This window comes from Colossoma macropomum, unplaced genomic scaffold (assembly GCF_904425465.1).
Source record: "Colossoma macropomum unplaced genomic scaffold, Colossoma_macropomum, whole genome shotgun sequence".
NCBI lineage: Eukaryota > Metazoa > Chordata > Actinopteri > Characiformes > Serrasalmidae > Colossoma > Colossoma macropomum.
Window position 1 is genome coordinate 11,202,224 of NW_023494788.1, and position 142,257 is coordinate 11,344,480.

The window sequence follows — 142,257 nt, forward strand, 5'->3', positions numbered from 1 at the left end:
ATGGTCTTTGATTTTGTCCCCCTAACCAGTCATGGTGTATCAAGCTCTCTGAATAACAGTATTGCTCTAAAGTAATCCCTGTTTGTGTAGCAACAGCAGTACTGAGCAGCTCCACAAGGCTCCTGTGGAAATGGGAATCGCCAAAGATGACATCATCATAATCGTCATGACACAAACGCTGTTTAAAAAGAAAAAAATGTTGATGACTTGTTTGGAAACTTAAAATATTATGCAGTTGTATTTAACAGATTTTTCCCTAAGCATCTCCCCTCTGTACTGATTTGGCCACTGCAGACCAAAACTATTTGTTTTGTTTTTGATTTTTTACCCCCCATCCCCCTTTTGCATGCTCTTATTTATGTTCCTGCCTTCAGCCATAGATAGTTTAACTAATGTTATTAAGAAATTGTTTATCGTGCCTGGATGTCTGGCAGCCGTTTGGTTTGTGCCATTTATATAACACATTTTGATGGCCCTTCAATAAGTTTTTGCATTACTCATTGAATACCGCTGCAACGATCACAAAGGTGCCTAATAGGAACTTTTTTTTGTCCCTGTTAGAGAGTAAGTCAGATACTTTAGCTAGGCAGGATTAGTCCGCTAACACATACAAGCTGGGAGCTGTTGTTTTCTCTGCAGTGCCTGGCTGGTTTTTTTGAGCTCCATGTTGACTCTCTGTTGTGTCAGCCAGTCCTGTATGGTCCGTACAATTTGTGCGGAAGTCTTCTAGACGATGCAGATGGTTGACTTCTAGTAATTCTCTTGGAGAGATAGTCGATTCCTCAAAACTTGAAGTGCCATTAGCGTAAGTGGGGGGGGGAGAAAGGGGATTTAAGCCTGGAGGTCCACCCAGTATCAAAATAATGTTGTCTCCATAGTTATTTTGTGAATTTGTATTTTTATATTGGAGAAGTACAACTTTTTGGATTGATCTGCTTTGTAATGAGACGTCATTCTTCTTCTCTTTTGTCATCTGTATTCAGAAAACTGATGGTGGAGAATGAGCCTAACTTAACCTGTGACTAAAACTTCTCTTGTTAACATTGAAGGCTTGTTTCATTTATGGTAGAGTATTGTGTGTGTGTGAGTGTGTGTGTGTGTGTGTGTGTGTGAGTGAGAGTGCACGCTAGCTCTCTTCTCCCTGTGGGAGGTCAGGTTGTGTGTGTGTGTGTGTGCATTGTGTGTTGTCTGCATGTGCATGTGAGCATATGCTTGAATGAATGTGTGAGTGTGTGTGTGTACGTCTAAGTGTGTGTGACTGTTCTTGAGCATGTGTGTGTTAACTTACCCCTGGGAGACTAACTGCTGTTTCCACTTGATCAGTTCTGGATTCCTTTGTGTATGAGACTGAAGGTTGTGTGGGTTATGGTTGCCACCTCAGCCCTGTAAAATTCCTGGACACTCGAGCAGTGATTTGATATTTTTCTAAATTCAGTGGACGGGTAGCTGTTCTCATAATGCAGTCTAATGCCAATTTTAAGGCAGAATCGCAAACCGTGTCCTTATTTCAGGCTGGTCTTAAACTATATTATCTCCCCATCAGTTGTAACCGGCCAGATTTCAAGTCCTAAGTATTAAACGTTCAGTTTTTACCACTTAACATCCTGCATTGTGGGGGGAAACACAGATTCTCTCATATGAAATGCAGTGTTGACATCACGTGTGAAAGACTGATAACCAGCTGTGCTGAACATAAGGGTAAAATTGACATTTCCAAATTCCACTGCTTGTTTTTCTTTGTGAAATGCACACAGAGCTGCAAAAAATACCACAGCAATCTGTGCTTCGATGTCATTTGCTGTGTTTGTTTTAATCGAAAGTCACGTTTATTCGTGAGAAATTCTCTGAGATCCCAGGTTGGTCATGACTCTGGTTCATAAACATAATCAAAAAGAGTGTGGTGTTTTGTTATGGCCAAATCTTTTAGTATGGGGGCTGTGATGACTGAAAAATTACAAAAATCTGTGAAATCTGTTATTATATGTGGGGTCTGTTTCAGTATTATCAGTATCAGTCGCAATTACATATTTTCCCCTCATCGTTCAGCCCCACTAGTGTCTAAACATGTCATTGAACAGTGCACCTTTATGAAACAGTTGTCTCTACATTGAACTAATTAAACCCATTCTTTGTATACAGATGGTTCTATGGGTTAAAAAGAAGCAAACTTTATAAGAAATGCTAACATATGAAAATACTTGTGAAAATATATGTGAAGATATATTGTGTGTCCAGGAATGGAATCCATTTTTTTCCTGGACAGACAACCAAAATCCCAGACAATCCAGGACAATTCTGGATAGGTGGCAACTGTAGTATGGGGTATGGGTGTGCATGTGTGTGCGTGACCCTTATGTCTGTGTCTTTGTGTGCGTAATGCCGCTCGCTCCTTGTCTGCATGTCTCCAGGTATAATCACAGTGTGCTATGACGCTGCATGGCCCTGTACATGTGTAGAGTGGTTGTGCGGGAGTACGCGTGTGCGTGCTGTCCTTCAGCCTATACTGGGCAGAAGGGTTCTCGGTGGTAATGCTGAGCTAAAGCTTGACAGATGATGTTGCACTGTTAAACTCTCAAGTGGTGGCTGATCTTTCTGAACTGGGTATTATTTGTTTCCAGTATTATTTATCTGGTTGTATGTACGAGCTTGTACTTTTGTTTGAAATCTCACATGATGTACCTCTTCTCTGAACAGAAATCTCAGTGTGTTTCTTTTCTCAGCTTTTGTAAAGTACAGCCTCAGTGCTTTCGTCTCCTAATCTCTGCTTTCAGTGGGTCGTTTCTGTTCTGAACGTTTGCTGTTGTTGGTTGTCGTTGAACACTGGATTTTTTTCTGACGTGACCGCAGTGAAAGAGTTGGACTGTTGCTTTAGCAAACCGTTCGTCTGTGGAAGTGGTTGACTGCATGAATGGTTTAAATGTTAGTCGTACACAGGTTTTCTTTTAATATTGGTCACTTTAAAGAAGAAAATGCACTTTTATTTTTTAGTTTGTATTAACTTTTTTTTTTTTTTATGTCTTCATTGTTTAATGATTGTTCAGCATGTTGGGACTGCAAAATTTTAAGTGTTCTGTCTTTTACTGCCATAAAGGACTACAGAAATAAACTTTACAACATGAACATGAAAACGAAAGCTTTTTGTCGTTAATACAGATTTCATTAACTTATTCACTCTCAATTTAAAAATGTCTACTTTTCCTTTTGAAGTATCACTGAACTCTTCATACACGTTTTTTCCTTCAGTCTACATTTTTTTCTCTGCTTTGTCATGAGATTTGCCTGTAAAAATCCACGGACACTATGTAGAAAAGTTCAACTTGAGGTCTTCCAACACAAATTAGAAAAGTTACCATAATGACTCTTTGAACACAAAGCTATTATTTAGCATTAATCTTCGCTGTTTCCGAACAGTTATGCTCCAATGGCCCATTTCCTGTCTAGACCAGCATGTGTCCACCAATTACTTCAAAACCGCTAAATTATTTTATGTAATAAACCCCCACATGGTCAGACTTTCACATTAGGACGCTATGGTGTTTATCGCAGGTGAAGATCGGCATGCAAATTCCAGTTCCTCTTTTAAAACGCTATCCATCAGGACGTCCCACCCTTTCTGGGTTGCACTGGTTTTATTTGCTGTGTTGTGTTCTTTAGCAGGATGTTTCTCTCGGTTTCCTCTCCGCGCCTCAGCCCTGTCCCACACTAAATCTGTTTATGAGAAGATTTGGATTTGAATCATGTTGACTGGATTTTGGCCATGGTCTCTGCATTCGCCTCCATCCAGCTAAACAGAATCCTGTGGGATCTGCACGTCTTACACACTGCACTGGAACATGTCCATTAAATAAGTCATTACAAGAATTCATGTTTATATAGCATGTGCAATTATTCAGTACAGTAAAAGAACAGTTTATTTTTTGTTTTGTTTGCTTGGCTTTCTAATACATCTCACCTTTACATTTACATTTGCTGTAAGTCTGTAAGCAAATGAATGAGATATTGTAACATCATTTTATAAAAATATATTGCTTCTAAAAATATTTGGCATGATGTGGAATGCTGTCTTGTTTGGAGTGAACAGTCAGTTTTCCCCTTTAGGTGGCAGGACTCACATACACACTGCCATGAGAAGAAGCTAAACAGGAAGAGGTGGAGAGGACTCCGAACACGTCGGCCTACTTCACGCATAATAAACAGATGCCATCTGATGGTCAGATATGTCGTTTTTACTGGACGTCTCAGCTCCTGATGAGTTCATCTAGGGTTGGCTGAGCTGTTTTCTTGCAGTAAAAACAGTTTATTCCTGTTCGGAAATTCTCCTCTAAATCAGTAAGTATTAATTCAGCCCACTAGAGTTTGTCCACAAGATGGATGAGGTATTTTTCTCCATCTTGTATGCTTCAATTACAGTACAGTGCAGACCATAGACATTTGATTTGTATTATAGAGGAATTATGCCCATTTTTATGGGAAATGGTGCATTGTGCAGAAAATTACTCACTCTATCTTCTTTATAGTGATGGTGATTGGCACCAGGGGTCATGTATAAAACGCAAATATAGCCATTTTATTTAGTTTGCATTGTATCTGTTATTTAATTATTTTGTTATTGCTTTTGCTTAAAGTTTCCCTTTACATATTATGTTATGTGAAGAATGGATCAATAGAAATGGTCTAAAATTACAGGGAACCATATCTTTTTCCATTAGTTTTTATTCAAAGTTGAGAACTTTTTATCCTTCTGAAAAAAATTGCCATTTTTGGAGAAACAAGGTCCTGGCAGCAACGATATGTAATATTGATAGTGGTAAAATAATGGTAAATCTGAAAAAGTAAGATTTCTATGAGGACTAATTTTCCTTACAACACTCTGAATGTACCAGTCCAGCATGAATGACTTTTTAAACATACATTTTAGGCCGAAACAGTCTCTCAAAACTATCGTAAAACAATGTCTCAGGCCACAGGCAGTGTATTCATAACCATGTCAATAACTTTGTCATTTAGCTTTTGAAGGCATTGAAGGGGAATTCCACAAATTTTCAAAATTTCTGAATATTTCAGTCCTTGGGATATAACAGAGTTAGTCAGAGTAGTTTGATGAGAAATGGTTCACTATAGAGAAACTTACAGACTCTAATTCCTTTACAGTGATGGTGATAGGAACCAGGGGTCACAATGTCTACAACACAAATATAGCCATTTAATTTACTATCCAGAACCACCAGTGAACCTACATGTGTCTTCTGAGTTTTATATGTAACATTGATGTTGGTGATAAATCTGTGATAAATCGGAAAAATTAAGTTTTCTTTGGGGACTATTTTGCCGTGCATGTATCTCTCTACCATTAATGAACTGAAATAAATTAATTAAAATACACTTTAAACCTAAACCTTATCACAAAACTATAAAACATTGTATCAGACACCTGGTAGCATATATCTAACCATTTTATGTAATAACTTTCTATGAAGGAGTTTTCAGATGCATTAATCTCTTCACACGTCTGGTTCCTATCACCACTACTGAAAAATTCTGACTTGGCAAGTTTCTCTAGAATGGAGCATTTCACATGAAACCACTCTGAGTGACTGTATATTCATCTCAAACATTTAAATGTGCAGAAATGTTGAAAAATCGGTGGAGTTCCCCTTTCTTCAGATGTCTGGTTCCTATCACCACCACTGTGAACAATTCCCACCCTATAGTTTTCAGAATGGCATGATTCAAACCTCTGAATTATTTGATTTTAACTATTTAATTAGGCAGCAATTTTGAAAAGCTGTGGAATTCCCCTTAAAAATAATCACTGATTCTAATATTGAACTATTTTGTTACAAAGAAATTAAGAAGTTCTTGTATTACAGAAAAAAGTCAACTGTGGCCTTAAAAGGAAGGTCATGGAATTTTATTTGAAACACTGTAGAAAATAGCGTTTAATACTCAGCTGTGGTATGTGACTGTACATGCTACAGACTGTTCTCCGGCTCATTGCGCTGCCCCAGCTGGTCAGACATTTCAGTAACACATGACCACTCGGAGCATTGTGCTGACCACAGATCCACCAGAGAGTGTGTGCTGTTAACGTAACCTGAAACCATAGCAATTATGGCAGTTATTCAGTTCTATGAATTATGTTAAATGAAATTAAAAACCCACACCAGATCATGGAAAAACAAACAGTTGGAGACAGTCGTCCAAACTGTCCAAAAAAAAAAAAGCAGTCCCAGAGGTAGCTGTGTGTCTTACTCAGTTGAAGTTGAGGGAGGAATGGAGAATGTTAAGAAATATCGCTCAACATTAGTAGCTACTTTTCTCACAGAACAAATGTATGAATATAACACGCTGTAAAATATATGTAGTCATTAACGCACATGTGAACAGTCTGCTTGCCTTGCTCAGGTAACTCTCATTTTATGTAGCAAAGTACCCCCCCCACCACACACATACATACAAACACACACACACACTTGGCACTCCATTCCCAGTAAATCCCTCTCTCCTCTGCGCCCTCCTCGATTGTCACTAGGTTTAAATTGCCTGGTTTGTTTCCTTTTATTCAGTAAATGATTTTTTAAAAAATGTATAGAATCATTTCTTCTAATATGTTTTCATTCTTACATTCTTTCTTCAGTCTTTTCCTTGAGTGTCCCAACAATGGCATAAATGTTTGCATTCTGGCGCACAAAACTAATTTATTCCAGAAAGTTAGAAAACATTTTTATAAAAACGCATGAAAAGTGCATCAATTTAATAGAATTTAAGAGGTGCAAACAGAGGTCTGTGTGCTTTTTAATCTGGCACAGAAGTTTTAGATGCCCAGAATTTCACCATAAATCCATCGTGCCGAGGTCTCTCTCTCTCTCTCTCAGTCTCTCTGTCCCGCCAGTTTCAGCAGCTCTCCGGCTTCATCTGTCAACCACAATCACATCACCGCTTTCCTTGAAGTTCTGATGCGTGTGAGTGACACTGTGGCCTGCCAAGAGAAGCATCACTGCACACTGGCTGGCAGTGGCTGAAGTCTGCAAAGCTCTTGGTCCAGCAATGGAGTAAAAGTGATGATCCAATAACTGATAAGTCAACAACTGACCCATCATTGCTCTGCCCACCAATGCATTCTTTCACAGCAACTGTTGCCAGGTTAAACTGTGGAGCTTAATTCCACCTTTTATTAGCAGTCAAGAAAATGTTTCAAATGTTAAACATTTGAAAATGAATCTCTTTAATTTAGCTTTCAATTATTATTTTTTTATTTGATCTTTTATTGCTTCAGATGGTTTACATGAAAACTCAGCTTTCATTTATTTATTTCTTTTCTTATATTGTGGTTACAGAATAGTAATAATGATATAAGAAAATCAAACTCTGTCTGTAAAGCACTTTGAGTTGCCATATATAAATAAAGATGTGGTTATTATCTATTATTATTGCTATTATTATTTATTATTGTTGTTAACAAGCTTTACAATTGGCCAACATTGGCAAAAACCTTATTTAAACTTATGAATTTAGGTTGCTATTTATGTTCACTACTTAACATTGAGTTTCCAAGTTGAAATGGTACTGAGCTGGATTATGTTGTTGTAGCTGATTGAAACTAGACAGGCTGTAAACTGCCACAATGCTAACATGAGCTGAATAACACAACAAAAGGCATAACAGTGCGATCTTTAACACAATGCAGAGTAAATATCATTTGAAACTAGAAGGGGAAAGTTTGTAAACGAACTTTAAGTTGCCTTGACCAAAGATGTTGCTTGGCTGGTGGTATGGAATCCCAGGTGGTTGCTTAGGTGTTGCTAGGGCATTGCTATGGTATCCCGGGTGGTTGCTGAGATAAAGCTTGGCCATTGATATCTAATCTCAGGTGGTAGCTATGGTGTTTCTTGGCTGTTGCTATGTTATTCCCAGTGGTTGCTAATATATATGTGTGTGTATATATAGGTACTAGTATGTATGTGAGTCTATGAGGGGCAGTGTGAGAGAGATCCTTTGGGACATGATTTGTGAATTTTCTCAACATTCCTGCATTCATTCATTCAGGATTTTTGTTAATGTTCTAAAAAGCTTGTCCAACCTGCAGCAGTTGCGACGAAGGAATGCATCTTTTGCCAGTAAATAGTGTCACTACTTTTCTTCAAGTCCTGATGCTTGATGTGTGAGTCAGTGACACCATTGGCTGCAAAAGAAGCATTGCAGTGCAGTTTATTCCAGTCCAGGCACTCATAGAAAGAGAGATTCCAGTGTCCAGCTCTTTTCTGTCCTCAATGGTGCTGGACTTTAGCTCCAGTTCAACTCTGGCCAAAATCAGCAAAGTTCTTGTTCCCGCTGAAGGGTTCTGGCTGCAGGGGGAAGAAATACTGCTGGGACAGGATGAAGCTGGAGTCCTGGTGGTGCTGCTGTAGTTGCCCGTGGCCATGTGAGTGTGTGTGTGAATGTGAATGTGAGAGGCTGGTCTGTAGGCACTGTGGAGAGAAGTATGGTGGTGGAGGTGGTGGTGGCAGCATTGGCTGGGACCCGGCCGTGTTACAGGATGAGGATGAGGCCAGCAGGATCTGCTGCTGCGGGTTCTGCTGGAGGCCGGGGTCAGCCCTGCCCAGAGAAAAGCGGCGCAGCGAGCTGCCCCCGCCTGCGCTGCTGGAGCTGGTGGTGGCCGTGCTGGACTGACGCGAGGGCGTGCGCATGCTGGTTGGTGCTGCCCCAGGAGTCAGGATCATAGGGATGGTCTCACCCTGGCAGCTCCGCAAAGAGAACCGCATGGGCTGCTGAGCTGGCTGCTTCGGCCGCAGACACGTACAGCAGTACACGGCCACTAAAGAGGCAACCACAACAAACGCCACGAAGATGGAGCCCACCATCAGGAAAGGCATGTAGATGGGTTCTGAGAAAGATAGAAAAAGGGGGCTCATAGAGTAAATGAGGGCTCATAGAGTAAAAAGGGCATTGTGTATCAGATTGTGGATTATGGAAATGTCCTGAACTATGATGAATTATGTTAAACTAATGTTGTTGTGGTATAGATATAGACGCAATGTTTTTGAGGGAGACATTTGGAAAAATGTATTTCTTAAAATAAAGGAAATTTTTCACAGGCTTTATTTAAACATTTTGTGTTTTGTAATGATATGAATTTAGTCACAAAGTAATGAAGTATCTTTTTAACTGTAAAACTGTTACATTTTTATTGCACAAAAGTACAAAAGTCTGAGATCTGAAAGGATCCACCCATCCATCTTTCCACTGTGAGAAGACAGCTCAACTCTTTGAGTCTGAAAAGATGTGTAGCTGTCAAGACGACCTTACTGAGAAAAGGAAATGGGCCAAAAAAGAAAAAAAAAAGTTTGCAGATGAAACAAAAACGCTGCTGGCGTTCTGATAACAATGGACTGACCGCCCCAGAGTCCAGACCTCAACATCACTGAATGTGTTCGGGATTCCTTGGATTGTAAAAAGCTGAAAAAACAAATAACTTTTAAGACTGAAATTTGGCAGCATGGAAAACTATTACTGTAGATTTCTTTGAAAGCAAGTCTGCTGAAAAGATCACAATCTAGAATGAAGGCAAAGGGTGGACTGATATTATAATTAGTTTCTGAGGCTTCTGTTAAACATATGTATTTGTTTTTTTTCCTGACTTTGAAAAATTAAATATCTTCTATTTAAAGGCCACCTGGAAATATATGAATATCTAAAATATGTCTTTTGCATCCTAAGTAGTGCATTAAACTCCCACTGAACAAGATTTATGTTCTATATAGTGCCTTTTTAAAACTGATGTTGTACAAAGCAGGTTTATAGAAATGGGACCAGCCACCTGTGTCACTAAGGGCAACAGTGTCAAGAAAAAACTCCCTAAGAGCATGATGAAGAAACATGGAGAGGAACCAAGAAACCAAGACTCAAACGGGTAACGTATCCTTGTCTGGGCTGCACTGGATTTTGCTTTAATTGTAAACAAAGCATCTGATGAAACTCAGTTGATTGTTATTAGGGTTACTAGGTTTAGGATTTTGGGTGGAAGTTATGGTAAGGTTTAGGTTTAGGGCTAGATGTAATAGAATCTATCACAAGTCCAGTTGCATTAAGAAAATATTTAGTTCAAAGTTAATTAAAGATAAGCTGAGCATCTCCAAAGCATTCGCTCAAAATAAAGGAAACTGAGTATGTCTATTGCCCTTAATGGAGTTTGAATGGTTTCCAGCTCGTTAAAGAAACTGAAGTGTAAGTCATTAACTCATCCATCAGGCATTTTGCTGAAATGTTTACATTAATGCTGAGGGAATGCGCTGCTTTAGATGTGGGACCCTGCGTCGGGTACTGTTACTGGAAATGACATGCCAGTACAAACAAAATATCTTCCTCTGTCTCTCTGTCTGTTTATGTCACGGCATCCGATTGCAGTGAGGGTCAGAGTGTGGAGCCCAGGGCCAAGAGCAATGGGACAGATGGATGGGTTATACGGGCTGGACCTTTCAGAGGTTTACTTAAGATAACGTACAAAGTGTATTAGATACATAGTGATATATCTAATCTAATATTAAAAAACTGCTCTATACTGCTAGATCCCTGATGGTGGTTGTCTGATTGTAGTGGGTGATCAGTGGTGAGTTTAGAGCAGACTGAGCAGAGGTGTGTTTATCCATTACACACTCAGCTGCCTCCCAACTGCTGCCTTATTATGTATAGCAGTTTATATAGATTATTGTTTAGAGTATTAATTATTAATCAGTACTTATATATTTATTTACAAACAATGAGCGAAAGGATCTATAGAGCATAAGACTCTTGCTATTGTCATTAGTATTAATATTGTTGTTGTTGTTACAGTACATAAAATATTTGTAAATTAGTTATACTATAGTCTGTAAAACCCTAAACAGTCCAACAGCTAGAATTTGGTCACTATGGGTGACATTTCCATTCACAGTCTGTTGGAAAGGAGTTAATTATGATAATGATGTAATGAGTATTAATTCTACACATATATTGATTTCTGAATAATAGTTACTGTTCTGTAAATAAGCAGAAGTCTCCCTAAAAGTCCCCACACTGTTTAATAGTCTTATTTATTTATTTATTTATTTATTTAAATATAAATCACCCAACACTGTATAGTCTTTCTACATTCACCTGGTAAAGCTACTGTTTGATATATAAAACTTCCATGTAATGCAATCTGTTCTCTAAAACATACATCAGAGTAAAGTTCTGTTATTTGTTCGGAAAAGTTTTTACTATAAAAAAAAAGTATTTTTTTCTTTTTTAACATAATGAAGAAAGCTGACTTTATTAAAACACTGAAACTCCTTCTAAAAGTAGTAATTAAACAATAACGCAGACTCGGATTAAAGCGGATCTGCGAATTCTAACCGAATTTATAATAACGAAATTTTCATTTTTAAAGGTTCTGCACAGCCATCAAATACTGTCTTTGTATATGATGTTTTCTTAATATACATAACGCGCTGTAATAAACATTTATTTGGGTTTTTAACTGACGAGCAAACTGCAGCCTGGTGATTATTAAAGTTTGAATCCTATTAGGAGAGAAACGCATCATTTACACGCTGAAAATAACCTTATAGCCCCGCGGGGTCAGCAGGAGCTACACACTCACTTCCATACCCTCTGCGCGTGTTTTCTAGTGGCATTTTTGCTTCTTCTGATGTTAATCTGTGAAATTTATTTCCATGTATTTCTTGTTTCTTTTGTTGTCACTGTGGAGCTTTAGCGTTTTATTTCAGACCCAGACAGTGAACAGCGCCTGATAAACTGCACTAATAGTCGCCGGATGCGCTCAGAAGGACCGCCGCAGTTCTCTGGTGGAAGAGTTTTTTGCTACTTTAACTTGACTTATTCATTCATTTTTTCACTCTTACGTGCTGTGTATCCGCTGTTTTCCGCCTCGCGGTCGTTCGTGCACGCGCCCTGGTCGAGGCGCGCTCCTGCGGCGGCGCAGCAGTACCTCAGCGCGCAGGTCCCGCAGCACACGCGCGCGGCCGCCGTGTCCAGCTGCTCGGGACACTGGAAACCCTCGTGGTAGTTTCCGCTGGTGTCCAGCCAGCCGTGGCAGTACTCGCCCCGAGCGTCGGACGCGCCCAGGGTCCAGGACACGCAGCCCAGCACGAGGCAGTGCAGCACGCGCGCCATCGCGCAGAGAGAGAGAGATATAGAGAGAGAGAGAGAAAGAGAGAGAGGGAGAGGCGGTTAACAAGCCCGGGTTAAAAACTCAGTCCGGCTGTGCAGCGATCACCGCGGCGCGTGACTTCATTCGCATCTTCAGCATCAGCGCTCAGTCTGCTCTCATACTCAGCTCTGCTCCACTGCAGCGCCGAAAACACGAGATAAACACACAAAACTGCTCCAAACAGACTGGAAAACAGCTCGGACTGGAATGTGTGGAATAATTAAGAAGAACAATCATATGTTCCTCTTAAATAGTCACTTTAAAAGCGTCACGGTGTAAAATCTTCACCGGGCTCATCCGGAGATTTACAGTCATCGAAACGCATCAAAGTCCGGAGTGAACCCGAGTCCAACTTTGCTGCAGTTTTCCAAGCATCAGAAAGTAAATCCCTGCGCGCGCCTCTTCTCTCCGGCTCGCTCGTGCAGAGTCGCTGTAGCCGAACTGAACTCGAGCTCCGTTTTGTGGCTGTGTTTTTTTCGCGGGTTCGTCATCACTCGCGTGGTAGCTCAGTGGCCCCAGGGCGTTATTGTTAGGTTTTTGTTTCCCACCCCTATTCAGACAAAGCTCCGCCTACCGCACTAGGATTGGGTGGTAGATCATACACCGCAGTATGTCTCGTGAAATGTTCACAATATTTGTTTATATGAACAAGAGGTCGACATAAAAACATATACTGTCCAGATCAGATGAAAGTAACAGCAAGTCCTTCTTAGCATCTCGCGTTGCTAGGCAACATAGTTATAGAGCGTTTTCCTTTCCCACCCGTTTTCAGAGACGAGCCACGCCCCCTCCTGCGCTACGAACATGTTGATCCTCACAGGCAGGCCGCCCAGGGGGCGGGGCTTCTCGGAAAACGAGTGGGGAAAATTGCACTTCACTTCGTCGCCTAGCAGCGCGAGACGCTAAGAAGGACTTATTTCACTTCCTAAATAATATTTCAGCTGCGTAGCTTTGCGGTCTTGAAGAAGCGAGATGGCGTTTTAGTTTACATAATCACAAATTTCGCGAAATGTAGAAGAAATGTTGTGAGTATGAAGGGCAAGCAAATCCTAGCGCTGGACGAGGTGGGGCTTGTCCGAATACGGGTGGGAAACAAACACATCCTTCAGCCCGTCATGCCTATTCGAACTGTAAAGTGTCTTCACTTCTGACTTTTAAGGGAAAACAGTTTAGCTGATATGGACTCGGATTAATTATGTAATTATTGACCAGTTATCTCGTAATTATTTCCGATGTGTCAATGTGCAATTTAACCTGCACGCGTTCTTTTTTCAGTAGCCTAACAAACACTCTTTAAAAAGATGGGTCTTCAAGGGTTCTTGAGTAAAGAGAATGGTTCTGTTTTGAACCATGAGTTCTAGACAGAACCATTTGCATTTTGAAATGGTTATTTGCATGGTGAAATGGTTCTTGAGATTGATGGAGAATGTGCTATATATGTTTTTTTGAAAATGGTTCTATATAGCACCAAAAACGTTCTGCTACTGTTACTATGTCAATCCTGTAACAATAGAAGAACCCTTACTGGTGCCATATGGAACCATTTTCATCAATATGAAGCACCATTTACCCATAGAACATTTAAGCATGTAAATGGTTCTATACAGAACTCATGGTTCTAAATAGAACCATTCCCTTTACTAAAGAACCCTCTTTTTTAAGAGTGTACATGACTACTGAACTGACGCTTGGTTCAGAGTTATATGTATTGAGCAATAATAGTGAATTTTAGGAACATAGACCGTCTAAAAGGATTACACTGATTTGAACTGAGGCTAAAATGGGGAAAATCTAACACTTTATGCAAAGCTGAAGCTTTTGACTATTATGGAGTATGAGGTAAGGGCACAGTTTCAAAGAGTGAAGGCTGTGGAATCTGGAGGCCCTGATGGATCAGCTGTAGGACTGATCAGTGTGCCTCTTTCCAGTCACTGGACACTGGCTCAGTCTGTGATCCGTGGGAAAAGGTCAAGGTCTGTGTGACAGTGCTAAAGAATAGCAGACCAAAAGAGTTAATGCTTTTCATCCTGTGGTGTTAGCATCTGTCTCCATGAAGTGTTTGGAAAAACTGCTTCTAAGTCATTTACTACTCAGTATTACTCTTTACCTTGAGCCGCTCCACTATGCATATAGGAAAGTTGGGGAGGGGTGGGGGGGTTGAGGATGCACTGCTGGATATGATCAACAACACTTATGACCACACAGTCTGGTCAAAGCTTTGTTCTCGGACTTCAGCAGTGCTTTTAACGCTAGTCAGCCTTATGTATTGGTCAGTCAGATGTTGGATGTAGGTGACAGCAGTTGTTTAATTGCATGGAGAAATTATTTTCTGTAGAATCACATAATCCTGTGATGTCATCTGAGTGGTCAGTACAGGTGCCCCACAGGGCTCTCTGTTATCACCAGTTGTATACATTTGCAGAGTGTGTGGCATCCAAAGCCAAAAAAAGTGCAGCAGAGATTTTCTTAAGGCAGATAAACGTGTGATTTGCAATTTTTCTATGAATCTGTTCTCCAGAGCGTCCTGACTTTTAGTCTGATGTATATGTTTGGGAGGATGTGTGTCCAAGGCTGAGACAAACTACAGAGATTAATGAAGACGGCAGGCAGCAAATAGGATTATACACTCTCAGAAAATAAGGTATGAAACTGTTGCTGGGGACTACCCCTCTTGTCACTGTGGTGGTACCCTATAGGGTACATCATAGTAGCTTTAGTCAGGGAACATAATTGTACCATAATTTGCTGAAATTATATTTTCTAAGTTGAATTGACTCCACACACCCTGTCTCGTCTCCAGGCTTTTTATTTTATTGTTCTGTTTTGAAACAATAGGTTATGAAAAAATACAAATATTTACTTTTCACCTGGGAAACACTTATTTAAACTACCCAATCGGACCTTAAAACCACTGTTGCACCTTTGAGGAAACATTTGTATAGTTTGTACCTTGATGAATGAAAAATGTACCTGCAAAGTACCTTTATTTCTAACAGTGTAGGAACTGAGCAGTTGCCACTTACACAGCTTTATGCTGACCTTCTCTTAAATAAGCTCTAATGTACTATCAACTACTATCAAAGGTTCCACTAATCCTATATGTCAACAATGTAAATGAGTCAAAGTGGTGGAATGTTACAGTGCAGATTAAAAACAACCAGATTCAAAAAGTCTGTTGTTCCTGCTGCTATAAATATATTCAACAGTCAAAAGGGGCGTGCTTTGGAATGTAGTTGCTTGGCTGCACTTCTGTGGTCAAAGGTGTTTTTGGATTTTTTTGTAGTAGCTTTTTTTTTGTATACTTTTTGTGCACGTGTTACTGTGTGTAGTGGTATTGTTGTTAGTAGTGTTGTGTGGACATGTGGATAGGTTTTTGCACCATTCACCAACTGAATTTCCTACATGGATAATAAAGTTGACTTTTCCTTGAACGGGGACACTGTCACAGACAGACAGAGTCAGCTCAACTCTTACTTCTTAACAAGTGAGAAAAGGCTGCATGATGGTTTACGTTCTTCGTTCAAATGCAGCACTTCGGTTCGAAAGCACAGGGCTGATATCTGTGCACGGTGTGTGGTTTTCTGTAGTTCTTCTATTTGTGCTGTTATGTCGCCCTCTAGTGGCCGCTTCACTGTTAGAGCAACAGTGGCGCACAAAAAAATGAATGTTATTATCGTCGCTTAACGAGCAAAGTAATGTACTATAGCCTACGTAGGCTGTGTGTGTGTGTGTGTGTGTGGTCATGGCCATTTATTTATCTCTTTATGAGGACCAAATGCCCCAGAATGCTGACTGAGAAATATTTGGACCTTATGAGGGCATTTGATGGGTCTTTTTGGAAGCTTTTATTTATTATGTTTTACTTACATAAAATACCTAAAATTCTTTTCAAGTCAGGGTTAGATCAGGTGCAGCGTTTTAGTTACAGTAATGCAGCAGGCAATGGAAATATTTGTGTTTCCGTGTCCCTGGACCCCTGGTTCCCAACCTGTTCCTCGGGGACCCCCAGACAGTGCACATTTTTGCTCCAACCCACCTCGCAACACATAGTCCTACTAGAAATAACAGCATGGCTAGTCACCAACAAAACCATCAAAATTGTGTTTTGATGCTGATATGCTGGTCAATCAGCATAACCATGCTAGGATGACCAGCTAAAAAAAGGACCAGACCAGCGCTAGACCAGCATGAAATGTTTGCTGGTCTGTGCTGTGTTTTTTTTTTTGTCAGCAGGGAGGGATGAAGGAAAAATATAGACTGTCTTGGGGGCCCTGAGGACCTGTTTGGGAACCACTGCCCTAGACAATATGTTAAAAACTGTAACATTATTTAGCTAGCTGTGTTTATCTGATATGGGTATACTTCGCCTCTGTTGCCTACAGTAAACAGACGCTGGTGAATGTGTGATATTTAATAGCACATGCATGACCTTCTGTAGACGTCACAGGAGCTCTTTGGGACTTTTTATTCCATCCAGCTCACACATTAGATGCCTAGCTAAGTCTAGTGGTCATGTCCAAAATGTGGATGAAAAAATTATACAAGTGTAAGATTATATTACATGCACTCATTGGCTTCTGTGTATCTACACTCACTGTCCATTTAATTAAGTAGTTTTGCCCTCTGCTTCTCTGGATTATTTCTCAGCCCTGTCTTTATCCCATTTTTCAGTGGTCAGGACCCCCACAGAGCTGGGATCATTTGGGTGGTGGATCATACACATTGCAGTGACACTGGTGTTGTGGTGGTGTGTTAGTGTAAATGTGTGCTACACAGAGTGGATCACACACAGTGGTGTTGCTGGAGTTTTTAGCTTTGTGTGGCCACTCACTGTCCACTCTGTTAGACACGCCTACCTTTTTGGTCTTTGATCTTTTCTGTTGCTACACAGTTTGTGTTAGTCATCCTCTAGTATTACATCAGTGGTCAGTTTGACAGTGTGACTAACAGAAACTGTGCATCAACAGAAGATTTACTCTGACTTTACACAGACAAACATGAATTCTATGCTAGTCTAAGCTGGTTTATGCTGGTCTAGTAATGGTCTGGTGCTGGTTTAGCTGGTCACCCAGCGTGATCATGCTGGTTGACCAGCATACCAGCATCCAAAACACAACAAATACTGGTTTTGCTAGTAACAAGCCATGCTATGCTGGTTTTTCTTGCAGGGAATAGAATGAACAGTAAGTGGACACAGTGTTTAAAAACTCCAGCAGCACTACTGTGTCTGATCCACTCGTACCAGCGCAACACACACTAGCATTTCTATACCATATAAGTGTCTGATTGGGTGGTGGAGTGATCCCCCACCTCAGTAATGCCTGCTCTGTGGTGGTCCTGTGGGGGTTCTTACCATTGATAATTGGGGTAAAGAGGGGCAAACAAAGTATGCAGAGAAACAGATGGACTACAGTCTGTAATTTTAGAATGACACAGTGCATCTATATGGTAAGTGTAGCTGATGAAAATGAACAGATACAACAACCAGTCACTGCATTAAGAACACCCCCTTGTATCTACACTCTTTGTCCATTTTATCAGCTCCACTTACCATACAGGTGCACTTTGTAGTTCTACAGTTACAGACTGTAGACAATTTTGTTGCTCTGCATACTTTGAAATACAGGCTAAAAGGGGGGCTAACAATGTTTAGGACCATTACAGAGCAGGTATTATTTGGGTGGTAAATCATTCTCAGCACTGCAGTGACAGTGTTTGTGTGTGTTGTGCTTGTACAAGTGGATCAGACACAGCAGTGCTGCTGGAGTTTTTAAACTCCTCAGTGTCACTCCTGGGCTGAGAATAGTCCTCCATAGCATCACCTCCACAGCTGCGGCCTGTGACCAGTGATGAAGGACTAGAGGATGACTAACACAAACTGTGCAGCAACAGATGAGTTACTGTCTCTGACTTTACATCTACAGTGTCGACTAACAAGGTAGGCGTGTCTGCTAGAGTGGACAGTAAGGGTTTAAAAACTCAAGCAGCACTGCTGTGTCTGATCCACTCATACCAGTGCAACACACACTAATATACCAACACCACGTCAGAATCACTGCAGTGCTGCGAATGATCCACCACCCAAATAATACCTGCTCTGTGGTGGCTGTCCTGTGGGGGTCCTGACTATTGAAGAAGAGGATGAAAGGGGAACTAACAAATTATTCAGAGAAACAGGTGGACTACAGTCTGTATTTGTAGATCTACAAAGCATACACATGGTAACCCTGCTGAAAAAAAAAACCAAAAAAAAAACATAGAAATCATTCAAGTTTCTGTTGGTTCATGGTGGTGTCCAGTAGTCAATAATGGTACTCTGTGCTTTCGTGACGCGTTGATATCACCGTGTAAAGGATTCTAATGGTTTAACAGGTGTTCTGGGACTGATTCCAGATGCATTTGATGGTTTCCTAATGGGATCTAAAGGTGTCCTACAGGAAACTAGTGCTCTCTAAAGGTTAACCATGAAGCCATTTCTTAGTAGAAAGCAAAACCATTAGGTTTTAACACTAATGGTTGTAAGGGTCTTTTTTTCAGCGAGGAAGCTGAGCTGATAAAATGCACAAATATTGTAGATACAAGGAGGTGTACTTAATAGTAAATAAAATAATAAAAGGAGCAATGAAGTGACCAGTGAGTGTAGTGTGCAGTGCCTGTGTAGTGTAGTGCCCCTACACATTGCCACTTTTTGTGTTTGACTCCGTGACGAGTGAAGGAGTCTCAAGGCTATGTGACAAAAACATGGACGTCCTCCAGTCTCCCTCTTAATATCATACACCCCCTCTTGTGTTCGACACTCCCACTGTTGGTGCAGATGCCCTCCAACCCCCCCGCGCTCCAGACGGCGCGAGCAGCTGCCGACGTTGCCCCCCGCCTCCCCCTACAATTCCCTCTGTGTGCAGACAAAAGCCCCCTCCCCCCATCCCGCCAGGGGATTGGAGCAGTGACCTGTCAGTAAAGTCCCTCCTCCTCCTCCTCCGGAGTTGCACTGTGTTTTGTGTGTGTGAAAAAGAGAGAAGCGTTCAATCTGTCCGGAGCGCGAGCGAGCAGCGTCACACCACGTTGAAGAGACTACAGAGAGTGGCTCGCGCGCGGCATGGACGAGGAGATGCTGTCTGCGGACGAGGGACTCGGCGTGTGCGCGCGGCAACGGAGCCCGTACAGCGCCCTCAGAACGCTCGCGAGCAAGCGCGCGATTGTAAGGGCGAGGCGAGACAGACCAACCATGGTGGACATCCCGCAGGCGGGGGACGGCGCAGGGCGCGCGCAACAGCAGCAGCAGCAGCTCGCGACCGGCCCGCCGTACACGCACCAGCAGCACCAACTGCAGCTGCAGCGCCTCCCCTGCGACGCGAGCGCGAGGCCCAGCAGCGTCGGCGGAGCACCGGGAAGCTCCGTGCCACCCCCACTCTTCTGCGGCCGCAGGAGGGTCACACAGCCCGCGGGCCGCGCGGAGATCAGCCACGAAGCTCCAGACTGCAGCTACGGCATCAGCCCCGGTAAGAGAGCCCAGGTGCAGGAAGAAGTTTGGTGTATGAATCGTTAGAGCACTCTGAGGCTCACTGAGGTACTTAGAGACTTAGCATGTGTTGCTTAGTCGTCTAGTTTGAATATTCCCACTGAAGGTGTCCTGTTGAAAGTCCAGTCTGCTGCTGCATTCGAGTCCCGTATATCCAAAAGAAGAAAAAGGGAGCAAAAAGTAAAAAAAAGAACAAAATAGAGGCAGCTAGACTCAGAACTATTTCAAAGTAGGCTGCTAAAGTGTCCAAAATAAGAGTATAGGCTATGTTGCTATGAATAAAAACAGCTGAACAACGTCTAAGTGAACATGTTCCTTTCAGTATTCCAGTTTGTTGTTATAGTTCACTGTAACGTTTTCCACCAGAGATATTGTCAAAGTCTTTATGACAAAGCCCATTCACAGTGTTGGGGTCCCAAAACTCAAAGGGAAAGTGCTCTGTATTTGAGAACTTTAATAGGAACCAGTGCTCTGTCAGGGAATGTGTTCACTGCTGTCCAGCCCAGAAGGCTTAACTTGGTTGTTGTCTACAGCCAGGATAAGAGTCTTGGTTCTGGGTAGAGCTGGGCAGTATGGCAGTACTTATCATAATTGTGATAAATTATGTCACAATTCACTTTTCTGAGCATATCATGCATATCGTCACTTATTAAAAAACACTGCTTGTTTGATTACAATGAGAGCATAATTAGTCCTGTTTAATTGGATTTTGTGCAGCACAGTATGTATAAAGTTGAAGACAAATCATTGTATTTGTAGTTTTTGATACTATTTTTAAATGTGGCACTTATGTCTTCCGACTTATGTCCAAAAAATAAATATCGTTGCATACCGTATATCTTTAAACTTGTTGAAGTACCATGATATCACATTTTGGCTTCCAGTTCTGAAGATGTTAATACGATTTTTTGTGAAGCCCTGTGGATTAGGATGTAAACAAAGTTAGTGTGATAGATATGAAGCCCCACTCTTCTGCAGCAGCCCTGGATCTCTCACAGATCCAGCCATCCAAGAAAAAGACATTTGCAGCCAATTAGCTAAAATATATTTTTGACATGCATAACTGACATTGCAAAGTAAATTCAGTTCTCCAGATATTATTGATGTTTGTAGGAAGCCTTCAGCAGAGTTAGTTCACTAGATTTTGTGCACTAGGTGAACAATAAGTCTTTTGTAACTTCACCTGTGTTAATTTCCAGTCCCAGCTTAAAGAAGCATTTAGGAATAACTGAGTTTGAGACAACTTTCATAGTCCAGCTATTACAACCATATGAAGTTCAATGTCTTAGCTGTGTTTCAAGCTTGACCAACAACAAACCAGAAGAAGAAGCTAATTTAATTTAGAGAAGTTGATTACAAGTTACTTTAGCCTGTTATAGCATGTCTTTATTGCATCTCTATTGGTGATTTTTTTAAGCTTACGTAGCTCAGCTGCTGGGTGAAAAAATGTCCAGTTTTCTTATCAATGAGAATTATATGTTAATAAATATCTTTGAAGTAAGTCTTTCAACAGCACATCACATTTTAAACTTAGAACATTTTATGAGAGTAGCACAAAACCCCCTTTCCCAAATCTACTCAAGCGAGGTTCAAATGAAGTACTGTTGTAATTATTATATTGTAATTACTGTGGATTTGAAGATATTGTAATTACTGTGGTATTTGAAGATATTGTAATTACTGTGGTATTTGAAGAGCAGTTAGCTAGAGGTAAATTACAAATTAGGCAGATCACATTGGCTCAGGGTGAAGAGAAATGTAGGCCACCTAAGCAAAAGTTATGAGTACATCATGAAGGCATATCAGAGTAAGACGAATGAGGTCAATTTGACGAGAGACGTTTAGCTAAATAATGATATGGTCTGATTTGGAGATCATTGTGGGGGTGTGGTTGGATCAGAGTGAGTCATGTAGGTGTGGAGAGGTTAAGAGCAGGGCTGAAGCAGGGGTTGCTGAATTGTGACAGATGCAGAGGCTGCATGTAGCATGTCGTTCAGTGTTGGTAGGGGAGTATAGGAGGTTGTTATTAAGCACTTTTGGTTAGTAAGCAGAAGGTCATCAAGGTGGTTTTACAGCAGGAGCCAGGGGATCTCAGGAGGATGCTGCATGAAAGGTGTACAACAAACAAGGAAAGTGCAGTCAAAACACTGGAGGTAGGGCTGTCACGATCATGAGTTTTTAGCTGACGATAACTTGTCATATCAATAACTACGGTTAACAATTTAATTGTCTTTTCTTCTTCATTGTTTGCAACTATAACAAGCCTAAAGTGACCAAATTGGCTGATTTGCCACCTTACCTGCTAGCTACACTATATGTCCAAAAGTTTGTGGACACCCCTTCTTATTAGTGAATTCAGCTGCATTAAGAGAGCATGCAGCACCAACCAATACCTTTGGCGTGAGTTGGAGTGGCATTTGTGATCCAGAATTAATCATCCAGTATCATTACCTGATCTCACTAGTGCTCATGCTGCTGAATGCAATCAAATTCTCACAGCAGTGTTCCAACATATAGTGTAAAGCCTTCCCCGAAGAGTAGAGACAGTAACTTTTGGCCATATGGTGTATGTTTTCTTAGTATCTAACACCGCTTGTACTGTTCAATCAATACTGCATGTGCGCACAACCTTACACAAATGTCTACAGATATAAAGAACTATGGGTAGAGTTCAGCAAAGCTACATGTTCTTCATGAGAGCAAAAAAATTACACTCATTCGGCCAGTGTACAAGCTAAAAATGTTAGATTAAGCTACATAGCTAACAAAGAAACAAACAGATCTCAGTGCTGCCCTATAAACATGTTAGAACTTTTTTTGTTTTCATAAGCCACGTCTCAAATAATACATTTGTCTTTTATTTATCTCTATTTGCCTCAACCCAACACACCCAATTCACATTTTGTTTGTTGTAGCGAAATATGACTGTGGAAAATAATTGCAGTCAGTCTGGATAATTGTGATAATCTTAAATAATTGAGATTAGGCGAGTAAGTTATAATTGTCACAGGCCTGTCAGGAGGTAAGAATATGTTGTTCAGCTTTGTATAGTGAAGAAAGCCATGCCTGTATCAAGCAAGTGACTTTAGAATTCATTCTGTGTTTGAAGTTAAGTGCCAGGTCATAGAATTGTTCTTTTAAGCTCTGATGAATATGAAAATTATATCTGCTACATTGCTACATCTGATATCATACTGTCAGAGATGTTGAAAAATGTGCCCCTGGTTGATTGGACATGTGGTGCCCAACCATAGCCCTGTAGATCTATCACTCTATCAGATCCAACACACCTGGCTCTAATATTTCAGTACTCCTGAAGGTCTTCATTACCTGGATCTGGTGTGTTGGTTTAGAGTTGGAGCTAAGCTCGGCAGGGTGGTAGATCTCCAGGACCAGGATTGGGCACCCCTGCACTAAAGCCAGAATTAAGTCAGGGGTGCCCAACCCTGGTCCTGGAGATGTTCTCACCATGCATAGTTCTTCAGGTACTTCCAGCCTTCTGTAACACACCTGACCCTTCTGATTAAAGAGGTCAGGAACATGAGAACATGAGAGGGGTAGATGTGTTAAGGTACAGTTGGAACTAGGGTGGATTTCCAGTAGGGTTGGGTAGCCCTGCCTCAAGCAGTATGATTTCATAGGAACCTAACTGAGTAATGCAGGCCTTAGGTATGCATTACTATGCAAAGTAATGCATGCCCTAGGTGGCATTCACAGGAATGTAGGCTTTAGTTTTTTTTTTCTTTTGGCTTTAGGTTGTCTGTTTAGCTATCCAGTGTCTGAACATTTCCATTTTGTATTTTTTCCACACAGGTCACATTTTTTGACTTTATAACAGGCTGCTGTAAATTATTTGTTAGCTCTGTAGGCTAATCAGGCTGTCTATCATATCCATTTGCCTTGAATTGGCAGAGGGCTTGATCTAGGGAAAGATCTACAGACTGCTTTTATTGCTATAAGCATGAACAGTAAGCCTGTTTCTTCTGATCAGAGGAGGTGCAGCAAACTAGATGGTTTGTTATGGATTAGCAGCAGTGATTTTAGTATGAATTTGACCGGTAGCTAGTCTAATGTGAAAATGACAGGGCTGACATTCTGTGGCTGGTTTCAGCTCTCTAGCTGCTATATTCTGATTTAAGAGCCTTCTGGAACATCTGGACAGATAGATATTTCAGTCACCCAATCAAAATGCTTGGGCTAGTGGTACAAGCATCAAGTATATCAGTATATTCAAGAAGGTACGTGTTTGAAATGTGATTTATGCCTGATTAGAAATGATTCTCTCTTTGAATTTAGATGCCAAGTCCTAGAATTAAAGAACAACGATTACATTTTCACATAGTACATTCTCCGGTGCATTTGTGTGTGAGCGAGTCACAATTAGTTACTGCCAGTTGCTGGTTCTGCAGGTATAGACTGCTTTCTGAGAGATATTGTACTGTGATGGATGTGAGAAATGTGTCAGTTTGAGGAAATGACACGAGCAAGCAGTTGTTACAGTGTGGCAAAACAGCTAGTGGTAGTGGAGGAAGCTAAGTTTGCTGTGAGATCTGTAGCTGACCTAACTGGAGGCATATTACCAGGATAAATGAAAGGGGGAAATTTCCATTAAGGGCTACACTTCATAACCGCATGCTATGTCACTGTTGGTGTAATATGCTTTCAGTGTGTTGAACTTGCAGTCCAATAAATGATCTGGAGCTATGTTCTTGATATCAGGGGCTGTTTTTAATAAACTAGCGGAGAGCCTGCTCAGTTGATCAGTAGCTGCATTCCGTGACACTAAGAGTTCCAGGTGGGGTACCAAGATCGTTCTCTCAAGGATTTAGGATGACTCTTGTTTTACCATTTGTTGTGTCCACTAACAGAACACTTAGAGGGTAGACTTGAGGCCTTATAGGCCTAAATTTTGTTTTTTTGTAGCATAAGTGGCATGCAGTAGAACCACACACATTGAGGGTCATCACAACACAATTAATGCCAAAAGTCAGTAAACTGAAAGACAAAATTGTGATGATGTTATGTTTTTTGGAAATAATTTGAATCACATTTGAATTAAGCAAATTGAATGCATCGCTTTTTTCCGGGTATTGATTGTGAGTCTCCCTACAAGAAATTGAACGTCCTCTAAAGCAAGCCTTCTTCAGAACATCAAATATGGTTTTATGTTCACTTCCAGAACTCTCAGTTTCACACTTTTTGTAGTATTTACTTCTAAAAACATACTCCTATGTAAAAGTAGACAAAAATTAGCCTTGGGATTTTAATTGGCATTACTTGAATATCACATTAAATAAGTGCCAATATAATGCCAATTACTGTTCTTTCCACTGCATATTAAGTGTGACATACTGTCTGTGCAGGATGTAGTTATCTCTGTAAACTGTTAAGTCATATTGGAGCTAGCCCAGATGATAACTATGCTCTATCAGAGAAAATGCCAGCTATAGGGTAAGGCTCCGTAATGCTCGCTTGTTGCTTCTTAACTGAATTTGGATCACGAGGACGTTGTTTATTACAGCAGTTCTGCAGATGATAATCATTTATCTAAATTTACGTTATGATCCAAGCTTAGACATTAAATACGATCTAATTCGAGTGCATGGTTACGGGATGGAGAGCTCACACTGCTTTAAAAAACAGTAATACTAACGTCCACTTTTGTAACAGGTTAGTTCCCAGTGTCTGTTCCTTCCTCTAGCCTCCAGATAGGCCTTATGCATCTCATTAATGATTCACACAAATGCACATTTGGCAGGGGAATGAGGAACGGCAGAAGTAGAGGAGAAATCAGTCCGCGCATCACCAGTCACTTCAGACATTACTAAGGCATGACTGTTAAATAATAATGTGTCATTGGGTTAATATTTAAAAGCCATCCATACATTTGCTGGTATACCTATTGCCTGTTGTGCTTTACCAGGCATTGAAGCTTTGGAGTTAGTGAGTGTTATATTGCATCTCTGAGATAGTAAATAAGTAAATAAATAAATAGAAACTAATAGTGTTGGATCAGTTTTGTGCTCGAGTCTCTTGTGACTAAGATCAGTGTAAGCAGGGCAAAACCTGCTTTAACAGGAACTCCTCCTTTGAGATCATTCATGAATAAATGCCATGTTTGCAGTCATGCGTCACCGCAGAGTTTCACCTCATTGTTTATAAATAATTTGCATCTTTCCAGCGTGGGCATGTTGGGGATTGGGCAAAATGGCAGCTCAGACTGAACCAGTCAACAGGATTAGCCTCATTAATGTCTATCAGAAAGACGACATGAGGCTGGATTATGAAGTCTTAGGTCAGAAACAAATATGTGATGTTGACAGTAGATTTAAATGCTGACGTGTGGACTGTTTATGTGGAGTCGAGCTGAATGTAGTGAATTTAGAATGTATTGTTTGAAGCTGTATGAAAGCCGATGCAGATAGGCCGCTGAACTGTTAGAAACGCCAGGGGCAATCTGAGGTAATTTCTCCTTGTGTTTGCGCAGTAATGTATGAAAGCACTTCTGCTGCGGATCTGGAGTAGCTGGTTTTTTGGACATGTTGACGGAATCGCAGGCGTTTCTCTGAGACACGCCGAACCAATAACAAGGCTCTGGAAACTGTGCAATAAAGCAAAATTACATTTTAGAGCGCGCCCAATCTCGCCAGAGATTGTGATTAAAACAAATGAGGCTCATAAATTTCGCTCTGCGGAGCATGTTGTGTTTAATGAAATTTCAGGGAGCTCTCCCTGCATGGCGTGATGCAGACGGAGAGGGAGGAGGAGAAAGGAGAGAAAGAACGAGGGAACAGATGACAGAAAGAGAGAGAGTGAGATGGAAGGCGGAAAGAGAAAAGAGGAGAGAGAGGGAAAGAGAGAAAGTAAGAAAAGGAGGTAGCAGAAAGAGAGAGAGAGAGTGTGAGGAAGGCGGGGGAGGGAGCAAGTGAGCAGGAAGGGAAAAGAGAGGAGTGTGAGGGGAAGGATATTATCAAACACATCTCGGTGGGAGTAAACAGAGACGCCGTGCATATTAATAAATCGCCACATCTGCTCGCGCCCGATAGACACGTCTCAGCAACTGCAGACGCCCGTCACACGGCTGCCACGGCAACTGCACGCATCCCATAATTGCATGCCCTGTGCCTTTGTGTGAGAGCGACAAATTCATAATCATACTCCAAGAGACACTAGAGACGGCAGTGCGGCCTGAGGCCAGGGTGGGGGTACGGGGGGGGCATTGCAGAGGATCTGCAGTGTTTTGATTAGTGAATCAATTAAAATTTCAGTTCAGTTGTGTTTCACTGGTGGTGCAGGTTTTCACAGTAAACAGTGTGAGGCTCCGTATGCAGTCCACCCCTCAGTGCCCCACTTTCCTAACTCCAAAACTTGTGCTTTAGTTTCCCAGTAGTTACTGAATAATTCATGATAGTTACTGAATAATTCAACATAGTAAATAATTCATAATAGTAACTGAATAATTCATCATAGTGAATAATTCACAATAGTTACTGAATAATTCATCGTAGAAAGCCTATTGAATTATTCATAGCACTAAATAATTCGGCAAAGTTACTGAATAATTCATCATAGTTAATAATTCATAGTAGCCTAGTTCCTGTATAATAAGTCTTAAGATTAAAAACTGAAGAGTAAGCCGGCAGTTTCAGGCTATGAAAAGTTCCAAGCTCGATCCTTCTGATCAAGCTGGAAGTGATGATGGCAGAGTAACACCGAGATACAGGGAGATGCAGTGAGAAGGCAAACCTGAGAGGAGCTGAGAAACAGAAAGGGGAACTCCATTCTCCTTGGGCAGTCAGCACCAGGAAGAGCCTGAACAAGATTCGGTTGATGAAACACGAAAGGGTTTCACTGAATTAGGGTGGGGCTTCATTAGGGAAACTGTGGTGGTGCTGAAGAAGATTCAAAGCAGATACAGTTCTGCTTCATGAGATATTGGTATATGGCTTATTATTCAGTTAGGCTTAAGACTTATTATTCAGTAACTATTAAGCATTATTTGGTAATTACCCTAAAACAAATAAGTTATGCGGTCATGAGAGGGAGAAATGGAATGAGAGTTCCACCATTTTTCCAAAATGTCTGCATAATTAAATGATGTAAAAGTAATTCAGAGCATTTCATCTGAAATGCTCGATTCTAGAGAAACTAGAATCAATTTTTCGATCAGAACCAGACATCTGAAGTCTGTAATGCCTCTAGAAGCTCCCAGACAGAAATTTCTAACATTAAATGGTTATGACTGCAGTGCCTGATGCCTGGGACATTGTTTTATAATATTTTTAGATAAACTTTTAACCTAAAATGTAGTTTGAAAAAATAAATTCATAATGGTTAGGCACATGCAGAGTGTTCTAAGTTGATTTCATTACTTAACACCGTTTTACCTTTTTTAAGATTACATATTGTCACTGTCCAAAGAAAATCAAGTATCTCCAAAATAGCAACTTTACAGAAGAAGGCAAAACACTCTTACCTTTTATTGTAAGTTAATGTAAAGAGATCTTGTTCCAACTGATTTTAGAGCATTTCTGTTGGTCCAGTCAGCATGATATTTTCACACAACGTTTAGAAAACGAACTGATAAACCAAATCAACCAGTTTAAATGGGGAGGTGGGGGTGGACTTTCTAAAGCAGCATAAATGGGGAGAACGTACTGGAAGTGTAAATGGGGTCAAGCATTCTAGAACAATATGAATGGAAGAGAACATTCTAGAATAGTGTGAATGGAAGAGAGTATTCTAGAAGAATAGGAATGGGGAGCAACATTCTAGAACGGATATGAAGGTACATAAACATCACATACAGTCACACAGCCCAAGTTCGCTTCTTTTGCTGATATTGGAGATTATTAAAGATTCATGCTGAGGATGCACAGTTATTCAACTGAAGCATGATGGACAAACATGGATAAAGAGAAGTGCAGTGAAACAGTGAAGAGAACAGCCTGCACAGTTGGTAGATAAGAATTTTATGAGTGAGAGTGGAGAGTAAAAACAAGAATATTTAGTTAATAATAGCAATAATAATATCTTCATTTCTAGAGCGCTTTTCATACTGCTGGCAGCTCAAAGTGCTTTACAGACAGGTTATAATGTTAATATATAATGTTTTACAGTAATAGACGAGACAGTGACTGACAAAGTTGAAAGGAAATACTAAAGAGACAGAATTTTAATTGAATGCTAAGTTAAAGAAAGACGTTTTCAAATGTTTTGTAAATTAACACAGTTCCTTCAGAGCTCTTCCAAAAGGCATAGGTATTCATAATGCGTGGATAGGTTTTATGCAGGGTTAAGGACAGAGTTATAGAAGTTATCATAGAGGCAGAAACTCAGAAACTGGATGCAGTAGGTCCAACACAAACAGGAGAAAGTGCAGAGGTTATCTAGTACATGCAGAAAGCTCCAGCAAGGAACAAACAGACCAAGTACAGCGATGCAAAAGAGATATAGCTACAGTACCTATTAAAGATATTTCCCATTATCTTTTGTGTTTTCTACTTTTTATGCTGTCATCAAAACTATGATATAACACTCATGTAATTATGCAAAACGTGTTATAACTGTCTTATATTTTAGAGTCTTAAGAGTAGTCCCCTCTGCCTGGTGGAAGCTTTGCACACTCATGCCATTCCCTCAAGTAGCTTCATTCAAAGCCACCTGGGATTTGTTTGTTTTGATATCTATCTTTCCTGATAGGTCCCCTATATAGGTATACAGTTACAGGCTGTAGCCCATCTGTTGTCATGCATAATTCACTAGCTGCCCTCAATCCCATTCATCTCCATTCAGTTTCTGACCACAGGACCACTATTGACCAGATGTTATTTGGGTGGTGGACTGTTTTCAACACAACAGCCAGTGTCACTGCAGGACTGAGAATAGTCCACCAAACAAAAATATCCAGCCAACAGCGTCCTGTGGGTAGCCTCCTGTGACTGCTGATGAAGGACTAGAGGATGACCAACACAATCTGTGTAGCAACAGAAGAGTTGCTGTCTCTCTTTTTTTCCAAGGTGGATTAGGAAGGCATGAGTGTTTAATAGAATGGACAGTAAGTGGACACAGTATTTAAAAACTCCAGCAGCACTGCTGTGTCTGATCGCAACACACTAACACACCATCACCACATCAGTGTCACTGCAGTGCTGAGAATGATCCACCACCCAAATAATACCTGCTCTGCGGGGGTCCTGATCTTTAAAGAACAGGGTAAAAGTGGGTTAACAAAGTATGCAAAGCGACAGATGGCCTACAGTCTGTAAATGTAGAACTACAAAGTGCACTTATATGGTAAGTGGAGCTAATAAATTGAACAATGAGCGTGGATACAAAGTATACTTAATAAAGTGGTCAGTCAGTGTATGCTGACGATGATGGCAGCAGTTGCAGCTGAAAGTAGATTATATGTTTGGCTAACTGGCTAACTGGACACTTCTTTATTAGAAGAAAATGTTTCTAATGTGACTATCTAACTAGTAAGGTTTCTGGCTATATATATATGTATATATTTGTGTGTGTGATTAAAAACAAGAATAAATGCTGTATAGTAAATGAGTACAGTTTTGTGACCTAGTTTGACAAACATAACCACAAGTAATACTGCCATGGGGACAGGTTTGACCTACATAACATCACTATTTATTGTAATTTTTGATACAAAAACATTAAAACATTTTTTTTAAACATTTATCTAAAAACTGTTTCACCTACTGTTATACACAAACTGTTAGCCATCTTCTAGACCTTGATCATTGATCAGTTTTTACTATTCGTTTTTGAATGGCCAACCACTCTGGACCTAGCAGTGACACTGATATCACTGTTTTGTTGAAAATGGCTCACCACCCAAATAACATCTGGTCAATAGTGGCCCTGTGGTCAGAAACTGAACAATGATGAATGGGGTAGAGGCCAGCTGACAAATTGTGCTTCAACAGATGGCCTGCAGTCTGTAATTGTAACCCTATATAGTGGACCTGTGAGGTAGATGGACCTCATAAAGGGCAAGTGGAAGTAGAAGGTTGGGGTTTCTGATAAAGTGAAGTGTGTGTATGTTTGTGTGTGTCTGTGTGTGTGTATATCTGTGTGTTCACATTTCCACTTTGTTGTACTGGCTGATGAAATATACATGACAACAGATGGGCTACAATCTGCAATTGTACACTTAGACAGTGACTTATAATGTAGGTAGAGCTCATAATGTGGCCATTGAGTGGAAGTATAAGGTAGATGTTTTTAATAAAGTGGATACAATGTGTGTGTGTGTGTGTGTGTGTGTGTGTGTGTGTGTGTGTGTGTGTTTTTGTGTGTTATGTTCCAACTCCGCTCAACTGTAATATGTTCTGGTCAGAGGGAATCGAGCTGTTGCTGATCAGAGAGATTTGAGCTTTGAGGAGAGAGAGTGAGGTGTAGAAACACGCAGCTCATACTATACACAGCTCACTGTTGACATTTACACACAGAGATACCTACAATCTGTGCTCGTTACAGTCTCCTATTCATCAACCATTAATGCTGCATTGCGCAACAGTGTATTAAAGGAACTGAAGTAGGATGGTATAGAAGACGGTAGCATGAAATCTCAGTAATAATTGTGATAATCTGTCATACAACTTCTCTTGTCGTGAAAACAGCCAAGATATCAATCACAAACCTGTTTTTTTCAGAGCTCTGAAAGAATCTAGCAGTTAGACCAGCTCAGTGTAAGCAGTTTTAACAGGGTCTGCATATGGACCCATACTTCAGTTCAATAACTAAACTTACATCATGGACCATGGATTGTATTTTTAATAGGTGGGGCCAGTCATCAGTAACCCCCTCCCCACACCCACACACCACCACTAAATGAATTTGGTCATTATTTCACATAATTTTATTCTTCTGTTTCATAGCAGTCATTCACTGTAGCCTACACTGTAGTCATTAAGATGACACGGTGCATTTAATCTGCCCCCTCAAGCCTATGATATTTTGGCACTTAAAGCAGCCTGATTTGTTACATTCAAATCAGCACAGTCTCTTAGCAGTTAGATCCACTAGGCCTATAAGTCACATTAAGGGTCTCATGCAGCAGAATGGTTAGTATTGTAAATTCATACCAAGAACATATGTGCAGAATGGATCTGGATTTTATACAGTAATGTTCTTTGTGTTCTTTGGCCTACGCAGTCAGACCATGGTCTGGGTGCCCCCCACCCCAAAAGTTCAGGGGGGGGGGGCTGAGATTGAGGTACCTGTGGGAGAGAAAGTTAATTGTAAGCAATTGAGAACATACCGGTAATATGAATGACCTAATGACATATCAGCATGTATTTTGTCGATAGTGATGTCTGCATTAAACCCACTTGCTCTTAGCAATGATTTGGTGCAGTCTGATTAGGGGCGGGGCTATGAGTTTGAATGGCTGACATGAGGCCTGTTTGTGGAGTTAAAAGTCTTAATTGTCCTAGTCATCCTGTACTGAAGTTGAGTCTGGAAAACTTCTTTTATTGGACTGATGATGGTGGACTAGAACAGGTCAACTAAAGTCCATATGTCTAAAAACTGCTTTTAATTTATTATACTTTTTGCACAGTTTTTTTTATTTATTTATTTATTTATTTTGTGTGTGAACACTAATAAATATGGACATTTTGTTGGAACCTACCTCGAAGTATTGAGCAGTCCTTACGCAGCGAATCCAGGTTCCCACACCTAGAACTCGTGAACCATTCCACAAGTTACTGAACAATTCTTCATAGCTACTGAATAATTCAATATAGTTACTGAACAATTCATAATAGTTACTGAATAATTCATAGATGTTACTAATTAAAAAGTAGTAAGATTGCTAACTGAATAATAGGCCTGTGTTCAAGATGTTAATCTTTCCATTCACATTTCTTCTTGCAGAAAACCGGCTGATCCTGGACGCGTTTGCGCAGCAGTGCAGTCGTGTTTTGAGCCTGCTGAACGGTAATGGAAGACTTTTGGCTCCCCCGCCAGCCCTCAGCCCACCATCCTCCTCTATTTCCACTGTCATCAAGCAGGAGGTTGGCTGCCAGTCTGAGAGTGAGCCGCTGGAGTCCAAGCCCAGGCCAGAAGATCTGGACGTGTCAGTGGCCCAAGAATCGTCCCAGAGAGGTGGGGAGCAGTTTAACCAGCATCAGACCTCCTCCCTCCTGCAGGTCTTCACAGAGTCCCTGCAGAACTACCTGCTGGCTGGAGCTCAGGCAACACAGGTAATAGTGGACAGTATTACCAACAATATAACATGACTTTACTTGAAATGTTTTCATTATACAAGATAGGTATCATGATATTTCGTTGGAATAAACCAGCAGTACAGTACTGCTACATAGGCTATAAAAGCTATGAGTACAGTGTTTTTTTTTATTCAGTACTTGACGTATTTGCAAAAATTAAACCAAAAAAAATTAAGAAAGTACATGAACAATTGGTTGTATAAATTAAGATAATGGTATAATGGGCAGGTGTCAAATCAGCTACAAGTTACTTTGCAGTTTATGCAGTTGCTATGCTGGTGGTTGTTGTTTACAAGATCTCTATAATTGTCTTTTTGGTTTTACTGATTTGTTTTTGTAATGTTACATACAGTTTAGTGTTTAAGTACAGAGTAAAAGCGCACAGTGACATAATTTATTACATTTTACAATAACATACTGTCATCTTACCCTTACAGGGAGAGTCCCGCCTCCAGCCTGACCGCCAGCCTTCTGCCTCTGGGTCACCCCCACACAACCTGGGCGGCTGGAGCTCGCCAGCACCCTCAGAATCATACGGACACCCTTCCTCCACGTTGCCCGAGGATGATGAGGAAGAGGAAGGTTGCTGTCCACGCTGCATGGAGCTGGAGCAGGAGGTCCTGAGCCTGCAACAAGAAAACGAGGAGCTCCGGCACAAACTGGAGAGTTTCCCAGGTACATCAGTGCCCTAAAACTTCAAGCTCTATTAGGAATGTAGGAATGGACCAATGAGTTGTGATACATTGATCTAAAGGTGGCAGTTCAACTGAATCAATTTTGGAATAATCTAGTATAAAATATTCAATAGTATGTGCACTCTTTTTTGTATTATATTATATTATATTATATTATATTATGCTACTGTGCATATAGTTCCTCTAGTCACATTTCTGTAATGTGTCTTTTTATTGAGGCACTTCTTGGGTCAGTTCTGACTGCTGTTTGCTTATTTGAGCTGTGTCCTGTCATTAGTTGGGAAGTATCTATTTTGCACTTAAACATTAACTGAAATTTCATGATTGTGAGAAAGCCTAATGTCAAGCTGAAGGTTTTATTGACATTATATTGTAATCCATCAGCATGATCTGTATTCATAAATGCATTCAGCAAATACCACAACTAAAATAAATATGTGCAAATAAAATAAAATGAATAATATAATAGATTGAAATAAAATCAGATAGAATCTTTGTGACATTCGAGATTTCATGATGTGCTAAATCATTTCCTATTGATATGTGTTCGCATCAAATTGTGAGGTCAAATTTACACCCTTAGTCTCTATTCGCTTCAGAGCCTAGCAGTCGTATTTTAGTCCTGCTCATGTGTCATAATTTGGAAATAAGTAATAAACTCTCGCTCTGATTTATAAATCAGGGGTTGCAACGCAAGCCCTGCATTCTTAATAACAGGATTGCTAGAAGTCATTTCTTTTCAGTGCAAGTTGTTTCTTCTGTTGCAGTAGGATGTTAATGAATGCGTAAATTGTAATCACAGCTGGATTCTGATGGTCATGGATGTTTGTGTGTGTCTGCAGCACCATGTCAGACAGTGTTGGACTACTTTAAGACGGTCCTGCAGCACTACAACCAGTTCGCACCACCTCCCGTTCAAGAGGAGCAGCTTACGGAGGTTAGCGATCCAGACACTGGGCCAGATGTACGTAAGTGAGAAGACGCAGCACAAAATGTCCTTTGAAGGGGCCGCACAATGCGCTCGCGATGTGTCTGAAATTAACATTTTATTTGCTGTAATCACACAAAGATAGAAGTGCATAGAACTGCCTTGTAATTGTGCTGTGTTCGTGAGATGCAGGGTTTAACTCCTTAAAATGAATGCTAAGGCTTATTGTTCTACATGGACTACAATACAGACTGGCTGAGTTATTCTTAAGTTATAGAAGTGTGTTATATTTGTGGGTCCTGACCTTTAAGGGATTAAAAGGTAAAATAGTGGCACCATCAACAAACTTGGGACAGAAGAGAAAATGCAGCCTTAATGAGAAAGACAGGGATGTTTATAAATTAAGCTCTTTCACACCAAAACATTCTAGTTGAAATAGCATTATTATTATTTTTGCAACTACTCTTTTAGCACGTCTTTGAGGTTTGTGGCTCTAGCCACTATGACTGCTGCCATTGTTAAAGGCTGATTTATGTCTGGCTCAGGCAGAGATAATTCCAAGCAAACTGGCCACCACTTGTTGCCATAACTTTAGTAAAGTGGACATATTATGAAATCAGTCATGCTGCCAATATCTCCACCCGAATGCTGTCCTCCTGGAATCTGGCGCAAATGCTTAGTACGTCGGGCCCTCAGAATTCAGAAACTTTTAAGAGCTGGCTTTCAGACACAGATTGGCAATAGTTCAAAGTGTGGGAAGTTAGCTCTGTAGGTTAGTTTTGTAGACATGGATTAGGCTAGTCCTGGACTAAACGGCAATGTCAGTAATGTAAAATTCCCATTTACTGTAGCCATAGACTTAATCTGGGTTGGATAAACTGGCTCTATGTGTCTCATCTGGCTTGTGTTTGGTAGCATTTGAAACACATAGTTGCTAACTTAGTGCATCTTTAGTCTAGTAGACTTGTGCACAGCAGAAACTAAGGTAAATATAAGTTTCTGTAGGAGCCGCTACAAAAGAAACAGTCACCAGAAACTAAAAAAGAGAAGTGAGATTGACATTCAAATTCCGGGTTATATTAGGACTGTGAAAACAGCACTTTGACTCAATGTTACATAAAATGATGCAAATGAAAGCATTACGGCACGCTACCTCCTGACTCACTGTTGTTTTTGAAGCTTTTTCATCAGAAATGTTCTGCTTGAGAAATGTGAAATTCTCTTTTATTGAGTATCAATTCTGTTTTTAGACTATGACAAATTATGTAGCAAATCTGAGACAGCATAACATTATTTAAGAGTAATATATCTGTAGATCTGTTCATGCTTATTCTCTTTGAAATCACAAGTACTTTGGAGTTGCAGATTGATGGCACAACAAATCAAGAAAATATATTGTCATTTAATATTTATTTAACCCTTATTTGGAACTGATGATAGTCTGTTAGCTGTGGTTTTTACTATTATTGACATTTCATTGTATTACAGAACATGGAATCCCCCAACAAAAATAGACTAATGTAACAGGGACTTCCTGGCCAACAGTTCTCTGAATACAATCATGGACTGATGTCCAAAAGTCCCATACTTTGGGGCAGCACCACAGGACGTGGGTTAGCGTACCCTTGTCAGGGCACTTCCAGCACCCAGGATGTTTTTTTTTAGGTTAAAATGATAGAGTCTAGAGGGCGTCCAATACATTCTGTTAATAATCATAAAATGATTTTAAGCTAGTGAGAATATCACATCACATGCTCTTTGAATTACATGTTGTGTAAATGTGATTCTGAAATCTGTTTCAGGGAACTGATAATGCTACATTTCTGTAATAGCACTGGGTAGTAAAGTGATGCTTCATGTCCCCTACCATAGCTTGAGATAATACAGGAGGGGGGTTTAACTCTAAGCTGTATTTTAAGATGATACCTGACTGATATTTTCGAGTTACTAATATAAATCTGCTCTCTCTCCAGGGCAGTAAGCAGCTGTTGGGGAACTACCCCCTATTCATCTCCAACAAACAGTGGGACGAGGCAGTGAATTCGTCGAAGAAGGACGGTCGGCGGCTGCTACGTTACCTCATCCGCTTCGTCTTCACCACAGACGAGCTGAAGTTCTCGTGCGGTTTGGGGAAAAGGAAGCGTTCCATCATGAACGATGCTGGGCCAGAGAGACGGCCTCTCAACCCCATCAAAGTCACCTGCCTGAGAGGTACATGACGTCAGCAGCAGGGCAGATAAAGCACTCTGGTGATGTGTTCAAACTGAAATCAGCTTTAACGCTGTTCAACAGCTTGGCAGAGTGCATCACAAATTATGTGTGTTCATTCAGCCACTTTGATAAATGTTTGATGTGTTGGATTACTCTCTGGATTAAAGGAAGAGTTTTTTTCTTTCCCTAAATGTAGTTGATCACCCAAGATGCGTTAGTGTCAGAAGTTTGCTTCTTTAGTTTTGCCCTAGAGCTACAAGGCTAGTGTAGCTTGTAGCTAACAAGCAATGTTTTCCCAGTTAGCATCATGCAAACTGTATGCCTAAATCATCAGACACTTGCATCTAACTGAACTGTAAAGTAATCTCTGACTTGTATTACTCCAAAGTCAGAGATATATCTATAAAGAAAATGGCTGCTTCTGCTGTTTTTAGCCATGAGATGTTCTGTTGTCCTTTTTTATAGATAACAGTAGTCAGATACAATGTCAGAAACCACATAAACACATCTATTTGAGATTAACTCAACATAGCTTTAGGCTAGTATGTGATGTTTTAGGCATACAGTTTGCACAGTGCTAACTTGTTAGCAATATTAGCCTCATAGCTCCAGTGCAAACTAAAGACACCAAACATCTTTGCTGTTTGACTACATTTGTGGTGAAGGCAAAATTCTGTATATTGACTTTCTGTGAAATCATTTCTTTAATTTGGCCTTTCACTTTCCACCTCTTCCCATATGCATACATAACTCACTGCCCTCTCTCCCTCTGTCCTTTCCTCATCCCCCTCTCCTTCTTTTCTTTGCTGACTCATCCTTCTCTCCTCAATCTTTCTGTAACTGACTCAGTATCAGGGCATCTGCTAAATGGATGTGTAAATGTAAATATGTCTGTCCCCAGAGTTCATCCGGATGCACTGTGCGTCAAACCCGGACTGGTGGATGCCGTCTGAGGAGCAGATAAATAAGGTGTTCAGTGATGCAGTGGGTCACGCGCGTCAGGGCCGGGCCGTTGGAACCTTCATGCCCTGCGGAGGAGGCAGTGGGAGTGGAAGCAGTAGCAGCGGCAGCAGTCTGTACATGGAGGGCTATGATGGACAGCTGTCGCAGGACGAGCTCTACCTCAAGGGTTCACAGAACGGCCTGGGGGACTAAAGCTCGCTGAGGAGGACTTCAACCAGCAGGCTGTTCTGCAGAGCACACACTGCATAGTTGGACTGTTGTAGCTACATGGCCTAAAGGTTCCATCACTGGTTCTGTCACTGATTGTTGAATCCATGATGTTACCACGGCCTGGAATGATCACAAAGCTGCATTTCTCAGTAAGCTGGATTACAGTTAATCGGCCATAAATTAAAATGACACCGTTTTCCGCTGACCCCAAATCTAGTTGATCAGTTTGGTATTTGAAGATTGAATCTTTAGTTTTGCACCGGAGCTATGATGCAAACTAAGCTAACAAGTAATGACCACCAGATTAGCATTGTGTAAATTGCATGCCTACATCATCACACTCTCAGCCTCAAACTATGTTGAGACAAACAGACTTGCATGTGTGGTTTTTGACAGGGTATCACATTCTGTTCTATCTATCTAAATCTATCTGTACAAAAGTACAGACAGAATTTAGGCTTTGAGATGCCTGCTACTGCTGCTTTTGAGCTATATGACAGGCTTTTGTCCATTGTATAGATAATACTGTGTCATACAGTACTGTGCAAAATCAGGGACTTTTCATTTATTGAATTTCCAGTCAAAACGGCCATTAAGCTATAAATTTTTCAGTGTCAGAAAAAAAGAAAAAACATATTTAACAGAAAATTACCTCAGAAAAAGCCTCAACATCTAAATATAATAGTTTTTCTGTATGTAGTGTGTCCAGTTTTTGCCTTTAGTAATTCTAGGTTTTCAAAGAAATCTGCAGGGATCTTTTTTAGTCTTAGAAGTTGCTTGTATTTTCTGCTTCTCACAAGCAGCATTTAGACTCAGAATTAAGATGAATTTAGACTCATGAGTCCATATAACTCTACCAGGTCTTGCACACTTGTTAGAGTCGCATTTTCTCCTTCTTTTAATCATTTTTTTGAAGTTCACTTTTGGAAACTTGTCTTTTTTTACTTGATTTCATTTGACTTTCCTTATGCAAATGGATTTTCTTATATCTAATATCTTCATGAATATCTTTAGATGCACAGGGGAAACAAACTTGCAAGGCAGCTAATATGTGTGTTTGGGTAGTTGTGTGTGTGACAATTGAGTAGACAAATTAAGTGCTGATAGATTTTGATATTAGGCTTAATGTTGGAGGCTGTTGTGTAAAATTCTGTTTAAAAAAGCTGGAAACCTTTTTCTGACGTTGGAAAATGAATAACTAAATTGCTGTTTTGCCTGGAAATTAAATAAACCAAAGGGTGCTCAGTCTTTTGCACAGTACTGTTTATCAGCCGCATATTTCCAGTACAATACTAAAGAATTAAGCGGACACTGGACACATCTTGACATGTCAGTTACAACAATTAAAACTGTTAACGTTACATTTTGGCTGAACCGTCTTTTCAAGTCAAAAGTGAAAACGGCCTGACAGGAATGTCTTCGACTTCATCTCCTATTGGACAGGCTGGACTTTTGCTAGAAATTATCTGGTTAACTGAGAAATCCTGCTTGGTGAAATGCCCCCTGATGAGACAAATAAGCAAGCAGACAAACAAAAATAATCATATGCTTTCCAGACACCTCCTCCCCCACACCCTGCGTCAATCTCCCACCATCAGTCCAGCAGTAGCCTTTTTTACCAATATATACTCTACAGTCTGCAGTGTTAGCTCAGTTATTCTTACTTGCTTGCTGTACTATTGTAGCATTGTACATACTGTTAAAGCCAAGAGTTTTCTCATGCAGATCATCGCTGAGGGAAGCGTGGTATTGAGAGCATGTGGTGAAATATGACAGGGAGAAATACATAAAACGTCAAATCACAACATTCATATCTCTTACTACATAAATTGGGCATAATATGATAAAATATATTTTAGTTAAGAATGTGATAGAGAAATAAATATGAATGTATTAATTGTAATGATGTTCATTGTAAATAGGGAAGCGAGCTTCCTAGTGTCAGAGTCTATGTGTGCATAAGCATAACATATTAACAAGGTGCTATTATAATGATTCATAATAGACAATGAATAACATATCAGTGAAATTATTCATAGACGGAAAGTCAAGGTGCCATCTTTTGTTCTGTTGTCAGATGTTGAATGTTGTGGTAAAATCAGTTTCATGGTCAATATTTGATGGAATCTGTCCATGTTTGTGAATATGGAAGTGAGGCTAGAATGTTGATGTGCATAGATGGCTAGGTAAGCTCTAATTTAAGCCTTAGGGGAAGATCCATAATAATGATTATGCTGGTTCTTACATGTTATACAGATATTTAATGGAGAGAAAGGAAACTGGCTCAATCTGCTGGTGAACTGCAAAGATCTGTATTCTAAACATACGATGTGGACTTATTTGGGGGTGAGTGTACAAAGGCCATTCATGCATAAGGACAATTTTGAGATGCCTTAAACAGAGACAACGTCCACCACTCAGTACTTCAAATACTGCCAATTTCTGACTGTTGCCAGTCTGCTGGGACTTTACCACTGCTGAAGCTTCTGGCTGACCTTATTGTTTTGTTTTGTTTTGTTTTTGTTTTTTAAATAGAGCTAGCCAGAATAATTGGGTACAAAATGAGCTATATCCTCGTTCTGAGGCCTTAGCCAAGAAGGACTGTCTAAGCCTGTGTTGCTGTGTTCTGTAGCCAACTTTGTTGTGGTTGTGTATATCCGTGGTAGCTTGGTTAGTTACCCTGTTATAGGAATTCTGTGGGCACTGTGAAACCATAAATTGTTGTTTGTCCTTAATGTCAATAGAATATTCCTTCATGAGTGCTGTTTTTCTTCTTGAAACAATACCTTCAATGCGAAAAGTATAAATTAATATGTATTCTAATGTGAATAATGTCGTCGTATACTTTTTAAAGGGGAGTTCCACAGATTTGTTTTTAAAATCTGTATTAAGTAAGTGGCCAGTATGTAAACAATGAATTGTCTTTCAAAGTGAAGTGCGCCATTCCAGAGAAACGTACCGAGTCTAAATTTTGTACAGCTGCGGTAGTGGGAACCAGACTTCTGAAGCATGCAGTCCTGTGAGAAGCTACATCACAGACATGTCCTGAAATGGTAACATGTATTGCCTGATGCCTGGGATATTGTTTTACAATAGTTTTGAGCTAACGTTTTGTCCTAAAACTATTTTTTCATTATTCATTTATGACGGAGAGTTACATGCTGGGCTTTATAAGGCAAAATAGTACCCTAAAATAATAATAATACATAATAAAATCTTCTTATCGCCACAATTGTAGTGAAATCCAAGTTGGCAAGTTTCTCTGTTTTACATCAAACTCTGAATGACTTGCTTACAGATTGAATTATGCAGAAATTCAGATAAAATGGAATTTCCCCAAGTGCAATGCATTACTAGGCCTTATCCAGTAGATGGCAGTAGACGACCCTTCTTGAGGCCACTGCAGCGCTTTTTAGTGCAGAATATACTGGATTTTTTTCCCCAAAGTTAATATTAATGGTTACACTAACTGCATCTTTTGATGTATCGAGCAGTTAAAAGCTGATCATATCACTTATGTGAACGCGTAGGAACGTGAAATATAAAGATCTGTAACTTACTGGAAAAGTAACGCTAATTATGCACGAAACTTTTCTGACTTTATACCTTAAATGGAACTATATAATGTGATCGTTTCTTATTATTTACATTTCTTTATACGTTACGTAATCAAGAACTCAGGAATTGCGTATGATGTAGCGTCCGACAGGAAGAGCACTTAGTCCTGAAACTAATCTTGTTCATCATGGGACGCTGTAACTGAGATAACATCCAGTGTTTGCTGCGGGCTCCGCCCCACCCAAACAGTTATTCCACCAGCGTTCCGAAAGGCAGCGTCTCCTGCGCCAGGATTGAGTAGTAAGATCCCGCGTTCTGCGCTACGATTGGCTAGCAGATCGAGCCCTCAAGCAGTTTACCAATAATAACGCAGGAGAGGCGGGACGTGTCGGAATACGGGTGGGGAAAAATCGCGCCCAGTGAGCGCCGCACTGTTATCTTGGAATCGATGCGGTCTCATCGAAGTTTCCCATGAAACCTCCATAAACAAAGGTTAAAAATATTATATATTTATTGAAATATTCAGAGTGTACCCTCATTAAACTGAACGATAAGTCTCCAGGGTAGTTTTTTGTAGGCCTCTACAGGCTTAAGTTGGCTTCCCATTGGCTAGCTTTTCCCGTTCCCCCTTAAATGCTGCAGCGGCTGCATTCAGGCGCCCCAATGTAGCTGCTGCACCATTTAAGGTGGAACGGGAAAATTCGAAGAAGAAACTGGCGAATGGGAAGCCAACTCCAGCTTCGTCCTGCGGTGAGGAGAAGGGGAGGGGACGCGCGCTGTGTTTGGATGCTGCAGGCTCAGCAGCGTCCACTTAGCGGTAAACCTGCTGTCGTTTTGCTGGTATTGTCAGGAAAAATAACCGAATCAGGGCGCGTTTCTCGGACATTTTCTGCGCTGCTTGTCGCTGAGATCATGCGGAGATTCGAGCACACGTAGCGGGGGGGAGTGCATGCGCAGCTGTCCGTGTTTTTTGGGCTTGCCTGCGGTGGCCAGAAATCTTTTTTCCCCTGTCTGGGTGGGTTAGTGCACCGTATAAGGGATGCCTCTGATCAGCCTGGACGACGACGACCCGCGGTGGGTTCCCACGCACGTGAACGTGACCGTGCTTCGCGCGCGGGGTCTGCGGACCAAGGGCAAGCAAGGCAGCCGGTATGTGTACACGGTCATCCAGGTGGGCAAGGACAAGTACACCACGGGCCTGGTGGAGAAGGCCGTCGAGCCCGAATGGAATGAGGAATGCAGTTTCGAGCTGCTGCCCGGGCTGCTGGAGGATCCGGCGGGTCCGGTGGGCGCCTACCCGCCCGGGAGCAGCGACCTGGTCCTGACCGTCATGCACCGGGTCCTCATCGGACTGGACGTGTTTCTGGGCCAGGCCGTGGTCCCACTTGACAAAGCTTTTCGGGAAGGAGTTTGTCCCAGAAACGAGTAAGTTTCAGTTAGCACTGATGAAAGAGTCAGTCCCCTCTGCGTGTGGAGGGGTTTCCTCTCACTCTCATCCTTAAATAAACAGTAAGCTCTCACTACGGCGGCCATTGTTGCTGTTTACAGTGCAGCAGTGGGCAGTGAGTGGTCAAGTTGTCAAAAGTGTTCAAGGGTGATGTGGAGTGGAGGTTATGAACTGTAATTGTGCCTTTTTATTAACATTTTTAGCCCAGGAAGAAAACAGTCTCCAATGTCTCTTCAGTTATGATTAGATTGCCTAGACATCAATGGTCAGACTTATTGTGTACGGAGCCCTGCTGGTGATATTCTGCATAAATAAAAAATAAGGCGTGGGAACGAGATACTTAAGTCGTGGCCACAACGTAGTAAGGCGTGGGAACTTAGTAAGGTGTGGGAATGAGACTGTTAAGCCTTGAACACAGCTTAATAAGGCATGATCTCGGTCCCACGCCTTAGTGAGTCGTGTAAGACTCAGGAAGGCGTGGGAACGAGATCATGCCTTATTAAGCTGTGTTCAACATTATTATTACCCATTATTTTTTATTCATATGGGATGTCACCAGCAGAGCTCCGTAATTATGATAATAGAACCCATACTGGGTTATTAGCAACAGCTGTCTATGAATATGGACAGTCAGAGAGTTGTTTTTTCATGGCCTTCGGTACATCACAGGTCATTTGGTGTGTAAATCTCAAATATTGAAGGAATGAATATATTGACAGTAGACATGTGTTGTGATATAACATCAGTTAAAAGGGGAAGGAAAGGGGGTGGCATTTTAACAAGGGGGATAGTTGCCCTTGCAGACCCCTTTCAAACAAGCCTATTGTCTTTGCAGGCTTAAAGGGAAATTCCACAGTTTTTTCAAAACCTCTGTATAGTTAAACTGTACAGATGCAAGCAAAGTCAATCAAAGTGGTTTCATTATGCTGTTGTAGAGAAACCTACTGATTCAGGGTTCTTCACAGTGGTGCTGATAGGAACCAGGGGTTAAAGTCTACACGCAAATGTAGCAATTTTATTTATGAACCATCTTCTGAGTTTTCTTATGCACTACTGCCCAAATACAGCCTGCATGTTCCTCTCTGCCATGAGTGCAATTAAAAATTACATTTTAAGCCGAGACCTTATCGCAAAACTATCGTTTAACAGTGTCTCAGACGTCAGTCAGCGTATTCATGACTATTTCATGTTTATAACACTTCTTGTGAGGGAGATTTTAGAGACATTGAACTCTTCAGACCTCTGGTTTCTTTCACCACCACTGTCAACAATTTTTAACTCAGTAAGTTTCTCTAGAATGGAGCATTTCACATCAGAGCTCTCTAAATGACTTTGTTTACACTTTAACAATTGAATTATGCAGAAATGTTGAAAAATTCTTTGGAAACCCTCTTTGAGTACCACAACAAGTAGAAGGCGCTGTCTGTGTGAGCAGCGAGTAAAACAGCTCTATTTTTGCTTGTTGGTAGTGAGGTGAGGCATTTGACGCAAGTGACTCAAATCCTCTGAGCTGGTGATTAAGGGTGAAAATATGTGTACAGCTGTGTCGGGACACTAAATGAAAGGAAAACTCTTTGGTTACTGTTAATAAACTGGGTAATAATACATCTATGAAAACATGTACTAGCTCTGTCTCCACATCCTCATGCATTAACCCTTTAAAGTGCAGACTTGGTAATCTTTAGACTTAAAGTAGTTATTGACTAATACAAATTATTTGTTAACTCTAAGGATCCAGATATGAACCTTTGCAGTTTAATAATGTTAATATGTGACATGGATGTCAGAGATAGTAAGCCAGGCTTTGGCCAATATGACAATATTTTATCATTATCATGATAAATTTTATTATTGTTATACCTAATATGCTTTTCTGTGCATATTGGGGATATCTTCAATAATTAAAGAACACTGACCAACTGCATATTTCATTAAAATGAGAACAAGATTAGTCCTGTTTTTTAGAGTTTGTGACATGTGGAAAAGATCATTGCATCCAAAGTTTTTAAATGTGACCCTGTTAGTGTAGCATGTCTCAAAATATCATGTTATGAAATACGTCTTTAAGTATTGTGATATTTTTGCCAAATCGGCCACCTCTATTTGGTTGAACAGGGCAGAGCACAGCTCAGACTGCACTGGCGGTCAGCTGTGAGTGTGGTCAATCAGCTGGCGCAGTACTGGCCTCAGCAGGGGGCAGTGCCAGTGTGTTCCAGGAGCATTACAGCATCAGGCTGTGACTAAGCAGCACACACACATCTCTCTGCAAGGAAGCGATCGTTAAATCCGGTACGTCATCAAAGTTAGTGTGTTTATGTTCTCACAGTCTGTTTGATCGATGGATGCAGATGTGAGCGGTTGTGGTTGGTCATTGTCATGCGAGTGTTGTTTTTCCCCTGTGTGGGGAAGACTGAGCTGTATTTAGGGAAAGCCTTGGAAGCTGAAGTGGACACTGAGGCCTCTGGGCCAAAGCCTTTAAAAACAAAACGAGGGAGGAAGCCAGTGAGGCGGGCTTAGCAACAATAATATTGTCATTGTCATATTTAACTGCAGATGCTTTTCTTTTTCTCTGTGTGTTTCTCCTGGAGCCTGGACTAAAATATGACGGCCACTGGGATGTGTTTGTGGAGCAGCAAGTCCAGGCCTAACATTGGCAGTGACTGGATGGGCGGTTTTGAACATGTCTGACCTCTTGTATGAGTTATGATTTATGTCATGATTTGTGCTACATCGAGCTGTGCCACGTCGCCTATTGTGAAACTGCCTGCCGTGTTTACAAGAAAAATGCAAGAATGCGTGAGGGTCGGTTCCAATACAGTTAGCTGGATCCGTCAGGGCCTGCACTGTTCCTGCCTGCCTCAGTCACGTGTAGAGGCACATGGGGACACACAGAGTCCATCAAACAGCCAGCGGAGTGAGAGTGAAGCAACCCTGAACACATCTGGCTTTAATTGTGCTCATAGCAGCACACACCCCTCTTTTTTTCTCTTTCTCTCTTTTTTCTTTCTCTTGTTTCGTAGTTTGTCTTGGCCCCCTTGCACGTGTCTATATTGTGCCCCCATGAGGTGCTATGTGTGGGAGCGGAAATGGAGGAAATAGTTTGAACGTTGCTCCTCTCTCGAACAAAGGCGCTGTGCTGGATGAAGGCTGTGTACCAGAGGGCCTCCCTCCACCCCCCACTGGCTCTTGGGCAGAAATGTGATTTATGTTTAGCTGCTTTGAAAGGCCTCATGCTTCTGCTGCTGGGGAAGCGCTACCAGTATGTCTAAGAGTAGATGGGAACATCCTTGCCACATGTATTGAGTCAGGGAGGTCACTGGCAGAGACACAAATGATATATCTGAGCAGTCTGTGGTGTTGAGCAGTGGTGCAACTGTCAGTAGTGCAGGCAGTTTAATTGCACTAGGGCCTGTAGCATTGAGGACAAAGTGATGACCAGGAACCAGAACCCCTGACATCTTTATTAGACTCATTATCTCGCTGGTTCACTGCTTATGCAATTTTACACCCATTACTTACAGGTTGCTACAATAAGTTATGAATACACTGCAGCCATTAGTCTACATTAGCGCACAAGATTGGTTGAGACATGTCAGTGGTGGATAAATGCTGGATTCAAAGTAATTTTTATATACTGGGCAATTATGTTTTTTTTTTTGCACTGGGGCCCATACACTGAAAAAGTGATTGAATTCGCTTGATTCAGATGAGTGCAGTGCTGTGCAGCGTAAGCGTATTTAGTTCAAAATGGCAGTACAAGTTATTTGCTTTACAGTTATTTCTGAGAAGATCAATTAATCCACTAGCATAAGGAAGGGGGAATATAAAAGAAAATAAAATAAATAAAAGAAAAAAGAAAAAACAGGACTGCTTACAGCTGTGCAACACCTGATAAACCACAAAAACTGTCACTAACAGATAAACAGAACCTTTGTCTTTGAGAAACAGTAGGAAATCAAGCTCCACTTTTGCTTCAGATGTGAAAAAACAGGTTTCTATCCATCCTTCCACTGCAAGAAGACAACTCAACACTATTACTAGTCCAAACTCAACATCACTGAATGTGTTTGGAATAACTTGGATCATGAGAAGCAGGAAATGCAACCAACTTCTAAGACTGAACTTTGGAGATGTGGAAAAATATCCCTGCATATTTCTTTGAAAAACCAAAAGGCTCCTGTGTAATTTTCCGTTCTGCTCTTTTTTCCTGATGCTGAAAAGTGGATAAAAGAATAAAGGGTGGTCCCATTTGCGCAGCTGTGTACATCATTTCCACATAAATTAAATAAACGTTACATCAATGCGATTCTGTCTTTTAGTTTTAGTTGGTGCACTTTATTCCAATGGAATTGATCTATGCATGTGAGTCATGTAAATTCATTGTATTATCTTTTCCAGTGTAAATCCTCATTAAGCCACTGGAGTGTACTAAAGTGTGTCTGTGTCCTCTGTCTGTGGTACAGGTGGCTGAAGCTGCGCTCCAAAGCAGGGAGAAAAGAGAAGGAGCGCGGAGAACTGCAGGTCACCGTCCAGTTCACTCGCAACAATATGACTGCCAGCATGTACGATCTGACCGTCAGGGACAAGCCTCGCTCGACCTTCGGCAAGCTGAAGGACCGCGTCACCGGCAAGAAGAGAGGAGATGTGGAGTCCTCCTCAGCCATTCTGCCTGGCCGCTACGCAGCCCTGTCCAGTTCAGCTGGTCAGTCTCTGCAGGAGAATGGCAGTGGGGGGAGCCCTGGGATGGAGGAGTGCGGAGATGAACGGCGGAGCAAGGTGAAGGATTTCTTCCTGAAGGGAAAGCTGCGGAAGAACTCAGACACGCGCTCCTGTTCATCTCTGGCCTCGGAGAGCAGCATGGCGTCCTCAGCTGGGGATCCGTTCGTTCCCATAGAGCTGTGCAGCACACCCATCTACAGCAGCAAAGTCATGGAGCCCTTCTGCGCTGATTCAGAGGGAGGAGTAAAAGGTAAGCAGTGGGAGAGTACCGCTATGGACGTTTACTGAACTGATAACAATAACCAATGATTAATGCTTGTTCTGGCCGATACCCATTCCAGTAACTGATCATTTTAACCGAAAGTCAGTGCTGGGGTGGAGCACGAAAGATAGCCTGGATTATGAGCACACTAGGGGTGTAACAATTCTGAAACCGCAACTGAAACCGCAATACAAACGTAAACAAACGTAAACGTCACAGCCACAATCCCAACCCGCTGCCACTGCATTCAGAAACATTTTTCATTTTTTATTTATTTAATTTGTTGTTAACTGACTGGTCTTAAGAGATCTTATGTATTCATTTGTGTGTGTTTACATAGCTCATTTATGTGAAGTTAATCTACCATGTTCTTAAATGTTGTTCTCATAAGTGTTCCAAATTGTTGGTGATTGAAAAAACCCAGAAATTTTTCCTTGTTCTTTCTTATTCACCACCACCCCCCATGCCCAAAAATGTAAAAAAACACAAAAACAACCAAGGTATGAATCGAACCGTGGCTCAAAAATTGACGTCTGAGCCAAACTGTCTATTTGTAGAATTGTCACTCCCCTAATAAGCAAGTGATGTTATATTGCTAAATACAAAAAAAATAAATGTGAGCACAGTGATATTGTTTTGCTACTTGTGTTAAAAAACATATAAACACAGTGATATTTTATTACTACCTGTGTAAAAAAATGTTTTTTTACACAGGCAGTAAAAAAAATCACTGTTTTTATGTTTGTTTACACAGCTAGTAATGACATATCACTGTGTGCACAAACTTTTTTTTACAGACGTAGTAATAAAGGTTTAAACATTAGTGAGCATTGTTATGTTGAAAGTTTTTTATTTTGACCTCAATTAATTCTTTTATTGTTAATATTGCACACATATGTTGCTATTAAAAAAATCAAAACGTCTGACATTATTATATTTTTAGAAAGACTTACTTTTAAATTGTTTTTTTATGCAATATTATGATAATAACGTAAACCTTGATTAATGGTTCGGTAATTATTGTGATACGAAAAAAATACACTACAGGTACATGCCCAGTTGTAAGCCCATTTCCCTCTGTCCATTCTATTACAGTATGTAAAACATTTCATTTTTGGTCACTGTCCAAGCACAAATGTGCAGCTCTCTGTCAATCTGTATAAAGTTACATGCTCGCCAAACCAGAATGTCTAAAATAGCATTTCCCAGAACTGGTCCTGCAGTAGCCCTGCTCTGCACATTTTAGTTCTAATACATTTCCTTTAACTAGGGAAGGGTTTGTTAATTAGCTTGTTTGTTGGTCCAGACATGGTAAATCAGCGAAAATGCCAAAAGACCCAGGACCGTCCTTGACCAGAGTTAAAAAAAAAAACTGCTCTAAAGTAGTGTTTCTAATCCTGCTTCTGGGGACCTACTGCTTTGCGCAGTTTTAGCTATGCCAACAGATGCTGTTTCCCTCCTGAAATTCATTCAAGCCAACCACCAACAACATTAAAAATACTATTTTTGTTGTAGAGGAAAAAAAAATTGGCCTTTGTGTGTGACAAGTAGTTTTTACCAGTATTTTACACTGTTAGTGAACGTGAAACAGAACATGCATGAAGTTTGTAGTGGACAAAATTACCCTTACAAACTCATCATTATGGTTTTCATCACATGATACAAAAATGTTATTTAAAATTTGTTAGTGTTGTTTATTGACAGAAATATTATAGTTCAAAAAACTTATTTTTTCCATTTTTATTATGTTTTTCCCTTTCAGTTTAGTTTCATTTCGTTTTATTTATTTTAGTTTTGCCTTCAATTTCTGAAACAGAAGAGAATCCATGATGTCTGTATAAATGACAGAACCACAGACTCTATGTGAGAATTATTACACAGTTCTTTACATGGCAGAGCAAGGGTGTTAGACTCCCACCCTGAGAAGCCACATCACTGCAGAGTTTAGGATTTGACCTAGAATTTTTTAAATAGAAAAGAAAGACTTTGCTTTGACTTCCACATCTAGGCTGTCTTTCATGTCCTGAAAAACTTTTTTCTAGGGATGCACAAAGTTCCATTGGCATTGGCAGTTATTTTTTTAAAAAAGGCATTGGACAGATTTTTAGATTTGACCAACGTTTCAATCTGATATTTAATAATTTATTTATTGTACTCAGAAATATCAGAATGTTAAGGGCCACTGTGCTAAAATATCTGCATTTAATTTATTTTACTGCATTTGTAACCATCTAGAAATACACATTACATTTCTCTGTAGTGCTAATCCAGGTAGATGTAATTTTATAAATATTTATGTGTCAGCATCAGTATTCGCATTATATGAAAAATACTGGATATCAATATTGGATATCATTACAAAATACTGGATATCATTACATATCGATACAATACATTTCTGTATTGTACTGTGTGGCTTTTGTTCACATTGCAGTCGTTTTCCACAGTTATCATTACACTGTTTCACTGCTAGTTTGGGATTTTTTTAAATTTTCATCAACGATGATAACTTTGTTAACAAGGTGCAAAGGTTTGCCTAATGAACACATACATTCAGCCACCGTTCCAATTTCACAGTTTACTGGCATTTGTTAGTTTGTTGTCATTTTGTCCGCACTGCTTGACCTTCAGTGTTTGTTTACCCACTGTGTTGACTTTCTCTCTGGCTTGTGGTTTCTCTGTTTGTCCATGACTCCTAAAGTGATGACCCACAAGCGTGCATACAGTGATGAGGCCAGTAAAGTCACTGCCTCGCGGCCCTGTCCGGCTGTGGAGAATCTGCAAGGCCAGAACACGCTGCTCTCTAAGTCCACCCTCTGCATCAATGGCAGCCACATCTACTCTTCTGAGCCCGCCTGTTCCAAAGGCCCTGGCGGCCTGCCAGTCAAGCGCAGCCTTCTGGAGAAATGCTCTCCACTCTCACGATCGCTGCAGAACCTCACCCGCCGCAGTGAGGACCCCCAGAAGGCCGAGGGGAGGCGCTGGTCCATCGACAAGAGCAAGAAGGAGGGTGAGAAAGAGTCTGAGGGCTCTGTGGCCCAAGATCAAGGAGCCACTACATCAGAGGGAAAACCAGTCCTAGCCACTGCCCCACTAGTGGTGGCTGCTGGTGGTACAGAGGGTACAGATAAGGGGAAGAAGCTGAGGAAGACTCTTTTCTCCAGTGGGAGGAGTGACTCTCTCCCAGCAAAGCCTGAGCAGGCTGCTGCCCCTCAGGAGAAACGTTTGCGTGGTTGGTTCGGCTCCGGCGATGCCCAGAACAAGCCAAGGTGAGTGACCATGCTTAAGGATTTAATCATTTGAACTCGGCCTATTGTTCTGTCATTAACATTAAGGCTTATGATTTGGTAATTACCATGAATTATTCAGTAGTTATTGTGAGACTGAGACTAAGACGCAGACGTGAGAGTGACGAACTGAGATCTGTGCCCACATACAGGCTTTTAGGAGTCCAGAAATAATAGATTCTATCTGAACTTGGTAGCATTTCACATAAATCGCTGTTCCCTGTAGTGTTTCTGTGTATTAGTATTTGTGTAGCATTACAACTTGATTTTAAAGGCCATAGAAATGTTATAAACCTGCTAAAGGTTTTTTGCTGCTTCAGCCGTTCAGAGTGTTTTACTCATCTTTAGCATTGCAAGCTGGTAAACTTCTCCAGTCACGTGCAGAAGAAAGGCTCCATCATATTGCATTATTTTCATACATTCTATTATACATTGCTATTGTTTTCTATATGCACTTATTTTAAAAGGTCATTCTTCATTTGGTTGTTATATGATTTATCTTAATTTAATCACGTTTGATTTTTGTAAGTTATGGTTTTATTTTGCTGTTTCTTTTGTGTAGCTGCATGTTTTCTGGAGACTGGACACATTTCTACTATTTTGTTATAGCTCACTCCTCCATTTCATGTAGACCAATCAGTGAATTTATGGAGTTTTTCAGTCGGGATTTCCACTGTGCTCTAGTCAACATTTTCTGTGAAAGCAATGGAAACGTCTCATGCATTCTGTTTTTTGCTATCTTGTAGTATTGGTTAATTAATTCACATGCTAAAACATTGCCAGAATCCAGTGAACATGTCGTGTGTGAAACATGAACCATTTATAATCTAAATCCTGTGTCTCTCTTGAGTGAAGACACGTTTATCTTATAGAGACCACTATTAATAAACCCTGTAGTGGGCTATAGCAGGGGTTATGGCCCATAGATATGACTAAGAGGACTACTTCTTCCCTCCACAGGCTGGGAGTCACTCCTAAAGTAGAAAGCAGCTCAGACCCATCCTCCCCCCTCCCTCCCTGCTTCCCCAGCTCACCACCAGGCTCTCTCCCCCTTGATTCTTCTACTGGCTATGTGTCGCCCCCTAGTGTCAGCCATCACACTAACCCATTCACCCACCCCTCACCTCCGACCACCTCCATCTCCTCCTCCAACCCTTTCCTCACACGACTGCAGAGGAACCCCTTTTTTGAGGAGCTCATAGCCGAGGAGGCTTTGAAATCTCCTACTGAAATGTCCTGCTATCCTAACTTTCCCCACGACCATAATCCAGCATTCTTGGCCAGGTCTGGCCTCTCAAGCCCTGCCAGTGATGGCACACCAAGCAGAATAGCATCCATAAAGAGAGAGAGGCCTCGGAGTGTAGCCAGGCAGAGGTCCCTCCCTGCCTTAATGCCTGGAACACAAGAGGCAGTCACTGTGAATGCTAATAACAGTAACACTAATTCAGACCGCCCTTTATCAGAGACTGGAGGGGAATTGGACGATTTTGAGGCCTTTGCCACTAGCCGTCTAAAATCACCAGTGGGGACTCCTACTAGACCACCCTCAGTCCCAATCTCATCCTCAAGCCATCATAGCCCAATGGAGCACCATGCTTTTCAACCAAATAATGGTATTGTAGTTGACCAAGCCAACCAGGGAATCCCCAGGAGTTGGGACTTGCCTCCTTTACCTCCGAGGAAGCCCACAGGAATCCCATTTCCTGTGCGACAGAGGTGCTTAGAGAGCTGGCTAGACCGAGGTCAAGAGCTAGCTGTCCAAAAAGAGGCAAGTGTGCTATTCCAGACAGACTTAGCCTCGCTACAGCATGTTAGAGAGACAAATGGCCAAGTCTCCCCTTTAAATAAAGAGTCATTTATGTTCTTCCACTGTGCTGCTCTGGAGCAGAATATTAATGCGTATCCACTGACACATACTCCTCAAATGCCAACAAATGGAAATCTCAACCTTTTAGAGGTAGGAGATGGGAGAGTTTTGGCTGAGAGAGGGCTCAGTCCGAATCTGACAGGAAGCCATGGTAGTGATCCTATTCAGATCAGCCCTGTGTTTGGCCTTCCTGAGAATGTCATAGTAAACACAAGTCAAAACTGCATGTATAGAGATGTACAGGAAACCTCCCTGTATACTGAGAATGATCACACTGTGCAGAACACGACAAATTGCCTCTCAGACTGGGACACAACTGTGAGTGAGTCACTGTGCAGTTCATTTCAGACTCTACCAAAGCCTCCTGAGTCCTCCTGTGAATTGAACTCAAAACCAAAGCCAGTTTCTAATCCACCAAATGAGAACATCACCGCCAATGGAGACGTCACTGCGCAGACACTCCCTGCTCGAGACTCCAATAATAATACGAATGATACTTCACAGTTTGCTTTCATTGACTCTGACAACTCGCTTACAGATGGCACTTTTGACAACAACAAAGGCAACAACAAAGGCAACATAACATTAACACAGCACAAGGATGCTTCAGCCTATGACCCCTCTGGAAAAGTGCTCTTAATTTGCAGGTCTTCCCCAGGAATCTCTGAAGATTTGATAGAAAAAATGACTACAGAACTCGAGATGTTTTCCCCAAAGAAGACTTCAGAGACTGATGATGTTCATAAAGATATTACATCACAACAGGCCCCTGTTGCAGCTGGTGCATCCAACAATAACCATTTGAAAGCTTTGTTTTTTGAAGGACCTTGTGACAGCTTAGAAGGACATGACTCCACCATGACCCAACCCAGAGAGCGTGTGAGTGATTTAAAAGATGTTTCTTCAGTGGTTCTTTCTAAACAGCCTACTTTGCAGTCAAATCCAAGAGCTGAATCAGAGGGCTCTGGTTACAAAGACAGCTTTGTGGCTCCACTAACTGCCTCTATCCTCAACAGCGATGACGGCAACACAACGACACAGCTCAAACCTGAGGCAGTGGAGGACAATGCAGGCTTAGATGCTGCATGCAAGGGTGTAGGCAGTCTGACTTATGATGAGCTTAAGACTGAGAACGCTGAACTCGAGGCGCAGGAAAAGAACCGTGAGGTTCCTGTTTTGGAGATCGGGAAGTCATGTTTCAATCACACAAATAGCATCAGTTTTGAGGAGTTACATGCCCAAGTAGCACCAAGAGGCTGTAGAAGTCCCTCCAAAACCAAAACTGAAGTAAGATCTGCACGCCTCAGAACGTCTACTGCAAACTCGTCCAAAGCTGACTCCAGTACATTCCCATCCACAGCTAGTGCTGACATAAAATCAGCCACAACTTTGCATGATTCTGCTTCTACATTCCTGTGTCTATCTGACCCCAACACCGTTCCTAACTCTGTTCCTGACCTTGACTCTGACTTGACCTCCCTCACGTATACCCCAACCTTGAGGCCCGGCTTGGGAAGCCCTCTGGCCGCGGCCCCCTCCACCACCTCCACAGCTCAACCCCAGGTCGCTGCACGGCACACACTTTCCCCCGAGGAGGCACAGCCAGCTAGCAGCCCCCCTCCCCCTGAGGAGAGCAGGTGAGCCCTCAGTGCCTCCAAGAGTAGGGGTGGGAGAAAAAATCAGCACATTGTAGTACTGCAATATTTTGGGTGAAAAAATAGTATTGATACACAAAGGCCAAAGTATCAATATTTAATTTTTTCAAAAAAACACATTGATGTTAATACTGTTAAAAGTAGTAATGATAGTAATAGGATAGTAATAAAAAACAATAACTTTCATGTGTGCAGTGCCTTATTCAAGCGAAGGACACTTCACATCAGCATTATGATACTGTTAAGCTGACACTACACAAAAACAAAGAAAGATGATTTTAAAAACCTAAACAAACAAAAATTAGTTCACAAAACAAAACACGTACTAGTCCACAAAATGACCCCAAAAGTGTTTTTTTCCTTTCTTTCTGGTGAGTCCAAGGCTGCTGACATTGGTGCATAGTGGATAACACCTTTGCATTGAATACAGTACAGCGGTTTAATTCCTCTTCCAGACAGGAATGCCGCTGCTATACCAATAAGTAGGGCTGGGCGATAAAACAATAACGATAAGTATCGCAATACAACTTTTCCTCGATAGAGCGATAAGACAGGTCCGATAAATTTTCGTTATAATACACCATTCTCACACTTCCTTACTTGTTTTAGCGAAAGCCCCGGTGGCGTTTTCTACTGCAAGGAAAGCGACACTACTCTGCTGTCGCCACGAGAGGGCGCACTTCCCAGTTTTTCGACTTGATTAGAGAGGGAGGGGGCCACGAGTAAAAAAGGGTCGCCAAATATACTTTAGCAACATCTGAAACGCGGAGTTATACAGTCCCTGTTTGAGTGGAGCGACCAGCGATCTGTTCTCCTGTGACCGAGTGTGAGTGACGAGGTCAGTGGTGTAACTGTACTGACCTACAGTGAACTCACCTCTTTCCATGCATCCTAACAACTTTAGCGGTGTTAAGTCACGTCTGCAGCGCCGTGTTACAGCGCCAAACCGTCATATTTGAGTGTTAGTGCATTCTCGAGCAACGAAAGTGAAAGAAAGAAGTGGGTTAATGTGAGTTACAGCCCTGATTTAAACCAAAGTAAACTGAAGAAGCTGTGAGGCATTAGGAAGCGGGAGAGCGCTAGGTTAGCTTTCCAGGCTAGCTGTTTTTAGCTGCTGGCTAACTTGAAGCAGCGCTCCGGCGCCCCGGCACAACCCAGTGAATTGATGATACGGTAGATCAAACGAGACACAAAATCACCGCTTTCAGTTTAAACATACCTAAAAGGAGGACTCTGTGACTGGTGTGAGAGATTCACACTGCAGATAATGCTTTTACACAGCAAACGTCAGATATACTGCGGTTCACCCCTTTAACTACTACGATAGCATAGAGAAACCCAGTTGTCGCTAGCTGGTGTCTGAATACTGTGATATGCTCTGACATGGACGTGGTAGGAGTGACCGCAGTGACCTCCCGAACCGAGTTGACATTGTTGAGAAACTAAAGAGTTTAGCACTGTTGTTGGCCACTTGTTTAGCATTTGTAACGGCATAGCCGAGTGCTCGTCACCAGACAGCTAAAAATAATCTGTTTTCTTTCTTAAATCATGACTATTACAAAAATTGCAGCTGTGCTTTTCCAGCTGATAAAAACAGCTCAGAAACTTTCTCCCACTGTCCCAAGACAGATTAGTGAAATGTTCCACTGTTTGGTGAGTGGTTGTCATGATCAGACCATAAATGATAGTTTAAAACAACAATTAACCACCCAGGAGCAAAATCAGTCTTCAAATGTGAAAAAAATCATGATTTGACATTTATCGCGATTTGTATCGATATCGAACGATATGAATTTTGTTTATCGTGATAACATTTTTGGCCATATCACCCAGCTCTACCAATAAGTCTTTGGGCTCAACTCATATCAGTACATTCTACCGCTATTGTAAATTTCTCTGGAAGAAAATGACATGCTAAAAGAATAGGGAGCAAGTTTAATTGTTGATTTGTTGAATTCTGTAAAGAAAGACTGAAGTAAAATAAACTTTGAAGCTTCATTAGATAAAACAGAAAATATTCTTTAGGAGGCAAAAGTAATACATCCCAATATGTATATTTATATATCTATCTATCTGTGCCTATATAATATATTACAATATTTAGGATATATTATCTTTAGAATTTGTGATACAATCGTATTATGGCTTAGGTATCATGATAACATCGCGCTGAGGGTCCTCTAGTGAGACCCACCCCTCTCCAAGACTGCATTCACACCTGTTTTCCTCCATCACCTGAGAAATGCACTTCAGTCTGGTAGCCAGGTGCAGGAGGACAGGGTCACACACATGCCTGTGTATATTGTCCTAGCCAAGAATTAGCTTTTGCTTCATCCATTTTGACCTCTCATTGGTCTGTTCTTTTCTGGTCCATCTCCTGTTACAGTGCTCTGTTCAGCTTTGCTCATGTGATACTGTTTCCTTTGCTGTTTTTCTCTTTCCTTTGCCTTTTTTCACTCTTTTGTTTTGTGCTTCTTGTGCATCTGTTTTGCTGCAGGATAGAACATTCCATGTATTACTCCTCAAAACAAAAGAGTCTAGCTTGACCTCAGAGAGTACTTTGTTGAAATATTAAATGTGCTGTTCGGTGTTAATTACAGTGATGTTTTAATGATGTGTCTGGATTGAAAACCTTGTTTAAAGTTACATTACAACCCAATTCACACATAACCATTGAAATCAGGTCGAGCCAGAGCTGCATGATAAGGACAAAACATGCATGGTCACTATATTAGTACATATCATACTGTAATATGCCCTAAAATGTATTAAGACACATTGGATAGGCTGTAATGCTGACATGGTTAATATTACAGTTCTTATAAAATCTTAGAGTTTCATATTGTATGTATTAAGTATTATAATAATCATATTATGCAGTTCTAACATCAGGCATTGTGACCAGACTCTTCATAAAACTCTCAAACAGATCTCATCAAAACAGGTTCTTTTCTATTACTGCATTTTAGTCTTGCATGTTTCTGTTTCTTGCTTAAACCTGTATTAAAACTTCGTTACTTCTGCTGACTTTAGGTGAATACTGGCACTCTGGCATTTTAAGTGCTTGATTTTGCAGTGTTCTTGCTGTTTATGCAGTCCTCACCCAGTGAAGCCCCTGACCAACACAGCAGCACAGGGAGAGAAGAAATCAGAGGGGCGCTCAGTGCTGGAGAAACTGCGCTCCTCCATCCACTCAGGACGCTCCAGTCAGCAGAGCACAGCTGAGCCAGAGAAAGCACAGGTACTGCAGGCTGCTCACTGAAAGAGCCAGAACCTCTCCCGCTGTGGGTACAACCTGACTGGCTAGTGGACAGTTGAGCAGAAGGACTGTGTATGAGGTTTAGAGAGAATGGGCATTTACCTTTAACATTGATGGCCAACATCTGAGCGCCTGGTTCTAGTTTGTAGTCCAAGTCAAAGATGACTTTGGAAAATGAATGAGCGTTCTTTCAGCATATCAGTAAATTGAATGCTGAAGTGACTCTAAGGCCCAATCCCGTTTCACCCCTTGCCCCACCACTTAGCCCTTAGCCCTCTGTTTTGTGCCTTCACATTTAGGGTTAGGGTGTCCCAGTTTTTGTTGAGATAGAGGGGTAGGGTGAAGTGTTAGGGCTACATGGCCCTCCAAACGGAGGTTTTTCAGAGGCACACTTCAAACAGAGTGTTATGAGAAAAAAAGAAAAACCGGCAAGATGGCTGCGCGAGCGACCAGAGAAACCCACAAATGTGAGGATTTTCTCTGTTAAAAATTACAATAACCATTGTATTATCTTAGTTTAATGTCATTTCAGTGTATTATGGTCGTTTTCTTCATAACAAGCATAAAAATAACGGCATGTTAATGTTTCGGTAGCTAGCTAGCTAACTTTCCCGTTCCACCTTGAATAATCCAGCAGTATTGATGCCTGAAGCGCCAGAATGTAACTGCTGCACCATTTAAGGTGGAAAATTCGAACAAGAAGCTGGTGAATAGCTGACTTCAGCTTCGTATCACCAAAGAATTAGCGGTGGGCGATAATAAGTAGTTGTCTTAGCTCTTTGAAAGCATATGATGCCCTAAATGTAACTAAAGCCCAGCAGCAAGGTTGCTGAACGTTTCCCTTCTCTGCTATCACTGAAGACGGGCCGGGTCGCCTACAGAACACTGCTAGTAGCCTGTTAATGAAGCAGTGTTTTTTCTTTGTTTTTTTTTTTGTTTTTTTTTTTTAATTTGAAGGTTGTCCTATTTCGTAGGGCAAGATTTCAACCACTACCCCTTGTAACTCCCAAGGGACTTCCAAGGGGTTAGGGTGACACTCAAAACAAGGGGTAGGGGTAAAAAAAATGAAATGGGATTGGGCCTAAGTCTTTGGTTATTGTCATTTTGCTATGCATTCCTTGATTCTGTAATTTTACAGTTATTTGAATGTAAATGAGATTATAATTAACCGTCTATTCTGATTTTCAGAGACTGATTATAAATACTGACTGTGCACTAATTAATGACTTGTTTTATTTTTGGTGCTAACATGGCTGCTGTTGTTTGGGTTCAGAGGAAGAGAAATGAGAGTTTTTCAAGCACATTTATTTATTTTCAATGGAAAAAAAAACATTTCTGAGTGGCTGCCATGTCATATCTTAGTTTGATAAGACAATATAAAGGTTTTAGAAGAACACTTTTAAAATTTCCTAATAAGATATACATACTGGACATTTCATTAAGTATTCCTACCTTGTATCTACACTCATTGTCCACTTTTTTTTTAGCTCCACTTACTATATAGGTGCACTTTGTAGTGTAGAAACAATGAAGTAGCCGGTTGGTGTGTGTATCTCCAAAATAGTAACTTTACAGGAGAAGGTAATAGTATTTACTTTTAATGTAAGTTAATGGAAAGAGATTTTATTCTAAGCCATTTTGGATCATTTCTGTTGGTCCAATCATCATGAAGGCAGCTTCTGAGCTCAAATGATGCAGAAAAGTAAAAATTGAAAAAAATGGAGATACATGTTTATCATTGGACAGCAACGGTATGTACTTATTTATACATAGGTATGCATATTTAATCTTTTTGGCTCTGCAATCAGTGTATTACTAAAGCTACGTGGTTACTTTGTTTATGCATCTTATCTTGCAGAAATGTTGATTTTTGATGCCCAGTATATAACTAGCATCATACAGTTCTCAAAAAACCTGGATGCAAGCAGTGAAATTTAACAGAGATTTTACAATACCATTCAGTTTAAAAATATTAAAAAGATTAAAAAAACATTTTTCTCCTACTTAGTGGAAACAGGCTTTCAAACAAAAAGCACTTGAGCCAAACAAAGTGTTGGTAGACTGTCAGTAATTAGTGGCTCCTTTAATAAAACTGCCCCTTAGTCAAAATCTGGGGAAATCCAAAATGGGCAGACTCTTTCCAGGCACTGAGCAAAAGGACACTGAGCAGTAGTAGAGACGGTCACCCATACTAAAAATAACATGGAAAAAATTAGGTTCACTTACGCCCTGAATAGGCTGAATAATACCAAACTCAGATATCTACTGCAACTACTTCCTTATTTTGTTCCACTTCTGAGAGGTCTGTGTGTCTCTCCCTCTGGAGCAGGTGTATATGTCCGAGGCTCGTGCTCATTACCAGACGCTGACCAACATGGAGCTGATCGCTCTGCTGCTGCAGCAGGAGATTGACGCAGAGCGACAGCGGGAGGAGTCAGAGCTGCAGGCTACGCTGCTGGAGAAGCGCGAATCCGAGCTGAAGAAGCTGAAGGTCCAGGTTCGGGATCTGGAGGACTATATCGATAAGCTGCTAGTGCGCATCATGGAGCAAACTCCCACCCTGCTGCAGGTACGCGCCCGGCCCAAGTGACACGTACGCTTCAGCGGACATGACGCATCCCTACGTATCCTCAATACAGTCACTTTACTGCCCTGTTCACCAAGACACAGCTTAACATGCATGATGCTGGTTCAGAGTCATCAGAAGCTTATTCTAGCAGCAGCTTTTCATGCCTAATGCAAGAAAAAAGAGTCCTGCACATTTATGTTGCAGCTGTAGACTGCATTGCTGTAAAGCTTTTTTTTTTATTTACACTGGGAACTGCACAGGGAGGATGCCACAAAAGTTAAGACAGTATTTTTCCTAAGGAGTGTTGCCTACATGTCAGAATGTAGAATTAAAAGTGTTTCCACAGTATAACCTTTAAAAATGTCTCAAGTCACAGATGCAAATCAAACACTGCCTACAGAGACCAATACCTTTTATTGTTATGATGCACATGTAATAAGGGGTTAACTGAATAAAATGAAAAGGCAAAGAAAAGTAACATTTTTACTTGAACGCCTACATAACATTGACATAACCATGCCACAAAAATGTCATGGCAGATATCATTGAACCTAACAGATTTTGTTTAGTAATATAGCAGTGTCGTGTTACTATAACTAGTAATTGCCATAACAACTTAGGTCACATGCTGATTTTTGCTGTGTACTCTAGTTTGCCGACATTACTTCAAACATTTTGACATCTGTCATTAGAATTAATGGTAATGGTAACAAGACACTGTTTATTGGACATAGTCTGTCATGACAGCTTGTGACAGGATATGACGTCTTTCATGACAGGTTTATGGTATGGTCATGTGAGTGTTATACAGTCATATGCAAAAGTCTGGGTGCCCCAGGTCAGATTATATGTTTTGTTCATTTTCTGAGTGAAAATAAGTGAACACATCAGAGAACACACTTCTGCACATTTTAATGCACAATTACTCTTTATTTCCTAAATATAACATTGGGAAAATAACACAAAATGTAGCCTATGCAAACATTATGTAGTTCTACAATTACAGACTGTAGTCCATCTGTTACTCTGCATACTTTGTTAGCCCCCTTTTACCCTGTTCTTCAGTGGTCAGGACCCCCATGGACCCTCACAGAGCAGGTATTATTTGGGTGGTGGATCATTCTCAGCACTGCAGTAACACTGACGTGTTGGTGGTGTATTAGTGTGTGCTGTGCTAGTCTGAGTGGATCAGACACAGCAGGGCTCCTGGAGTTTTTGAACACTGTCTCCACTCACTGTCCACTCTATTAGACACTCCTACTTTGTCAGTCCAACTTGTTGATGTAAAGTCAGAGACGATAGCTCATCTGCTGCTGCACAGTTTGTGTTGGTCATCCTCTAGTCCTTCATCAGTGGTCACAGGACGCTGTTGGCTGGATATTTTTGGTTGGTGGACCATTCTCAGTCCAGCAGTGACACTGAGGTGTTGAAAACTCCAGCAGCACTGCTGTGTCTGATCCACTCAGACCAGCGCAACACACACTAATACACCACCACCACATCAGTGTTACTGCAGTTCTAAGAATGATCCACCACCCAAATAATACCTGCTCTGTGAGGGCCCATGGGGGTCCTGACCACTGAAGAACAGGGTAAAAGGGGGCTAACAAAGTACACAGAGAAACAGATGGACTACAGTCTGTAATTGTAGAACTACAAAGTGCACCTATATAGTAAGTGGAGCTGATAAAATGGACAATGAGTGTAGAAACAAGGAGGTGGTCAGAATGTTATGCCTGATTGGTGTACATTGTGTGTTATATATATAAAAAAGCCTGATTTCTATTTATTTGCTAAGTTTAACATACCGTAAAAAAATAAATAAAACACACAATGTACACCAATCAGGCATAACATTCTGACCACCTCCTTGTTTCTACACTCATTGTCCATATATATATATATATATATATATATATATGAACAAAGATCTTTATCAATCTCTTTAGATTTCTTACAGAGTTCAGACTTTTGGTCTTCCATCTTCTATCTCTTCATATTCATTTTCAGTCCTACTTGGCCATGATTCCTAAAAGTTATTTGTGTTGCATCCTGTGCGCTAATGAACTACGACAACTGCAGTAAAACTTGTGAACACACCTCCATGTCTGATCTCTGTGCAGAAATGCTCTTGGGAAATCAACTCTAATATCTTCCTTATACACAAAATCCAAGAAAATAAGGTCTTTTTATTTTATTTCTGGTGAAAAATTCAGTTTTATGCTTCCAAGTGGTCAAGTATATGAGAAATACTCAGGTTGGTAAACAGTGTCCAATAATAAAAAAGTTCCTTGAATTCTATTATGAATCCATGTCTCACATGGGACTTGTACAGTTCTGCGTTATGCACTTTTCTGTCTGTAAATATTGCTTACTTTAACATTACTTTCAGAGTCACCTTATATTATAATATGCAGAGAGTTGATGCTTAAGCTAGTCAGCTTTGCCATAATAACCCAATCAAATGAAAGCATGCTAATCATTGCTTTTGAGCACTTGCACAAAAGAAGAGGCTCTCTGTGAATAGGCCTACATGTAAGCTATGCAATACACTGTGCTACATTGTAACTGAAGTCGCTCAATTATGTTCATCACATTGCTATATGCTTCCACAGCTGAGCAGTGCAGAAGTAGCCAGTTTTGCAAATATGCAAACAAAGTAACCAAACTTGCTTTCTTTCATTAATCAATGACAGTAGCCTGTATTCTGTATGTAAGAATGTAACGACTGCTTTTGTTCCAAGGACTTCTTCCTGTTCTTCGACACAGTATGTCACAGAAAAAATGAGTTGTTTTCATGATACATGCAGTATTAAATCTGTTAAATTGCCTTACAAAAGTATTTTAGTTCCCTTTTTTCTTTGAGCTTTGAGCAGTTAAACATAACTAAAAGATTGCTTTTGCGGATGCAATGACTGAATCAGTATTACTGAATGTTGAAGACGTTGAACAAGTTAAATTCATGGTTGACACAACCCAAAGTGTAGTGAGTGCTTGATGTTTGTGTCTGTAAGATCTGTTGGATTAAAGGGTTTGATTAAGTTGTAAATGTTGGAAATGTTCAAAGGTTTTCATCAGCCAGCCTTACTGAGATGGTCCTCTCTATCGAATGTTAGAGCTGATGCCATAGAGCACTGTGATGGGTGATTCATTTGACAATTCAAATTTTACATTTTGTTACTTCACTTGTAGATTTACTTTACAAGGCATTTGTGTTTTAACAATTATTTATTTCAAGTGGTTTTGGTTTCAAATTATTTGAAAATAAAGTTGTAAATACCTCATTTCATGTGGAGTTTTGCTTTTTGTTGTCACAGTTTCTGACTTGTAATGAGGTTGGATGTTTCTTCCTTATGAACAAAATTTCATTCATAAGCTTAAAGGTGTAGTTTGTGTGGTAACAAGCAATCTAATTGGTTTTATTCAAGTGCAATAAATGAAAATGAAGCAAAATAACAGTTCTAATGAACAAAAGCAATATTACTGATCATTCTAAACCTTACAAACTCTTCTGCCTCTTTGTAGTATGGTATAGTAAAATATATCAGCTCTGAACACATTACCCTTAAAGTTGTAGTTTAATGCAGTAAGAGCATGTCCACTTGATGGCGCTGTAGTCCAACTTCTGCCTCGCTGTATAACCTGTGACTGAAAAATTTTTTTGATTTAGTACGCTGTAGTTGTAACAGATATTTGAGTATTTCCAACTGAAATAGATCAGATTTCTGATATATCTAGGTTATAAATGTCTATACTCTATATAATTAACAGTGTGATGGTATGTGTTTACATTATATCAACATTCTATAGAACAGCAGTCTATGATAAGAAGACAGGCTTTTCATCACTGATGACATGTAATAAACAGTTATTACAAATTAGTTACATAAGTTAAATGATTTAAGTAATTAAATGTTCAAGCTATTTATTATTTTAAATATGGTAGCCAGTGAAATTAAATGAATTGGCCTACACAGCTGTCCCAGATAAGAAAATAAAATTGCTCTTAAGACCGTACAGTTTACTAAATTCCCGTCTTAAAAAAGTAAATAACTTGACTGCCTCAAACTGAACTTCTAAAATAAGTAAAGAGAAGATTGATTTACATTTTTTGAACTTATCTGATGATACGATGAAATTTTACTGCAGCCCTGTTGCTTTATCTAAAGTGAAAGCACCATTTTATTACAGTGTAATAACACAATAAGAATTTATAAGACTTTTGTAGTGCTGTATAATCCATCCATCCATCATCTAAACCATTTATCCTTCTGGGTCGCGGTGGTGCTGTATAATCGCCAAAAATAAATAAAAAAAATATAATAATAATGATAATACTTTCAGTACTATTGTTTTATAGTAATCTATAATACGAGTACCCTGTAGTAAGCTTATGGATTCTTTAGAAATCTTGTAGAAATCCCTGTATAACTATAGTGTTTTATAAGGAGTTCTTTGCATCTGCCATTCTCATTGTTTTATCATTATTACTAATATTTCTTCACAATTCATAACACAAACACCCTAAAAAATTCCAGTATTGTAATGTTCTGCTCCAAACGCCTAGCTGACAGCAGAAAGAACTACATATCCCACATTCCTGTGCGGCTCATTGCTCCACTAGTTTCGTACTCGAGTTGACTCTTCTTTAAAATTCCGCCTCATGAGCCTTTTCATTATTAACGCTACTTCGCGGCGGTTGTGATGGCTGAGTCTGCTGTTTGTCCTGCCTTTCAGCTCGGAAGACCGCGCTATGACCAGGTAACAAATCATCTGTGCCGAGTTTTATTCCCGTTATTTTTTTCCTGCGAACCGCATCTTTGTGTGTCAGCGTTGGTGTTGGTGGGCGCTGATAAATAATCTTTGTCGGTGTGCGACCACCAGCACCGTGCAGGGCTCGGACAAAAGTTCTTGCCTTCTCTCGCACATTCTGGTGAGAAATTTGGAGGAAGGGAACCCTGTTGCACTTGTTTGTCAAAGCGACAGCGCTTGATTTTCTGCTCGCTTTCACTCACAGTTGTGGGCGCATGAAGCGGCTTTAAAAAGACTTTTTTGTCACGTGCCTCAGTTGTGCTGCAGCCGTATTTCTGTATGTGTGTGTTTTTAATAGTTCCTACGGAGCCTTTAAGGGGCTGTGGTTTAAAAAAGGCTAATGGCATTGCGTTCCCTCGCAATGATTTTGCGTTCGGCCACAATGATTTTGCATTCCTTCATAATGACATTTGCATTCCCTCGCAATAATTTCGCGTTCTTTCGCAATAATTGTGCATTCCCGCCCATTGATTTTGACCTCACTTGCACATACCATGGATTTTGCCAAAGAATGCAAAATGTTTGAGAGGGAATGCAAAAATTTTGCAAGGGATCGCTAAACTATTGCAAGTTAAAAGGAATCAAATATATTTTTTTCCAATGCCACTTTATTGGCTCATATTCCAGTCAGTGCAGCCTATTGCATAAAAAAGGCTAAGTCAATGCATAACAGTTGCTGTTTATTTCCCCACATGTTCAAAGTTCAGAGTTCACTTATTTAAGTCACTCTCAAGGTTATAATTTCTCCCAGGTTTTGAACAGACCTGTGTGTAACTGCTTCCCTGCTGTATCTCGAAATCTGGGTCACATCAGTGCAAAGAATGCAGAGTAATTGCTTGTCTTGTATCCTTATCCCTCCATCTTTTCCAGCCCGGCCATGGTTGGAGCACTTTGCATCGGTCAAATGAATGACTGTCTATTTAAATCCCGCAGGCTCCATGGCAACGCCGTGGTCAGCTTTAATTAATGGGGTCTCAAATTAAAACTCAGCGCGCACCAGACCTGATCGTACATGCCCATCATTCTCTTCATGCTCTGACGTGTTGGGCTGGATGATGAATAAAGGGGTGAAACCGCTATTCTGAAATGCAGTGGCAGTTACACCCGGCCTGCCTGAAACTGAGGTCAGAGAGAAACCCAGACTTTCACTGAACACAGAGCGCAGGGCTGCAGACCTGCAGTGGGGCTTCAGCAGCCCTCAGCTGTCTGTCTGTGCTGTCTGTGCATCTCTTTGTTCTTGGGCTGCACAAGAGTAAGGTGCAATTTTCAGCTTGATTGCACCACCCTGGGTCGTTATCTATTTCCTCTCAAAGTTGAAGCATTACTATCTTTATTGGTGATATAGAGAATGGACCTGACTGACTGACACTGCAACTATTGTGGTGTAAAGAATAGCAAGAAAAAATGACTAAGGCACCTTATATTGTTTTATTATTGTATTATTATGTGAACATTACACACAAATTTGACCACAATACTTTGAGACATACAGGAGAATTAAAAAATGCTCTTAAATGTTTTAAAATATTCTTAAATTCTCCAATTTTTCAAAATTTCTACATAATTCAATCATTGAGATGCAAACAAAGGGGTTCAGTGTTTTAAATGTGAAATGGTTCGTTGTAGAGAAACAATTTGGAATTCTCTACAGTGCAGCTGAAAGGAACCAGTTTCTACAACACTAATGTTTTATTTACTATCCAGAATAACCAGTGAATCCAGTGTGTCCTCTGGGTTCTTATATATCATGTTGATAACAGTAAAATAGTGTTAAATGTACAAAAAAATGTTTTTTGGGAGACTGTTTCGCCTTAAAACGTCCTACATATACCTCTCTGCCATGAATGAATTTGAAAAAATTCATTTTAGGCCAAAGCCTTCGCTCAAAACTATCATAAATCAGAAATGTCTCAGACATCAGGCAGCATATTCATAACCATTTCATGTAATAACCTTCTGTGAGGGAGCTTTTAGAGGCATTAAATGCTTCAAATATCTGGTTCCCATCACCACCACAGTGAGTAATTTTTTGTTAAGTAAATTTCTCTGGAACAGAGCATTTCACATCAAACCAGTCTGAATGACTCTGTTTACATCTTAATGATTTAATTATGCAAAATCTTTGAAAAATTATTCGGACGTGATGTAGTTCTTTACAATAATGATAACATGTCATCATATTGCCCACCACTTACTATAGTGTATTGTTACTCTTGTATTGTTTTCTATGTTTTCAATACATTTTCAATACAGTATACACGGTTAAGAAAATTAAAAAGCAGTATTTTTTGTCTGTTTATTTCTGCAGAATGCAATAAATCAGTAAATCAGGATATTTTCCTCTTTACTGCAGGACATGCAGCAGCACAGGTTGTGTTGTAGTCAGGCAGGTATCAGGCTGCTGCCTCTTTGCTTCTGTTTTTAGCCGGATCGAGGGCGACTGAAGGATACAGCAGGATTTTTTTGTTCTTGCAGGGCTCCAGCTAGCTGCATCTCTGTGATCTGCGAGGCATATTCTCCAGAGAGCAGAAACACATGCATTATTAACAAGCGTCTTCTCCCGCAGACTTCCGCACACATACCACTGCAAAATGAAAAACAGAAGAGAAACAGCTTTGATGCAGCTGCCTGTACCTCCAAAAGAGCGTTAGTGAGGAAAGCAGTGAGCTTGGCAGATTTTTGGACCTACCAGATACTAAAAGATGAAAGGTAGCAAAATCTCCCAGCTCCAGAGACCTTGAGAGCTATTTTTATTTCTTCTGCTGATACTTCATGAGAAGAAAATGACTTAGATGCAGCCTGATTGAAGCTGGCGTTTTCTCACTGTGTGTTCTGTGCCAAATAAACCCTTGGCATGCCCGGCCATGGGGCCTCTGAAACAGTTGGCACCCGGGATGCCACTGGCATCAGTGCTCAGACGAAGCAGGAAGAGAGAGGAGGGGATGGCAGTAGCAGCAGTACCCAGGCTGAGCCTGTGACTAAGCCCACTTAGACGCTGTCGGAGAAAGGACCCAATTGTTTTTTGTTTTCTGCGTGATTTTATTTTTTGTTTATTATAATTCTTTATGTCTTTTAAAGATGGTACTATAAATTATATTAGTACTCATGTAATCGGTCAATAGCTTTGACAGTTAGTCTTTATAAATAACAAGAGTTTTTCTAAAAAGGCCCAACAAGAAAAATTGACTTTATTAAACAATGGCAAACCATGCAAAATCTTCCATGACATTTCAGAAACCTCTACTGGAAATAAATAAAGTGGGATGCCTTTAAAGGGGTTGTATCCCATAATAATTAATATTCCTTTTTTTAAACAAGAGTATTTGATGTAGTATGTAAACATTGTTAAAGATTTAAAATGTACCATGCATTCAAAAGGCTACAGAGTCTGAAAATGAAAACTAAGCTGCAACAGCCTGTTTTGAATTCACCGTTTTTGTGATGTCGCACAAACCATCATATTTACATAAATCCACATTTTCAGCCAATGGCAATTTAGCTCCACCCACTCTTGCTTAAGTTCTAAAGGGTGCTTCTAGCCAGGCTGCTTTTTGAGTGAGGCACAATACAGGACAGCCAATCAGAACAAAGATAATATTTATTTGTCCGTCTGAAAGGCATAGTAACAACAACAGCCTGTTTAATTCTAAGGTAAAAGTTCATGTAAAAATAGGTCATGTTTGTTTTTGGTACATAAAACCACACAAACATTATAGGTGGACCTTGAAAAGAAAAAAGAAATGCAAGAATAATGTAAAACATGTCCTGCATTAAAACACTATGTGTGTCCATCAGGCTCTGGTTCTTACTATAAATGATGCTTTATTATATGTAAACTACCAACTAATTCATCAATTTTAATCAGTGATTATCTAAAAATCTAGTAATCAAGTGTAACCAAGTCATCATGAATCAACTGGGAGGTGTAGGAACATCCAAAGACAGACCAGACACAGATGACATATTTAAAGTATAGTGTTAAACAGAAAGCTGAAAGTCCAATCAGGAACTGCTGCAAATCTTGCTGTTATTACAGAGATGGCTGAAGTGTCTGAACCACCACACCAGCACCAACAATGCCTCTAGACCCCTCACACTACTGTGTAGCTTTATATGCATGTTTCATGCTGTTAGTGGACTCTGAGCTTGTCCTCGGGTGGGGGTGGTGCAGAGTCAGCGGTTTCTGATTGCCTCTTTAATGGAATGTGTTTTTCCTTCCAGAGCTCCTTCCTCGGCAGGTTCAGACACTTTGTTGACATCATCGATCCCAGAACTCTTTTCATATCAGAGGTAAAAACACACACTGTCGGTACATATTGAAAGATACATTAAAATCACTGAGGCAGCTGTAACTTTATTTACCTGAATTGAATTCAGTCATTTATTCTTTCAGACCCGCTTGAAGGAATGTGTTGCGCTGCTAGACCATTTTAAACACGGAACTCTTCCTCCTGGAACAACAGACCAACAGGTGAAGCAGTAGAAACACACAGCTACACATTAAAGCAACAGTTATATACTTAAAGTCAAACTTACACGTTTTCCTTACCCTACATATAGTTGGTCAGTTGAAGACATGGTGTCCAAAATAAATATGTAACTAACAGGTGATACAAGCTTGTAGCCTGTAAGTTAGCATTGTGCAAACTGTAGGTCTAAATCATGAGACATTTTCTTAAATTGTATTTAGTTACATAATATCAAATACATATTAACCATAAAAATGGAAAAGTTTGGCTCCTACTAAGCAACAGAACGCAAGAGGGATTCACACTAACACACAACCTTGAGTTCTTCTATTGCTTTTACAATAGTTCTGCAAAAAAAAGTGAAGCAAGGAAGTCCCAAATATTATATTAAATGTGCTTTAATATGAGAAGGGTCTGGCTGCAGACCTCCAACAAAAGGCCTGTCTCTTGCAGCTCCAGCAGAAGGACCCTGTTAATTAATATTGCCAGTTCACTACACTAAAAAAGTAGCCTTTTTGTTTACATGTTGGAATCATAAAATGGTCACAGTGTCATGTTTGGCTCAGATTTTCAATGCCTGCCAGCATTTCATTTTGTTCTAGTCAGTCTGTAAAGCATTTCACAGCCAATCTTGTTTCTGGAATTGCATTCTGTTCTTTCCTATTTAATTCGTGTTTGTTTAGTTGCTCCAGTGTCACATCTGCTGACCAGAAAGCTTGCTTAGGGGCAGTATAATCCTGGTGTCCTCCTTTTTTTCAGAATCTGTTCAAAAAATAGAGCTCTGTTTTCCATCTGATTGATAAAAATGCAGCATGGAAGTGAATATCATATACACGGATGTGCTAATAGAAACAGTGCCAATCAGAATGCAGCTGACAAAATCACGATAATTGTGGCCCACTTTGTGTGCAAAAGATAGGCTGAGACTAGCTGCAGTGTAAAATGCAACGTTGCTGGTGTTCAGTGGAATGATACACTTATTGTGAAAATTTGTGTTGCTTTCACATATTATAGCAGAACTAAAATGCTTCTTAACCAATCAGATTGTACCTTCACAACTTACTGTTGTATAAAGTGTCAGAAACCACATTCGCTCTTCAGGGTGAGGAGGAAATTTTGTAATTTTGATTTTCCACCAGACAGGATAAAAGTTGGGCTCAACCTCTGCTGTATACCAGCCTGCAGAATGACTAGTCTTTGTGCCACAGTGTGGAGATGAACACCATGTTGTGTTTCTTATCAGCTGTTTTGTGTTGTCCTGAAAACCTGATTCAGTGTGTTTTTTGTCACTTTTCAGTTGTGGGAGGCTCAGAAAGTGAAGCAGGTGAGACAAAACATGTACGCTCACTGCTCAGGCTAATCGAATCTTGGTCAGCATAATGACTGAACAAGATGTATGTGTCTCACTGCAGGCTATCATTCACCCTGACACTGGACAGAAGATCTTCATGCCATTTCGTATGTCAGGTACAGATACGTTTTATTGTGATTGATTGTGGTTCAGTTCTCCAACCCTGACTTTATTCCCAGAGCAGTTTCTGAACATTTAGGGGTCCTGAGCGACATCGTACTTCAGGGCCCCCCATCCACCCCAAGCATGTTCTTTTTTATACAAGAACGTAAAAGAAAAACAACCCATTCGTTTTGATAAGAATAATGTTTTATTGAATAAACAAATTAAGTATAATAAATAAATGAAATGACTGAAGACGGGTAAAATAAAATTTATTACATTGTGTTCTTAAATAGGAATTCCAGTATTTTAAACTTTGTGCATAATTTAATCGTTGAGATTTCTTTATAGTGGGGATAATAGGAACCAGGGGCTGCGGCGTCGACAATGAAAATCTAGCTGTTTATTTACTCTCCAAAACAGCCAGTCAGGTATTCTTTAGAGATTATTTTGCCTTACAATGCTCTGCATACACCCCCCCCCACCCCCCACCCCAGCGTGAATGTATTTTGAAAAATTAAAACGATGTGTCAGACATCAGGCATCATATTCATAAGCATTTCATATAATAACTTTTTGTGTTGAAGCTTTTTGAGGCATTAAACTGTTCAGACATCTAGTTCCTAAGCACCATGAACATTTCTGAGTCATTCATTTTCTCTGGAATGGAGGATTTCACATCAAGCCACTTGTTGTTGACATCTTAATGCAGTTCTGAAATTTTGAAAAATTGAAATTTTGAAAAGTGGAATTCCCCTTTAAGTGATGAGTGGATCTTGCATCTTTCTGCTGTCTTGATTTTTAGTTATCAGTGATGTGATCATGACAGACAAAAACAATGAATGCTTGTACCGCTTATGTACAACTTACCCTGACATTTCTCCACAAAGTTTCCAAAGCTTCCAGAGTTGTTTCTCCATCTGTGTTGTAGCATTTATGCAACACTTAGCACATTTTTTCTCTTTCTTTATGAGCCTTTGATCAGGTTTCAGTGAAACAAGTGAAAACATTATATCACAGTCCACTGTAAACAGTATCTGCTGTATAATTTATTGTATCTCTTGGTCCCCCAACCAATCAGAGACATGGCTGTGATGAGAGAGGGGAATATTAATTATTCCAGACTGTGAGGAACACACTGCTAGCAGTCTGACACCTAGGATAGACATAGCTGGTCTCAACAGCACAGTATTCTGGAGGTCTTACAGTCTAATGAGCATTTGGTACGCCAGATTGCAGCCGGCTTGGTGTTAGTGGTTTAGGGGGCAGTGATTAATTTCTGGTAACTGACAGGTTCTGGTTTGAATCTTTTCAAGACAGAACATTTCTGAGCAATATTACCAAAAGCTAATGTCAGGACTGTTAGGACTGGATTACTTCTAAAGCAATAGTTCAGCAAAAATCAGCTTTACACAGTGTCTGCCTTAATACTAATCAGTCAGTCAGTGTCTGAAGTGTTGCACTGGAGCTACAGGCAGAATAAGGCGTGGAAGCTTGTACCCGCCGGTAATGTGATATTTAGGCCTGGGACAATTAGCAGTTTTGAAAAATTCATAGGTGGCACTAATTGATCAATAAGAAATTTTCAATTACAAATTCAGTATATCTAGGACTTTTTCAGTTTGTGCCAGAGGGGGTGACAAAGGCCTTTTCACACCAAGTCAGAAAAAGACCAAAATGTGCATGTTAACACAAATTTCGCCATTCACATCAGAGCTCGTGGTTAATTGTGTAGTTGTACTGGTAGGAGCTCCGCTCTGAAGCAGAGCTGGGAGCTCCACCACACATATACACAGCTCTGCTTCAGAGTCACACTGGGTAAAAGAAAAATTATAACTTCTCCACAGTTACTACTCGATGGATCTGTTTCTTCTTCTCCTTTTTCTCCTCTCCTCATCAAATAATAAATAAATAAAAAGTGCATTGGACAGCAAGTTAAATCCATAAAAATGTACTTGTGTGAAACGCACAGGGCAACTATCTGCTGTGTGTGTAAATGAAAGTAAAACTCTACTTGTTGATTTCTTGCCTGTTATTGATAATTATTGTTTCAGCCCCAGTAATAATACATACAGTCAATTGCAAAAATTTGAACACCCCCAAACAAGCTATATCTTTTGTTGATTTTCTGAGTGAAAATAGTGAAAATAAGTTCCTCAGGGAATAAACGTATATATATATATATATATATATGTATACAAGGTTATGGTTAGGTTAGTGCACAATTTTTGTTTATTATAAAATGTAAAATTTTTAAAATAAAATATAAAATGTGCTGTAACTTTTTCACAGGCTAATTCTTTTGTTTTATTTGTTTCTAGTGTGTTCTCTGGAGCGGATGTGTAACTTATTTTCACTTAGAAAATCAACAAAAAAATGTAATTTCACCGAGGGGTGCCCAAACTTTTGCATACGATTGTATTCTAGATGTCAGAATGTGTTGATTGCAGTTATAATTTAAATGCAGTAAATGCGGAGGTGATGTTTACACTGTCAGTAGTTGCTGTTTATTGATGCTGTAAGCATAACACATGTAAGCATCTGCTGAGCAGCCATGAGTATAAAAGACTCAGCAATGCATTTATCTGCAGGACAGGTTTTACTGCAGCACTTCAGATTTATGCTGATTTCTTTGGAAGGTTTGAGGTGCAAATGATCCAAAGAACACAGAGAGCCTTTTAGTAAGACATTATTTGTGTCTCTGTTATTTGTGATATTGTTGTGACAGATGATCTATTTCTTTCTTTGTAGGTTACGTCCCATTTGGAACACCGATTGTAAGTGTTGATACATTTTTGATAAAACATTGATCGATCGTCATTATTGTACATGGTTAGAAAACTTGTTAAGCCAGGTCACAATAGATTATACGTTATTCAGATGACTGTCGAATCGTTATATATTTGTTTAATCTGCTTAAACATGACACTATAAACTTAAGTAAGGCGTGTCGTTAAAACATGTTAAAGCGTACAACAGTGTGCAATTTTCATAGCTCTGACATGTAAGGACCATGATGAAAGGTTAATTATTAAAGGCCCCATATCATGGAAAACCATGTTTTATATATATATATATATATATATATATATATATATATATATATATATATATACACACACACATTTTGAGTGCATATATCATTTATTATAATATTACATATGTCTTAAAGGTACACTAACAAAACAGCCTTTTCAGTTCTAATGGGTAAAAATAGAAGTTGAAAAATGGTCATGTAAAAATGAATTATTACTGGTTTTGGTATTTAAAATCAAGCAAGCATGATAAATGGACCTCAGGAGAAAACTTAAAGCACAAGAAAAGTGTAGTATATGGGCCCTTTAAGTTACTGTTTCTGTTATTCTATTCAAATGTAATTATATAGTAACATGTCTAATTACATTATGAGTTACACAATAAATTCTGTTCACACTTGTACTTCCCTGGGAAAGTTTAGGAAACATTTTTGTTGTAAGCACATGTTGAAAGTAAATTATTAACATCATTAATGTCTACATGTCTCATTAATCTCTACATGTGTCGTGCAGGTGGTCGGCCTTCTCCTCCCAAATCAGACTCTGGCATCCACTGTGTTTTGGCAGGTAAAGACCTGTTTGCTTCTGGAGACAAATTTACCTTCTGTGTTCTATGTGGACTCTATGTGGGTTAATGTAGGTTAACTGCACCTCTGTTGTAAAGCATGTTAGTGCCCAGATCCATCTGTTCTGAGACTGTGTTCTCCTCTCTGTCCTGCAGTGGTTAAACCAGAGCCACAATGCCTGTGTGAACTACGCCAACCGCAATGCCACAAAGGTACGGTGGCTTTACTCACGTCATTCAGGTCAGTTTTTCTGTTTTAACACAGTTTTAGTGTAATTGCAGATGGACTTTCAGTGAAGCGATGCTTTGTGTCACTTCCGTTTGAGTGGGCTTTAGTTTCACTTAAAGCAGGACATCTGTTCTGCATCTGCTCCCTAACCCCAGGCCGTCAGTGCTCCGGGCGGAGAGTCAGATTGTGTGTGTTCAGGAGTGCGGAGGATAGTCTGCAGATACTCTGGAGTGTTATCCTGATGTTGCTATTTGTCTCCACAGCCCACACCAACCTCCAGGTTTATTCAGGGGTACCTGGGAGCTGTCACGAGCGCAGTCTCTATCGCGGTTCGTACTTTCAGTGTTACTGCTGAGATTTATTATGCCTTTTAAAGACTTCATGTTTGTTTGTCAGATCTTATTCAGTAAAGGATACTTAAGGGAAATTCTATCAATTTTTCTTGTTTTGTGTAATTAAATGTTTAAGATGTAAAAATAATCCAGAGTGGTGGAAGGCACCTTTCTAGAGAATGAGTCAGAATTGTTCACAGCAGTGGTGATAAGAACCAGACATCTAAAGCATGTAATGCCTCTAAAATGCTACCTGACAGAAATATAATGGTCACAAATATATTGCCTGATGCCTGACACATAAATTTGAGATAAGATTTTGACATAAAAAATATTTTTAAAGGCCATTTTTGGGTGAGAGGGCATTATAAGGCTAAACAGTGCCCTCTTTACCATTACTTTTGTTTACTATCACTACTCATCTGAGTTCTGTTGTAGGTGGGTTTGAATGTGCTCATTGAGAAATCCAGGACATTTAACCCAGCCACCAGGCTCATCATACAGAGATTCGTCCCTTTCCCTGCTGTGGGTGCGTACAGTACTGAGCTTCACTCCCAATTGTGTGATCATTCTGTTGAGCTCCCCCTGCTGACTGACTGATGCATCTAATAATGGGTAGAACAAAGGACAGCCTGATTTTTTTTCAGTTGTCTGAAAAACAAATCCTTGTATCTGCAGGACACAAAGAAGTTTAAGAGAGGAATAAACTATTTTTTTTAACTAATTTGATATTACAAATAGTGTTTCTGCTCTCAGTATATCTTGTGTAAACAATAAAAACATTCAGTAATTAGTTACAGTAATTAGTTACAGGATTGTGTCCTATCATACAGAACAGCATTGACATGTTGTGGCTGTGAATACCGCACTGATCCTCCATATCCTTTTCCTCACAGCCAGCGCTAACATCTGTAATGTGGCTCTGATGAGACACAACGAGCTCTCAGAGGGAATTGATGTGCTCGACAGCAATGGGAATGTGGTGGGCTCCTCACGAATAGCAGCCAAACATGTGAGTGAAATGCATAAGTAATACACCAGTACATACCAGAAACTCTACTACTCCAAAGTTTTATCATCAAATGTCATTTAAAAATGAAATCGTTGTTGTAGGGCTTAAACTGTCACAAATGTAATCTTACTTAAAGTATATGAATATGTAGCACAATGCATAATCTTTATTAAAGATATTAAAATTTTTAGTATCTCTTGATGATCTCCCTGAAATGTTTGCGCTAAATGAAACATTTTTATATAGACTAGATATTTATTGAAAACATCTGATATCCAAAGATGTCATGTTTGCTTTTCATGCAAGAAATCTTAAAATATCCTTCTAGAGTCAGTTTTTCACTGTATGTAACTTAAAATTAGAGCAGAATGATAAACGCTATAGTTATTTTTCTTTTCCACAGGCACTGATGGAGACAGCTTTTACACGAGTGGTCCTACCACTGCCCATCTTTGTCCTGCCTCCTATAATCATGGCCTTCCTGGAAAAGTAAGCAGTCATATCTGTCTTAGAGATTTTTGTTAATCATGTCTAAAATTGTTTAGAAAGTATAGAACAATGAACCCACAATGCCTGTGACTTTAAAGTTATGGTGTATCATCTTTTCTTGTGGTTGCTTCCAATCTTGAGATTTGCTTAATTTTCAAGAAAAAACTGACCACAAAAAGCATAAGATAAAAATGTTTCCCACTGATTTTTTAAAAATGCATTTATATTTACACTATGCACTTTGTTTTTAAAGGAATAGTTCTGCATAAAAATGAAAAAACTTACCTAATTTTACACTTACCCCAGATTTGTTAGTTGATCAGCCAAAACAAGCCAAGCCAAGTCCAGATTTTGCTTCTAGAACTGGAGCTATGAGGCTAACATTGCTAACAAACAATAGAATCAGTAGTCACCCAGCTGACCTGAATTGTTACTGTAGAAATACATCACCCAAACTTTTCTCAAACTGCATCAGGATCTTCATTAAAGTCACACAGACTTGCTGATGTAGTTTAGGGTACAGTATGACTTACTGTGAGCTATAAAAATGAACAAAACTACATGCAGCCACTTATGACAACAAGCTCTGTATTCACAAACCACCAGAGGTGTAAGAGTGCTGATCTAGAGTCAGTATCTGTGTCCGTCATAGATACAGAGGAATCTGATCTAAGATCTGTCTTGCTTTGTGAATACCAGCACTAGTGTTGTCTGAAATGGCTGCCTGTAGCTGTGACGTTTTGTTCATTTTTATAGCTCACAGTAGGTCATAATGTGTCCTAAACCACATCAACAAAATAAAGACTCGGATGCGGTTTGAGCTGGTTGAAAGCATTTTTTGGTGATGTATTTTTACACAAACAATTTGGGCAATTCAGGAGACTATTGAGTTCTAGTGTTTGTTAGCAACTTTAGCCTTGTAGCTTCAGACCAGAACTAAAGAAGTACAAAAAAAATTGGACTCCAAACATATATTTAGATGGTCCATCCAGGGTAAGTGGAAAATTGGGTAAATTTGATGTTTTGTTTAGGTCCCAAATGCAAAATCAAGTTCTGAGTTGCACCAAGCTGTGTTTGAGTACTCTGTCAACACACTCGCCAGATTCTTATGCTTGGGGAAGGGGTCCGAAGCCCTACTGCCTGTGTTTTCTAAATGTTCCGCCACATGTTGTGTACAATTACATGTTACCACCGGAGAGGTACTATAAACATATACATAAACATTTTAAAATATCTCCAATTATATCCCTGCCCTTATTCGCATTGAAGTTAAAAGGAATGTTTTGGCCTGGATTTCTTTTTGAATAAGGCCTTATACAGAGCAGTCAATCAGATCAGAGGTCGTTTACATATATTAGTCGTAAAGGCACAGTAACAAAAAACATATACAAACATCATAAGTGGACCTCAAGGAAAAAAGAAAAATGTAGGATACGGCCTTTTTAAAAGGCAGAGGAAGAAGGGGTGGGGCTGTGCAAAATTCCACCACTCACACATTTAATTATTAATAACACTATTATAACACTATTAACATTCAGTAAAACATACAGATTTTTACAGTATATGACTCACATGAAAATTTCCATAGATATGTTATTCTAGCTGGAGCATGTTCAGTGAGCATCTTGAGAGAAAAGGCTGTTTGGCTAATGTTGGTGTCTTGTCGCCCCTCCTCTTCTTGTAGACGTCCGCTGTTGCAGGCCCATCGCTGGCTCATGCTGCCTGTACACAGTCTGGTGTGTCTGGCTGTGTTTGGCTTGTCCCTCCCACTGGCCATCAGCCTCTTCCCACAGATGTCTGAGGTACTGCTGCATTCATCCAGCTCCATAAGCTCAGACAGGAAGCAATGTTTTCAAACTCTCTCCAGTAAACAGTCATGCTGCAAGATTCATTTTCCACAGCTGACCTGTCTGACATTCATTTTAGGGTGTGAGTGGGGTGTTTGCACGATGAATAATGAAGCTTTTGGCAGAGACTTGCTTGCTAATCACTTTTCTGCACTTCACAGATCCAGGCGTCTCACCTTGAGCCAGAAATCGCCATGGCAACAGATTGCAAGGTGCTGACCTATAACAAGGGACTGTAACGAAAAGAGAAACACATAGAGGCAGAGAGCGGGAGAGAGAAGGAAACAGAGAGAAAAGCAAAGGAAGCAGAAGGCAAATTATTCTCTGTCTAAGCAGCTGCCGTCAACAGATTCCGAAGGCCATGTAGCTCGGTGGATTCTGGAGAGGATTAAACTGTAGCTTTAGAGCAATACTCACATCCGATTAACTACCTTACCTTAACTCTCAAGCCATTTCTCTGTTTTTTAATTTATGAGATTAATAATCAATAATTGTGTATTTCTTATGATAGTATTAACGTAAAAAGGTAACAAGGCCTTACATTGTACAGGTTTATTACAGTATATTATATGAATGCACAACAGTAATATATAATATTATAGTTTATATAACTTGTCTAGTAGTATGCATTTTATTATATTTATTACACTTATTACACTATAGCATTAATGGATACAAATGGTCTTGTACTGATATTTTCTGAAGGCCTGGATACACTGAGGTGATGCAGTAGTATTAAAAATTCAGCAACATGTGCCGCTCATAACAGCCAGACATTGGTGCCAACAACTAATCTAGTTTTTACTGCAGTAAATTTTGATATTGAATTTTGATCTGCAAGAGTATATCAGGCTCATTCTTATAGCATTGTTTTCTCCCATGGTTGACACACACTAGTTTACGGTACTTTGCAAAAGTCTGAAACCCCCCTGCACACACCCCTATTTATTTAATTTCCAGTAAAAACAGCTATTAGGTGCAAGTTATTTGTTTTATCAGATATTTCAGGGAAGATTAGATATAAGGTAATCTAGTTGCATGAGGAAGGAGAACGTCAAAGATAATAAGTGAAAAAAAAAAAAAAATTAATTATAAGCAAGACCTGGTAGACCACCAAAACTGTTACCCTCAGATAAACAGCACTTAAAGCTTTCATCTTTGAGAGAGCTCCACTGTTGCGTCAAATCTGAAAAAATCCACAGGTGTTTCTGTCCATCCTTCCACTATGAGACATCTGAAAGGATGTATAGCTGTCAAGAAGCCCTTATTGAGAAAAGATAACAGACTAAAACAGGCAGAAAATTTGTAAACAAATCAAAGAAAGAAGCTTTTGGTGTTCTCAGACCACCCCAGAGTCTAGACCTGGCATTGAATGTGTGTGGCATTATTTTGAAAATGCAACCAACTTCTAAGACTGAACTTTGGAGGTCTGAAAAAACAGCCCTGCAGATTTTTTTGAAAAACAAAGCAAGACACCTGAAAAGAGGGAAAGTTCTGATAGATGTATAGAATGGACACACTAAAAACTGAAAAAAATATATTTGATTATTGAGGTTTCTGTATAATTTATCTGTTAAATATGTCTATTCTTGCTGATAAATGAATAACTTGTACTTAAGAGACATTTTGCCTGGAAATTAAATAAATTAGGGGTGGTCTCTGACTTTAGCACAGTACTGTATCTGTTTCATCAGATACTCAAGGGTGAACTTGTGTGAGACAGCCGTGAGATTTCGCCCAAAACCAGTGCCAAATGTTCACATTATAGCAAAATCTACTCTGTGCACCAAGGCCTTTAAAACGTGTACAGTAGGTTTCTGATTACACTAGTTATACAGTGCATACTTGATTACACAGTGCATACTTTATTATATAGTGCACAGGTTACTTGCAACTTTACCTCCTTTATATGTATGTTAATACCAATGTACAACTCAGTGTACCCATGCATTTTAAAACCTACTGTTCTTAAAGACAGAATAACATTTTAGAACTTGATATTTATCACTTGTACTGTATGTCAATGCCAGTCTGTGTCAAAAATGGCCCTTTATGAGAACTGTGAATTGAGGATGTATGAGATCTTTCTATTGTATTTTGCACTTCTTATGAAATAACATGTAATCAGATCATTTAATAACAATACAGATAAGTATATTTAAGGGACCAAGCACTTTGTCTTTTTTGTATTGCAACTGAAAGGAATTTCACAGAACAAAGACACAAATCAATGCTAGCACATTTGATCAACATATCAGTTCTGAGTATGGCTGGGGAAAAACTCAAGTATACCCACAGATATGTAGCAAGGCTTTATTATTTTTACCAAGAGATGACAGGTTCCATTTAAATAGTTCAATACAGATACAAACAGCAGTAGAAAACATGAGCAATAATCATCAAATAACAAACCAGCTTTTCTCTCCCATTACCTCCAGTTTCTCACTCAGCTATGTGTGTGTCACCACAGCCACCCACATTTCTCTGAGGGGTCAAAGATCAGGGGGAGGGGGCATTCTTTGAATTCCTACTTGTTTTACACACTCCTCCCTGGTTGATATCACCCTCTGAGTCACAGCCAGGGGGTTCAGAGCGGATGTTTTCCTCAGTAACTGCATCTACACAAACAGCATCATCTGAAAAACCTTCACACAGTGGGGAGAGAGAGCATGTAGGGTTTGCGCAGCTGTACATTCAGGAGCATGCAAGCATGCATAACCCTGCATGTTCACATAAGTATGGGTCTGAGCTCAGCACATGCTGCATGCTAGTCTTCCTTCCCATTTACTTCACATTAATTCATCATTCTTGACAGTATTTTACTTGCATATTGCTGCAAAATTCATCCTTCTGCAAAAGTTAATAACACTGCATGTCATTCAATGACATTTCCACTAATAATACTAAAACACTAGTAAAAAAACAATGAGCTTAACACACTATTTTGTGTGCAAAATGTGTTGGTGCAATCGTGCACTTGATCACATACACAAGTACAAAGTAATGTGTAAAGTACCCCGTTTAAAATACACCATGTAAACAATGTTTAAAGCTTACTTGTAATGAGGTTTCTCTTTTGGGCGTTTTGGTGTTTCCACTACACTTCATATACTTGTTCTTCACAGACATGCATGGCCAAGTAAGTGTTTAAAGCTTGCAGTGCAACATGAGAGTGAAAAAATAATAACAATACCAGAAGCTCCATGTAGATTATGTACTTTTTATGTGTCTAAAAATCTTCCCTATATTTTTTCCTAAAGGCCAGAGCAAACAGACCCAACAAACATTAACAAACGCATAGGTTTGAGTGGTGTACCATTCACTCTTAAAATAAACCTGCTTTTTAGGACCTTTATCTTTAAAAGTGTACCTGTGGTGTTTTTTGGAAGATTCTAGAATGTTCTCACCCATTCACACTGTTCTAGAATGTTCTTACTGATTCACTGTTCTACAGCGTTCACTTCCATTCACACTGATCTGATTCTAGAACACTGACACTGTTCTACAATCTTTGTACCCATTGACACTGTTCTAGAATGTTCTCTCCATTCACACTGGTCTATAATTTTCTCCCTCAAAGTGTTCTAGAACACTCACACTGTTCTACAATGTTTGTACCTATTCACACTGTTCTAGAATGTTCTCTCCATTCACACTGGTCTAGAATTTTTGTGCCATTCACTCCGCACTGCACACTGAGCTAGAAGGGTCACCTAATTCACACAGTTCTGCAGTGTTTGTTCTCATTCACACTATTCCAGAATGTTCACCCCAATTCGCACTGCTCTAAAATGTTTGCTCCTATTCATACTGCTTTAGTATGTTCTCTCTATTCACATTGTTCTACAGTGTACTCCTCCCATCAACACTGTATGTTTGCTCCCATTCGCACTGTTTTATAATGTTCTCTCCATTCGCACTGTTCTAGTATTTTTGTGCCTTTTCACATTGTTTTCGAATTTTCATCCCATTCACACTGCTTCACTTTGGTTTGTCAGTTCTTTTTCATTCTAAAACAATATATACTACGCTGTAATGTTGACGTTTGTTGGTGTTTGTTTGGTCAGAGTGCTGTGGCCTTTTCTTTTACTGCTCACCTAATCCAACCAACTACAGGAGAAATTTGGATCATCATAAGAGGGGACTAAATGAAGACAGCAGGTGTCTGTGGAGGGTGTATGTGTTGGCAAGGCAGGGGACAGTCTAGGTGAGCCTGGCCCAGGAGAAGCTCCTTCTCTCGGGACAGACAAGGTCCACTGATCTGCTGACTGTGGGAATGGTAGAGCCTCAGGAAGGACAGGATGGAGTGAGTCAACCACAGAGCCGTCACACACCACAGCGCGATCTACAGAGCAGAAAGAAAGAGGGTGAAGATATAGAGTCAGCACTTTCTTAAGTAAATAAAATGCATACTCTGTAAAATAGAATCATAATGGATTGAGAAAAACACACTAAAGTTCTGATAAAACCAGGACACACTGGATTTATTCTGTAACAAATCTAGTCTGAAATTTCACAGAACTGCTTGTAGCACAACATAGTGTAAAGTAAAGTAAAGTTTTTCATGTGATAAAAACAGTAGCCACATACAGTCTATATTAACATAAGATCAACACAGGGCTAGTTAAGTATTATGCTTCTCCTATTTTTAATACTCAAATTTTATTTGTTTTTATCTGGAAAGAATTTAACTTAATAAATAACTTGCAATTCTGTATAAACCATGTTGTTAGGTTCCTCTATGGAAGTAGAGTGTTTCAGAAGTTTGAGCAAGGTAACCCATGTTTACCTGGTAACCTTAAGTAAAGTACTTCTGTTAAAGTAGCTCAATTTTTAGAAATAAAACATCAAATCAGTAAGAAAATGATATCATGCCATATCTTAACAACTGTACAACCTGCAAACATATATAGTAATGCCATGCTATACCTGTGCACAGGTGAGCTCTGAGTAGAACAAAGAAGTTTCCACATCCAGATAGAGTGGCACAGACTGCGACTCAGCACAGCTGAAGAGACAATGAGTCATGAATGAGCAGTTCAGTGAATCAATTTTGCCTGTCACGAGTTTATGTGTAATTCTTTCTTGTGACTCAAATTCACACTGTCATTGGAATGATTTGACCAAAAAGAAACAGCACATGATAAGGCAGAATTATGGTAGGTTTAATCAGGGATCATGTCACATGAGAAAGGTATCTATTGCTTTTAAAGCCACAGACTAAAAATAAGCAGCAATAAAAAGTAAGTAACCTTCAACACGACTGTAATCTAGGCAATAGAGTATCATCGTAGTGTCATCAACATAGTTTATTTTATGGTGTTTCTGATATTATCCAATAAATCTGTTAGTACTGAGTAACTACAACATAGTACAACATGGGCCATATGGCAAAAACATAATATCACAATATTTCAAGATATGTTCACATTATATGATATGCCTCATGATATTTATTTTGTGACTACCTGGAATAGACATAAAAGGCGGCACATTTAAACAATATTAACATAACTATACAGACGTATGCAAAAGTTTGAGCGCCCTGATCAAATGGCATGTTTTGTTGATTTTCTAACCGAAAATAAATCAACACACTTATGCACATTTATTGCACAATTACTGTTCATTTACTGTTTTTAACATACTTTACATATTTTTACAATTTAACATATTGGGAAAAAAAGATAAAACGCGACCTGTGCAAAAGCTATGGCACATTTTAAAATGTTCATACGTTAAACTCAGCAAATAAACAGAAATTATGCACTAAAATGCAAACGAAAATGCCCTCTGTATGTTCCCTGTAGAGGACATGTTAACTTATTTTCACTTAGAAATCAACAAAACATGCAATTTGACCAGGGGTGTTCCAACTTTTGCATACAACTGTAAATACTATGATTTTTTTTTCAACGTTTCACATACAACACTGCACCAAATCCAATTAAAGATATTGATTATGCTTTCTTCAGTGTTTAAATTACTGACAATACCCATGATATACTCAGAAAAGTGTGTTATGATGTAATTGCTCAACCTTCCAAAGTTCCTACAGGCTTACAGCCTAAAAAACATGTTTACTTCTGAAGAAATCAATAGGTATCACTCACAAAAGCCTAACAGTACTACAAAAGACTATATATATAACCTAATCACCATTCAAACCCTTTCCCTACCAAATCAGCACCAAGATCTACAGCTAGCCAGGGTTCTCACCTGTATGGCCGGGTGTTCTGATCAGTGACAGTGTCGCACCAGGACACCAGGCCGAGGGTGAGGGTCACACTGGCTCCTCCAGAGAGGAAAAGCAAGCACAGGCTCAGCAGCAGTGTGAGGAAAGCAGAGAACAAGGTGCTACAGCACAGAGACAGACAAGAAATTATTACTGCTATAGCCAGGCAGGCCAAGAGACTGCACTGACTGTAATGAATAGCTTACAGGTGATTATTATTTTTTAATGTTAGAGTATTAGTCTAAACACAACTGTGTTTAATAGTCTATGTTAGCAAACTATGATGCAAATGTATATGCCTAAACATTAATAGCAGTAGTAATATGTAATAATAATAATAATAAAGGTGGTTAAGCGACCATTTAGGCCATTATAGATGTTAATTTAATACTGTTAATAAAAAAAAAAAACACAATAATAGCCTGAAACACTTCATATCGTTATTAATATAACTAAAAGCCTACAACATCATACCCTGTAATTTCTGATAACGTTACTCACTCGTCGTGCCTGCGGTGCAGGTAAAATAAGCTCCTCCAGCTCTGCGTAGCGCCGTACAACACAGTGAAGACCCCAACAAAAGTGGCGAACTGACAGGCGGCAGGCGGCCCCCACTGCTGCACCACCAGGTGCGTGACTTCTTCTGCCTCCCCGCCGCCCACAGTCAGGTTCTCCGTCCGCCAGAACCCGCGGCTGAAGAGCGCACAACGCCCCTTAAACGCAGAGCCGTTGAGTGCCAGTGGCACAACCACCAGCAGGCCCGCGATCACGGACAGGGTGTGGGCGGCGCAGTGCGCGAGCAACAGCCGCCGAACCAGCTCCATGTCTTCGGCCAGATTAGAACTGGACTCCGTGTATGACCCGGGACAGACCGCTCAGCCCGGCCTCGCCTCTTTATTTACTATCGATAATGTTCTAAATTAGAGCTCGCGCTGCACGCACTCTATCAGTCAGACGCAGCTGCTCTCCGCACAAGCAACTCCACCCCTCCGACATACGTCACACATTCCGACGTGACGTTCTCAAATCTGATTGGCCCGCTTTGCCACACTCGTTCTTTCAAATAATCAATGCGGTGTGGAAAATTCCACGGACCAGTCCATGAAAATAACATTTGAACACTGAAAATAGGATTTACGGGCATAAAAATATAAAATACATACATAAAAATATATAATATTAATTATATTATTATTATTATTATTATTTGGTAATAAACCATTTGGACCTATTAATGTTTTAATTCATTTTGAACCCATTAATCCATTTATTTCCAAATGTTCTCGGAGCAACTGTGACTTAAAATTGTGACTTAAACACATAAGACTTAATTTTCCATATTCAATTTTTTCTTGTTCACCTACTGATTTTTAATAAAAACAACAGAATATTTAAAAATTATTGTGAATAAAATACTAAAATTACATGTAATCAAAAAAAATCAAATGAGTACTGTTAGATGCTCTTCCAAACTACAACAACAGAAAAACTGCAGCACTTTTGCCCAGTCAGAACATGTTCTGTGGCGTTTTTCCTTATGATACCAATTGTGGCTGGACATGAATGGGTTAACAGAGGGGTGGGTCTGCCTCGCCTCTCTCAAAATAAGTGGGCCAGTAGATCAACGGTTATGTAAGCAGAGTAGCAAAGACCCCCCAGCTTAAAACTGGGTCATGTGTCACTCGTGTGTTTCCAGCGGCTTAAATGCGCCCATATTAGGATTATGTGAAACCCCTGTGCTTAGAAATGAAGATTTATCTGTGACTGGTCGTGTAGACTCTCTTCACCACCTCTGCACATTCCAGAGCATCACTGCAGAGCCCTCTCTGTGGAGGAGAATCTGTGCCAAATCGAAAAGCATCACTACAGTGGAAAAAAGTGAAATGCAATACTTGACACTATTTTTCGATAGTGTCATCCAGAATACGTGCCAAAATGAAAAACAAAAGCTCTACTACATTGTTTTCACGTCTCTTGACCTCTGAAAACAATACATAAAATAAGAAATGCTAAATTCGAGTCAGAATTGAATACAATCTGCCTTGAAATGTAATGACAGTACAGCTGCTGCTTTCAGTCATGCAGTGCTTCAGAACGTTTTCTGCATGTTACTGTTTAAATGCAATCTGTAGTCACTGCCTATATGGAAAAAATACATCTCCAATGTATTTATCAATACATTTTTGCAGTGTATGAAAATGGCCAAATAATGTACTTGTTACATCAAAATTCAATAAAATGCTTTTATTTCTATTTGTTATTATATTTTTAATTTTATGCAGTTTTAATAAAGGTTACAGAAATAACTAAATGGTGACTTCTGTGTTTTGCACTGTACTTTGCAGTAACTGTGTATGTGTGCAGTAAAACACTCACAAAAAATGTATTTCAATAAACAAGATATCAAATCATAACTGAGTATCAATACCCACAACACTTTCTTTTGCCATGTTGAAGGTTAATTTGCTAATAATTAAAATTAAGATATTGGAATCCAAACCATTTAAAAAGCTATTTCAAACAGTAAATTGCATTAGACAATATTTCCATTTAATAAATACATTTACATATATTTATTGTTTCTATGGTGCATTTCTCTGTGTAATATTTTCCCATACACTTTAAAATTAACGCATGTTAAAATATATTTGACTAATATGGCAATATATTCTGAAATACATTTTAGTGTTTGGAATGTACTTCAGCATGGACTGTGATGCATTTGAAATGTAAAAATTCATGTCCATATATTGCCTTAAATATGGGTGCTGAAAAAAAATAATCAGAATGGTTAGGATCAAAACCTGATGGTTTTACGGTCTTTCTAATGATAATGGGCTTAAATCCGTTTTTTGTGATAAAATGTAAAAAAAAAGGAAAAATCAATATCAACATATGGGTGTAAAAACATGTTTATTTTGAACAAATCTAAATGATGCAATGTTAAGAAATTGAACACATTTATGTCAGTCTAAAAAACACCAGCCCAAGTGAAGACATAGATACAGATAGAGATATATAGTATCCATATCAGTCTGCACATCAGCCCCATTGAACACATAGTCTACTCATGGCAGTCTATACAACACATGAGTTTTACTGTGTGTGTGTTGAATATGTATTTCTTGCACTTAATGCATGTATACTGTATCTTTCTGTCCATCTTTGGTCCACACACCTCTCAGTGCTTCGTTTTGTTGCTTCTGGCCACAACTTTTAATGATGAAAATACTTAGATCATGAATTTTTCTCACATCTCTCTCTCTCTCTCTCTCTCTCTCTCTCTCTCACACGCACACACACACACATTATAGTTGGTCAAGGTAAGAAAGTCATTTAACAGATGAAGCATCTCACACTTACTTCAGCTTCTGCAGATGGTTGTTCTGTGGGTCAGGCTGCAGGGACTCCAGCCTACTCCTCCTGAATCCTCCTCCTGCAGGATGCCTGGGCTTCTTGGTGTGTGTTGTCTTCTCTGGATTTGAGGCCTCACCAGTAGGCCATGTAGGAGGAGGACAGAGTGACGGGGGACAGCACCTCTACAGTTTTATCACCGCAGGACCAGTGGACCCAAACAGCCACATGTGTAATATAAATGTGTAGGGGGTGAACAGTGTGAAGTCAATGAAAATGTGTTACTTTATATGCTCTTCAGAGAAAATGAGCAAAGGCCAAGGAGTCTGAGGTTGAAATAATAATAAATCACATCATTTTTCTTTTGGTAAACATTGAAAATCGGTCCCACAGACGCAAATACCACACAAGGGTTAAAGGGGAACTTCACCAATTTTTTTGAATGACTCTGCCATTGCAAAGTAAACAAAGCCATTCAGAGTGGTTTGATAAGAAATGGTTTGTTGTAGAGAAAGTTACAGATTCAGATTTCTTTACAGTGGTGGTGATGGGAACCAGGGGTCACAATGTCTACAACACTAATATAGCCACTTTATTTACTATCCAAAACCTCCAATGAACCTACATGTGTCGTCTGAGTTTTTATATGCGATGCTGATGATGGTGAAATAATGGAAAATCTGAAAAAAAAAAAGTTTTCCTTGAGGACTATTTTGACTTATAACGCCCTGCATGTACCTCCACTAAGAATGGATTCAAATAAGTGGATTAACAAAACACTTTAGGCCAAACTTTTCCCACACATCTTTTGTATCAGGCAACGTATTCGTAAGCGCATAACCATTTTGTGTAATAACTTTCTGGGAAGGAGCTTTTAGAGGTGGACGTCTGGGTTCTATCACCACCACTGTGAACAATTCTGACTCTGTAAGTTTCTCTAGAACAGAACATTTCACACCAAACCACTCTGAATGACTTTATTTACATCTGAACCACTTAATTATTTAATAACAATTAATTTTGTGGAACTTTTGAAAAATTGGTGGAGTTCCCCATTAATTTTATGTTGATACCTGCTCCAAGAGAAATTCTAATTCCTCTAGCAGTGTTGCCAACTCATTTTGAGGAGAAGTTTCTACAGACAGGTCGATTCGTTGCTAAACGTTGCTAAATGACGATGTCGTTGTGTGATGACGCCATTACCTAATGACGTAAACTAAGTCATAACATGGAATAAACAATGTCTACTTAAATTGACTGGCCATCTAGATGAAAAATGTGATTTGAAATCTTTTTTTTTTTTAACACAACACATTGAATTACTGAACAATTACACATTATCGAACAATTATATTTTACGCAATGCACTTCTGTAGTCAGACCGCGTGTTGTGACTGTGTGACAGAAAATAATGTTTGCATCATTCACTTTTCAAAAGCTACTAAAAGTTTCAGATAAATGTTAAAAATACCTAAATTTGTTGCTTTGAAGAACAAAGTTGCCATGGTAGTCGGAAAAGTTGCTAAATCTAACAATAACTGCTAAGTTAGCATCACTATCTAGGTGCTGGTTGCAATGACGAGTGTTGTGGCGCTAGGGGGCGGTATATGTCCGAGTGGAGCTCAGAACTACACCGAAAGCGAAGAGCAAAGATCTTTCTAGTACAGTTTTAATATCCCAAACACACAGCAGACGGAGCTCAGCTATTCATCTACCGCCTTTAAGCACACAAATGGACAGAAAGGTAACCGTGATAAACAGTACTGATCCGTCTTCTGGGCGGTGAGTTGTTATTTCTTGTTCTGGATGAGGGGAGTGAGGGAGGTGCCCTCGTGGGTCTCTGACATCTCTGACTACATGGATCTCATTCAAAACAAATGAAGTCACCTGCTGCCTTTCTTATATTAAAGGTTTTTAAGGACGTTTTACTTTGCTCTGCGGAAATAGAAACCAAGAAAACTGTTTTGTGCAGCTTTAAAAACATGCCCTAATGTCTAAGAATTAATGTAAGTTAGATTCTGAATAATTAATGTTAGTCTGCGATATTTCCGTGCACGAGAACTTAGACGTTTAGCTAAATTAGTTAGCTAAAAAGTAAAAAATAAAGTTGGCCATTATTATCTTGCTCTTTGCTTTTCCACTGGCTGTATTAAGATTTATTTCTGTGACAGTGTTTTACTGTCAGTGTGTTAGGAAATGAGGACATTACACAAGGAAATTGGACATTGCAAAAGGGACCAGTCAGTCTGTGAAGGTTTTTAATCATCCAGGTCATTGAATATCCTGTAGTATTAAATCAGTGAGACTGAGTGGAGTTGGCAATGTGACAATATTTATCGTTATTGTAATATTTTACATCACTGTGTCACATTATGCTTTCCTGAACATCGTGGTTATCATCAGAACTTAAAAATCACTTCTCAGCTGCATGTTTGATTAAAAATAGAGCCTAATTAGTCCCATTTAATTGAATTTACTACAACACAGTGTGTGCAATGTTGAATACAAATAATTGGATTCATATTTTTAATAGTTTGTTTAAAATGTGGGATTACTTTGTTTGTTCTAACTTACTGGATGTCAGAAAAGATAAATATCGTGATACATAGTGTATCGTAAGAATATGTCCTGAAGTATCGTGATAATAGATTTTGCCGTATCACCCACCTCAAGACTGGAGAGATGTTGTATATAAGAAAATACACACTTTCCAAAATGTTGTATAATACTACTGTAATGATCTATAGAAAAGTATTATAGTAAAAAAAAATTCTTATAGTAGAAAATTATTATATAGGGGAGGGCCAGCGTTTTCACAGGGCAGGACTAACATGCACGCGCAGCCGGACCAGCTATGAAAACAAAAAACAGACAAGCTCGGATTATCGCGCACACAGAGACGGCGTGACTTCATTCTCTGCTCAGGACGCCATTACACCACTACGTCTTTACATACAAAATAGTTGTTTGCTGCTATATTAATGTTAAAAAAGTCGTATATATATCACATTTAAATGGCTTTAATCAGCCACAGCCACGCCATACAATAAGCAAGGCTTTTGGCTAACAGCTCGCTCTATACTAAGTTCACGTCTGCACTCTCTCGCTTCCAGCTTTCAACTAACACCCAGTTTTTGTCTGCTCTTACACACATTACCCCCCTAAAGGTGAACTAGCTCTGCCTTCACTTTAAGAGTCTTTGTCAGAATAAACCCAGAGACTACCCAGACTAACTGCAGGCGAACCAATACTCCAAAATCAACATGCAGAACATTTTGAACACGCTATCGTACTGTTTATATAATCTATAATATTCATGTAGTAACCTGTAGCAATAGTCCAAATTACTATAAGATTGTTGTAGAAACCCTTCATCTCATTCCTGTAGTATGACTATGCGTCTTTTTCCATGAGGGACTACTGCTGTCTAAGCAAATTCACACAGTCCTGCATTGCTGACAGGTTTTTTCTGTCAGGCGTCAGATGGTGCTGCTGCAGAGGAAAGCCCTGAGGAGGAAAGCTGCTCGGCGTCATGCTCCGGGGCCTCTGGAGGCTCCAGCTCACGAGTGGAAGCCCAGCTGGCTGAGGCTATGCGGTTAAAAATGGAAGGGAACTCGTTTTACCGGGAGAAGAAAGTGCGTTCCGCCATTGGACGTTATCACCGTGCCTTGATTGTTCTTCGTGGCCTCGACTCAGAAGTGATGTCAACGCTTAAAGGGTTCGGGTCTCAGTTGCCCACCCTCACCCCGGAACAAGAAGAGCTTCTCAGGAGCACTCAAGTAGACTGCTATAACAACCTAGCAGGTATTTGATATCTCACACCTCATCCGTCATCAGCCAAAGGAAGGACAGCAACAAGTGGGTGTTAGAAATTACCAAACTTTAGGCATTCCGTAAGTGTGGCCCACAGCTCAGAACAATTGTGAGCTTATTGTCCACAATAAATATACACGTTACTACACAGCTGAATGTATTACTATTGGTGATGTACTGTTTTGACATACCATTTAGTATGTTGATATGCAGGTTTTGGATGGAACCAATGTCTCCCTATTGTTCTTATGCAGTGAACTATATAACTGCAGAGAGGACTAACACCTCTGGTTTTCTCTATTGCACAGCATGTTTACTGCAGCGTGAAGTTGTAGACTACACCCACGTGCAGGAGTACAGTCTGAAGGTTCTTCACTGGAGGCCTGGAGACGTTAAAGCCCTGTACAGAGCTGGAGTGGCCACACTAGAGCTGGGCGATGCTCAGACTGCCCGTCAGTACCTCCTCCAGGCCAGCAGAGGGCAACCTAATGGTAAGAAAAAAAAAACAGAATTGGGCTTTTCAGCCCTGGAACATTTTTCAACTTTTTTACAATAGAGTGTTGTTATTTTGTGTCATCAGTATCATCTAGAATTTCATGATTGTGACAGACCTAACTGCAATTACAAAGTGGTATTCACATATGTCTGCTATTGATGTCAGTACTAATAACCTACCGAGAACATTTTAAGATAAATAATTTATCATGGAAGTTGCTAACAGACTATGTGAAATTTAATTGTGAAGAGATGCCAACTTTGGTACCTGCGTTGCTGATGTGTCAGTATAAAAAAGAGTGAAGATGAAGAGAACACAAATGAAAAATATAAGTTCTTTGTTCTTTTAATAGGCCACTTAAACAGGATATTCACTGCAAAATGTGCATGTTTCTCAGATGCCAATGTGAAGAAACAGCTCCAGCGAGTGGAGGAGAGGCTCAAGAAAGACTATCAGAAGGAGAAAGCTCTGTACAAGGGCATGTTTAGTAAGCAGAAACAAGGAGAAGGGGAAGAAGCTACAGGGGAGTCCCTAAAACAGCTGTAAGGAGCTCTGAAGATCAGTTCCAGCTGACAGGAAAAGGAAGGTGAAGGATGAAATTAAAGAGATAAATGCATACCAAAATAATTCTGGAATATATGTTGCCCTGTAGCATAAAAACAAGCCCCAGTAAGGATTTAAATGAGACTACATATCTTGTGCCAAGAATGAATGTGAAAGACGTTCATGACTGGGCAGTTTGATGGGCAGTGAATGTTAATGCACTGGCTAAAGGCCTTTTTTTTTTAAGTCCATTGACTGTGGCTGTATCTGATATTAGTCAGATTCTGTTCAGGATTCAGATTTTTCTGTGTTTGTTTCTGTCTCTAGATGAGAGGTAGTCCATGTCATTTCTCTATCAGCACCGTTCACTTGTATAATAAACTTTTTGAAATGGTCCCTTTAAATCGTTTAGAATTCTGTTCCTATTTACCACAGTGAGATTAACCTGTTGAATCTGTGGCTAGATTAAAAAGAAGATTAGGACCAATTGTTAGAATAAATCCCTGCAAGCAGATGTTTGTGTGGGGATTTAGGCCTCGCAGATTGCTAGATTTAATTCCATTGTTGTGCCACAAAGCATTTCACTGAACTCTACATTAGCCTCATGTAACAGGGACATGCAAACCAATCAGGAACACATTTCATTTGAAGTCTTTATTAACATTGAGCCATTGCTTAACACTGAAATGAGTTAATAATTTCAAATTATGACATTATCTTATTTTATCATTTTTAAAGTCCTGAGCACACAGTTCATATTATGCAACATATTGTACTTGTTCCGATTTTGGTCTACATTGTTTTAACAAATGTGCGGTATATGCACAAAGTACTTAAATACTTCAGTACGCACACTATACTGAGTATAGTGCAAAGTATGTATAGAATGAAAAGCACACTGGCACACACTGAATATAATAGTGCACAGACACACAGCACAGAGTAGCATGCAGAGGCACATGAACGTGCAGAAAGAACAGCTGTTTCGAATACTTCTGGATTGTTACAAGTTGTGTAACATGGCAGTATTGGCACCCCCCATTGTTTCTCCTAACAGATTAATCCTGATTCTGGCCTATGTAATGGGGCTGCAGGTTAATCGTATATCAAATGGAATCATGATTTTGGTCCTCGCAATTAATTACTTGCAGAAGACTCTAACTAGTGCATTTCTTTTAGTCGCATTTTAGTCTGAAAAGAAAAAAACATCTAGATAGCACAGCACATGACATGAGTGTTTGAATGAAATTACAATATCTATTATGTGCCCTGTAAGTGCACTGACCAATCTCAAGAGTTCCTATTGAGGTTTCTGTTAGAAATGTACTCAAAGCAATTAGGAATCGCGATCACAGTATCACTCAATTTACAACTGTTTGTCATAATTGCACAGTCCAGCTGTATCACATCAGTGGAGATTGTCCATTAGAATAATTCACCTCGTCTGAAACAAGGTTTAATCTTAAGTCCTAGAAACCAGTCTGCAAACTGTGAAATGTTTGCCTTCTCAGCTTACTAGTCTTTCTTTTTCGACTTGTGGTTCTTATTGAAACTGAGGGACCTCATTGAGCCGAAAACCTTCCTTCCAAGGTCACGGAATGATCTGGAACGAGTGAGAGGGGCTGACGGAGGTGGAGATGGAGATAAGGAAGGGGAGGAAAGAGGAGAGAGTGAGTGGCTGCTTCCCTCGAGGCTCTGTGAGCGAGAGAGATGAAAGAGACTGGCAGTGGAAGAGTGATGTTTCTCCTCTTTCCTCACTAGATTCCGCCCACATTCTGTACCTCTCCCTTCCCGGCTGATCTCCAAGGAGGAACACCACTGACTGCTGTGGAGACGAGCTTCACGTTTTTGGGAACGAGGCTCCAAGAATCCCTGAGATTCACTCCGGAATAGCGCTCTCCTGGATAAGCGAAGGCTGGAGCTACGGCCGTCCCAGCTTGTCCCTTTCTTTCTAGACGAGTGGCTGTCTTTTTGTTCCTGAACCCTGCTTGATGAAGTCTCTTTTAAAGATGTGTGCCTCCAACCAAAAGTTCCAGCCCTCTCGTCTCTGTACCTCCCCATCTCCTCCTCTTTCCCCCACAGCCGGGACTCGAAGCCTTTCCAAAACTTTGCAGCCTTTTTCGGTGTCCGGGTACTTGCTTCTTCCTCCCAGCAGCTGCCATAGTCTCTTCCTGAGTAACTACTGACTGTTGACGCCCGCACCAGCTCTCTAGAGGCATGCTTGCCCTGATAGAGCCTCTCCCCGTCCCCACTCCTCCTCCAGCCTCTCTCCTGAGACCTCCACCCGGCTGCAGCTCCAGCATCCTGCCTGAGGGAACCGCCACGAGGCCTAATGGGGCCTTCCAGCGGGGAGCCACAGGGGTGAAAGTGCGGGAGAGAGCACTGGGATGGGGAGTCTCGCCGGAAGACAGACAGTTGGGCAGGAGTGAACGGCGAATTCGTGAGCAGACGAGGAGGGGAGTGTACTCTTGAGTGGGAAGCAGAGCCAGGAGAAGAGGCCGGGTCTGAATGACTGTGAGGTATCGGCAAGATGGGGGAAGTGCGAGAAGGAGTTGGTCCAGAGTGATCAGAGCGAGGGCTGTTGGACTGCGTCGTAAGCGCCGAATGGGAATCTGAATGGGTAACCTGTAGCCGGTGCTGCTGCGAAATGTAGTCTGGTTCCATGCTGCCACTTCCTGCCCAGGGGTTTGAGGCCGCTGAGCTTGAATACAAGCCAGGTCGATCTGCTCCGTATGCTGACTGAAGAGAAGTACGAGAAGAGCGAGGTGTAGGAGCGTTGCATGGAGATGCTGACCCTTCACCTCTTTCTCTCTCACTCCGAAAGCATTCTGCATCCAACTCCACACCTTCCTCCATTAGCCCCACCACCACTGACTTGGGCAGCCCAGACACACGGGAGATCTCACAGACCACCGCCGAGTCTTCACTGAGTTTAGCAGGACTTTCTGAGGCTTTGGAAGGTGGACACCCTTCTGCCTCTTCTCGGGGAGCCCCACTCCAGTCTAGCGATTTAGAGAAGTTGAGTGGACCAAAGGACTTTCCGGTAATCTCCAGTGATCCACGGTGGTTGACTGTGGAGGGGCAGGTGGATATGCGGGGTCTGCTCCTCCAGTTGGGGGTGCTGGTGACTGTGCTTGATGATGAAGATGGGGAAGCAGTTGGAGTGATTAAGTTGGCGCTAAGATGCCCACAGGAACCTGACACCTGCTCTTTTACGTTTTTAGCATCAAAACTCAGTGCTTTATTCAAGTTTGGATTCAGGTTCAAATTCAAGTTGAGGTGAAAACTAATGTTGAAATCCTCCCCAGTAACAGATGGCAAGTTTCCGAGATTAATCGAATTCCGGCTAGCTTTCTTCCCAATGCTACTAAGACTAACTCTAGCAGAATTGCCCAGTAAAGACTTGCATGGTGTTGCACTGCCCCCAGTCAAGCTGGAGGAGGAAGCACTCCTTGGGTGGACTCCTTCATGGCTTAAGCCTGCAGTCTTTTGAGAAGCCTCGGCAGCCACCCTGCTGTGGTACTGATGGACTAATCTGGTTATGTACTGTTCCAGCTGTGTGATAGATGGAGAAGGTGGAGGTTGGGTCCTCACAGGGGGCTGTTCAGGCTCTGGCTCCCCAGGCTGATCACCCTCTGGGCTGGGGGAGCGGCAGGTGGGGGAAGAGTCCTGGCAGGAGGTGAACAGGGGACTCTGCAAGGCCACTGCGTGGAGTGGGCTAGGATAAGGGTACACCTCTTTTGTCCTTCGTGACACCAAGTCGGAGCAGAATTTGGGGTCTAGCTGTAGCTGCGAGTTGGTGGTAGAAGTGGAAAAGACGGATCCCTTTTGTGTTCCTCCCAGGCTAGAACAGAGGCCAGTCAGAAACATGAGCCCATCAATCTCTAGCTCACCTGTTCATGAAGAATTGAAAAGAACATATTAGAGCTATCACCATGAAACTGCAACGATAATCGAATGATATTTATCAGCTGTCAGAGCGAGGGTAAGAACTGAGGGCTGGAGTCCAGCGCTGTCTGATAATTTCCCTGCTCTGACCACCAAATAAATCTACAATTACAGAGTAATTACTGAGTAGTTGAATCAGGTGTGTTTGTCACCAAATCACCAAATTGTGCATAAATTTGTCCCTCTGGGACCAGAGTTACCCACCCATGGGTTCTTGTAAAAACATCTGAAAGCACTCAGCACAACTGCAATACGTAGTACATAGTGATGCACCGAAATTTCAGCCACTGAAAATGGTCAAAAACGGCACATTTGTTTTTCGTCCGAAAGAGAAAAAAAGTAAAAAAAATTCTGACAGAAAAAAAGATTCAAAAGGTCTAAAACAAATAAGTCAAAATATCAGACTTAAAAAATAATTTTAATGATAACAAAATAGTGAGTAAAAAAATTTGCCCTTGTGGATCTATTTCCCAGTTTTTAAGGGTGAATTCAGACAAGAGATTGTAATCTCTGTTTAAGCAAAGTATCACTGATGCCATCCATAGCTTCAGTTTTTTAATTGATCAAAAATTTCGCTAACAACAGTTCTAAACTGCAAAGTATAATAAAAAAATAATGGAATTCATTGCCTTGAATGACCAACGATACTCTGTTTTGTGGACACTGCATTTTGTGGCACATGCTGTAGCCTACATACTGTAATATCTTCCAAGTTTATTTTATGTAAACTGTTTTTTATTTATTGTCAGCTTTTTTCTGTTTTGTTCTTTCAACTAATTGTGTCCTGAATTTCAAGTAATTTCATTTCGGGGCATCACCACCTTTTAATAACTACATAAGCAAGTGTTAAGTGATAAATTTCCTCCTACCAGTAGAGGCTGGCCTCCTTTCCCCTTTTTGTCCTGGAACTGTCCCTTCTGAGCTCTGTACACTCTGCTGTTCAACCTCCCTCCACTGGGTGGTACTGTGGTCTAGCGAGTGAGGCCTGCAGGTTCCCCCCATTTTAACAGGCCCTCCAGGGGCTGCCTCACTGGCCACTGAGTAACAGGAGTCTGACAGCGAGCTCCCACTGACCGAGTAAAAACCTGACCAAGTAAAAAAAGAAAGAAGAAAAAGTGGGGGAGGGTTTGTAGGAACATGGACTGAAGAAAAGCGTGGTTTCATGGGTGACACATGATATAAATGAAGGTATAAGCTAAAGGGCCAGGGTTAATGATTGCCAAAGACTGCTCTGAGCAGTAAGTATCAGATTGAAGTGGAAAGTAAATAGTACATAACCTTTATTTCACATAACCTCAACCAGACAAAATGTGCACCTGTTGACAATTTCATTATTATTTCATGAGAGTTTCAATTGCTTTCAGGTGACAAACATGACTATCCAAACTTTAATCACTTAATTACTGGAAAAGGTATTATTATAGTATCTACGACACACAATTTAAACTGCTTACATACTTATTAAATAACATTTGAATACATGCTTATTTAGTAAGTGATTCCTGCAATTTCCAAACTTGCTACTAACAGCACTTAGTGAAATACCACACCAGCGTGCACTAGCTGTGAACATGTAATCCCTAAGTAAATAAAAGAAGAGGAACAGCACTGTGGAATAATGTCCACTACTAAACACACTCAAAGAAAGGAGTGGTCTTTAAAGAACTTGCCCCCTTTACGCATTCATGTGGGACACTTCACAGAATATGAAGGTACACAAGAACCATTTTCAAAGAATATTTTGAGATACCTCCTGCAGAAGCACACAATGGCCTCTGCTTAGTTCTTTGAACTCTTTTGAAGTTCAGGATGAAAAGGCAGTACCTGAGCTGGGTCTGGAGTCACAGTCCAGTGAAGTGGTGCCAGTGGGCTCTGGAGTAGGAGGGGACAGAAGTTCTGACGGGATGTCCCAGGACAGAGTGGACCAGCGTGAGCTGATTCCCTCCCCAGCCCCGAGGCCCGGCAACATTGGGTCGGCTGGAGGGGGGGTCTGAGAAGAGTGAACAGATGGCAGAGAATACAGCACATGTTAAAACAAGTGAGGGGTGGTAATTACAGGGCATGTATCAGAAATGTGTGTTTACACAACAGGGCTCCAAAATAGTGCTTCAGCAGCAAATCGCTGACTTCTCACGGCTACTAAACGTACAGAGCGCTGAGTTCAAGGACAACACTATCACTTCAGGCCTTCCGCTGCAATAACTGAGGCATTCCTCACAATGAGTGATTGCTCTAAAAGTTGGCACATAAGGGCTCATCACTGAGATTGTGTGTTATAAAGTGGGACACCACAGTCACCAAAAGTATCATTACTGTTGTAACAAAACTTCACTTTTCCATAATGGTAACTTCTCAAGACAAGGAAAAACAAACATTCTTAACTGCAAAACGATTCTGGAACATTTCTACATTTCTACCATTCATTGTGAAATTTTCACACAGTGGGCAGAGAAGTGCAGCTGGTGTTTATAAACAATGTAAAAAGCCAAGAAAAACAGAGAAGGTTCTGTCTAGACAGCGACGTGTATGTTGGTGTGAATATAGCATCACAGTACCTCAAGATATTTTCACAATACCATTTTCATGATACATGACAAGCATCGTTATATTTAGTTTTTCTAAGGTTAAAAACAGAGAAATTTGAAACCTACCAGTTTAAATAGAGGAAATTTTCGTGTCCTGATCTAACTCTCTTGCCACAAGCTAATATATTCATCTTAAGCCCCAAGGTAACATGCTACAACAGTACAATATGATGTGCTGCGAAACAATACAAAATGTTGTATTGCTACATCCCTAATTGTGACACTGTGTGACTAGTCCTTACAATTCTTACATGATCGCAATTACGATTGCAATTATTTAAGCTGATCGCTATTAAATTCCAGTTATTAGCTCTCACGATCCTCTGTTTACATCTATTCACATCAAATGTGAATTGGGTATGTTTTCATCTGATGAATTGAGGCAAATGCATATAAAGCAGCAAAGGAAGCAGTAAATACCTGAGACACAACACAAGTTTTACAAAAACAACAGGTCTCAACTGACTGGTGCTATATAATGCATATAGAGGGCAGAGCTGAGTAATGTTTATATATTTGCATTGAGCCGTGTCTGTCGTCAGTTGAGAGCAACTAAGTGTCAACAGCTTGGAAGCAAGATCGTAACCAATTCGGCCACTTTAGGCTTATACTTTGAAAGTTGCATACAACAAATAACAATAACAAAAAACTTGTTAATTGCAAAAATGTATATGGCAAGTAACTGTCAGTTAAAATGTAATGGTTTCATGACAGGCCTAAAGGTGTAATTTATATTTATTTATTTTCGCAGCCAATACAAGTTTATTGTTATCGGGACAAATTACATCACAATGTGTCACAATAAGCTTTTCTGAGCACAGTGTGGATTTCATCAGTACCTTCCAGCTGCAAGACTGCATAATTAGTCTTGTTTTACTGGATTTAGGGCAGCACAGTATGTGAAATGTTAAACCCAAATAATTGGATTTGTAGTTTTAGATTTAGTATTTTTTTTTTATGTGGCACTACTTTGTCTGTTCCAACTGTCTTGTCCAACGTACCAGATGTCATAAAAGTAAACACTGTGACTTGAATGTGAAAACTTTTTGAAGTATTGTGATATCACATTATTGCCATATCGCCCAGCTCTATTTCAAACCTTCATGACTGGACACTTAAATTTTTTGGTGGGCAGTTTTTATACAGTTTTCGGACTGGGGATTTTAGCTGGACCCAGATACCAAGTTCATTCCAAAAGTTTTGAAATCTTTGCTGTGGGCTCCTTGACTGCTGTGACTGAGCTATTTCACAGCTCAAGCTTCTAGAAGGACATCACTCAGTATCCTCTTAAACAAAGCCCTACTGTCTGCTTGCCGTAAGCTCTGATCAATCCACTGCTCCTCTGTTCTGACTTTTGCATACACAATGCAGGTGACTCATGGTGCTGAAGAACAAGACCCGGGGGATGGGAGGGTTCATGAAGAAAGAATGGACGAAGCGACAGATGACGAAACAAAGAACAGTGAAGGAGAACTAGAAGGAGAAGGGGGGGTGAGAGGGTTTTGAAAGAGAAACTTTGACCAGGCTTATCTCTGCTCCAGCAGTTTACCCAGAATTCCTCTCACCCACTCAAAATATATATATATATATATATATAAGGAAAAAAACACAGAAAAACAATGAGTGTGAGAAGCAGAGACAGGGAGAGAGAGATTAAGCGCAGGGGAGAGATGAAGGTTGAAGACTTAGTGAGGGGACAGATAGAGATTGATAGCAAGGAGAGAGTGACTCAGTGGGAGAGAGAGGGAGAGAGAGAGAGAGAGAGAGAGAGAGAGAGAGCGAGCGGGGGATGGGTTGCCTAGTGAGAGAAACAGCATGAGGGAGGCATTTTAAACCCCCAGCACACACGCACGCGCACACACTCACACACAGCACTCCTAGATATGACTACCACCCCCACTTCACTTCAGAATACTGTTGAGCTGCTCTCCCTGCTCTCTCTCGCTCTCTCACTTCGCCCACACAACCCGATTCAGCAGCAATACTTAACTCCGTCTCAGCTAGAGAAATATTTCTACTGTGAGGGGAAAAAAGAAAAGATACTGCAGATTTTCTGCATAAACCAGTCATCAGTTAGCTTGATCTATGCATCTTAACAGAGAGAGAGTTAATTTGGGAATTACACTGGTTTGTAAACTGATAGCACAAAGGTCATGTAGGGAAAAAGTCCACACAGCACCACATTCCCAGCAGGTTTCATCAGACCTAAAATTGCCTATAAAGGCCTCTTACACAAATGTTAATTGTGAAAGAGTAGAAAATATTTTTAAAGGGCACTTCATCCTCACTGCCAAATTCAGATGTATTGCGTCTCCAAATGGAGGCACAAAATAAAATGTAAGAATGTGTGGATATGATGCCAGAATTTTAAAGGGTCCATGTCACAGAAACTTTTTCCTTAATTTTCCTTACTCATGTTAAGTTTCAAAACATAACAGTCCTTACGGCCCATATTTGGAAACAAAGCTGCAAAAACAGACCGTTCTGAATTTGTCGTTTTTTGTGATGTCACAAAAAGCAACACATTCACATATATCTGCCCATTCAACCTACAGTGGTTTAGCTCCATGTATTCACGCTGAAGTTCTATAAAATAAAGGGTAGCCAATCAGAAAAGAGTTTTTACATTTACATATCTTCGCTATCGTGACAAACCACATATCCCGTAAATATGAACTTTTCAAAATAATTATTTCTATTGGTCTAGTCATTTTTATGTTTTAACAGCATGTAAAGGCCAGCTGACACTTTCAACTTGTAAACAAATTTGAAAACAAAAATGAAGTTACAAAGGTTTTTAGAGATGATATGTAAGCCTTAAACAGACAGTAACAAAAAACAACTTGTTTAATCTTGAGATAAATAGCCATGCAAAAATGAATGATGACTGTTTTTGTTATGTAAACCTATGCAAACATTATAAGTGGATCTCAGGGTGAAAAAAATAAAATATTAATATTCTAATAACTAGAATATGACAATATTACATGTGTAATGTTATGCTGCACTGAAAAAAATGGTACAGGCCAGATAAATGTTAGCCCCCCAGATTACAATGTACATATACCCTTAAAGGTACAACAGTGTACCTTAAATAAGTTTTAATGGTACACTACCTTTACCTTCCCTTAAAATAGAAAATTAAAATACTAGACTAGAGTCAAACAGGGTATATGGAGTCAATGCCACTTAAAAATTATAACTGCAATGGACTATGGGATCATTATGTTTCCTAACTAAAGGAAATGAAGGCGTATCCTTGAGGGTATCACAGTGACAGTGTTTATACCCTGAAAGGTTTCCTGAGAATGCATGGTAGCTTTTTGTGTTTTAAGTTGCTAAAAGTATATGAATATTTGGAACATTTTCGGCCTTTTTCCTTTCTGCCGCTGCATGGTGATACCAAAACAGGCAGACGCACATATAGACTCTCCACCATATATGAGATGCATGTGCTATGGATCATCAAAGTATAAAGTTACATTTTATTTGATTACAGGAGGAGCGAGAGCCAGGGCATGTGCCTGTGTGTGAGAAACCTGATCCAGGTCTGAGAGCTCTGTCACACGGAGCACTGGCTCTTTTCCAGCCACCAATCAATTCACAAAGGAGCAGTTTGGCACGCGGGAAGAGAGTTATATAAGACTAATGATGAAAATGGACAGAAAATTAGAATAAAGAGGAGGCGTGGGAGGTGATTCAGTCTGATCTCTCCTGTCTAATGATAGAGCACTTACCCGAGCACTCATATCAATGCCACAGGAGGTGTGTGGACATTTATCTGTCATTACTGTATTTGATCAGGAAACAATCACTGAGAACTGGCTGCTCTTTTTCAGCACCACCCACAGCAGGAACGGGTTGGAGAGGCACAGGTTCCACAGTTGTAGCAATCTAGTTTTTTACAAGGAAGTTTAAAAAAATAGCCTGGTGGGAAAAAAAATGATTTACACAGTTTTTCTCCTTACCTTATGTGTAGTTGCTCAGCCAAGATAAATTTGGTGTTTAAAGTTTGCTTATTTTGGGGTTTTTGTAATGATTGCATTTAGCGAGAGGCTAATTTTTGTGGCATCTACCATTTTAGCCTTCCATTTGATATCCTGTATAACTAGCTGTTCCAGTCCAAATACATCAAGTTCCACTGAAGCCATTCAAACTGAATACCAACAAACACATCAGTACCTGTTAATAGCTTTCGCTTCCATTTGTGCCAGACATTTTCTATAAATAGTTATGCTTTATGATTTTTGAGTGACAGTCTATTCAGAGCTAGTGATTTTGTTAGCAAGCGAGCACATGATTTCTTCCTACTGTATGAACCCCAGTTCAGAAATAACTTATTATTAACCAAATATTGTGAGCTAGCTACAGCTAGTTGGATCAGCTTTCGCCAGTCAAATAGAGTTGTTTTATTAGAATATCTACACAGGTAACACTACTCTTAAGTTAAGGCACAAGCTGTTAAGCTAGATATGTTACCTCAACTTTCGCAAAAATTTGGAGAATTGCTTAGTGAACACATAGTAGCCATCTGTTGCACCTGTGTTTTTATTTAAAAATGAAACTGTTTGTTTTCATTGACTGTGCCTGATTTGCAAAGCTGACATAGCAAAATCAAGGAAAGCAGATAGGAAAGGAAATTTCAAGGAAAAAAAAGGGAATTCCACCAATTTTTATAAATGTCGACACAATGCAGTGGTTGAAATGTAAACAAGGTCATTCAGAGTAGTTTGATGCAAAATGGCTTATTTGTAGAGAAAAACCACCAACAAGTCTTCTGAGGATTTTATATGTAATGTTGATGATGGTAAAATAGTGGTAAATCTAAAGAAAAAAGGAGTTTTCTTTGGGGACAGTTTTGCCCTAGAACACCCTTAATGTATCCCTCCTCCATGAACAGATTAGAATAAATTGGTTATAATACGTTTTAGGCCAAAACTACTGTAAAACAATGTCTCAGACATCAGGCAGAATATTCATAACCATTTAATGTAATAATTTTGTGATGTAGCTTTTAGAGGCCTTAAACTCTTCAGACGTCTGGTTCTTATCACTACCGCTGTGAACAGTTCTGACTTAAAGTTTCTCTAGAATTAACCATTTGGCACCAGACTATTCTGAATGACTTTCTTTACATCTCAACCATTTAATTATGCAGATGTTTTGAAAAATCGGTGGAGTTCCCCTTTAACTACAGACGCACACTAAATGTACTGTATGCACCGAGTGGAACTATCTCTACTTTGAGCGGAACAGCTGGTGAAGCAAAGGCATAATGGAAAGCTCTAAAACAGTCTACAGGCTTTCCCTTGTTAGCTACATAAGCCTTGTAGCTCCAGAGCAAAACCAAAGCAATCACACTTCACCAAACATCTTGGCTGATGGACTACCTTTGTAGTAAGGGGGAAATTATGTAAATTTGATTTTTTGTCTAATTATTCCTTTTGACTTAACTGTTGAAATTAGTCAGTGGTGATTTTTATTATTCCAAAACCCTGTTACCAAAAAGTCTCTGAAGTGTAAATAAAACTGTGAAATGAATTGAAAAAGCAGCAGAGCAGCCAGTTGCTCTGAGGGGGTTAACTCAGTGAGAAGCTTGCACAGCCATGTGCTCTGCTCTCCACCTCCATCCCTGCACCTCTCTGTCCAGCTCCCCCTTCCTCTCGCTCCCTCTGCAGATAGCAGGCAAGAGGTGATATCTATGACGCGGGCAACAGAATCATGTCAACATGTGCCGTTTATGCAAATGGCAGATGCGTTGGCTGAAAGGCAGCAAACAGAGCAATGACTAATACATTTTGCCTCATTGTTTTACTGTATTTTGCAGCTCTACAATTTTTTCAATACACCGATCAATCTGATCTATTTTTTAAACTGGGACATCAGATCATAAGCTCGTACACATGTTCCTATATCGAAGCATTATATCAAAACGGTTATTTGTTCTTCTGGCTCACACAGCTACAGCGATGAGTCACCCCATGTTTGATGTATGATGTCTGACTGAAGGTGTAAAAGGAATTTGTCAATCACCAAGTAATGTACAGTAAGCAAAATAACTTGTGGGGTTTTGCTGTCGTCTACTGTACATTAAAGAAAAGAAAAAGAAATGTGTTGCCCATACAAAGAAACACTGTCCAGCACAGGGGAATGTTTTCATTGTGTAGTGTTGCTGGCTGCTACCATATGACATCTGTTTCATTTACACAGCGTCTCACTGACCATTACATGGTCACAATCCCACAATCCATCCTCGACCCTATTGTCAATTCAAACAAGCACTTCCGCCTCATCTTCTCTTCTTACACATATACATGTTCGCTACTTGGAACAGGCCTACGCCTCCAGTGAAAGAAGCCCTTCATACCTAGACAGGAGCTCACCTTTCCACATCCGCTGTGTATATTTTAAAGGGCCCATAACTCGAAAAAACTGAATTCTCCTGGCTTTTTAGAAGCAAAAGTAGTCTAATATAGAATATAAACACTTTTTAGATTTTAAAACCATTCACTGCCTAGTATATACAATCCATACATGAAACTGAAGCTGCAGAAACAGCCTGATTTGATTTCACTGTTTTTGTGATGTCACAAAATTCAGCCTAAAGCGGGTTAGTCATCCCATCCATTCACACTGCAGTCATTGAGTTAGCTTGATGTACTTTATAATTGTGACACAGCCAATCAGAACAGACATATGTTAGTCTTAAAGGCACAACAACAGTCTGTTATATGAAGGGATAAAGAGGGGGTGGAAATTGTCCTGTAAAGATAAATTATGACTGGTTTTAGTACATTAACCCCACCAACATCATAAGTGGACCTAGGGGAAAAATAAAGGATAAATGAAATCTCCATGGGCCCTTAAAGCTTTCGGCAATATTCTACCCTCAATAGCAACAGAAAACAAACACCAACAGAAAACGTAACTAAATGAAAAATGTGCTTTCCACCTAAACCTTGTGGGTTTAATCCAGCGTGGGAAAATTAACATGCATCGCGGTCAGCGGCTCAGAATACCCTCATTCAACCTTGACACGCTGGATAGAGGATGTGTGTTTGGGCGCCGACCAGGTGCGTAACTTACACCCTTTCAATGTAAATAGTGGTGCCCTGGTTAGGTCACGGCACAGTGTTATCCACCGGTTGACGTCACTGTCACCAAGAGGTGTTGTCAAATCGTACAATACAGGCGTAATATGTATCTTCAGCAATGTCCCGATGTTTAAGCTATAATTAGGACAGAACACCGTGGTCCCCCTTTAGTAACCTCTACCCCCCCGTCCCCGCTGACCTGTTGCCTGCGGGCTTTGGCGGCGCCATCCGCGGCAGCGCTCTCGAGGTTTGCCCCCTGCTGAGCAGCGACGCTCTCCGCGGTTTTCCCGCTCTCCTCCATAACCGCATCCACCAGCTCCAGCTGTCGCCCTCTGAGCAGGTCCAGTTCCATGATCCCAGCCAGGGTGGCTTTCAGCCGCTCTCCGATGCGAACCCGCTCGCTCCCCGACCACAGCGAGTTCACGCAGCTCCTGCGCCCCGTCATCGTGCACCCAAAATCGGCTTCCAAGCTGGCACAGCCGCCGCCGCTGGGTGAAACGGGAAACCTGCGGGTTCGCCTGTGCGCGGAGCCGCTGCACCGCCTGTCTGTCAATGCCGCATCAACGCCGCCGTGTCGGAATACACATTGTGGGCTATTTGTGTACCGCTGATTAAAATGCAGAGTCCGTGACGCTTTTTTTCTCCCGAGCTCTGGACAAAACGCACAGGCTAAGACGCTCTCCAGATAACGTTAACTCGAGCCCCAACTTTCGCGTTCACGCAGTCACGTAAGAAAGAAAGGATACACGAGAGCGTCCGTGAATCTTAGCTTAGTCCCAGAAATTCGCAGAGGGGAGGCTGAACGGTCGCCCTCATTCATTATCCGCCTCACCGTCCTCGTCAGCGATCACATTCCCGTTCATGATGCCGATTCAGTTATGCGAAAAAAGCCCACTGCACACTGCAAACGGTGAGAGGTGGAGAGAGGGAGTTTTGAAGGCGGAGCCACGGAGCAGAGGGCTCGGAGCTGATTGGCTGGAGAAGTTTTCGAATAGAGCAGACGCTGAGTGAAGACAGCGCGTTACATGTGAACATTTATAGCCTACAGCCCGTTTTTTATTCTTAATATGCTGTTCTTGAGCTGCATTACTCAGTCTTGTCCACAAAGAAAGCGATCAACGTCCAAAGACTCCCCGTTAAGTTTGAGTGCCTGGCAACAATAGCCTGCTGCATTTGTGCCGGCTGCTATGCGACACGTGCATTCCACAGGCGTGGAGGGAACCTGCACTGACTGTGTTCAGACGGCAGGTGGCGCTGTCCGGCCACGAGATGATGTCATGGCAACTGTACAGCGTTTGCTACGTGCAGAACAGTTTTAGAGCAGCGGTTCCTCATGTTTTGTCAGTGATGCAATGGCTGAATGATGAGAGTGAGTTATTAAGCTATTAATTGGAAAACAATGATCATCTCTTTTGGGAATGTATCTATTGCACAGTTTTCTGGTATGATTTCTCAAATCTTCTTGGATGGAAAGTAATTTGTGACCAGCGTTACTCAGAAACACTTTTCTGGTGTACAAACTCCTGGGCCTTCAGTTGTTCTTGAACTGTCACTCCCTTTGTTTGAACATATTACCCTTTTTTTAATAAAGCATGAAAAAAATACAAAAAAAAAGGCTAATAATTATTAAGTTATGAAGTTATTATGAGGGGTTCTGCAATTTATATAATCTCAAGTACAGAAAAAAAGCATTTATCACGTTACCAAAGCCATTCAGATCACCCTTATAGCCTGGTTAAAAAACAATTCAGTATAATTTAAACGTAAAACCTTCAGTACAGTCTTTGACTTTGAATTTGAACAATAACAAGCTAACAAATGCAAAGATTCACAATATTTTTTTACAATATTTTATCCCATGAACAATATTCTCCATTTGTTTCCAGAAAAACAAACCATTTCAAGAACTCATATGTCTTTCATTCCCCGTTTCCATGAGAGTGAAAGAAAAAAAACTATTCTCAAGATTTATAGTGGTATATATCCACCCAAAGATTGAGATACAAGACAAAAGCAGTGTTTTCTGTCATGACAATGATGTGGCAACAGGCCATTTGTTTTATATCTGCTTATTTGTAAAGGAAATTCAGAGTTCCCTTTTTTCTATTATATTTGATATCAGCACAATTAACACAGAAATCGATTTTTGTGTTGCTAAGGACAGTATCTCTTTTAACAGCCTTTCATAATGAAACCATTATTTTCCTTAGTTCTTTAAAATATGTGTAAAAATGCAGAGGAATTTTTTTTTTTTTAGCTTTTTTTAGTTAACCTTTTTCCCTGCTCTTTCTCTTACTTCTTCTAATGCTATCCTTCCCAGAAGGCCATTCTCAAATCCTTGTACGCTTTAGTTTCTATTGGCTGTATACTTTGTGTAAATACCCAAAAGAAAAAAAAAATCCTAATTTCTGTTCCTACAGTATCCCTGTGCTGTGCATTTCAATATTTCCTATTTTCTCTGCTCTAACACGTGATTTGATTGAAGCAGGCCGGGAGGTACTAAAACATGCAATGCAGAGAGACTGACTGGGAAACACCGTCCCAAATACCATCTAATCTTGTGATCTTATTTGTATCTCTGCCCTGGACTGATGAAGTCATTTATTATGTTTAGATATTTCAGACTAAGCTTGTGTATTTTAGCTCTGTGCACTGTGCTGTTCAATGGTGAACCTCCAAGACAATATAACTGTGCAAGTTCTGACTTTCTCACCACAGTGGACCTGCTCAAGGGTTATCTGAAGGCCCATATGAGCAGCTGCAGACTATGTCATGTCTATAGACCTCTTTTACAGACATTTAGTAGACATCTTTTAACATAGAGTGGAATTTATGTACAAAATCACCACAGAGTTCAGAAATACCGGTTCTAATTTGTATTGAAAAATATTATGTTATGTTATGTGGACCTACTAAAAAAACAGCACAGAGCAGCAAGCATTTCATGCTGGTCTGTGCTGGTCTATGCTGGTTTATGCAGGTTTATGCTGGTCTAGTACATCTGACATCTGTTGGCTGTCTCTCATTGTGGCTCATTCAAAAAGCAGTGCAGGCTAAAACAAACACTCCTCATAACTTCAGCCTGACTGGGCTGAGCTGAACTGCTGTGGGATGATCAGGTGGGTGTAAGTGAGTTGGTTTTTGTGATATCAAAAAAATATAAAATTCAAAGTGGGCTGTTTTTTGCAGCTTAGTTTTCATATATGGACTTTATAGAAGTGAATGGTATTCTCCAAAACTTTTAACACTTTTAATGTATTACATCAAACTCTAATAAAAAAAAAACAAAAAAATTATAAACAAGGAAACATTTACTTTGTCTGTCTGTCACCTCCTTTACTAGGTCTCCAGTAATTTGTATTTGATATAAAATGTAAAAGAAAATGAAAAACTTACCCATAATATATAAACAATATAACACTTTACTAATATTCACTGACCAAAACAAATTAAACACTGTTGTTCTATAACACAATAGCAGTAGATATATCTATGTTATGCTGCTAAAGTAGGATAGCCTGCTTGGCAAATAAAATGACAGTCTTTTGGCTTCTCATTTATTTAAGCTTCTAGGGGCATCACCCAAAGGCTTCTGGATCATGAGACCAAGTTTAGTTTATTATTTAAATGCAATATGTTGTTGCCCAATGAAAAGTTCATGTGGACTACTCCATGTACTCTGGCACCCACTTCTGAAAAAGGTTTGGCCTCAGTGGTGGGTGTGAATCTCATCTTCTGGCAGTACAACAAAGCTGTGAAGAACAGTCCCCAGTGTTTAATTAATTTACAGTGTTCATTTGTGTCTAGCTAGATTTAAATGAACATTACGGGTGTTAATGAATCACTTTAGGTGTTAATTTAACTCTTTAAGCATTCATTCAACACTATAGGTGTTATTTCAGCACTGGAATTTAATCACTATTTTGTTGTAGTTACTAATGGAAGGGCAGAGGAGGGTTAACAGAAGCTGGTCTGAGACCAGTGTAGCCCAGCGGCACAGAGCTGTGAACTATTTTACATGTAAGCACATATTTACACTTGTTAGGGCCTTCATTCCTCCTCCCTCTTTTCACACCTTCAGTCCTCGTCCCCTTATAAAACCAAGCCTGCCCGGCTGCTAGGCGGGGTTTGAGTGCACTTCTTCCCGAGGGAACTCAGCAGCAGCCTCCGCCACACCACCACCACACGCAGACATGCCGCCCTTCGAGAGGTCCATGGAAATGATGCCTTTCAAGCAAAGGAAGTGCCTGGGTAAGCTGCAGCTTAAGAAGAAGAATCTCTTTAAAAATCACTTGAAGATAATCCAGTCTCACTATGAAAGAATACAGGTATTATAGGCAGTCAGATAACAGGTGACACTATTTTGGTACATGTTTTGCTTATGTTTACTAGTGTATTCTTTCTAAATGAAGAAAATGAAATACTGTAAATATTGTCTTATTAATGTTTTAAGTGAATTGTAGTACAGAATTAGATGAATGGATTAAAGAATGACTTCTTCAAGGCCTATTACATGTTTTTCCCACATTATGTTGATTCAAATAGGTTTTTCTTAACTTTGCATGTGTATTTAATTAAATCTCCTCAATCCACCTGTTTAATAATGCTCAACTATTTCTGTTTTTTGAATGCAGCCACAAGAAAAGATGAAGTCTGCACAATTCGGTCCAAATTTCCCAATAAGTTGCCGGTATGTTCTTTCTCTATCTTGGTTCCATATTTCAGGCCTTTGAAATTTTAGTACAACAACTATGCAATCAACTATGACTAACCTCTGAGCTCTAAACCCCAGGTCATTGTTGAGCGATACATTCGGGAGAAACAGCTTCCTCTGCTGGACAAAACAAAGTTCTTGGTCCCTCATGAACTCACAATGGGGCAGTTTCTGTGTCTGCTCAGGTGAGTCGTGTCCAGTGATTTCCAAAGCAGTGCATCCTAAAGTATGAATTGCTGATATTAGAGCACTTTGTACATCTACATTCTTTACAAAACAAAAGTGCTACAAACACCATGGAAAAGAACACTTTTGGTTCAATAAAGAACACTGGGCCTCATTCACCAATATCTTCTTAGGGTTTTTCCTGAATTTGTTCTTGAGAAAGGTCCTAAGAAAAAGTCTACATCAGATTCATGGTGTGTCCTTAAACCGCATAACTGTTCGCACCTCTGTGGTCTTCAGTGTGTGTAGATTCTGTTCTTATCTAAGAACAAATCCCAAATCAAAAGACATTGGTGAATGTCAGAATCTTTGTGAAAACTGTGTAATTGTTGAATGAATCCCCATGTTTGGAAAAGAGATCTGTGAATTTGGAGAACCTTTAAAAGGTTTAAAGAGCCTTTAAATGTAAAGGTTCTTTACCAGTTTAAGGTTTTTCCCTTTACATCACATGGAGGTCTCTAAACTTTTAAAGGTTCTTCACACTCACACATCTCATTCACACAAATGGTTTTCTAAAGAATTATCCACGGAAGGTTTTTTTTAAGGTAGCCAAATGTGTTCTGGCACCTTTATTTTTAAGAGTGTATTTTATATTCTGTATGAAACCATTTGAGCTACATATTTCTAGCTGGTGATGTGTTTATGGTTACACAACAGCACTGTGTCCACTGACTGGCACTGTTTGGTCTGCTAGTGACCCACCACTTCCCTGTTTTTTATATCACTTACCGGTTACACAGTACTGTGCAAAAGTCCACCCTTCATTTATTTAGTGTTCTGTCAAAATGACCATTAAGTAGAAGTTTTCATTTTTCACCATCAGGAAAAAAAGAAGAAAACATATTTACAGAAAACTCTTTCCTGGAGACTTGCTTTCAGAAATCTCTTGACCACCGAAGTTCAGTCTTAGAAGTTGGTTGCACTTCCTCCTTCTTGGGCTTCTCCATTGTTCTGAGAACACCAGCAGCTTCTTTATTTGAATTGCGATTTTGCTTTCTTTTTTGTCTATTTCCTTTTCTCAGCATTGGCTTCTTGAAAGCTCCTTTCAGACCCATAGCATTGAGCTGTCTTCTCACAGTGAAAAGATCTGTAGAAACTTCTGTAGATTTTTTTCAGATCTTAAGCAACAGTGGAGCTTGATTTTCTCCTCTCTCTCAAAGATGAAAGCTTTAACTGCTGTTTATCTGATGGTGACATATTTTCTTTATTTTTTTTAAATATTTTTTGTTCTCCAATTTTGGACGCTGAATGCATTTTTCCGCTGATATGATTCTCTCTCTGTCTCTCTCTCAGGAGTAAGATAGCGCTGGAGGCCTCCCAGACTTTGTACCTTCTGATCTCAGGAAAGAGCATGTGCTGTATGACGGCCAGCATGGCGCAGATATATTCACAGCACAGAGATCCCGACGGCTTCCTCTACATGACCTACGCCTCGCAAGATATGTTTGGCTGAGAAAAGACATCAGGGCCTCTTTAGGGACCACTCCATTATCTCCATTATCTCCATTCTACAGTACTGACTGACCGAAGCTCTACTACTTTCATCTCTCCCCGGTCCTGCTGAACGTCATCACATCATGCAGATCTGGCCAAGAACATTCCATTTTCTGATCTCTACTCTGTTTCAGTTCTTTCTAATTTTCGTAAGGAGGAGAAGAAACAATACTGTATGTGCCCTGTCACAAGTTAACGCGAGTTGCAACACAGCTTAAGAATCATGTCACTCGAGCACTTATCTTCGAGACACAGGCGTCTGGTCGTGACGTTCTGAGTTTGTGGGACTGCCGTGGAACAAAGGACATGTCCTGGGATTCCATATCCTTCAGCTAGCTGTCACAGGAAGAGGGAGAGAGGAAGAGGGTCCATGTCGGGGTGACAAACATTTTCCTTCTTTGTTTTCTTTGTTGTGTCAATTTGCTTGTCTCCTGGAAACAGTCCTGTTGGAAAAGAGCTGAAGAGACTGAGCCATTTTGAGTACAAATACCACCAAATGTTTACAGTGAACAACACAGTCATGTACTCTACCTCAACTGTTATTGGGAAAGCTAAAAATAAACCTGTTATGCCCTTTTAACTCAGCGTCTGCATGGTCTGTATAGCATTTTTGATTTGATTTAGCTCAATTCTCAATGGCACTCAAACCAACGCACTTTACAAAAAACAATTACATAAAAGTAATATAATGACATTAATTACTTATGACATCAAGTATAAAAGCACTATATGAGAAATTCTGAATTGAATTGAATATTGAATTGAAATCTGAACTTATAGTTCTAAAACATCTAAATTCAAGCCTTTTCAAAAGCCATTCTGATGAGTTCTGAGTTGGACAATGGCCAACATGGAAAGGCCCAGGGCTGGAAGTGCTTCTCCGCCAGCCAATAGACTCCTCAGCATTACACCTCACTGACAGTTCTATCGCCCTCCTCCACACGCCTTATATAATCACAGCGTCTTATATAAGGGCCAGAGGTCAATGTGCCAGTTGGCTGAGAGAGCCTTTGAGCTCAGGTGTGATGTTAGTCAGTAAGGAGAGGCCAGTTTAGATGCGCTTTCTTAAAGCTGCAATGTGCATTCTTACATTCACTTTCTTACTTAGCACCTCTCTGAGAATTCTAGCACCCTGCTGCCCCGAGTGCTCTAGAGTCAGAATCTTAGAATCTAATGACGGTCATGAGAATGTTCTAAATGCAGGGTCAGTGAAGGCCTTAATTCACAGAACGTGTTGTTAAAGTGATTATGAGGGACAAAGATGCATCACTGTCAACAAAAGTGCTGCAAGTGCAGAAAGGACTGAGTTTACAGTCTGCCGTAAACTAGTTAGGCTGCTTATTATGCACTCCTACTAAAAGCAGAGACGCTATAAAAGAGGAGACTGGACACTGGTTAAAATATGAATGGGAGCCAATCTAAGCCCCCACTCGTCGTGGAGAAACCCAAAAGCTGTTTTTTTGCGCGTTATATCGTCAAACACCACAAACTATTCATGAGGTTTTGGTTAGATTTTACTGGTGATTTCAAATGTGCTTTTTAAACGGTAAATTGACCTTCAGATTTCAATATTTCGGTCTCTCCCCATTCAAAAGTACAGAAGCCTGGTCTTGTATTACTGGATATTACAGCCCGGCGGAGTTGCAAAGATGGACGAGTGAACAGATCCTAAAAGTTACTCCAAGACTGGCTTTACACTGTGAAACTTTAACGCAGACTCTCCACTTCTGTAATATTATTCATCTTCCGGATCCCAAATAAACCTGACCTCTGTGTAAAGTTAAGGGGGATCCAAGACAGAGAAATTGATCTAGCTCTGTGGATCACGATGACATATATATATATATATATATATATATATATATTTATTTTTTTTTTTTTAAGTTGTTTTGGCCTAAACATTTAAAAAAAGAGTTAGCCAAAAAAAATTTTGTTTTTATGAGGTTTGTTAAGTTGCAATATACAAAACAATAATGGTTTATTAAAACAAAAAAAGCTATCAAAAGTTAGAAATATACAATCTTTTTTTTGTTCAGTGATTCATGTACTCTACTACATCACCTGTCAGCTGGGTGAAACAGCTTTTTGATTTCAGAGCACCATGTAAGGCTCTTTCTTATGAAACATGAAGGCATTTAATGTTCTTTAATTACAGCCTATCAGGCTGAACAATTTGGAGAAAATATCTATCTTTGCGATTTTTATTGGCCAATATTGTGATTGCGATATAAATGTCATTATTTTCTGTAAATCGAGCTCCAGGCCCATTCTTCTTCAAGGAGACCAGCACATTCATTTTTTTCAGGCTTGAAAACTGAAAGTAGTGTGCTAAACTGCCTGTAGCTCTGTGTTATTAGGTTCATTTTCCCCATTTAAAACTTAAGACAACATTGAATAATGTAAAGTATAATTAAAATCGCACATTTTGTGAAAGTTTTGCAGTCTTTCAAATTGTGATCATAATATAAAACAATTAACTGTTCGGTCCAAACTGCTGATATCCACAATATGCTCAGAAAAGCGCAATTTATCACAATAATGCAAATCAAATTGACCATCCTTAGATCAGAGTTTATCTACCTAAACACCTTTTCCACAAAGCCTTCCATTCAGTTCTTCAGAAATATCTGCACCTATTAACTATTGCTGTGGGGCTAATGGAATTCCTTTAAACAATATCAGCTCATGCTTGCATATACAGTTGGGAATTTCCATAAAGATATTGTATGCAAAATTTCGATCTGATTGGGTAAGCAGTCTGGGATTCTCTTCCTCTAAAATGTGGTGCTGGAGGCTAAAGAACTGCACATTCTAGTGTGCTGCTTTTAGTTCTCAAAGGGCAAAGATAATTAGCTAATGAGCTGAATCAGCTGTGTTAGAGAAGAGAAAAGGTTTAATTACGCAGTGCTTTGACCCTTCAGGCCTGAATTTGAGTAACACACTTTACCATGACTTGAAATACTTCGAGGCCAAATTTGGTGTTGATTAAGCCAGAAACAGAGCACTCATTTGGAAAGAAGCAGGGAATTAATGTAATTACAATTCAGTAAGAAATGCCAAAACTCATTCATCTGCAGAGTTTTGTTCTTGATGTGTTCTTGATCATATTAGATAGATAATATGATAAAGATAAATATATAAATATCTATCAGCTATATTCAATAGAACTTGTCATCTGATAACCAGAACATGTGACCAGCAGGTATCTGGTGTGACAAAACCTACAGATGGTCATGTGAGAAGGAAACAGGGAAGAAAAGTCACATGACAGCTTGTAAAAAGCACTCAGAAAGAAAATGAAAGGGAAAAAAAAAACCAAAAAAAAAAACAGAGGAACTCTAACATAATGGTATATTGCATTTCAGCAGGAGTCTTCTTTCACTGTAACAGAGACAAAAAGCAACACAGCCAGTCTGGGAAAGCTACTGTCTCAGAATGACAATCAGAGCTGCTGCCAAAGACAGCAAACACTCTGAGTGCTGGAGGTGAATTTATGACCACAGCAGAGGAGTATTAAACAACATGCCTCAACATGAGAGAGAGAGAGAGAGAGAGAGAGAGAGAGAGAGAGAGAGAGAGAGAGAGAGAGAGAGAGAGAGAGAGAGAGAGAGAGAGAGAGAGAGAGAGAGAGAGAGAGAGAGAGAGAGAGAAAAACCCTGTTCCCCCACAGGAACCTTTAAATACTAACAGAATCAAATCAGCACTAATGAACAGGCCTATCATGATCATGAAGTTAACTGACAATTATGATTGTGATTTGGATGCAAATATTAAAACACAAGCCTGGCTAGATATTACTCGCTAGCGACATTTGCATGCAGGTCTGGGCACCTCTAGTAAATACAGGTTTAGGAATGTTGTGTGTGTATTCCCCCTAATTGTGCTTTTTAGTATAAGTGACATGAATACTACAGAAAGTTGTTGTTCCACATTTCATTTACCTCAATCAGGCAAATAAAAACAACCCACAGAAGCAATATAATATAGTTTATTAATTAAGAATTTTTTATTTTTTCCATCAGAGTAATATGAGAATTCATTGTAAGAAGAGCTAAAGTATATGAAATCCCAACACCTCTGAAAAGACTGAAATCTGGCATGACTGTCACCATAGCTAGGTACAGAAATCAAGAGAAAATTTCATAGCTGTCAAATTTCTAAGATATAAAAATACAGATTTTTAAGAAGAATAAATTAAGTTTTGCAAAAGAAAAGATTATATTATGGAATATCATATACAAATGCACTCACCGGCCACATTATTAGAAACACTTTCCTTATAGGTCCAGGGACAGTTAGGGATTGTAGCCCATCTGTTGATGCACAATCTGTGCATTATCTAGCTCTTCAACAATGACCAGTTTCCGCACACAGAGAAAGAACATGTAATACATAGTCTTGTGGTCAGAAGTGAACCAATGATGAACAAAGTAGAGAGTAGTTGACCTACTGTGCAGGAGAACAGATATGCTACAGTTGGTAGTGGACCTATAAGGTACAAGAGCTGAAAGTGGCTAGCAAGTGGAAGAACAAGGTAAGTCTTTAAAGTGGATGGAGAGGTTATTTCACATTTTTGTTTTTCCAAAGGTCACCCCCCCTAACACACAGCAAACATTTCTCCAATACTCAATCAAAACGGTCATCCTCTCTACCTTGAGTCCTTTTGCAGTCTTTTTGTGGACAACTCTCTGTTGAAAGTGGTATCTCTTTCCATTCAAATACAAACCCACAAGTCTCTCACTGGCACATAAGATCTTTTTGGTATCACTTCTCAGAGCTCAGGTTCTCAGTACAGTCACTGGATCTCCAAAGCCATTCCAAATATTCATTTTCACATATTCCGTCTTCGGAACCCGATCAAGGTACTACCATATGCAATGTGCCATCAAAATAAGATACCTTGGGATGCAAAAATAATAAAAAGAACAGCTCTCAATGAATTTTGGCCATAAAACCTATTTGAAAAAAGGAAAACTGTCACTACATACAAGAAACATGTAAGTCATACGTACAGCAACTGGAACAGCCACACAAAACCCTTAATTGTACCTTTAACAATGAAAAAGGCATGCTGAAATGAGGAGGGTTGGCGAGACTGCTTTTGGAACAAATAAGTGGAATGGCTGGTGGAGTTGAAGCCTGAGAAGGTGAGAGCCACAGCTGTAAAGTTGAAAGAGCAGCACAGCAACTCACTGTTGCTCCTGACCACGCTTGGAAGGTGGCACAAGGTGAGTGGGCAGCTTAGCAGGAAGCTCGTACCCCTCAAGCTTCACTTTGATCAGATGGTTGGCCAGAGCGAACTCCTCATCGTCCAGGTAACCGTCCTTGTCCACGTCGGCCAGGGTCCAGATCTTGCCGAGCACCGTGTTGGGCAGCTTGGACTTCAGCATCTCCTTCTTGGCGGCAGCGCCAGACACCTTGCCATTAACAGGGGACAGTGTGTAGAAGATCTCATCATAGGATGGCTTGTCACGGCCCACCACCCACTCCAGCTCATCGATGCCCTCTCCAGCACCCTCACCATAACCGTGGCCAAATGGCCCATTCATTGTGCCATCGAAGGCACCACCTTTCACCACTTGGTTGGGCATGGATGCCTCCTCCTGGCGCACAAGGGTCATGAGCCTGGCGATATCGTTGGCCAGCATGTCCTCAACGGACTCTAGCAATTTGGTCTTCAAGGCAGGGAACTTGCTAAAGTCTTGGCCAGCCAGGAGTTCCTGTAGAGGCAAAAACCAGAAAATGGTTAACTAAGTAATGTAATATAAGGTCAATGTGCTCATATCACTTGACTGCCATCTTGAAATGCCAATATTTTAAAACTGAAATCAATATTCGGGTATTCGTTATGTTTATCATGGGAAGACAGAAAAATATCTACTGGCCAACAATGAGTTAATTTCATTTTAACAGGGCTGTAAAATGTGTCTGTTTTGCTCATATTCGTAAGCATGAACATTACATTGTACTTCACGTATATATCACATAATACTACAAAACACAGCGTGCCTTAATGAGGTGCCAAAGACTGATTGTTAAGGACGTGATTGAGAAGGCAGGGCAGCGTTGTTGCTAACTAGGCTAAATAAATGACTCTAGCAGATCTTAGCAAGATTCAGAAACAATGAAAACATATTTCTGACATCCTAATGTGATGGCACCCCATCCACTGAAGAGAAAGGACCTCATGTAGATGATGAGTCCTTAACAACATCCAACATTTTACCAGTTAGTTGTAGCGTTAGCTCACTAGCTCATCTGAAGAGGAGCCTCCGTTAATTTTAGCCAAAACACATTAGCAATTATTATTATAAATTGTTACATTGTCAAATGATGTCTATAAATCTAAAATCTACCTGCACTAAATAATGTAGCCTTTGACCAGATGCTATAGCCTTTTAGCAACATCATTCTTGGTATTTTACACACATCTTCAGCCTATTTTCTACATCACCTATTATAAAACAGCTCAAAACCAACAAGTCATCTTTTGAAGCTACTAGCTGCAGTCGGCAGTGCATATTGCCTGGCATTCCAGGCCACAATATTTTACATTTTAGCTTATATTTTACACAATATTTTACATTTTAGTTGATATTTCACACGTTCACAAATATCCATCATTACCAAGAAAACCACTACTTTTTACCCTCCCATGCAAGATCCACACCCTGCTTGGTCAGACACAGAACTAATTTCATCAAATCAGATTTTGTCAGAATTCGGCAACTCGTGGTAACAACATTAACGATGGCTAACGTGACAGCAAGGGACAACTTCTTTCTACAACTCTGAGCATTTCTCCATAGCTCGCCACAATGGCTGGGTTATTAAAATATGGCTCTACTTATCAGTGTCAGTACTGACAACAGAAAAGAAAGAGAAAACAATGATGACTTAAAAACATAAATAAAATGTTGAGACACGAGTGCAAAAAAGAAGTTGTGGGGTTGGAGTATGATTTTGAGAAGGATGTGATGTTCAGCAGAGCATGTCGTCAGTTTCCATGACAGGCAGACACTACAAGTTCATTCATCACTGGGAGTGACTCATTCAGACAACGCAATACTCAAAAGCATGGCAGCACCTTTTAACATGAGCACTGATGTAACGCAATGATTTTCAGCAATCCCAATACGAAACCCTCAGGGCCGTATTGAATGTAAAAAATCTCTAATCTGGCTATAAGGTCTCTTGCTTGTCATTCAGTGGATCTTATCTACCACTGGCTAATAGTGCCGTGAGCATATTCGCCTAAATATTTCTTGGGAGAATTTTACAAGCAATAAACTTTGCCATTTACCCTAACCCTAGAAAACCCCTGAGTATGTCTCCTGAAGACATTTCCAATTCAGCTGTTCCTCATCCTGTTGTCGCATTTGCTAGATGAAATTAATCCTATGGAAATATATAAAAGATCACAGTCTCAGGTATGCAATAGACCTTTGTGTGTATGCAAACATACATCTACATTCAAACATTTTGTCGAGTCCAAGTACTCACGGAAGTTGTAGTCAGTTATTTATAAGCAATTCTTTATCAATTATTTTAACTACATGGTGTGCGAAGTATCAAACAATATTTTAAGTAGTATATTCACGCAAGCTGCGATACAGGTTAAGTTCTGGAATTTGTTTGTTTTTTTTTGGGTCCGTCTGGTACTTTGAATGGTACAGAACAAATCCAGACATTTGTAAACAAAGGGCCTCCTGATGTAAAAAATGCCCAGATGATGTTTAGTTTGGGGCTGTAATGTCATATTTAAAGTCAGAAATGATATGAGATTTTACAGTTCGCCTATTGAGAGAAACAAGTCCTCCCAAAGACGTCTCTGGAATCAGGAGCTTAGCCTTTACTGAGCCTTTATTATCTTTAGCCCATATACTAGCTTTGTTTCTTAAGAATAAACTGACTAAATCAAAAATCACATATATTTAAATAACGCTTCCTATATGTAATACACTATTTTGTTACCCGTGCTGGTGTGGGTTTCCTCACGCCTCAAGGTGCAGAAAAAAAAGCACTACTCAGTTGCTAATAGCGCCCTCTTGTGTGAATCTGTATTATTCAAGAGGAAATTAATTCTCTGTGCATTTCACAAAATTAACATTTACGTACAAACCTTTCACACACTACTTCTGTTTTTTCCCCACTGTTAAAATAATTTGTTATTGTAAAACTTCCAACTTTTATAGCAACATCACTACATGCTCAAAAAGTGCAGTCCTGCCATACTGTGAGTTTTTAGGCTCTGGGGAAGTCCTTAGTATTCTTACCTGCATCTTCTTGAGGTTGGGGAAGTCTCCTGGAGAGATGTTGTGTTCCTTCTCTATCTTCTCATAGATGGCACCCAGGTTAGAAATGAGCTCTTTCTTCTTGTTATCTTTCCCAAACACACTGGGCATCTCCTTCTTCAGTGAGGTGATGATGTAAGCATGAACCTGAAGAGAGAAATGTCGGTAACTTAAGTGACTTGGTTAAATTACCTCTGACAACCCACTTCCTGCTTCCAGTGTCAACACTGAAGGCACAGAATGACATCATGAAGCTTCACCATCCCGTGTGACACATACGGTGAATGCTTAAGCAATCAGGTTGGCACTTGTTGAGATCTCAGTTAAAAAAACAGTAAGTAACAAGCATGCTTACTACACACTGAGCAGACAAACATTAACAGGAACTAAAGTTCCTGCCAAAATCCCCCATTCTTCTTTCCCTTTACCTTGGCAAGGCGTGCCCTCTTGATCAGATCGTTCAGCTTTCTCAGGGCAGCGTTCCGTGGAAGACTCTGAATGTCTCGGAAGAGGTCCTGCTCCTCGGCTTCAAACAGCTTCCTGTTGTCTGGCACCAGGAGAGGCTGCGCCCAGAACGAGCCGATGTAGACCCGCACCACCTCTGGGGTGTTAATGATCTTCCCTAGTGACCACATGAGGGCGCCGTACACTCTCATCAGCTGCTGTGTGCTGATCTGGTCCGCTTTGTTCAGTACCACACGCATCTTGTCCTCATGGTTTTTCAAGGCCTTGATCACCTCAGAGAACTCGTCTGAGATATCCAACTTGTGGGCATCGAAGAGCAGGATAATGCGGTCCACTCGTTCAGCAAACCACTCTAGCACAGCCGCAAAGTCATAGCCTGCAGGAAGCCAGAAAAGAAAGGGTTAATCAATGACATGACCGCATCAGACAACTCAAGACTACAGTAGTGACACTAAGTCAGCGCCACTTAAAGTGAAAGCTGATCCTGAAACAGCACTCAGAGCAGTTCGATCCATATGACCTTGTGGTTTGTGCTGGCTTTGTGAACAGAATAAACCAGAACAGATGTGTCATGGCATCCAGTGCAGACACAGAGGGACAGAGTGGACTGCAGATAGGATGCATAATGCCACGATAACAATAAGTAGCTCTCACTACGCCATGAGTCATAATCACAAGAGTTTCAGAGCATTACAATAAATTACAATAAAGAAAACCTACAGAGCACTGTAAAACAAAGCAGCCTGTGTTTCTCAGTGACAGGAAGCCAGCAGGAGTGAAGGCAGCAAGCCATGCAGTGAAAAAAAAAAGAAAAAGAGCAAGGGAAGGAATTATGGTTTTGATTAGAAACAGCGTCATCTGATCTGAGGAGACTGCAGCTGGCTTAAACGCCAAGGACACGGCCACGTAGACAGAGAGATGATTCCATTTACTGTAAATATGCATATGTCAGAAGGAGAGAGAGAGAGAGAGAGAGAGAGAGAGAGAGAAAATATTCTAGACTAAATTGCTCAAGAACATTACAGTTTCCCTGTGGAACGGAACTTGGTTTTACTGATCAGATTTTTTAATCATTAGATAACTTGCATATGAAACATAACCTCAAACACCTACTGGTGGTGCATGACGGTGCAAAAAAAAACATTTCTATCTCCTGCAAATGAAAACTAAGAAGACACAGAGAAACCATAAGGAGACAAATATAGAGAATGACAAGCAAAAATAAGTGAAAGAGGGAGACAAAATTAAACCGTAAAAAGCCACAAGCACTTTCTAGTGGGAGGGAGAAGAGGGGCTCAAGGGAAAACAGCTGACATTCTTTCTGCCAAATGGCAAATACCTCTATATGACTCAAAGGACTAATTCCTTTCCAGAGCTGAAGGATGAGAGTAGAGCAGTGCAAAATCTCTACTATGCATAGTCAACAATTACCAACAATTAATAAATTTGGCTTGAGACATCTAAATGGAGGCTCTAAGGTGGGTCTGAGCAATATGATGATTTTTATCATTGTGATAAATTACATACATTGTGCCTTTCTGAGAACACTGACCAGCTGCATGTTTTGCTATAGAGGCAGAATAGTAAGTCCTGGTTAACTGGAGTGCAGCTGTATGTAAAACACTGAATAAATGTCCTTGTATTCATAGTTCCAGCTGATCAAACCTTAGAAAAAAATAATAATAATTATTGCGGTACTTATCTTGAATTGAGATGTTACCCCACAGTACACAATGGCCTTACCCACCCCTTCACTACCACTAGATATGTTTTGGTATTAACACTAATTAAAATGTATGTGTTCAGATTTATAAATACAGGATTTACTTTTCCAAACTGTATTCGGGTTTTAATGCCAGTACATTAAAGGGCCCATATCATGGAAAACTGAATGTTCCTCACTTTATTGAAAGAGTTTGATAACACTATGAAAACACAGTATGAAAACTCTGCTAAAGTCACTATTTCACTCCCAAATCTATAAACAGAATCTATGCTGCAAAAATATCCCATTCTGAATTCAGTTTTTGTGACCTCACACATCTGCCTATTCAGCCTACAGCAGCCGCCCATTCATACAGTGTTTCAGCCTGGAACGCTTACTGAATGAGGCACAATACAGGGCAGCCAATCAGCTCTGTTGTGTATACATAAACAGAAAACTGGGCGTCTCTGAACAAATGACATGTTTTGTTGATTTTCTGTGAAAATAAGTAACCGCTCTCTCTACAGAGAACTCACTTCTGCACATTTTAATGCATGGTTACTGTTTATTTGTTGAGTTTAACATACTAGGGGGAAATGTATATAATAATGATTAGAAATTGTGCACTAAAATTTGCAGATAAATGCTATACTTAAGTTTGTTACATGTAGAGGATGTGTTACATTATTTTTTTACTTAAAAGAAAATCCACAAAACCTGTAATTTGACTTTTCAAACTTTTGCATACAATGCAATCTTAAAAGTACAGTAACAAATACAGGTTGATTAAGTAAAAATAAACTATAAACATTTACCCACACAAATCATCAGTGGACCTCAAGGTTAACAATAGAATACAAAAAGTTGAATATGGGCTCTTTAATACTTTCTCAACTGCATTTTTTTGAATATTGATTTTGCATTAAGTTCTTTTTTCTTCAATGCAGTATTTGTGAACTTTTCTCGCCACTGCATAGTTACACAAATCGTTCCTAAGGCTAAATTTCTCAGAAATCTAAACAGATGAGTCACTGTGACCAGCAGACACACAGTGAGACAGGTTAAGCTGTAGATATGATGCAGAGTCATAATGTTAGCGAATAGTTCATATGTTCTAATGATCACAAATCAAAGAGTTTAAGAGCACTGTAATAAATTAATAAAACAAAGAACACCCAAAAAGGTGAGCCATGGCACGCTGTCAACATTAACTCCAGGCAACAATCAAACACAATGGCCTTTTGAGTGAAAGTGAAATGAGCCAGCAGAGCTAGGATTAATTATGCACAGTGTCAGCTGCTGCCTGGACCAGCGATGCTGCAGCTGGATTCCTGCTGGACTACAGTGTACAGTAAACAGGAGATATTCAGCATGTTTCAGGACTTCTACTACAATCTGGCAAACTAAGAGGGGCTCAATTAGTGGTATGGTCAGCAATGCGGAAATGACCATTGACACTTCCTGTTGCTTAACTGGTCTCAGTGATGAGATAGTTGCTGATTTACAGTAATGTACCAAAATAGCAACCATCTAGTTTAATATTTCCAGCCAGCTGTAACATATACTGTTAGAATATTATAGTTACATACGTAAGTACGTAAAGTAGGGCTGTTACAATCCATAATAGTAATATTCAAGTATTTTGATGATTAAGTTGCAAGAGTTTTTAAAAAGGCAAAGCAATAAAAATTAAAAGGAAATTCTACCAATTTTTCAAAATTTCTGCATAGATCGTTGAAATATAAAGCTATGTGGAGTTGTTAGATGTGAAATGGTTCATTGTAAAGAAAATAACTTACTCAGATTTCTTTACAGTGGTGGTGATAGGAACCAGGGGTCACAACGTCTACAATGCAAATATAATTTTATTTACTATCTAAAATAACCAGTCAACCTACAAGTGTCTTGAGATTTGTATGTACATAATGCCGATAAGGGTGAAATAGTAACAAAAAAACAATTTTTAGATATGTATAAATAAAATATATTAAAATATATATTTTAGGCCAAAATCTCCTTTTAAAAATATTGTAAAACAATGTCTCGGACATCAGGCAACATATTCATAACCATTCTGAGTAATAACTTCCTGTGAGGGAGCTTTTAGAGACATTAAACTCTTCAAATGTCTGGTTCCTATCACCACCGCTGTGAACAATTATCACTCAGTAAGTTTCTCTAGAGTGGAGTATTTTACATCAAACCACTCTGAACAACTTTGTTTACAACTTAATTATTTAATTATGCAGAAAATTTGAAAGAAATCAGTGGAATTTCCCTTTAAATAAACAACAAAGTATGCATAGCCTTTCAATGGTTCCAAAATACTGTTAGGGAAAGACAAGCAGCCTTGAAAAAGACCTTTAAAAAAATAAAAATGAATACAAATGAAATAAAAATGGGTATGTCCTTCAGGCTTTTTTCTTTACTGTAAGAGAGACCAGTATGATAATTTATCTTGAAATCTTTGTGGGTTCATCAGGCATATATTACTTATTATTTTTATAACTAAATAAATAAAGTTTGAGCTAATCATAACAGCCCCAATGTAACACAATCTGTCCACATACAAACAAACCAACAAACACATGCAAACCCAGCAGCTAAGTAATAAGACATCACGTGTGAAATATCAGGCACGTGTGCATGCATGTGCACAAATTGTAGCAAAATAGGCAGGAACCGAAATGAACTTCAGCACGCCTTTCCTGTATTAAAATAAACCGTTCATTTCTCATCAACTCTGGCTGTCACACTAAACTGCAGTAAAGTATCACAAATGTGGTTAAGCAGTCTGGTTTTATGTGTCGGCCTTACAGGGTTCAGTGTATCACCAGTTCTGTTCCGATTTTTCCCCACTTCCTCTTCTTTTTTTCTGTGCAGAGCAGTGTTTTAGTGCAGATAGTGCAGGTTGGATTTGACCAAATAGCAGAGTGGGGAAAATACTGCAGTGCTGTGCCAAAAATTTGAATAAACCTTCTATAAAAGCACAAATAAATCACACATGGTGCAGCACTGGGCCAAACTGAAGAGACGAAAAGGGACGAACTAAATTTTCATTAAAGGTGGCCGATATGACAAAAGATTTTCACGTCGCAATATTTTTTTTGGATTGGACAAAACACACCAGCAACATAGTACACAACTGGTAAAGATCCATTAATAAAAAATAAGGATGTCACATAATAAGAAAATGGTATAATAAAATAACAGACTGACATCCAATCAGCTCATGGCCGTTGGAACAACAGGGACAGGCAGACACTCGGCCCGCCACTTTTGACCCTGTTTACACCTGGTGTAGTTTACACTTCATGTGACTAGTATAAGGATTGTATCCTGATACAATCACATGCATTTAAACTTGGTAGTCAAATGTGTCTCTAGTTAGTCAAACTTAAATTCTACTGCAGTGTGTGATGGAATATACAAATCCACTTGTTATGCAGCAACCATTTATTAAGTCATCTGCAGTTTTGTTCTGTGCAGTGTCCGTCTGTATTGCTATTAAGCATTTTGTTTCGTTCCATCTCCAACCATGTGTGTCCTCTATGATTATCTTATTCACAGACATGGATCACGTGCCCAGTGACGTACTATGTGGGGAGGAGTTCCGGTGCTACTGGGACGGGATATGGTTGTGAATGTATCTTGGAGAGATGGATGCATTTACACTGCTATAACGTGGCTCAAATGTGTCTCAGAACACGTCCTGAACTGGTTTGAGCGACTGCATTTGTATCTGTTTTAAATGTGTCTTGGGTGGGCTCACACTTGCATTTTTATGTGGTTTGGTCTTATCCAGATATAATCCTGATGCTCAAGATGCATGAAGTGACCAGGTGTAAACAGGGTCTTTAATTTAGTTCGGGCCATTTATCTGGGGGAAAAAGCATCCATTATACCTAAACGCATGGACCACTGACCTACAGACATGTGCTGCTGGTCAAACCAATAAAATCTCAATTTCAGTTGGAGGGCAGCTCAATAATCCGGTAAATGCTATAATTGTGATGTTTGAACCAATGCAATTGGTTTTAGTGGTATAACAATGTCTTGTGATACTGTGATACCTCACACCAGCACTCCTCTTTCCTCCCAGCTCTGGTGTTATTACTGAATTATACAGCACGATTACAGTCATAATTTCTCTTGAGAATACCAAATCGTGAAACCTAGTATTATGAACTGAACTGTGCACTGAGTGAATAGTCACATGTTTATTCTGACACGTAGCCATGCCACAGGCTATATGTGGTGCTGAAAGTTAGTTTTAGTCAGTCAGTCAAGCAGCCCAGTTTCTTTTGTCTGTTGGTCCACTGATGTTCCACTTCTTTTTTTTTCACAGAACCAGTAACCACCATTTTACCACTTGGCGCCACCCTTAAACTAGCTGCTTATTACTAAGCAGTTACTATACACTGGCTGCTTACAAGCTCTCTATAACTGATCTAAATCTGTCTTTTTGATGATGCATTCAGCTGTTCAGTGTTACAGACAATACCCATGATGTACTCAGAAAAACGTGTTGTGACTTAATTTATCAATGTAACATATCATATTGCCGAGCCTGAATTTGCATAATATTCCAGTGAGGTGGGGCATGCCATAGATCTGCCTAGAGAGAGTGGCGTTGTAAATATGAGGAGGAGGTGGGGAAGGGGGAGGAAGGGAGAGATACAAAGAGTGTGAGAGTGAGGAAAAAGTCCCCAGGGTTTCTGACCTCGGCTGATCCTCTGTTTCTCCCCCGACAGGATGCCTGGAGTATCGATGATACTGATACTCTCCAAGACTGGGTTTTTCAACTGTGCACACACAAACCTGAGAGAGAGAGAGAGAGAGAGAGAGAGCGAGAGAGAGAGAGAGAGAGAGAGAGAGAGAGAGAGAGAGAGAGAGAGAGAGAGAGAGCGAGAGAGAGCGAGAGAGAGCGAGAGGATGTAAAACAGGTTTGGTTAGGTAGTGCAAGATTAGGACTCTATCTAAACTGTCTCAAATAACAGAGGTAAAGTCTCATATGACTGAAGCTAATGCCCATTCGTGATAACATTTTAAAACACGAAATATGAAATTCTCCTTAGCAAGCGTGTGCAGCTCTAAGAGACGCTTACCATCTGTTCACTGTAAACAATTTCCTGTCAGCGTACTCATACAGGAAATTCAACAAGGAAGTCATGAAAAGCCTCAACCTTCTCTAGGTGTGTTTTAAAAACTGCACATAGGATTTATTTTTCAAGGTCAATGATCAGTTTACTGTGGCAGCAGGGCTAAGGCGAGACATTCCTGCACTAAAATATTCCTCTTGTGTTCTGTAAATACAGCCGGTTAAGGCTGTGGGGGGAAGGAAAAAGTGAGAATTGCTCCAAGATGGACCACGGCCTTGATATACAAAGAAGCTGATTGTTAAGTTTAAACTTTCCTTTCTCAGTACCTCTCTCTCTCTCTCTCTCTCTCTCTCTCGTTATGCTTCTGTCTCTCTACTCATTTAGAACTAAAACTCAAAGCATAAGATGATCTCGGTCACAAGACCTGAGCTGCAGCTCAGCCACAGAACATTCTTCAGCAGAAACAGCAGAAACTCCTAAAGCAATGGTGTGATCCTGCAGAGCAGCGGTGCTGAGATCACTGCAGAGAATTCCTCACAAATATTTACGTCATCCAGAAATTCCATGTACTTCAAGTGCAGTAAATATGTATGACAGGCCAGAATACACTAACCAGGCCTTGGTTTTGGAGCTTTCAATTACTCCGTTTTCTTTGGAAAATTACTCAGTTTTCTTTGCTTTTTTGTATATAGAAGAGTTTGATATATTATGTAAACATTGTTAAAAACTTTTGAAACGTACACATTTCACTGAATGTATATGGGAAAAAAAAACAGCTCATTTTAAAATTCATTATTTTGTGATGTCACAAAACCCAGTGGTTTACAAACATTGAGTCTACAGCAGTGTCGCTCCACTCATTCACATTACTCAAGTTATAAAGAGAATTTCAGTCCGGCTTTTTGAATGAGACACAACAGAGGGCAGCCAGAACAGAGCTCATTTACATGTCAGCCTTAAAGGCACAGTATCAAAAACACATTGTTTAACTGTAAGGGATCAAGAGGGGTTGGAAGATGGTCATGTAAAAATGAGTTGTGACATTATAAGTGAACCTCCAATAAATTGCAGCAGTCATTTCAAAACCTTGTAACTCCAGTTATCTCTTTACACCATTCAAGAATGCCATTTACATTGTGTGAACATTTCATAATGAACAGACTAATAAAATGGTATAAATCATATGTCTATGTACATAAAAGCTGGGAGTGTTTTTTCATTCTCTTGTAAAGTTCCCCTTTTTAGAGATATGAGATTCTGCTACAACAGCAAGAAAATATATGTGCGTCCTTTCCATGACTGAATTTGAGGCTTCATTAAGATGGCCTGCTAGCTCATGTTTAGTCTTGTTGGTAGAGGACAAAGTTAGAGACAGGAGAGAACAGGCAGGGCTAAACAACAATTACAGGAGATAAAACTGATCTTCACATTTCACAAAGTACAGTTTTCCTACTTCTCCAAGCACTCTAATTTTTGCCTTTGTGCACACTGACCTCTCTTAACCTCTGCAGGGCTTTCACTTTGACTTCTCTCTGCATGGCTGCTGGTGGCAAGGTCAGGGGAAGGGAGAGTTGAGCACCCAAAACAAGAACTAGCTACTTGCAGGAAGGTTGTTCTGCTTGGGAAAATACAGCTTCAGCACATCGGAAAGCTCACTATAATAATTTGCAGGGTCATTTCCCCAAAAATATCAGGCTTGTCATATTCAGTCATTTTGGACGTGACAAACAGCTGAATATCAAACTGTATAAAGGGGAAGAGGTTATTAGCCACATAACCTTCTTGGGGAAAGTGTTCCCATTATAGCCATGACATTCTAAGATGGCTTGTGTATGAATGTGGTTTATGCTGATATACCAAAACTTCTGTTAAGAAGACAAAGAAAACAGGAAACACCTTGTGTTTTACATTGTTCTAGGTCTGTAGCCTGCAGTTAGGACATCCAAAGTGAATTCTGCCTAGTCAGCCTTAAACATTTTAATCTAAAGCAGCATATGGCAGAGCAGAGGCTCTAATCTCAGCCCAGGTTAAATCCTCTTGAATAGATGGGCCACCTCACAACCCAAATGCCTGTTCAGTGCAGTACACTCTTGAAAATAAAAGTTCTTTGGAATCATATAGGAGAACCACTTTTCATTCACTGAAATAGCCTTTAAATTGATCTTTCTTTGGAGAACGTTTACGCAATTGTAGATGCATGAGTGAGAAGAACCTCAACATCATGAACAAGGTTCTATTAAAAGTTGGAACCATGAATTATGTACAAGTCGAGAACCATTGAGGAACCTTTATTTCCAAGAGAGCAAGATCAATCATATGAACTCTCAGAACTTACACGCTTTTACTTCACTCGGCAATATACAAAGGCCACACCTGCCAAGCATATGACACAGTTCTGAGTGCGTTGCGTCCAAATAATGGGCGTTGTCTATTGACCTTCTTCTTTGTGTAACTGTTATAAGGACAAAATCAGAATGACTTGCCCTCGACTAGGATGGGGAGTGTGAATAAGTGAACGATTACATGTGAGACGGTACAACCACAGACCTCAAAGAGTCTCTGTGCAACCGTTTCTGACACCTGGAATCAGCAGTCGGAGTGACTGAGTGTACTACACACCAGAATTACTTACGACACAAAAGAGTATAGAAAGAAACTCGTCAGGAGGCTTTGCTGACTTACAGTATTGTCATAGGCCGCAAAGTCAGAAAGCAAGAAGGGTGGTGGCCAGATGGGGTAATAACAAGACCTGGGTGGTTCTGTTTACTCACCTTTGTTTACTCATTTTAAGAAGTGCTTATTCTGAAGTATATTAACAAGCAAATTAATCTTTGCCCTCATGACCACTTCAGTATTTTACATTTCATTTCCATTTTTTTCTGGTTTAATCATATTCCATTCTGTTGGTTCAGCACTTGAACTGCTTCGCTGTTGCTCACACCTCTCACTCTGGAGCTTCGGCTTTTTTCAAGACCAAAATTAGAAGTGCCTAACAATTTTCAGTCCCCATGCTGATAAGCGCTGGATGCGCATAGAAGCTCCACTACACTTCTATAACTTCTATACTTACAGAGCTTTTGGACCTTGATACTGTTCTATTAGTTTTTTCAGTGGGAGCTACTTTAAGTTTTATTCAACTCTATATTCATTTCAGTAAAAACACAATACTTCCACTTGAGGCCCAGTTTTATGCTCGTCTGCCCTGGTTTCCAGAGAAACTTTAACACAGAGAAGAAGAACCTTTGAAATAACTTTCAGTACAGACATTTATCATAAGCTAAGTACACACGTTGGGAGTGGCATGGTTTCGAAATGCATACTGAATCATTACTTGATACTAAAACCAAAAATGTGGCGCTGAATCATTAACAAAATATGGAGAGCCTTACCTGTTCAGGAAAGCGTTGCCAAAGGCGTTAAGCTTTCTGAAGGGTTTCTTGGGGTCCACCACCAGAGCATTGCCCGGTATCACGCCCTCTTGCTCTCCGTGCATCACCGCTATGAAGGAGTCGGTGGTGGGCTCGGGGCCTATCCGCATGCCGGGGAAATCCTGCTCCATGAGATGCCGGATGAAGGTCGTCTTGCCGGTCGAATACTGACCGACCAAAAGGACCATGGGCTTGTTGTCGAAATCGGCATCTTCCAGCGCCGGTGAATGGAAGTCGTGGAAGCGATAGGTGTCCTCCAGAGGGAAGAGCTTGTTGCGGTAGAGGCGCTTGAGTCCATCGGACACGTTCTGGAAGAGCTCCGGGTCTTTCTTCCCGTTCCTGTTAGACCAGCTGAACATGGCGATCTATAGGACACGATCCTATACTGACCTTCGGAAAGGAAAAGGCGATGTTAGACAACGCGGTGAAATATCTCTACCCGAGTCCTTCACACCGTCGGACAGCGCGAGCTGGCTCTTGTAAAGTTGAGTCGGGTCCCACCCCTGAGCAGAGCTGACACCTCCCAGAGCTCCCACAGCTCCCGGGCTAACGGCGAAGACTCACAGTTGATCAGCTAGGTGAGCTTCTCTGGGGGAAAAACTGGATTGTGAAAATGCGTCCAGCCCGGAGACTCACTGCGGCATTTAAAACCTACTGTTTCCTCTGTGAAAATGAAAGCGTCTTGCGACAGAACGGCAAAGACAGAATGAAGCCCAGAGGAAGAGTTAGCCAAAAGCTTTTAGCATTGGGGGAAATACGTGACGCGCGGCTCGGTCACGTGCACTGGTGTGAACCAATCACATCAGACCTCTGGCGTCAGCGAAGCTTTTGGGAAGTTTTACGACGGTTGCCCTGTACAGCTGGCACTCTGAAGGCTCTTTTGAGGTTAATGCTCCGATAAACGTATAGCCAACTGTAAGTCCAAAGAACTGTTCAGACACCCCTATAATTAGTGAATTCAGCTACTTTAATGTGTAGTCACTGGTGACACAGCTGCTCAATTGTGTGCACACAGCTTGCATAATCTCCATAGTAAAGCATTGCCAGTAGAATGGGACTCTGTAGCAGCCGCACATGAGCCTAAACTCACAAGGCCCAAAGCCAAGACCTGACTACAGCACGAAGCCCTCAGCCATCAGGCAGCGTATTCGTGACCATTTCATGCATTTTTCCACATAATTAAAATGCTGAGATGCAGCGTGGTTTGAACTGAAACGCTCCATTTTAGGGAAATCTACCAAGTCAGAATTGTTCACAGTGTTCACGTCTGAAGAGTTTTACGTCTCTAAAAGCTCCCTCACAGAAAGTTACGTGAAGTGGTTAGATATATGCTGTCTGATGTTTGGCACAGCTGTTGTTATATGACAGTTTTTTGACTCTTTTAAATCCCCGGGCCAACATTCTTGCCCCTTTTTAGGGGAACATTCATTTTTTTTCTTTTTCAGTTCACTGTCAATGTCACAACTTATCGTTTATTAATAATCATACAGATATAAGCTGATGTGGTACCACAACCACCCAAACCCCCTCCACCTACAGTCACTTTGCATCAAATCTCAAATTTCAACAACTGAATTATGCAGAATTTTTGAAAAATGGTGTAATTCTCCTTTAAAGTCTTTAGATGTCTTGCTCCCATCACCACCACTGCGAACAACTGTACCTCGGCAACTTTCTCCACGACAGTGCATTTCAAACAAGCTCCATATGAGATCAAACATTTTATGACACAGAGACCTCGCTACATTACAGCCTAGTCAGGGGCTTAGCGAAGGGGTGGCCAGAGGGGTGGCCACGCTTCCCAGCATGGTGGCACTGGCCACCTCTGGCCACCCCTTGGCTACGCCCCTGTCTAGGTTGTAATGTAGTCAGTGAAGCAAAGTGAGGCAGTCAGCTATCAACAGCATAGCATTACCACAGCAAAGTTCTGATACTTTGTGTAATCAGCATCTCTCACAGGCGAATGAACTCTGCTCAAAAGCTTAGTTCCTCTTCTTTGTTTTGCTTAAGGAAGCAAATCACAATGGCTTTCTACATAAGGAAAACATTTAAAAGCATGTAAATACATTTCTACAGTGTATTACAACATTTTGTTAAATGTATGTGTATATGGATTAACATTAGTGTAACTGAAGATATTCAATAGACAGTAGAAACAATTTAAATAGAAGTTTGTCACATAGTGTAATGGAAAACAGTATAAAGTCATTTTCAGTTTTTCTAGAGTGAAATTGTGTTTTAAAATGTAGTTAACCGGTTATTTTGTTAATCTTTATAGAATTATAACTACATGAATGATATGCCCAATACATTTCAGTAGTGCTGCTATAGGAGCAACATTATATACAGCCGGCTATACAATGAGGTACTTGTCAAAAATGAGTAACTACTAGCATTTACTATTGTATAAAAATTTCTGTCATTTGTCAGGTAAGTTAAAAACTCTTTACAGCTGAGTACACGCATGCATTTAATATTGCAGACTAGATTTCATCAGAGGTGGATCCAGCGCTGAGTATAAGTTCCTGCTTATGCTATGGTAGATCAGTTTGTTCCGTATCTAAATACTATTCTCTCGTAAAGTTACCTCCCACATTTTTCCCCCTAGCAGTTTGCCACTCCAATAAAATTGTTGGGTCTAGCCAGGCCATTCCATTTAGATGGTTCTGCCTGAAGGTACTTTTTGCAGTGGCCTTACTGATTTTGGTTTATTTAGGTTTATATTGGGTTTGTGTGTAAAGAAGTGTGTGATGTGAATGGACTGTCATGGAAAACTTCAAATGTTTTTCTGACACCTTTTTCAAAACATACAAAGTTTGAAAACAAGTTTGAGTTCTATTTCTTACATAAAATAACAATATAAAAACAACAAAATAATAACAATTTTATTGCTATTATTGTGTAAAACCTAGATCTCTAACTCTGTGTACAGCCCTGCTGGTGAGATGCTGCACCCCTATGGCAATCAGTGGTATTACATGTGAATAATAACTCCACTCTTCATCTGTCTTTAAAAAATAATTCGTTTAATAATACGTTTTAATGTAATTCAGTAAAGTCTAAGGAGTTCAGTAAAGTCTATGGAGTATGTATATACACACTGCAAAGAAACACCATATGTTGCCGTGCTTGGTGTTAGTGGTGAAACATATGGTGATGTGTTATCATTATTATGATAAATGACATTATGACAAGCTTCTCTGAGTGTACTGTGGACATCAACAGTATTTAAAGAACACTGACCAAATGCATGTTTCATTAAAAAGAGAACATAATTAGTCCAGTTTAAATTTAGGGCAGTGTAACATTCAATAAAAATCATTGGATTCATAGTGTTTAATAGCATTTTTCCTTTACATTTTATCAAATTTCCATATCACCCACCCCTACTTGGTATTATTTGGAGCTTAAGAGCAGAATCCAAACTTTTTGTGAGCTCAGGTGGCAGCTCTCAGTGACCCTCTGCAGGTAACAGCTTCTCCACTGGCACACAGAGGTCTTCCACATGGAGGAACTGTTACACCCAGTGAGCACCAGGAATGGTTCTGAACGAACACATTTTTCTTCCGGACGTCTTTAATTTAGCTTGTCTGGAAAGCAAAAGATCAACTGTTAGAGGAAGGAACAGATTTCAGAAGAACGTGGTGTAATGAAAATATTTGAGTATTAAGGTGTTACGTACTGTTACATTAAAGTTTTAAGAGTCTAAGTGTAAGGACGGAGAGTATGTAATTAACTGTGACTGACTATTCAAATCAGCGTCTTCACTGATAAATGCTCAACATGCGTGAATCATAAACTTGTTGGTTAAAGCAGAATTCTACATATTTTTCAAAAGTTCTCCTTTAAAAATGCTTAAGATATAAACAACATCATTCAGAGTGATTTGATGAATAGTCCATATAAGAGCAACTTACCAAGTCAGAATTGTTCACAGTGGTGGTGATGGGAACCAGACGTCTGAAGAATTTAATGACGCTAACAGCTCCCTTACAGAAAGTTATTACATGAGATGGTTATGAATGCGCTGCCTTATGTCTGAGAAATGCAATAGTTTGGACATAAGCTTTGGGGCTACAGTGTACTTATGTAAATCCATTCATGGTGAAGAGGTACATGCAAGGTGTTTTAAGACAAAATAGTTCCCCAAAAACTTGTTTTTCATATTTTGCACTAATTTACTGTTATTAACATTACTAATAAAATCTCAGAAGACACTTGTAGGTCCACTGGTGATTTTGGATAGTACATAAAATGGCTATATTTGCAATGTTCATGTTGCAATTCCTGGTTTCTATCAACATCACTGTGAAGAAATCAGAATCTTCACATTTCCTTGCAATAAAGTATTTCACACCAAACCACTTTGGATGACTTTTTTTTTACATCTCAACAGCTGAATTGTGCTGACATTTTGAAAAATAGGTGGAAATCCCCTTAAAATAGAAGGTCATACATTTCTGTTTTTTTGTTCGGTTATACTTCTTCACTGCTACTGGATCTTTGGTGTGGTTTAGTCAGCACACCTACTTCAGATTGTTAAGGACTTTGATTTAATGTGAACTTTACCCACCTTTTCCTCTGCTCTTCCTTGAAAACAGCAATAAAACAATTACAAGTTGACATACTTTGACCCCAGTCACAGCATATTGTAATACATATACTGTGGAAATACGTTCAAAAACCGACTTCTTAAATGATTCTTAATTCATTTCATGTAACCAGATGTATGTGAACTCTAATTAAAAATAAAAACAACGGCAAACTTTGATACTTCTATCACACTTCTATGAAGATACACTCATTAAAATGATTATTTTAAATAAAACTGTCTATCTATTGAGCAAAAAAGACACTTCAAATAATTTAAGATACAATCAATGCTGGCAATTTTAATTAAGAAAGCAATTTAAGAGTTGTTGACTGATGTTTTAACTAAAAGCAGAAATAAGAGTGACTTTAAACAAAATGATAAGACAGACAGATCAGGGAAAACAGTAAAGTGGAGTTGTATTACCTTTGTATTACCTCTGACAGGCAGATAGAGAAGAGCAGAAAATGAGCGCTAGGCCTCTGCTGAGTTCCTTACTGTCTGTTTGCTGAGTACTGTGGCTGGTAGATTATTACGCTGCTGCTCAATAAGTAACATGCCCTCCCACAGTGTATCCCATTTACACACCTACCTGTGTACTCGTTACACACACATTACACGCAGCAAGAAACCGTGTGACTTCTGCCCTTAAAGACAATTCACATCTCCAAGATCCATCCACAAACGCGTGTGGAAAGCTTTGCAACAATCTAAATATAAGGATCTTCAAACTATGCCTTAGCTCCAGTGACAGCTTGTTTGTAGCAATAGTTGCTGGGTCAGGCAAGCTTTATGGAGGAAAATCCCATTCAGGCTAATGAAACATTTCAGTTTCAGTCAGAATGCTAAGGTTAAGAGTGTGTATTTAATTTCAAATGATATATACAGTGCTGTGAAAAAGTATTTGCCTCTCAAAACGACACGAGTAAACACAAAATGCAGGTTTTAAAAGATCATTTGATTTATTGAAGATAAAGATTTATTCAAAATCTATATCAGCCATGTGAAAAAGTAAGTGCTCCCCTAGACCTAATAACTGGTTGTGTCACCCTTGGCAGTAACAACTGCAATCAAATGTTTGTGATAACTTGCAATGAGTCTTTCACATCACTGTGGAGGAATTCTGGCCCACTCTTCTTTGCAGAATTGGTTTAATTTGCCTACATTGAAGGGTTTTGAAGCCTGAACTGCCCGTTTAAGGTCTTGTCACAGCCTCTCAATGGGACTGAAGTCAGGACTTTGACTCGTCCACTCCAAAACCTTAATTTTGTTTCTTTTGAGCCATTCAAAGGTGGACTTGCTTGTGTGCTTTGGATCATTGTCCTGCTGCAAAACCCAACTGCGCTTGAGCTTTAGGTCACGAACTGACAGGCAGACATTGTCCTTCAGGATTTTGTGATAGAGAGCAGAATTCATAGTTCCATCAATTACAACAAGTCATCCAATTCCTGCAGATGTAAAGCAGCCCCAGACCATTACACTACCACCACCATGTTTGACTGTTAGTATGATGTTCTCATGGTGGAATGCATTGTTAACTTTTCGCCAGAGGTAACGAAATGTCTTCAACATGAGATGAGCCTTTGTGTTCCTTTTGTTCAGCAGTGCTTTGCACCTAGCAGCTCTCCCATGGATGCTTTTTTTGCCCAATGTCTTTCTTATTGTGGAATCTTGTACATTGACCTTAACTGGGGCAAGTAAGGCCTGCAGTTCTTTAGTTGCTAATTTGGGTTCTTTTGTGAACTCCTGGATGAGTCATCAATGCACTCCTGGTGAAATTCTAGTAGGCTGGCCACGGTTCACTGGAATCCCAGAGCCTTAGCAATAGGACTCCCCTTTCCAGACTGGTAGATTTCAGTGACTTTGTTTCACATCTGTATTTGAATCTCTTTGGAATGTGGCATCATGTGCTGCTTTTTGAGATTGTCTAGCCTGCTTCACACTGCCAGACAGTTTCTATTTAAGTGATGTTTAGATTCAGCAGGTGTGGCTAGTGAAATTGAACCCAATAGTCAATTGAATTTGGTTAACTGGTTGATTTAGTACCTAACGGCATAATTACTTTTTCACACAGGGCCAGGTATAGCATTTTTCCTTCAATAAATGAAATCATCACTTAAAAAACATTTTGGGTTTACTTGGGTTCTCTTTGTCTAATATTAAAGGTAGTTTGATGATCTGAAACATTCAAGTGTGACAAATATGCAAAAATAAAAGAAATTTTCACAGCACAATACACTGTACGCTTGTGAAAGGTCACACTGTTAGGAACACATTATTTAGTTCTGTAATCGAGCTAACGTTAGCATGGAGTCAGATACTTTTGTTCTTATCATTTACAAGCTTCCTACTTTCCATTAGGTATGACAACATCATCCATTTCTGTTCCGCAGCATTTTAAACAGGAAACACAGAGTTATATAGTGAATCTAGACCAATACTATAGCAGTTATATATGGTTAATTTAAAATGTTTACAAAAACTGAACAGCCCTACAATTTCATATTAGTTTGAATAGGATTTTTGCCTCGTTACTGTTACATCACAGCAAATGCATAAAGGTTTAAAGGGGTACATTACACATTTTGGTAACACGCCAACATATATATTCGAAATTAAGCGAAAGATTAGGCCTGAACAGTTATGTTTGGCTCTTTTTTTCCACAATTGTGGCTATGAGGTAAACAAGAGCCCAATGATTTGGAGTAACTCACTCCACCTAAACTTAGGCCACATCTCTGGTTTATAAAATAGTATTTTGATGCAACAGCGCATGACTAACATTAATCTAAATATTTCTCTTCAGGCCGGCTGATTTCTTTTTTCATTTGTCAATATTCAGTATTGTACATTATTTATAAAATATTATTCTTTATTCATATTGATCTTGTTGTGTTATTGTTTTGCTATCCGGTGTCAACCAGAGGAGGGTGAGTTCCCTTTTTGAGTCTTGGTACCTCTCAAGGTTTCTGCCTCTTGGTCTTTGGGAGTCTTTGAGGCTTGGACCCAGAATTGCTGCAAAGCAGCTTTGTGCACTATCTAAGTAAATTTTGACTTGACTTGATTTGAATTAGTTTTAAAATATTTGTTTCAATGTTTTGTTTTATGTCATGCCACTGAAAATGAGCAGAATTATATGATTAGATTTGAGGTTTTACACCATTGCAAATAGTTTTTCATATTTAATTTAATTGTCATTCTTCATCTTAAACTGAAATGGGGGAAAAACATTGTCATTACTTGCAAGTATTAAAATATTTAATGGAAAAATAACAGGAGGTAAATACATTGTTTAAGTATATTAAATATAGGATCAAATTATGTTTCATTATGTTCAGGCTTTTACTTTAAAAAGTCAGTAGCTCAGTTTATCCAGCAACAAGGATCAATTTAGCCCTAATCTGGGGCACGTTTAGTAATAAGGCCACTTCTTTTTTTTTTTTTTTCGCAGCTCTTTGGCATACTACAGAGCCCCTAAAGTGACATGGTGATTATTTTTTAATATGGCATGGCCACAAATATATTGAGGCCACGAGTTATGTTTCTTGTGACCACATGGCCTCAATATATTAATTCATAACCACACCTTATTGAAAAGTATTCACCATGTCACCTTAGGGGCTCTGTAAGAATATTTATATAAGTAGTAGTTTTAGAAGACAAGTTAAGTTAAAAATATGCTCATCTTACCTCACTCTCCCCATCAGAGCAAAGCTGACTTCCTATGACTTTCCCAATTTGATATTTGTTGAAGGTTATGCCACTGAAACTATATAATTAGAAGTGAGGCATGCTATTCCAAATCTCTTTGATATTTAATTTCATTTAATTTTTTATTTAATTTTAATGCCTACTACATACTACAGATTCTTATTACATGTTACATTCTGTGGATGCCTTCTACATGTTATAGGCCAAACGCATGCTCCATACTACTACGGATGCCTATTACATTTGTATACATAATGCGCAGTGTGTTTAGGCCTCCCCTGCAGAGAGAGTTTGGCAGACAGAGAACATCTAGCTTTATATCTAAATACATTTAGAGGAACGAAAATGTAATTAATTCTATAAAAAATATTTTTAAATTTACTAGCAAGCAAGCAACAATGTGGCTCAGCTGCAGGTCGTAAAAACCGCAGTTTCTTTTCAGAGCGTCGTTCACTTTGTTTACTCTTTTCGCGCTCCGCGTATTGACCTGCTGTACTTGCCGTAGTGGAGCGTGGAGAGGCGACAGTGCAGACTCGCTTTGTAAGTGAATATTATGCTAACTCATCATTTATAATACATCATTAAACTCAGTACGAAGATTATTTTACACACAGTACACATTTTATCGTGCCTGCATACTTTAGCCTAGCATTCATATGTTCAACTCATTCATTTAAATGTAATATGTAACTGTTTTAGAGGCATTTCTCTGCTAACGTTAGCTAATGTTAACGTCTGTTGACACCGCAGAACGTAGCTAGTATCTACCTTACAGCTAGCGGGCTGCTGCTATACTGCTTCATTTACATTTTGTTGTCGAGGGCTGTGTGACAGTGTTTGCTGACAGACTCAAAGAAAGAGGAATAATGTGACATATCTGCAAGCCTTTTGTTTTTGGGCGTCTAGCTGTTGTGCAGTTGTGGGTAGCCGGCTAAAAGGACAATTTCTGCTAGCTTGGGACTGCAAGAGCTCTTTTAAATGTCAGATAAAATCACTGTGTGGCTACGTTTAACAGACTAAAGGTTAAACAGCTAAGATGGAACAGTTGAGACACCAATAATGAACGTATTTGGCAGAATAGCTGCAGAATAGCTGCCAAAGTTGAGTCACTGTTTCCGAACAAACTCTGTCACTGTATGTGTGTTATTTGTGTTGCTTATTTTCAGCACCATGGCGGAGTGTACGACGTTAGAAAGTCTACTGGAGATGGGTTTCGACAGAAACAGAGCGTAAGTGAGGTTCCTGTGATTCAGCAGATGTGATTTTCTGTTCCATGATTGTGCCCTAGTGCTCCATTGATTTGTTTGTTCCCAAAGGGAGAAGGCTGTAGCACATACTGGCAACCAAGGCATTGAGAGAGCTATGGATTGGTAAGTCCACTTGTTTGACTGCTGTTGCAGTGCCAAAACGTGGCAGGCAGGTTTTGTTTTAGTTCTTGCCATTGTCATCCACAGGCTAATGGAACACGAGAACGATCCAGACATAGACGAGCCGTATGTTCCACCAGCAGGGAACGTTCTAGGCGCATCAGAGCAACAGAGTCCATCCCAGCCTGATACGGACCTCACTGAATGTATGAACTTTCCCCCTCTCCTCATTCTAGAGCATTTCACTGGCTGTTGTCAATT

At 40.0% G+C, this 142,257-nt stretch overlaps 11 protein-coding genes across 23 annotated transcripts in view; 7 read left to right on the forward strand and 4 right to left on the reverse strand.

Moving 5' to 3' along the window:
- Positions 1-394, forward strand: part of atp8a1 (ATPase phospholipid transporting 8A1) — a 162,602-nt gene extending 162,208 nt beyond the window's left edge. For all 8 annotated transcript variants that reach the window (XM_036568426.1, XM_036568434.1, XM_036568432.1 and 5 more), the window contains one exon: positions 1-394. This exon is cut by the window's left edge and continues 521 nt beyond it. The gene's annotated coding sequence lies outside the window, so the exon portion shown is untranslated.
- Positions 395-6,625: 6,231 nt separating this feature from the next.
- On the reverse strand, positions 6,626-12,641 carry shisa3 (shisa family member 3). The gene is made up of 2 exons (XM_036567815.1): positions 11,883-12,641; positions 6,626-8,884 (listed from the first exon to the last, which is right to left on the reverse strand). The coding sequence occupies exons 1-2, from the start codon at positions 12,151-12,153 to the stop codon at positions 8,295-8,297; spliced, it is 861 nt and encodes a 286-aa protein (XP_036423708.1). The 5' UTR covers positions 12,154-12,641; the 3' UTR covers positions 6,626-8,294.
- A 6,570-nt stretch (positions 12,642-19,211) lies between these two features.
- On the forward strand, positions 19,212-40,725 carry LOC118806818 (BEN domain-containing protein 4). Of its 2 annotated transcripts, none has more exons than XM_036568435.1 (6): positions 19,212-19,689; positions 32,607-32,935; positions 33,397-33,634; positions 34,497-34,618; positions 36,556-36,793; positions 37,695-40,725. In XM_036568435.1, the coding sequence occupies exons 1-6, from the start codon at positions 19,287-19,289 to the stop codon at positions 37,946-37,948; spliced, it is 1,584 nt and encodes a 527-aa protein (XP_036424328.1). In that variant the 5' UTR covers positions 19,212-19,286; the 3' UTR covers positions 37,949-40,725. The 2 variants fall into 2 exon arrangements, with proteins under 2 accessions (XP_036424328.1, XP_036424329.1); XM_036568436.1 differs by having other exon boundaries at positions 34,497-34,591.
- A 1,220-nt stretch (positions 40,726-41,945) lies between these two features.
- On the forward strand, positions 41,946-60,705 carry LOC118806819 (rab11 family-interacting protein 5). 3 transcript variants are annotated; one of them, XM_036568439.1, is made up of 6 exons: positions 41,946-42,016; positions 47,435-47,940; positions 50,654-51,221; positions 52,200-54,743; positions 57,858-58,002; positions 60,350-60,705. In XM_036568439.1, the coding sequence occupies exons 2-6, from the start codon at positions 47,520-47,522 to the stop codon at positions 60,608-60,610; spliced, it is 3,939 nt and encodes a 1,312-aa protein (XP_036424332.1). In that variant the 5' UTR covers positions 41,946-42,016; positions 47,435-47,519; the 3' UTR covers positions 60,611-60,705. The 3 variants fall into 3 exon arrangements, with proteins under 3 accessions (XP_036424332.1, XP_036424331.1, XP_036424333.1); XM_036568438.1 differs by lacking the exon at positions 41,946-42,016 and adding an exon at positions 42,115-42,949; XM_036568440.1 differs by lacking the exons at positions 41,946-42,016; positions 52,200-54,743 and adding an exon at positions 42,115-42,949.
- A 4,496-nt stretch (positions 60,706-65,201) lies between these two features.
- Positions 65,202-80,994, forward strand: sfxn5b (sideroflexin 5b). Its single transcript, XM_036568441.1, has 14 exons — positions 65,202-65,350; positions 69,623-69,691; positions 69,795-69,872; positions 71,168-71,194; positions 71,283-71,337; positions 74,075-74,100; positions 74,872-74,925; positions 75,080-75,136; positions 75,416-75,481; positions 75,923-76,013; positions 76,381-76,496; positions 76,900-76,985; positions 78,670-78,787; positions 78,994-80,994. The coding sequence occupies exons 1-14, from the start codon at positions 65,294-65,296 to the stop codon at positions 79,069-79,071; spliced, it is 978 nt and encodes a 325-aa protein (XP_036424334.1). The 5' UTR covers positions 65,202-65,293; the 3' UTR covers positions 79,072-80,994.
- Positions 80,995-81,131: 137 nt separating this feature from the next.
- On the reverse strand, positions 81,132-86,049 carry zgc:153018 (uncharacterized protein LOC767701 homolog). The gene is made up of 4 exons (XM_036568442.1): positions 85,569-86,049; positions 85,052-85,189; positions 83,762-83,840; positions 81,132-83,177 (listed from the first exon to the last, which is right to left on the reverse strand). Exons 1-4 carry the CDS (start codon positions 85,889-85,891, stop codon positions 82,977-82,979), a joined length of 741 nt encoding a protein of 246 aa, XP_036424335.1. The 5' UTR covers positions 85,892-86,049; the 3' UTR covers positions 81,132-82,976.
- A 4,012-nt stretch (positions 86,050-90,061) lies between these two features.
- ttc9c (tetratricopeptide repeat domain 9C) lies at positions 90,062-93,677 on the forward strand. Its single transcript, XM_036568444.1, has 4 exons — positions 90,062-90,165; positions 91,898-92,225; positions 92,543-92,725; positions 93,128-93,677. Exons 1-4 carry the CDS (start codon positions 90,154-90,156, stop codon positions 93,274-93,276), a joined length of 672 nt encoding a protein of 223 aa, XP_036424337.1. The 5' UTR covers positions 90,062-90,153; the 3' UTR covers positions 93,277-93,677.
- Positions 93,678-93,908: 231 nt separating this feature from the next.
- si:ch211-168f7.5 (dapper homolog 2) lies at positions 93,909-107,807 on the reverse strand. The gene is made up of 4 exons (XM_036568443.1): positions 107,100-107,807; positions 99,046-99,211; positions 98,091-98,306; positions 93,909-97,166 (listed from the first exon to the last, which is right to left on the reverse strand). Exons 1-4 carry the CDS (start codon positions 107,343-107,345, stop codon positions 94,789-94,791), a joined length of 3,006 nt encoding a protein of 1,001 aa, XP_036424336.1. The 5' UTR covers positions 107,346-107,807; the 3' UTR covers positions 93,909-94,788.
- Positions 107,808-111,029: 3,222 nt separating this feature from the next.
- map1lc3cl (microtubule-associated protein 1 light chain 3 gamma, like) lies at positions 111,030-114,236 on the forward strand. Its single transcript, XM_036568446.1, has 4 exons — positions 111,030-111,151; positions 111,535-111,590; positions 111,693-111,799; positions 113,133-114,236. Exons 1-4 carry the CDS (start codon positions 111,094-111,096, stop codon positions 113,290-113,292), a joined length of 381 nt encoding a protein of 126 aa, XP_036424339.1. The 5' UTR covers positions 111,030-111,093; the 3' UTR covers positions 113,293-114,236.
- Positions 114,237-117,539: 3,303 nt separating this feature from the next.
- On the reverse strand, positions 117,540-137,474 carry ehd1a (EH-domain containing 1a). 3 transcript variants are annotated; one of them, XM_036568448.1, is made up of 6 exons: positions 137,345-137,474; positions 132,289-132,717; positions 128,521-128,618; positions 122,056-122,468; positions 121,610-121,774; positions 117,540-119,053 (listed from the first exon to the last, which is right to left on the reverse strand). In XM_036568448.1, the coding sequence occupies exons 2-6, from the start codon at positions 132,684-132,686 to the stop codon at positions 118,523-118,525; spliced, it is 1,605 nt and encodes a 534-aa protein (XP_036424341.1). In that variant the 5' UTR covers positions 132,687-132,717; positions 137,345-137,474; the 3' UTR covers positions 117,540-118,522. The 3 variants fall into 3 exon arrangements, with proteins under 3 accessions (XP_036424341.1, XP_036424342.1, XP_036424340.1); XM_036568449.1 differs by having other exon boundaries at positions 137,356-137,461; XM_036568447.1 differs by lacking the exon at positions 137,345-137,474 and having other exon boundaries at positions 132,289-134,188.
- Positions 137,475-141,097: 3,623 nt separating this feature from the next.
- Positions 141,098-142,257, forward strand: part of ubxn1 (UBX domain protein 1) — a 3,717-nt gene continuing 2,557 nt past the window's right edge. The window contains exons 1-4 of the mRNA XM_036568454.1: positions 141,098-141,169; positions 141,796-141,858; positions 141,946-141,999; positions 142,084-142,202. Coding sequence (XP_036424347.1) covers positions 141,800-141,858; positions 141,946-141,999; positions 142,084-142,202 — 232 coding nt within the window. The 5' untranslated portion in view covers positions 141,098-141,169; positions 141,796-141,799. The remainder of the gene's footprint in view (positions 141,170-141,795; positions 141,859-141,945; positions 142,000-142,083; positions 142,203-142,257) is intronic.

Excerpts from the sequence above, each read along its gene's own strand:
- LOC118806818 (XM_036568435.1), top strand. The coding sequence starts at position 19,287 with ATGGACGAGGAGATGCTGTCTGCGGACGAGGGACTCGGCGTGTGCGCG. Across the intron at positions 19,690-32,606 it reads CAGCTACGGCATCAGCCCCG|AAAACCGGCTGATCCTGGAC; the intron begins GTAAGAGAGCCC and ends TTCTTCTTGCAG. Across the intron at positions 32,936-33,396 it reads CTGGAGCTCAGGCAACACAG|GGAGAGTCCCGCCTCCAGCC; the intron begins GTAATAGTGGAC and ends TTACCCTTACAG.
- ehd1a (XM_036568448.1), bottom strand. The coding sequence starts at position 132,686 with ATGTTCAGCTGGTCTAACAGGAACGGGAAGAAAGACCCGGAGCTCTTC. Across the intron at positions 122,469-128,520 it reads GAAACAGAGGATCAGCCGAG|GCTATGACTTTGCGGCTGTG; the intron begins GTCAGAAACCCT and ends GGCTTCCTGCAG. Across the intron at positions 119,054-121,609 it reads CCAACCTCAAGAAGATGCAG|GAACTCCTGGCTGGCCAAGA; the intron begins GTAAGAATACTA and ends TTGCCTCTACAG.
- si:ch211-168f7.5 (XM_036568443.1), bottom strand. The coding sequence starts at position 107,345 with ATGACGGGGCGCAGGAGCTGCGTGAACTCGCTGTGGTCGGGGAGCGAG. Across the intron at positions 99,212-107,099 it reads CCAAAGCCCGCAGGCAACAG|ACCCCCCCTCCAGCCGACCC; the intron begins GTCAGCGGGGAC and ends CACTCTTCTCAG. Across the intron at positions 98,307-99,045 it reads TGACTCCAGACCCAGCTCAG|GTTTTTACTCGGTCAGTGGG; the intron begins GTACTGCCTTTT and ends TTACTTGGTCAG.
- map1lc3cl (XM_036568446.1), top strand. The coding sequence starts at position 111,094 with ATGCCGCCCTTCGAGAGGTCCATGGAAATGATGCCTTTCAAGCAAAGG. Across the intron at positions 111,152-111,534 it reads CAAGCAAAGGAAGTGCCTGG|CCACAAGAAAAGATGAAGTC; the intron begins GTAAGCTGCAGC and ends TTTTGAATGCAG. Across the intron at positions 111,800-113,132 it reads CAGTTTCTGTGTCTGCTCAG|GAGTAAGATAGCGCTGGAGG; the intron begins GTGAGTCGTGTC and ends TCTCTCTCTCAG.
- LOC118806819 (XM_036568438.1), top strand. The coding sequence starts at position 42,564 with ATGCCTCTGATCAGCCTGGACGACGACGACCCGCGGTGGGTTCCCACG. Across the intron at positions 42,950-47,434 it reads GGAGTTTGTCCCAGAAACGA|GTGGCTGAAGCTGCGCTCCA; the intron begins GTAAGTTTCAGT and ends TCTGTGGTACAG. Across the intron at positions 51,222-52,199 it reads GATGCCCAGAACAAGCCAAG|GCTGGGAGTCACTCCTAAAG; the intron begins GTGAGTGACCAT and ends TTCCCTCCACAG.
- ttc9c (XM_036568444.1), top strand. Across the intron at positions 92,226-92,542 it reads CTGCTATAACAACCTAGCAG|CATGTTTACTGCAGCGTGAA; the intron begins GTATTTGATATC and ends TCTATTGCACAG. Across the intron at positions 92,726-93,127 it reads CAGCAGAGGGCAACCTAATG|ATGCCAATGTGAAGAAACAG; the intron begins GTAAGAAAAAAA and ends CATGTTTCTCAG.
- zgc:153018 (XM_036568442.1), bottom strand. The coding sequence starts at position 85,891 with ATGGAGCTGGTTCGGCGGCTGTTGCTCGCGCACTGCGCCGCCCACACC. Across the intron at positions 83,841-85,051 it reads CAGAACACCCGGCCATACAG|CTGTGCTGAGTCGCAGTCTG; the intron begins GTGAGAACCCTG and ends TTGTCTCTTCAG. Across the intron at positions 83,178-83,761 it reads CAGAGCTCACCTGTGCACAG|ATCGCGCTGTGGTGTGTGAC; the intron begins GTATAGCATGGC and ends TCTGCTCTGTAG.
- sfxn5b (XM_036568441.1), top strand. The coding sequence starts at position 65,294 with ATGGCTGAGTCTGCTGTTTGTCCTGCCTTTCAGCTCGGAAGACCGCGC. Across the intron at positions 76,497-76,899 it reads CACGAATAGCAGCCAAACAT|GCACTGATGGAGACAGCTTT; the intron begins GTGAGTGAAATG and ends TCTTTTCCACAG. Across the intron at positions 78,788-78,993 it reads TCTTCCCACAGATGTCTGAG|ATCCAGGCGTCTCACCTTGA; the intron begins GTACTGCTGCAT and ends TGCACTTCACAG.
- shisa3 (XM_036567815.1), bottom strand. The coding sequence starts at position 12,153 with ATGGCGCGCGTGCTGCACTGCCTCGTGCTGGGCTGCGTGTCCTGGACC. Across the intron at positions 8,885-11,882 it reads AAACAGCGGATACACAGCAC|AACCCATCTACATGCCTTTC; the intron begins GTAAGAGTGAAA and ends TATCTTTCTCAG.